This window comes from Schistosoma haematobium, chromosome 2, assembly GCF_000699445.3.
Source record: "Schistosoma haematobium chromosome 2, whole genome shotgun sequence".
NCBI lineage: Eukaryota > Metazoa > Platyhelminthes > Trematoda > Strigeidida > Schistosomatidae > Schistosoma > Schistosoma haematobium.
Window position 1 is genome coordinate 46194709 of NC_067197.1, and position 125732 is coordinate 46320440.

Consider the following 125732-nt stretch of genomic DNA (forward strand, 5'->3'; position numbering starts at 1 on the left):
TCAGTACACGTTTCAAATGCACAGACATTTCACTTATGACGAATTAATAACTGCGTCACCATTAACGTTCAAACAAATATCTAGCGGTAAACAAATCCTCAACATAAATAGCTCTATAAGTCATTACCGAGTAAAAATGTATTTATTGATACTCCGCTAATGAATCTACTTCAAATCCACTCGCTGAGATTTCAGAAATATATTCTTCCTCCCCAACGTTCCACATCAACTCGGCGCCCAAATACTGTGAAACCATTCGTTTCGATTTAGATGAAAGTTCTTATTTAGCTCTGTTAGTCTTTAAAATTTATGCTAACATTAGTTTTACTGGACGCATCTGCTGAAAGCTTCCTATCACGCACACCAGATCACGTATATATACCCCGTGTTACACAGTTCTTGCAACTGCTAGCCTACCTACATCGAACGCTTTTCAACATATCGATGGTTTACCAAAAATATCTTCGAGCCTCTTCATTTCTGACTTCTGGTTTGACTGCGTGGTATACTTTGATTATAAAAGTTCTACTAGCCAAGGAGTTGTCAAATTCCGAATACTTATGGCACCTTCTAATACTACCTACTCCGTTCCATTTTCTGCTTTACCGGCTGCAGTCTTTGTTTGATTGCAACACTTCTGTTGAACGTTTTTAGGTCGCTCTCCACCTTTTAGGGATACTGCCCTGGAATAATTTTCAATATGAGACTACATTTGTGTTTCTCTCCACGCCATCTTTGCTCGCTGTGTTCGAGGACATTTATTAATCCAGTGAATTCTGTTTGTAATGGCCAGTCAAAAAGAAGTTTTAAGTAACATTGGTTATTCATATTTTGTTACGGTTTTACCATTCCAAAGCGAATTTCAGTTAAGGGTGTCTTACTGTTTCCCTTATGTAGATAATGCCATTTCAGTTGTTTTCTTATGATTCGTTTTACATGATCGGGTTTCAAAATTCATTAATGCACTTCATGGCTAATCATAAGAGAACTTTTTGACTCATATATATGTATATATATCAGGGAAGCCAAGTAGCTGATTCTCTAAGTTTTGATTGTACTTATAAGCACTATTAATAGCCTGCAATGCGACGAGGTGAAAATGTAGGATTATCCATCTTGGACCATTCCGTTTAAGCAATATCTTCGCACTTTGTCTTACTGACTCTTCCCCTGACTTAATATTATTATCATTATTATTCACAAACACCTTATGGGTACATAAAGTTTGTGAATAAACCATTTCGGGTTTCTTCAAAAATGTAATAACACGCAAGTTTCAATAATGTTAGCATTGTATTTGTCATATTTGAAAAGGAGAGTAGTAACAATAGAATAATAATAAGTCAGGTTCTGTGTAACTGAGAAGAATATTGAATTGAGTTTAAAGAACGGAAGGGAGAAGATTGGGGAAGAGAAATAAAGGAGACATGAAATACGCAAATAGTTTAATAGGGGTGTTTATGGACACGGAACAAGAATAGATGACTATGTATGTATCGTCAAATTAGTAACAAAAATGAAATGGAAAATAAAGAAAATATGATTTGTTATTGTGGTGAGATGTCGTTCATCTATCATACAGGGCCGAAAAATACAAGGAAATCTTTCTACGCTACTTCTAAATGACTTCAAGTTAGTTGGTCAACTATGATCATGATCACCGGCCGAATCAAGAAAGGCTATCGATTTTAATGCATCGTGACTTTTATTCTTCACGGTTTCTGCAGAAAAAAGATGTGTGGAGCAGCATACCAGCAGACATTCTCCTCCAAGTTTTATACTGTGTCATTTAACTTACTTGCTATCCAGATATCAAGGTTAATAAATGATATACTGACATATTTTTGCATTAGAAGATTTGATGCTACAAAGTGTTGAAAGAGAAAAAGTTAAATATCCCAATTATGTCACTGATTCACATATATTTCATGGCAAATATGCGGCATTTACGATCCTCAAACCTGCGTAATGATACAAGGTATGTTAACATAAATCTGGTTTCTATTTTCATATGTACCTAATCGGTAGCTCTATTCAGTTAATACTGTGCATAACCTGTCTTTGTTTAAGCTTCATGATTCTCAACGTCAACAACTTTGCTACAAATGATTAGTTTTAATTATTCTGCAAATTTAATTTTTTCGAATACGATGCACTAGTATTTTAAGATTATTTATTTATATTGACAAACTTTGGTACTGACACACCTAAACTGTCTTTCTATATGGTTTCGATATTCTGAACAACATTTTTGCGTCAGCAGCATCACTGTGGAAAAGGCACCAGTTGTATGAGACGTTTTTTCGTCTCTAGGAACGTTGGCAAATGATATTCTTGAGATTCCTCTGACGCACTTACATCAATCTCACAAACCATTCTGGGTTTTGTATGTACTAATGTAGTGACATTGAAACCTAACCGCACAATCCTCGAAGCTCAACACGGGACAGTTGTGGAAAGAGATAGTTAACAGTTAACGCGTAGTAAAACCCAACGATGAATAAGGCAGGGACAATGAGTTGAATTAATTCGAATTGGTCGAACGGCATGTCTCGAACTTGCAGGCGTGGTCCCTGTTGAATGCATTTTTTGTGTCTTTTACTCATATTAAATATACTGTTCTATCTCCAGTCTGAATGTGTTCCCCATCATATATCGATAATTGTTACGATACGATGAGTCAGTGTAGACAATGATGTGACTTCCACGTAAAATCTTATAGATTAGGCAGTTATATTATAACAAATCTACAATTTTATGATTAGGTCTATTATTAGATCAGTACTAATATCATAGTAGACCAGAATTCAACTTACCACTGCCGTAAGGGTATATTAATATTATATTTTACAATCTTATCGCAAATTGATAAGTGACGTTTTATTAGAAATTCATATACTTGGAAGCTGTTTTGGTGTTATTATTGTCATTTTCCCTTCATCACGGATTAAAAATGAGAAAAGTCAAAAATTTTCAAAACCAATGAATGTTGTTCTACTTAGAGAGATTTATTTCTGTATTTACTAACAAGTGAAGATTGTTGTACAGTGATCTTGGATCTCAGTATAGTGGCCGAAATATTATCATAGGTCATTTTCCCAGACGTTGTGGTTATTAACCGTTCCAACAAACTAGAAACATTTATGATTATGTCCCCTAAATTCAGCAATTCTACCAAAATAGCAAATCTTTTCAAATACAGTAGTGACAATTTAGAATTTCAGTGGGTCAACGTTATTTCTATATTATGTATATTACTCTGAATTTACTGACCACTAATTAACTGTTCAAAATAAGGTGTCGTTCCTTAACAAAAATTAAATATGTTCAGCGAGTATAGCTTCTGTATAAACAAGTTATTTTTAATAATCTTTTCAAAACCCGTGTGGTATTTTTTGTGCATCTAGCTACAGGTGTATATAAAACACCTGCATTCTTGAAGAATCAGCTTTTTCCTTTAAGCTATAATATTGTCATAACACATTTCAAGGGGTTTCAATCTGTCGATAGTCAGTCCTTATAATGGTTGGTATTTTAACACACTGCAGTGGGTGTGCAGAGGTTAATAAAACTCGCTCGAGAATTACAACGGTCAATTGTTGCCATAGTCATTTAGCTACTAGTATTGATTGATATGTACAATAATATCTGCTACCACCAAGATGTGGATGTAAGCGCCAATGAACAAATTTTATGACTTTATGATTCAACACGAGTAAATCTCGATCCAAAAGCTACAGTACATCAGAACCAGTTAAGAGATGAGTGGTACTTAGCCCATTTTTTCAATGCTGGCTCAAAGATTTTAATCGATATTAATAAACCTATTTGCGACACAAAATTGGTGGGCCTGATATAATATAGTTTGTATAATTCTGGTCTACTATGATATTAGTACTGATCTAATAATAGACCTAATCATAAAATTGTAGATTTGTTATAATATAACTGCCTAATCTATAAGATTTTACGTGGAAGTCACATCATTGTCTACACTGACTCATCGTATCGTAACAACTATCGATATATGATGGGGAACACATTCAGACTGGAGATAGAACAGTATATTTAATATGAGTAAAAGACACAAAAAATGCATTCAACAGGGACCACGCCTGCAAGTTCGAGACATGCCGTTCGACCAATTCGAATTAATTCAACTCATTGTCCCTGCCTTATTCATCGTTGGGTTTTACTACGCGTTAACTGTTAACTATCTCTTTCCACAACTGTCCCGTGTTGAGCTTCGAGGATTGTGCGGTTAGGTTTCAATGCCACTACAAGTTTACTGGTCACGATGTCACTATTTGGTCAATGGAAGCTTATAATATAATTTTATCTTGGTCTATCGTCACTCACTCAACGCGAAAATCAGGAGCATTGTTTTGCAAAAGGCTCTAAATATCAAATGTGAACTCTCTCACAAAATGATATTTTTTTATAAGAATTGAAATTTTGAGGAAAGACGACGATGTCGCAGCCTAACCTTGCAGTTTTTATAATGTTTCCTCCTTACACATCATTGGCTTCGACAAATTATCTTCCCGAATTCGACGTCAATTGTGAATCTTAGAAAATAAAGGAAATCCAGTATATTATCTTCTGTAGTTAGAAATCTATTAGGGGGGTTATGTCCACAGAACTCATTTGGGAAAAGACCTAATTTTGTAATTTTATTTAGAAAATTTGAATTTCTTTGTTTTCGCGCCAAGGGCGCTCTTTTCACCTTCATGTTGTATTTCCCACTTGGGAGGATCTTAAATGCTATTGTTTTTTTGTGTCTTTTAGTATGCTATTTTGTAACTCTCCCCAAGGACGGTTTTGTGCTGTATTTATATGTTTTGATTTGTGTTTGTTGTTATCGCTCGTTTCTGGCTGTTTGCAGAATGTACATCTCCATTCCAAGCTTGGACTTCTTCTTCTAGGTAGCGGGGCTGGGACGCATCAAATAGCTAGCTTATTGATTTTCGGTCACTAAGTCTTTGTTCCGTTCTCAGTCTAAGTGAACTCGTAACCGTAGCAAACCTAGCAGAATCTTTGTCGTATCAACGTCGCAAGAGACCCACAATACATCATGTTTTTATCTCAAGTTACTTAGCGGCGCATAAATATTATACCGCAGGTTCTTTTTTGCAGATCTGCATGACCATTCGTAGCAGTTCTGCCGCTTATAAATTACAAATAGTGATAAACCTTCCCGTTCGATCGTAAGACTATTATTCTCAGCAATGTTTTTCATACATGTTCTGTTCATTTTAAATTTAGAGGATTTCTCCTTTAAGACTCTGGATTTTTTAATATGTTATTTTATTTGTATGGCTTTTACTGATTAAGTAAGTTTTGTAATACATAATGTAAGATCCAAACTAAAGTTTGGACTGAAGGACAGCTGACTAGGCTGGTTAGATACGCGCCCTTGCCCGTTCGAAACCAAAACAAAGTAATTGTGTAAAATGACAGTTCTATAATTCATCATAAATTTAAATGCACATTGTTACCTAAACAAATATGACCACTCAGCTATTCAACCAATAATTGTTCAATTGATCAAATCCAAACTCCAATAAATAAAGAAGTTGATAAAGGATGCAAGAAAATTACCAACCACAACAAATAAATGTTATTCTATCCTGTCTGGATAGATCACGCATAGATTCGTTCAAAAGATAATATTTGGTCGCTGTATAACATCGAGTGTTTCCCATTCTGGAAGAGTGCCTCAATTCACAACCAAAAATGCACAATTCCAGTCAACACAGGTAACGCAATCAAAAGGAGGAACGAACCGATATGGCTGCCGCCAAGACTAATTATAAAGTAAAACAACATAAGTGCAGTTCGGGAAGAAACAAAGAAAACTTAGTGAAGGCGTAATAAAAATAAAAACTATAATAAAATACAAGTATAAACAATTCAAATGTAATCAAAAACTAACAAGGTACAACTAAGGGGGTCAATAGGAACAAAGTGCAAGTATATACATGGAGGGAATTTCACACACACAAAACATTTCAAATGGATCTTACACATAAGACCTAAAGTTGACGACTGTTACACTGATTCTTATTTCTGTCCAAGTTTATCTATTTCTTTTGGTCAGTATAACGTTCCTTTCTTGACGCGTATACGTTAATGCCTTCTCGGAGATTTTGAGACTGACATTCTGCAGTTTGGCTGTACTCCATATCTTGAGGAACGAAATAATGCTTTATACATTTCAGAAAGTCTTTAGTGTTTTTCCATTAAGGTAAATAGCTCATGAGCTTGTCATTTTCGACATCAGGAACATAACGAGGTAAGGTTTCTATAAGATCCATTTTGAATCTTTTGTGTGTGAAAATCCCTTCATGTATACATATGCACTTTGTTCCTATTGATCCCCTTAGTTGTACATTGTTAGTCTTTTGATTACATTTGAATTGTTATATTTGTATTTTTTATTATAGTTTTATTTTTTCTCACGCCTTCACTAAGTTTTCTTTGTTTCTTCCCGAGCTGCATCTTTGCTGTTTTACTTGATACTTGGTCTTGGCAGCAGCCATATTGATTTGCTCCTTCTTTTGTGCGTGTTCTATCCAGTCAGGATAGAATAGCGCTCATCTGTTGTGACTGGTAATTTTTCCCGCATCTTTTATCAACTTCTTTATTTATTGTAATTTAGATTTGATTGATTGAACAATTATTTGGTTGAATGGCCGGGTAGTAATATTTGTTTAGGTAACGATGTACATTTAAATTTATGATGAATTATAGAACTGTCATTTACCCGATTACTTGTTTTGATTTTGACGGGAAAAGGCGCGTGTCTAACTTACCTGGACGGCTAGTCTTCAGTCCAAACCGTAGTTTGGATTCCACAGTTTCCATTCACTAGTCTTTTGAATTTTCATTGACATCGTCAACAGGATGAGGTTAGTGAATTTGGTGTACACTGACGGCGTTCGGACGTGGAGGTCCATGAATAGCGAGAAGGATTTATTGGAATTTTAAAAGGATATAACAATAATAGTAAAATAGGTAGTGGACAACGGACCAATATTTAACTTATCAAAATAGGATGTCTCCTGTTTCCTAGGTGAAAAGTAGCTTTTATTTTTCTTCTCTGAGCAATATCTGAAACTTGTGATCACATTTAGCATAGACATCATTTCAAACTATTTTTCAAGATAAAGCCGAAGCAAATATAGCCCTTAAATTCATACAAGGATAGCTTTATGCATTCACCCTACAGTTATTTATGATATCATTTGAATCATACTGAAGACTCCTGTTAGTACTGCGCAACATCGTTTTTTACCCCTTTTTTCAAATGTAACAAATCTCATAGGTCAGGTATAGAGATGGGAAACTAAGTGGATGGCAGAAAAAAGAGACACATCTTGTTAGCATGGACTCTGACACTCCGAATGTCTCTTGCTGAACGATAGGAGAATGAGAGGTGTCTTGATAATGGTTTATGGCATGTTAAGCTCGCCAAGTCATTGCAATAGATACGTTCTACCAGAATATTATAACCACGCTCCTCGAGTCAACCTCCAAAAAAAACTTGACATACAATAAAATCCCGACTGTTCTCCCACTTTTGCTCACTTAGAGTTGCCTCCATTTGAGATTATCTGACAAATAAATTGGTTTCACCCCTACAAGCAGATAGTCTTGTAGCGTGGAGTCGAGTCGCGGTTGACTATGAACACCACTACAAGAAGAGCGCGTGCCAGAAAATCAGAAGGCAGATGAAGGTTGTAACAAGGTTTATTCGTTGACGATCTCGTGGTGTCGAAAGCATACCGAGATCGTGCCAAAGGAAATACAAGCGGAATCAATGGGCAGACGTGCGAGCGTAATAGGCCACAGTCAAAGGAAGAATAATGGAGGAGTAAGTGAAGTCTTTAGTACAGTTAAACAAACGAGCACAGTAAAACAATCGCTGGTACAATTGGTTACAATAATAATTGTTTCCATTAAACTTATCGCGTTCTCTTGGTAAAAGTAGGTCACTACAGTCTCAAGAGAAAATTTGACAAACAGGTAACTTCTCAGGGATTACCACATCGCTCTTGGATTAGCTGTGAGTGATGCACGTCTGATAAATTTTATACCATTACCCTCGATACATATTATGAGTTCTTCCTGTCCTTATCATTTCCATTTTCTTTTCTATTCTCACATTTTGGCGTACCATTGATGTCTTCATAAACGTTTTAGTAACAGTCGTTTCCTTTAAAATTCAGATCCACCCTTTGTTATTTTTTCAGTGCAACTAAAAAATTTTATCTCTTGTAATGTTGTATCTACTGGCTCCAGTCACCCTACTTCACTGAGACTAATGCAATTAATCAAATTATGAAATACATAAATTTACAAACAACTGTCAAGCCAACTAGAACTAGTTCAACCAAGTGACAAGATCGGCATCAATTAGATAATAAGATCCGTACTGAAACAAGAGGAATTAAGTGTGTCTGACTCATACAATACAATTTCAAAGATATTGGATTTTCACTCACTGAAAGTAGGTGGAAGTTTCTAATGCTTGCTACTTCAAGGTTACCTACTCCAGTTGCGTAGCTTATCTCTGACTATTTGCCGTGAGTATTGTAAGCATCTCCGTGTAACAAACTTCAAACCCTGAATTGTCAACTTCGTTGAAAGTAAAGTATATGGGCAACCTCTGGCCGTCAAAGAGACAATGTTTGTTGCGTCGCGAATACTGAAATTATTCACATTAAAAACATAACTATATTGTCCTTGCTTAACAAATTCAACATGGAATATAAACATTTGTGCATAAGATACCACGATTTCCATTACATTACGATATTAACTGTAGTCGATGGATTGATTGAGTTGAAATCCGATCGGTTCGCCCATATACTTTACTTCTGAAACTAGTTGAAGCCTTCTTACGTGGAACTCATATGATCGTGCATTCACATAGAGTATGTTTATTCGACTTCGGTTATTTATTATCTTTTGAACCATTTGCAAAGTGTATGAGGAAAGGGGTCATTAAACGTATAACGGTATGGCTTTAATTTGTTGCCAATTTTTTAAATTTGATAGTACCATATGACCATCACATTCGATTCCATACACTTAAAGCTCAGGGTAAATGTGCCTGTAAACATGGTAATGAAATGACCTTTAGATAAATCCGAAGTAATACTAGTGTGTTGAAACATTTCTAGCTTTTCGATTCTCTCAATTGCAATTTATATGTATATGTAACCAAGCAAGACTCAGACTGGGACTAATCAACTCAGCATTTCAACTCTGTCTTGATTTGATTACTAATTATGCCACTCTTACCATTTCTACTTTTGTCAGTTTAATATTTTAATCTATGCTTTTACTAGCCATTCGCAAAAAAAACTTATTCACTTCATTCTTGAACTTTGTAGACACATCATTTACACGATAACTCATATAGTGGACTGACATCAGGGTAGTGTTTCTTAAAACATACTAATGACCAAAAAAACTATACACGTTTTCATTATTTATCTTTGATCAGCCTTAGTAAACTCTGGAAGAGTGGGACACAATATTTTTCTGTACTATGTTTTGTTGGAGGTAGGCGAGTTAATGTCATATGTATCTGGGATAACGTTTTAAAATGATGAGTTATTCAAAGGGTTTACTCTTCGGAGATTAATTGAGTTTTACACGCACATAACACAACATACTCTGGTATTATTAGTCGAATTTTTTTGAAAAAATTTGTACAGAGACCTATGTTTTTAAAAGGATATATCCCTTTTCGAGGTGGAATAGCTATTTATTAGAATATCAAGTTTGGAAGTATTGGTTTCCTTTGATTGTTCTCAAATACCTGGAAATAACCTTTAAATACTTCCACCTAATTAGTTTTCGTTTATACTTTTGTACTTCTTTTCTCATATTTAACTTTCAGATTGAATAATATCTCCTCAGTATAAATAATGTCATCCGATTATTCAGACATGCCGTTACCTCCTAACTGGGAGTCTCGACTCGACTCAGAATCCGGCCACTGGTTTGTTGTATATTGTGTAATATTTTTGTCAATAACCATTTTATGTAGGTATTATATCAATCATGAGGATAAGACTACTAGTTGGGATGATCCACGACCTGCATATTATTCTGCTCAACAATTAGACCTTTTAGTATGATTTCATTATTATAAGTATGCTTTAGAATACTTATCGAATGGGTTTTGGTGATCGACAAGATTTGATTGGTGAATTTTTCGACATACCTGAAATTTCTTCTAAGTAAAGTTGATTCATATAATTATTCCTTTATATTCTAAAATGTTTTTATAAGTTGTATCGACTACTTATTTTTGATTGACTATAATTCATCGTAGCACTTTCAGATAAAAGATGGTCAATTGTTATGGATGTTTATCTAGTCAATATTGTTAGAATTTGTCCTTTTTATCGTTTAGCAATCCTTCATTTTGGTTACCAGACCATTTGCTTTTCAACTAATAGTTCGTGGATCCTAATTTCACCTCAGTAGCTGGGAACTAATCGTTAGCAATTCCAAGTTGTCTAAATTAACCTGTTGTTACGATTTCTTTTATTACGACCAAGCCACTCATATTGCCTAGCATTCTTGGACACTGCTTCACTCGAAAAGTCCCTAAATCAGAACACGGTTGAACAGGAACATAATTACATTCCAAATAAAAAGGTTGGATGGAAGTAGGAATCACGACAGGACAATGTTAGTATACTCAGCTTTTACACGAGATTGTAGAGTCTTCAGGTATCCACTAGCGCTGATTGGTTAAGAAATAGCTAATTAGCGTGCCCTAACACATTACTGCATGGAGCATGCTTTAATTCGATTTATGTTCTGCTGACACCTGTTATTCGTAAACGAGTTATATGTGTACATATATATATATATATATATATTTCTATAGAAGTTCAGTTCACTTGATTTTTTAAAAATATTATTTTACTCATAGGTCACAAAAAAATCCAAAATCTATTAACCCTAAACCATGCGGTAAGTGCCATTTTTAAGCTATTTGTTATTGCTTACATTTTCACTATAGTTTGTACCAGTAATATCTTTTTTTCAAAGTTGAGAAGAGGATAATATTTATTTATTTATTTAAACACATGAACATTGACACAAGGAAGCACCAAATAGATATGCCCACACAAATCATTCGATTGATGCGAGGGCTGTGATACTGCCGGGGTACACAAATTGATGAACGTGGTTTTCTTAGGGGGCCACGCCTGGAGCCTTTGACCTAAAGGTCTGATCCACAAGACAGTGGAGCGACGTCAGGAGATGCAGTCCCATGGTAGCAGGTGACCAACGATTGGTTCATACGCCATTTGTTCCCTCAGGATCCTTGAGCACTATTGGTTTGGAATCAGGGCTTTCCAACTCTCTCAGGTGGACTTTCCGTGTTTAGCAACCCGGTTAAAGCGCCGAACATTTGCTTTTCGTCCTCTCAATTTCGTAAAGAACAGTAATGCTACGAGAAGGCAGTGAGTAGGACTTCCCTGTCAGTGGTTGTATGTACGTGGCCATGTGAGAGCATTTGGAGAGGGAGAGCTGACTTTCTCCACTCCCGGCCGTATCAGGGCATTTGAAGGGGGAAATGATAAAATACTTGTTTATGTATAATTAACCACTCATATCCCAGTCCTAGTGAACTATTGGATGTATGCAAATTTATCGGTATGCAAAATAATTTAGGAGTTTATCTAAACATATCATTGTAATCGAAAATTAACTGAAATTACTACTAAATTAAGGTTCTTCCTCTACTGTTTTGGTGAATTGGTTGTATGATCTGATACTTGAAACTGCTTAACTGCATTTATGCTATCGTTTTTTATGATAAGACTTTGTTGGTAATGGTATTTCATGGTTAGTCTCACATACGTGCTTTATGAAAATTTCATTAATTCTAAGGTTGATTCTATGATAAACTGATAAGTATCATTTACAAAACCGCTGTAAACAAATATACATTGTATAATTGTTTGATTAAGATTTTTTAGATAGCCTAGGTACACTTAAACTTGATCATTATATTTATTTATTTGAACACATAAATATTGGTGCAAAGGGGCACCGAATACATGTGCGCCACACAAGTCACTTGATTTGTGTGTGGGCTGTGATACTGCCAGAGTACCCAAACCAAAGTAGGCGATTTTCTTTGGGATCTACACCCGAGCGCGAGATGACATCTATTTGATTCTTTCCTCACTCCTCTTTCTATCTCTTCACGACCTCATTTTCTTTTGTGATGCATATTATTTTTGCGGCCATTTATAACAATAACATTTTGTTTAAACGTTAATAACGGAATTTTAGGTGATACTTCTGTTACTACATGTTTACTTTTTAAACAAACTATTGTTTCTGTCTTTCAGCATGCATTTCATCATATGTATGTACTTTCAATTTAGTAATTGTGCAGCATTTTTCTTGTTTATCTTTTCAAGATTAAAACAACATACGCCGATGTCCCACTAACTAATGTAATTAACTTCATGTATTCAACTTTAAACCACATTATTTGTGCAAAGGTTGGTGATACTACTATCCAGTTGACCAAATCAAAACCAGTGAAGTTTGAACAAACAATCCGATGATCAGTGTTACTAAAAACACAATCTGTATAGGAATTGTTTCGTGAAAATGCCAGGACCTTTAAATCTGGCAATAGGTATAGGTCCTTTAAATTACAAGCATTAAGTCTGTGTGTTACCGTAGGTGCATATAGTTGATGAGTACCGAGCCTGAAAGAAGCGGATATCTAACGCTTCGTGATTTTCACCTTTTTTTCTCTCCATGGCAAGAACCACTTTTTCAAACTTAGTATCACTATTTTAACAGTTTAATTTAAAAATTTGAATTAGTATTCATCCTACCATATTTTATTATTTTGATTTTAGATGATCGTAGTAAAGATGGTCCCGCTACAAAAACACATCGTAGTCGAATTGAACCAAATGGAGAAAATTCATCACGAAAAGATACTTATTCCAAAGGAAGAACTACTTCACATCGTAATCGTGAATCAAAATCAAGTGTTTGTTCGCAAAATGATAATGAATCATATCATTCATCAATTTATTTTTCACCGAAAACTAATAAAAAATCTAAATATGATTCATTATTACCAAAAACATCAACAGATAATGATGATCACAATGTTGATGATAATGTTTTTGCTACGGAATCAACTAAAAAAGGGGACACATCAGAATCCACACAAAATGATAAAGAATCACTTCAAATCAAGTAAGTAACTGACACCACTTCCCTATGAGAATTCTTCAATAACTTATTTATAATTTTAGTCAAACTAATTTGCATTAATCAATCACTGAGTAGTAAAAATACCACCAAATGCCCTGGTACGACCGAGAGTGGGAAGAGTCCGCCCTCCCTTTCGAAATGCTCTCAAGTGGCCACGTGCATACAACCACTGCCGGGGAAGTTCCACTCACTGCCTTCTCGTGGCACTACTGTTCTTTACGAAATTGAGAGGACGAAAAGCAAATGTCCGGCGCTTTAACCGGGTTAGTGGTTATAGAGGATCCATCTGGGGTGGGTTGAAAAATCCTGATTCCAAAACAAAATGGTGCACATGGGCTCCAGTATCCTGAGAAAAAAATAGCGTATGAACCAATTGTTGGTCACCTGCTACCATGTGACTGCATCTCCTGACGTCACTCCACTGCCTTGTGGGTCAGACCCCCAGGTCGAAGGCTCGGAGTGTGGCCCCTTAAGAAAACCACGTTCTTCGGTTTGAGCACCCTAGCAGTATCCCAGCCCTCACATAAATCGATCATTTATGTGGCGCATATCTCGTTGGTGCATCCTTGTCCCATTTTTATGTGTTTAAATAAATAAGGTATTTTCACGATGGAATGGAATCAGTCTAAATTATTAAAACACGAGAAAACGAACACTGGACAGATAGTTTCCTATCTAAAGTCACTCATCCACAATGAAAAATACACATTCAAGAATCTCTACGAAAACTAGGTAATTCATTAAAAAAGTTAATGAAATTGAAATAACCAGTAAGAAAGACCAGATTTAAATAGTGTCTCAAAAGTTTTTCATCATGGCACCGTTTCGCTGAGCATAAGCTATTAACTAACTTAACAGGTATAAATTCATGTATTTCACTTCAGGCCATACTCTATTTCTGAGGACCAGAGTAATGCTACTCGATTTCCTGGACTGAAGTAGCTGGGGCGGGTTCTAATCCGCGAATTAGTGGCCTAAAGGTGAATTAAACTATTTAGCTACCGCTTAACGGCAGACTTTAACATCAACACAGTAAATCATTTTAACTAAAGATTCTAAACGAATCCTACCTATACGCTACATCACATTGTTTTTTTGTTGTTATTATGAAAATTTTTAATAAAAATGGCATACCTTTTAGTAAGATAATAGATGCCAGCCATTATAAATCTTTGCTTATAATGCTTGTGAATTAAGGCAATATCGAGGCAGTCCGCACAGGATGCACATATGCCTATAAGAGAGAGTGATCAATTGCAGCTCTAAACAACAATGAGAAGATACAAGCAAACAATGCCAAGTGAATTTAAACTTCGTCCAATTACACAAGCAAGTGGCTATCAGGGCTCAGTAGCTAAGTGGATAGTGCGATGGCGTTTGAAGCGAACGGTACCGGGTTTGAGTCCCGGAGTGAACATCAACTCTGAGGTGCAGCTACATCCAGCTGACGGGTCCCGAATATATGGAGATGTGCGTCTTGAATTCCAATGCTAGCCACTATTCATCTTTTCTTAAAAAAAGCTTGTAAATTAAGGCAATACCGATGCAATCCACACAGGATCCACATATGCCAATAAGAGACTGATCAATTGCAGTTCTAAACAACAATGGAAAAATACAAGCAAACGACACCAAGTGAAGTTAACGAATAATGTCTATGATTTGCATTCATTTCAGTCTAGTAGATTGATTGTTTCTTTTATTGGTAGCCAGTTTCATGTTTGTCTATACCTTCAGAGTACTGATTGAATTCCATCAATCACGTTGTGATATGCCCACCAGTTCTAATTAACTCAACATCATGTTTTAGAAAAGTCGGCAAAAAACCGTTTGTTTTTCCTGAAAATCTTTTTATTCTCTTTTTGATCTTTTATTTGGTTTCATGTGTTGTTTTCGCATTCTTTCTATTCAACATTTGGTAATTCCAGCAGGTTGTCGCTAGAAAAACACCTTGATACTGCTGTTACTACTACAACTCTTACTTCCAATACCGTTATTCTCATTGAAAATAATCCATTGCAAAAGGTTAATACTACAGAAATATCGGTTGAAAAGCAGTCATTGGTGAGTGCTATGTAATGTTTATCACATCACTACCTTATTTATTATTTATTTGAACACACAAATGTTGGTACAAGGGGGGACCGAATACATATGCGCCACACAAGCCACTTGATTTGTGTGTGGATTGTGATACTACTCGGGTGCTCAAACCGAGCTGGTGGTTTTCTTAGGGGACCACACACGGAGCCTACGAACTAAAAGTGACCAATAGCAGGTTCATACATCATTTGTTCCCTCAGGATGCTGGAGCTCATGTGCACTATTAGTTTGGAATCAGGGTTTTTCAACTCCCTAGGTGGACCCTCCTTATCCACCAACCCAGTTAAAGCTCCAGAAATTCGCTTTTCGTCCTCTAAATCTTGTGAACAACCGTAATGCCGTGGGAAAGCAATCAATGAATCTTCTCTGTCGGTGGATATATACGTGTGACCACGTCAGAACATTTGGAGGGTGAGAGTGGACACTTCCCTTCCTCGGTCATATCAATGGATAAATTTATACATTCCGATGCAGGAAAATATACATTAAGGACGATCGTCGTGTTGATAGTGCACCGTTGGACTCCGATTTGAATGTTTGAGCGTTCGTCCTAAAACCTGAAAGTCCTGAGTTATATCCCTAGCAAGATCGTAGGTGCGTACTTCTGGGGAGGCTCATACTAAACCAAAATATGTGTATGGTCCTTTCTGGTTTTCGATGGTACACCATCTGAGATGACTGCGATAAATTCAGGGAAGTATCATACTATTAGTTTGGACTACACTAGTTTTTTTGCGTAGCCTTTGGACTTAGTGTGTTATTGAAAGATTCAATTTTCTACTACCTAGTCGTGAATATGACCATTGCCTTTCCTACTTTGGTTTAAAAGCAACGTTGTGATATAACTCACAAACCATGAAGTCATTGACTGATGATTTGAGCCTTGTTAGTTGTTACAGACTACCTGCGATCAGTGGTTTCTCACGTTGGATGACATGGCCCAGAATCGGTCACAATAGCGGAAATGTATTCCAATTTCTCTTCATATACACCTTTTCGTTTCGTCTTCTTGAACCACATTCTCAGTATTTTATCATTTTTTTTACTGTGTTTCTTACGACAACCATATCCCCACGTATTTGCCATTTATCTTGTCTTGCTAATTTGCTACAATAACTTGTGTTAACACTCATTTTTGTCATAATCTACGTTGATTATCACTGACTTAATTCATGTTTCATAATGTGGCTCAAATTTAAGTTTAGGACCCCATAATTAGTCATAGGATTGTTAATTATTATCAGATATTATTAGTTTACTTACTTACTTACGCCTGTTACTCCCAATGGAACATAGGCTGCCGACCAGCATCCTCCAACCCACTCTGTCCTGGACCTTCCTTTCTTGTTCTATCCAATTTTGTTCATTCTTCTCATGCCTGTGTCCATTTCTGGGCGTAATGTGTTCTTTGGTCTTCCTCTTCTCTTTTGGCTTTGAGGATTCCAAATGAGGGTTTCCTTGTGGCGCAGTTGGGTGCTTTCCTCACTGTGTGTCTTATCCACTTGCAGTGCTTCTTCCTGATTTCTTCCTCCGCTGGGATCTGGTTTGTTCTCTCCCACAGTAGGTTATTGCTGATAGTGTCTAGCCAACGGATCCGAAGTATTTTGCGTAGATAGCTGTTAATAAACACTTATATTATTAGTTTAATCGTCTAAAAGTCGTTCACCACTAATCACTAATCCTAACCACATAACAAGTTTACATAAGAATTTCTAGAGGAAACCTTTTTGGATAGACAAGATGGCTATATTATGAAACTGTAATAATAACTGCACTTGTTCAATTCATCCAAAGCAAATTTTTCTGACCGATTATAATAAAGAACAGGATACAGATATGATATATATTGCATCAATACAATTTATATACTGTGGTCTAAGTGAAATTTGTTCATGCATTTTCTTTGTTTGTATAATTCCTAAATATGTCAATCTATTGCATAAAATAACAGTGAATTGAAAAAAACTTCTTAGTCCTTAGAGCTCTTTCATTCTTGAAACTTGAGTAGAAAACGAAAGTATGCCAAAACCTTTATTTTCAAGATTAGTTCATGTATAGAAAACTTTACTGAATAAGCTGTCGAGTGTTTTTAATGTACAAAATCTGCAGTTATGTAGTTTGCATGAGTTCTGCTCGCCATACCACTTTCTTCTTTTCTACAGTCTGTACCATGCTCTCCGTCGAAATTTCGAGTCTGAGGCGCGTTGACATAGCTCCATAGCTCCGTCGACCTGCCGGGCCATCAAAATCCTACATAAACCCAGCGCCTGGGACGTTCAGCAGATGCACTTCAGCGACCTGCTGAGTCATCTACATCCGATATCCACCCAGCAGTCGTATGTCCCGCCACTCCTTTCCGTCGGCAACACCCACTACAGCCAATGCCTCCCCGTCAGAACACTCCACTCGACGTTAACTCTCCTCACGTTAACCTCCCTTCCAGACCGTAGCTACTACCTTGACGTAGTGGTCGGGCTTGCCTATCGTGATGACCCAACCAAGCTCTGTTGGCTAGAACATATGTTCCTGTAGTTTCTACCATGCCAGGCAGGTCGATTGGAGAACTGTAAGACTAAAAGTAGCAACTCTAGGTCCGAGGGCGAAGTCGTACTGTTGACAGCAGTAAGATGCTTCCTTCGGACAACCAGCATCTGCAGCGATGCTGCCTCCTCACAAGGAAGGAAGTGAATAAAAAAAGTCGACCCTGAAAACTTCACGCCTCACCTTACCTCACGAATTTCCGTCTCCGGCGGTAAGGCCCTTTGAAGAACGGAGCTAGCACGCTAAAAACCTCCCACAAAAAAGTCGTGCGCGACCGCCCTCAAGCAGTTGTCCCTTGGGCTCTGCGGTCACGCTCCCAGGTCGTTAAGACCAACACTAATCCAACTTCCTTTTCAGGTCCCTCAAGAAATACCCTTCCACGGTGTGGGCAGCCGGGAAGTGATATCAACCCTCATACTCGTAACAGCACACGAGACCAAGTTGGTTACATTCAAATCCTTCCTACTCACCAGACTATTTCAACCAGCACCTTAGGTCAAGGTCCACAACGGCATACACAGAACAGAACCCTTCCTCCCATCCCGGTTGGTAGCGAAAACAAATGTAGTGAATGAGAATACAAGTGGGGACATTCGAATTTATTTGAACACAAATATACAGAACGTCGTAGTAAAATCTGAGAAGCATAGAGTAAACAATTCATTTACAAAATGTCAATTGTCTCAGGCTTTACAGTTCCTTTATTTTCACAACAATCATTCTCTGTTCTTGTTTTCTTCTCTTCGATCTTCTTAATCTTCTGCCTCCAGGCATTCTACTTTCAATTGGTGGTACATGCTACTTATATCTGCCGACATCAGTAGCACACACTACAGAAACAGTTTTCGAGTGTTTCCTTATTTTTAATGATTGTCTAACTAAGATTAGTCCTTCACATGAACTATAAGATTCATATTTACTAAGTTTTATTGTCATTTTTTTATTTTAATTAATTATATTCTTTTTTTAGAATAATGGATCATCTATATATCCAGACCAAACCATGGGTTTAATTCTTTGCTCAACTGAAAAATCACGTCGTTATCAACCTGTTGGTCCAAATCCTAAATTACTCGGTTCACGTATAATTCCACATGGTCCGAATCCTTTATTTGTTCATGGACCAAATCCATCATTAGTACATGGTTCAATTTATCAATAAGAATACATCTCTTCTCCTTATTAAATATAACAATGTAGTGTCGATTACTAGATTAACTCCACATAGATTATTCTAGCTTCGGGACAGGGCAATTTATTCATTGTTCTGAATTCACGTCTTGACCTTGTTTATTATTCGCTTATGTAGGTGTATGTGTGCATTTCCTATCTTACTCATCAGATGTCTGTAACTTATTTGTATCTGGCTAAATAAATATTGATTAACGCTTGATTAAATAAGAGTTGGCTCATATGTCTTCTCCACTGTGCATCATTTCATTTCGCTTCATTCGCTGCAATTCTCTGATTGTTTGTTCCAATCAACAAGTGTACAAAATATACACATTCAAAGATCCATTCTCGTATTTGACTTATTTGATTGCGTTATTCGAGAATAGCCAATATGTATATCATCTCAACAGTAATCAGAAATGATGATCTAACTGGAATCAGATCTCAGGCTATTAAAACAATACAGATTTTATTCATTAATAACGAAAGCATTTATTTATTACTCAAACACATACATTCAATAATGAATACCAGAATCACCATTGTGATATACAACAAATGCTATTTTCTTACAGAGAAACCTTTCATTGGATAACTTTTCTATGTTGAATTGTTATATCCCGATAAGAATAATGAATGGTAACTTTTGGAATCCATTTATAGAGCAATACTAAACGTATACTTCTATCGTATAATTGTTAAGTAATTAAACTACGCTTATTCATGGTGCTCTTATTATAAGCTTTCATTTGACCTATGAACTGTTATTTATACGATTTATCATTCTTGAGTTATGCTCTGTCAATCAATTACTATCTCCCTTATTCACAGCTACATTTGGCTAAATCTTGTACAAATGTTGTTTCCAATTTTATTGGTACGATGTGGTCTGTCTGGTTGGTATATAAACCTCATAAATGATTCATGTCACAGAGGCTAAGATTGATGTTCTGGATCGAACTGGCTGGGCTAGGCACGAAACAGGATCAAGAAGTACTCTAGACTGCTCGCATGGGTTTTAAGCGTCATTGGTCCCATCGATAATTCACTACTCTCTAATTGGCGGTATCATTACGTTATACATTAACAGGACACACAGGCCACAAGTTATAACATGAATAGATCTAACATTCTTTAAACTAAGATCAAACAAAATGAATGAGAAGCTTATCTCAATTCAAATAATAACTAAATCTATTTAATTGTGTTTTACTAACAAAACAGTACAGTAGAGATAAATGAAAAACCTTTGACTTTCATTCGAATCAGGCATATTCTTTATAAAATTGAAAAAGAAAACGCTTAACCAGAAGATAAGGTTTCCTCGGTTGAATTTCTTGTTGAAACTTTTTTTTGTTTTTCTTTCTTTTTTCATTATTACTTATCGTTGTCCAGTTTTGTGTTTATATTCCTTTACCTTCTGTTGTTTGTTTGTTTTTCTCTTTAAAATGTTATCGTTTTATTTGTGTGATACTTATTGTTTTCGTTGCCCAATAATTGTGTCAGAATGTATATCTGTAATTAAATAAATAAATGAGGACAATTCACTTGGCATTATTTGCTTGTATCTTCCCATTGTTGTTTAGGACTGCAATGGATCAGTCCCTTATTGATATATATATATATATATATATATATATATATATATATATTCATCCTGTGCGCATCGCCTTAATTCACAAGCATTCTAAGCCCAGCTACTAGAGAGAAAAGGCGAGGATTGAGAAAGGAAGTTCGTTGGCTAACCAAATCAAGAAGCAAACTATACGCTTGATTGATATAACGGGATATAGGCAAAATTACATTTTTCACTCATTCAATATTGTATATATATATCCCTAAGAAAGATAGGCTATTCAATAGCCTATACCTTACTTACTTACGCCTGTTACTCCTCGTGAAGGAGCATAGGCCACTCACCAGCATTCTCCATCCAACCCTGTCCTGGGCAATCCTTTCCAGCTCCTTCCAGTTGGTATTCATCTTTCTCATATCTGCTTCTATTTCTCGACGTAATGTGTTCTTTGGCCTTCCTTTTTTCCGCTTCCCTTCAGGATTCCAAGTTAGGACTTGACTCGTGATGCAGTTTGACGATTTGCGCAATGTATGTCCTATCCATTTCCATCGTCTTTTCCTAATTTCCTCTTCATCTGGAAGCTGGATTGTTCTCTCCCACAGAAGGCTGTTGCTGATGGTATCCGGCCAATGGATGTTGAGTATCTTGCGTAGGCAGCTATTTATAAATACTTGTACTTTCTTGATTGTGGTTGTTGTAGTTCTCCAAGTTTCAGCTCCATACAGTAGAACTGCCTTGACGTTCGTATTGAAGATTCTCACTTTGATATTGGTTGAAAGTTGTTTTGAGTTCCATATGTTCTTCAATTGTAGGAATGTGACCCTTGCTTTGCCGATCCTCGCCTTTACGTCTGCATCTAAACCTCCTTGTTCATCGATGATGCTTCCTAGGTATGTGAAGGACTCTACATCTTCCAGAGTTTCGCCATCAAGAGTGATTGGATTGCTGTTTTCCGCTTTGAATTTGAGGACCTTGGTTTTCCCTTTGTTTATGCTGAGGCCTACTGATGCAGAGACTGCTGCTACACTGGCTGTCCTTGTCTGCAACTGTTCGTGTGTACGTGATAGGAGGGCTAGGTCATCTGCGAAGTCCAAATCGTCTAATTGGTTCCGAGCTGTTCATTGTATTCCGTGTTTTCCTTCAGATGTCGAGGTCTTCATAATCCAGTCGACCACCAGAAGAAAGAGGAAGGGAGAGAGTAAACAGCCTTGTCTGACTCCGGTCCTTACTTGGAATGCATCTGTCAGCTGTCCTCCATGCACTACTTTGCACTGTAGTCCGTCGTATGAGTTCCGGATAATGTTGACAATCTTCTCAGGAACTCCGTAGTGTCGAAGAAGTTTCCATAATGTCCTCCTATCTACACTGTCGAATGCCTTTTCATAATCAATGAAGTTGATGTATAGTGATGAGTTCCACTCAACTGATTGTCCGACGATGATCCGTAGTGTTGCAATTTGGTCTGTGCACGACCGATCCTTACGGAATCCAGCTTGTTGATCTCGAAGTTGGGCGTCTACTGCATCCTTCATCCGGTTCAGCAACACTCTGTTGAAGACTTTCCCTGGTATTGACAGTAGTGTAATGCCTCTGTAGTTTTCACATTTGCTCAGATCTCCTTTCTTTGGAATCTTGACGAGGTGTCCTTCTTTCCAGTCCATCGGCACTTGTTCTTCCTCCCAAATCTTTTTGAATAGAAGGTAAAGCATGCTTGTGGTTGCTTCGATGTCTGATTTCAGTGCTTCAGCTGGTATGTTGTCGGGTCCTGCTGCTTTCCCGTTCTTGATTTGTCTGACGGCCACTCTAATTTCTTCCGTCGTTGGTGGGTTGACATCTATAGGAAGATCTATGTGTGCTGCTTCGATGTCCGGTGGATTCATTGGAGCCGGCCTATTCAGGAGTTCCTCGAAGTATTCCACCCATCTGTTCCGTTGTTGTTGAATTTCGGTAATTGGCTTGCCTTCTTTGTCTTTGACCGGCCTCCCTGGTTTACTGTATTTCCCTGCTAGTTTCTTCGTTGTATCGTAAAGCTGTTTCATATTTCCTTCTCTAGCAGCTTTTTCTGCCGTCGTTGCTAGTTCTTCCACATATTTCTTCTTGTCGGCTCTAATGCTCCTCTTCACTTGTTTGTTTGCTTCTATGTATTCAGCTTGTGCTTGGACTTTCTCTGCTCGTGTTCGGCTGTTGTTTATTGCTGCCTTCTTGTTCTTCCTTTCTTTGATCTTGTCCAGTGTTTCTGTAGAGATCCATTCCTTATGATGGTGCTTCTTGTGGCCCAGAACCTCTTGACACGTTGAAGTTAATGCTTCCTTGATGCCTTTCCAGTTGTCCTCCATACTAGTTTCTTCTTCTTTCAGTAGATCTTGTAAGGCTTGGAACCTGTTGTTGAGAGCTATCTTGAATTCATTGAGTTTGTCAGTATCTCGAAGGAAGGCTGTATTGAACCTTTGTAGTGCTGTTTGTCCACTTGTCCAGTTCTTTTTTAGCTTCAGTTTTAAATTGGCTACAACTTGGTGGTGATCTGAAGCTACGTCAGCACCTCTCCTGGTTCTCACATCTTCCATTGTCCTTCGGAATTTTTTGTTGATGCAAATATGATCTATGTGGTTCTCTGTAGTGTGGTCCGGTGAGATCCATGTAGCCTTGTGTATACGCTTGTGTGGAAATATTGTGCCTCCTATGACCAATTTGTTGAATGCACATAGATTTGCAAATCTTTCTCCATTTTCGTTTCTTTCTCCCAGTCCATGTCGTCCCATAATATCTTCATATCCAGTGTTGTCTATTCCGACTTTGGCATTTAGATCTCCCATCAGAATGGTGAGGTCCTTTCTTGAGCATTTCTCAATGATTGACTGCAGCCGCTCATAGAACTGATCTTTAATGTCGTCGTTGCTATCATTGGTGGGTGCATAACATTGGATAATATTCATTGTGATCCCCTCCTTCTTTGTTTTGAATGATGCTTTGATGATTCTGGATCCGTGAGATTCCCATCCTACAAGTGCATTTCGTGCTACTTTGGACAGCATAAGAGCGAATCCCTGAGTGTGTGGAGCATTGTCCTCTTCGTGACCGGAGTATAGCAGCATCTCTCCCGTATTTAGCCTTTTCTGTCCAGCTTGGGTCCAGTGTGTTTCGCTGATTCCCAATACTGCTAAGTTGTATCTCCTCATTTCCATTGCTATTTGACTGGTCTTCCCGGTCTCCCACATTGTTCTAACGTTCCATATACCTATAAAAATTTTTGCTCTGGTTGTTAGAAGGGGCATCGGCCTCGTGGCCTCCGAAGGAACTTGGCTTTCACCATGAAGCGTCATAATTCTTCTAACTGAAGACCTTCTAACTCCCAGGGCAGAGTTTAAATGGTTTGGATTATTTTTTCTGGTGTTTTTTTAGCGAGTTAGTTTTCTACGGGATGGGGACGCTAACCCCATGCCCAACCCTCCTCCTTTACCCGGGCTTGGGACCGGCAGTAACCCTATTAGAAGCTTATACCTTATCCATTGTAAAATAAAGCCATTCTTTCACTAATCACGCGCATTTATCATTAGCAATTTCTGATTGGCCAGTCGTTGTATTTAGTGGTTTTAAACTAGTACCTTAACTTCTTCAAATTTCACCAAGGATTCTTATTATATGAAGTCCTGAAGTTGTGCATTTACGAACGAATGTAACATATTTATTTATTCTCATCGAAATGGATCATCCATACATAGACGAATCAGATTATTCGAATGTTTTTAATGAACACAAACTGAACTTTAACCAAACAAGGTAAATGAGAATGTAAACTGAGATCTTCTGGATTGAAGACAGTTACAAATTGTTGTGACGGCTTCCTAGAATTACGAGACTCTAGAAGTCCTAAAGTAGCCGAAGAGTTTCCATTCAATCCTAACGTGACAGAACTTTCTAGAATATCGGCGTGGCATACTACTACTACTACTGGACAGTGGCATAACATGCCGCTTTGAAGATTGGCTGAATTATAATGTTGATATAACAAACGCTAATATCTATAAACACCCATGATTTTCTGTACATTTTGATTCTTACCCAACAAACACTTCTCCAGCTTTCTTCTGACTTGTGACTGGGATTCTATACGTTCGAGTGTTGTAGTTGTATGCCGTATTCTACGTTATTCAAGTAGTGAACATAATACAAACAAGACTGAAGGAACGGAAAACATGCTATATAGATGTATGAAATTGAACTGAATATGATTCTGTGTAAAAAATTCTGCACTTATAAATGTAACCGGTTTATTCTAGTAGTGCTTTTGACACAGACGATAGAGAAGTACAAGGAGTTTGTGAGACTGTGTGGCTTACATTATGAAGTGACCTTAGTTAACCGGTGAAAATAAAGAAGTACTTAATATTTCATTCTGGTAAGGAATATCCCAGCAGTGTGCGTCCTCAATCCCACTAAGGATTGGATCCAGCACCCTTAGGTTTTGCTGTGTGTTTAACCTATAGATAGCTCAGTCGCCACCCAATGGTAGGGTTTTGGATGTATACAACTGAGACATGTCATATCAAGATGAAAGAGCTGCTCATTGCTTCGGTTTGTCTAATACCAGTTCGTGATGTAAATTCAGAATGATTAAACATAACACGACAATGTGGAAGTTGGAATTTTACTAAATTAATATATTAGTAGGAATAAGTAAACTAGTTAATGCCAAAAGTTATTACATTTGTGTAGAATAAAAAAGCTGAATAGATTATAATTGAATTCATATAATACTTCCATAGATAAACTAACATTTTCTCTACTTAAACAGGCAACACATGATAATCCAAGGTTCCAGAGTTGGTTTTTCGAATCCAAAATATATACAACCCGATTTCTATAGGTATTTGACTTATCATATGAGTACCAATCAATTAATTAGTCCATCATTCGTACTACTTAAGGAATGTGATATACCATGATTTATCCAGTATATAAATGAAATGAGCTGTTGAGTTTTCTATTGAAACTTAATCTATTCACTTGGTGTTGTTTACTTGTATCTTACCATTGTTATTTAAGACTACAATTCATCAGTCTCTTCTCAGCATGTGTGCATCTTGCATCTATATTGCTTGAAGTCACAAACTTTATAAGCAAAGATGGATAGTAATTAGCAGAGGAATCCAATGTGACGCGCGTTTCGTCCTATTTGGGACTCGTCAACCGGATGTACTTACATCTCAGGTTTGATGTTCACTCTGGGACTCGGACCCAGTATCGTTCGCTACAAACGCCATCGCGTTATCCATTTAGCTATTGAATCCTGATAGCCAAATGATTAAAATAACTCTTTTCAAGTGGACAAATATTTAGCGATAAAGTTAGATGCAAGAGAAAGATTATCATATGTCCGTCTCTTGCAATTTCCTATAGCTGATTCACTATCTGAAAGATTGCTGTTTATGATAGTCATGCAGACCCCAACCAAGTAGTCTGTATCTACCAACATGGCTCCGACCAGACGTTAGTGACTTCAAGGACTGATGCCATGTTTTGGTTTGGCCGCTCTCATAACTTTCTTCTAACACGTAGCCCAATCATCTCAGTCGATGGAGATGTACAACGTCAACTGATTTACCATCATCCCCCAATACACTTCGTCTAACCTCACTATTACTTAGCCGGTGATCCCAACAGATGCTGGAAATATTTCTAAGACATCTGTGATCAAAATCTGAGAATATCCATATACGTTTTGAGTAACTGAATCTGAGATAATACAAGTGAATTATCTACCAAAGAATGTGGAGTACCACATGAAGAAATGATACGATTAATGTATACTGAGTATTTCAAAGCCTGTATAACCACAGTGTATCAATTGAACACACCAGTATTTAAGTATGTACGTTATAACAGCGGCTTACATTACTTATAACAATCAACCTTCATTCATTCTGTTATAAATCCGAATCCCACTTCATCTTATTTAACTTGAGCGGTCAGGTATTATACTGATAGCCATCATAATTAAAAGGAATGAAAGCCGAGCAAGCGAACTACTGACTAGTTACTTAGTCACGGTTGAAGTTTAGATTTATCAAAAATGAAACAGTTGTCACTGATAACTATGAATGATAGTCGCGTCACATAGCAAGTTGATTAAAGCTGGAATTATACCACTGGATGCCGATCCAGTGGTTAGGCGTTCACTGCGTGCAATTAAAGTCCTGGTACGGTCAAAGGTGGGAAGAGTTAGCTCCCCTTCTCGAAATGCTCTCACATGAACACATGTATACATCCACTGACAGGGAAGTTTTACTCACCACCTCGCAGCATTACTATTGTTCACGAAATTGAAAGGACGAAAAGCGAATGTTCGGCGCTTTAACCGGGTTGATGGACACTGAGAGTCCATCTAGGGGAGTTCGAAAACCCTCATTTCAAACAAATGGTATACATGCGCTACAGGATCCTGAGGGAAAAAAGGTGTATGAACCTATTCTTTATCACCGGCTACCATGAGATTGCATCTCCTAACATTGCTTCATTGCCTTGTACACTAGACCTTTAGGTGAAAGGTCTGAGGAGTGGCCTTCTAAGAAAACCACCTGCTTCAGTTTGGGCACCTGGCCAGTATCTCAGCCCCTATACAAATCGGATGATGAAGTGTGGCGCATATATATATTTAGTGCCTCCTTGTACCAATGTTTCTGTGTTTAAATAATAATGATCCTTAGTGGTACTATAGATTGGCATTGTTGAATACCATATTAGAGCAAAACAACTCTCCAGTGTTCATATGACCAATACCATCTACGAATATGTAATTAATGAATGAATCAATTTAAATCCAATACTAAAATAGTACATACATAAATACAATGGCTACCTTTTCATATTTATACTCGAAGACTATTGACCATGAGTTACTAATTGCAATTAAAATAGAGTAATATTAATAATATTATCAATAATAATGATGATACAGGCTTAAGATGACAAACAACACAAAAAAAAGAGGAGTGAGATCCAAATAACCAACCATTAGAGAAGTAGGACAGAAATGTGTATAGAATGATGAATAATCACATTTACAAAAACAAAAAAACAAGTCCTTTTTTTTTAAATTTCAATGATATCCCCTCGTAACAGAAACAATTGACAAGTAGACATCTGAAAGACACCACACACACACACCCACACACATACACATTGTCTTCAAAGAACTACATGAAACAATCAGTCCTTAATTCAACATACAACAGAATATATAGTTCGATAGATACCAATCATAATATTATACTATTAAGATAAGACAAGAAAAAGGGGGACTAATGATGCTCTTAGCAACAATTGGAAGAAGAAAAAACATAGCAATACGCGAATTGTGAACACAGTAGGAACAGATGAATTATCAATGTACTTTTTTTTCTTATTTGTTCATGAATCAATATTATACTGTTTACAGCAGTTAAACCATCACAACCAGTGTTGTTGATTTCTATAATAAAAGTTACTTCTTTTCTTAAATAAAGAATAGAAATATAAAAAGAAATGAAAGCTTTCTATACAGAACTAATTGAGTGGGGAAAAAGAAAGAAGAAGACGATGATTCAACACATACAAGATCATAAAAAAAAGAACAAGATGACTACTAATCAGAAGTCAAGGAATAAATCAGCATTGTTTAACATCAATCCAATCATAAGAAACAAAATGGGAACACACATAAAACATACTACTCATTAGAAGTAATAATGAACAAGATTTATTAACATTGTATCGAAGAGAAGAAACAGTGAATCCTCATCATCATCAACAACAACGACCAGAAAAAGACAATTCATCACATACAAGATCTAGAGGAAAGAAGAACAATGTGACTACTAATCAGAAGTCAAGGAATAAATGAATATTGTCTAATATCAATCCAATTAAATGTAATGAGAAGAATTCAATACGAACACATTAAACATCCTATTCATTAGAAGTAACAATGAACAAGATCCATGAATACTGTATTGAAAAGAAGAAACAGTAAATTATCAACAACAATAACAACAACAAACTTACTTACTTACACCTGTCACTCCTCGTGGAGGAATATAGATCACCACCCAACAGCACTATTCATTTAACAACAACAAATAAGGTTCATTTATATTCCAACAAGTTTATGAATGAACAAAGAGAATACATAATTCAGTTAAAGATGAGTTTTTACTTATCATTTTTGACAGATAAAACTGAAATAAAGAAGAAGAAGAAGAAGAAGAAGGAAGAAGGAAGAAAAGAGAAAAACAAATTGGGAAAATACATATTCAATAAACTTTTCTTTAATAAAAATGATAATAGATATGTGTATATAATAAAGAAAAGAAAGTTTTTTCCCGAATGAATGAATGAATGAAGGTTGTCAATCATATATTCATGTGTGTGTGTGTGTGTGTGTGTGTGTAGGTTTGTATGTATCAAATATGCAGATATACTTTTTTTTTAAATTCTAAAATAAATTAGCTACATCCATTGGAAGTTCACTAATTTTTGTACTATAGAATTTTTCTAAATCTTTTAATAAACGTTCATCAGCTAATGTAACAAAATTGATAGCAACACCTTTACGACCAAAACGACCTCCACGACCAATACTAAAAATAAAAAAAAAATTAAATAAATAGAGAGGGGGAGGGAAAGGAAGAATTAAAAGTTACTTTATGAAAGAGATTAATATAATTATCAATATAGGATTGTGGAGATTATTAATTTATTGATTAAGATCATGAATCAATTGATGTTAGATCATCGACGTCTACTGTTTCTAGGTTTTCAATGATGATGTAACATCAATCGGTTCATGATATCAATCATCTGTTCACTAGTGACTGACTTCAAGAGATACTCCTGGAGTTCTAGTGAGAAGCAGTGACTAGTGGAATTCAACGAGGTCTGTTGTGAGATATCAGCTTACTGAAGACAATGGTATACAATGGCGCAACTTCGTGGATTGGTTGAAGTTAGACATTAACACTATTGGATGCCGGCCAGCTCAGTGGTCTAATGGTTAAGCGCTTGATCCGAGACTGATATGTCCTGGGTTCGAATCTCGCGGGGTGCGGGATCGTGGATGAGCACTTTTGAGGAGTCCCATACTAGGACGAAACGGCCTTCCAGTACTTCCAGGTTTCACATGGTGATCTAGCTTCAATTGACTCATGATTTCAATCTGTGAAATTAATACAATTATCAAAAAAATTGTACATTTTCCTTCAAGTCGAATGATGGCTTGAAATCATGTTAAGAAATTAGCTTTCGGACTCAACAGTTAAATGTACACTGTATCCCAGTGTTGATATTTATAGGATGTAAATATAGTGATAGATATTGATCAATTGTAAGGCTTAATATAAACATCGGGAAAAATTCAAATCTCTACGTATTAAATTATGAGCCATTCCAAATTGATGATATGCAGAGACTTTGTATTTATTTATTGATTTTGTCTGAAAGGTGCTTATGTGAAGGAGTAATACCATACAGCGGAACATAATGTCCAGTAATATGCTTTTTTTAGGGCAAAATGGAAATAGCTCAACTGATGTTAGCACCTGACTAATGACGATCCACAACCCGATGCTACAGAGAACTATATAGACAGGGTCCCAAGAACTGCCAACGGACAAGGTTGGGTGTCCAGTGCTTTCTCGAGACTATAAACCGAACCACAATCCCTACACGGAATTACGTGTGGTCGAAAAGCGAGGTCAAGTCATGTATGAAGTAGAGGTGAAAGAGACAGGTGGACTCGACACCGGCGTCAGCTACCAAAATGATTAACCTTATATCTCCCATAGACAAACAGAAATCTCCTGCTTAAAGTTCTGATGGATACATTCAACGTACCCCCGGTCGCGATGAATTTCATAAATGAACTGACTTGCGTTTCAGAAGGTTGATGAGACAACGGCGACAAACAGTCAAGATGCAGTTGAATACCAGGAATATACGCTAATGAAAATGGGAGTTGTTAGGGATGCTAGATCTTCAGAATGCACTCGGTAAACTTCTTTTTTTGTGACTTAATTGTGAAGACTTTAATTTTACATTTTCGCCACAAAAGCGCCTATTATTACTTTCAGTTTGTTTCCCACCTGAAAGGAGCTTAAACGTCATTGGTTTGTTTCATCTTTTAGTATGTAATTTTGTGACACTTTTCAATGACATTTTTGTTTTGTATATATTACGCATGAGTTGAGTGCTTGTTATTCGTTCTTCCGGGTTGCTTTTAAAATTATACATCTATTCTCTGTTGATTCTGGTATTCTTTCTCTAGTTAGCAGGGTTGATGTGCAGACGAATGTCTCATCTTCGTCCTGTTAGTGTTGTTGGATTACATTCCGTTTGCCAGTTTAAGGTGATATCTTAGTCCCTCGAACATAGTAGTACTAGACTCGTATTATGTATATGGTTAAAGTTGAGTTTCTATACCTTGGAAAGTATGTAATGCATTAATCTAACATGAAAACTGGTTAACTTTGCCTAGAAACTATCGAAACAACGATGAGATGTAGGTTGACATGATAAACTGATCAGAAATAACTTTTTCTGCCGTTCCAAATTGAATACTGGATTATAAGAGCTCCAGTAATCATCGCAATAAAGTGCATAAATATTCTGAAAAGACAAATAAGTTTTTTTACCGAATGATTTTCGTATTCAAGGCATAAAAAGCAATAACTAACATAAAAAGTTAATTCTTTAAGCATACACTTTATTTTTGTTCCATATTCTAACTTCCCAAAATGTGGTCATCAAAATAGGGAACATTCGTAAGTCGCTAGTATTTGGTTATGAATACCTGAGAAGTATCGCTCTCGTATTATGGGACCATTGTGTAAACAATACTGAGGTTAGACAAAGAGTATTAGATAAATATAGATAATAGGCGGGTAATATTGTTAATATTCGACAACTAACGTGATTAGTACATAAATTACATATACCCAACGATGGCCTATAACAATCTGCTATGATAATTAGTATAGGAATAGGTTTAAAAGAAACTAAAGTTATAAAAATCAAGGAGTCATATCAGTCTACAAAATTACTGATTATCGGAATAAGCTGAGTAGGAATATGTAAACTCCCCAGTTGGAGACTTTAAGTGACATAACACAGAATTAGTCACAATGGTGCAGATGCATTCACTCTTTGTCATGGATACTATTGATGTTTCTACTAATTTGATATTTGTTTTAATAAGTTGTACGTTTCGTTGTGTTTATACAGTGTAGCATCTAGAACCGATATATACACGTGTCAGTTTCTACAATGCTTATAACCTATTGACTAATTCTATATTACAAATAAATTTCTTATACGATTCGCAGTGTTTTTGTTTTTGATTTGATTTGATTTGAACATACAAATATTGGTACAAAGGAGCACCAAATACATATACACCACACAAGTCACTTGATATGTGCATAAGCTGTGATACTGTTAGGGTGCTCAGATCGAAATAGGTGGTTTTCTAAAGGGACCATACCCGGAGCCTTCGATCTAAAGGTCTGATCCACAAGGCAGATGCAATCATATGGTAACCGGTGACAAATATTTGGTTCATACATCATTTATCCCTTCAGGATACTGGAGCCCATGCACATATCATTGGTTTGGAATTAGGGTTTTCCAACTCCCCTACATGGATCGTTCATATCCACCAACCCGGTTGATGCATCGGATATTCGCTTTTCGTCCTCTCAATTTTGCAGTATTAATAATAATAATAATAACAATAATAATAATAGTATAATATTCACTTACCGATGTATATAACTTTCTAAATTTGTTGGTAAATCAAAATTAATTACCAATGAAATTTGTTGTACATCAATACCACGTGATAATAGATCAGTAGATATTAAAATACGACTTGAACCACTTCGAAATGCTGTCATAATATTATCACGTTCTATTTGTTCCATTTCACCATGCTAATGAATTATTGAATATAAAAGAATCATACATAAGATAAATAAAACATTGAAAGTTTAGTTAAATAAACTGTAATATTGATTTCAGTTGATGATATTTTATTCTAACTCCGACTGTAGATCTTCTAGGGTTAATGCTAATCATAAGCCCATACAAAGGAGGAGGGTTGGGGATAAGGTCAGCAACCTCATCTTATTAAATATAACCTTGCTAAAAAAACGCTAACAAGAATAAAAAATATTTTAGTATTGAATGTGATACAGTCAAGTTTAAGTTTCTTTAAAGCTATAAAGCCCCCAAATGCCCTGGTACGGCCGAGGATGAGGAGAAACCGTTAGCTCTCTCTAAATGCTCTCACATGGCCATGTTTATACAGCCACTGTCAGAAAATTTCTACTTACTGTCTTCTAGCAGAATTACTGTTTTTTTACGAAATTGAAAGGACGAAAAGCGAATGTCCGGTGCTTTAAGTGGGTTGGTGGATATAAAGGATCCACCTAGAGGGGTTGGGAAACCCTGATTTCAAATCAATGGTGTACATGGGCTCCAGTATCCTGAGGAAACAAATGGCGTATGAACCAATCGTTGGTCACCGACTATTATGGGACTCCACTTCATAACATTGCTTCACTGACTTGTGGATCAAACATTTAGATCAAAGGCTTGGGGTATGGCCACCTAACAACAGCAAACGCTTCGATTTGGGCACCCAGGTAGTATCTCAGCCCTCGCACAAATCGAACGATTTATGTGGCGGATATCTATTTGATGCTTTCTTGTACCAATGTTTGTGTTGGAATAAATAAATAAGGCAATTACAACCGATTTCCAGCTGATGTCGAACACAATCTGCAATCATTGATCAATATTATCATCTGAACATAAATCAGTCAGTTTCTAATCAACCAATACGTCAAAAACCAACGTTTAATGACTTTACAAAATGATTTTGAGTCACAATTTCTATGAACCCTTGCTTTAATCTACTCATTGTTTTAAATCAATCAATATTGCGCGTCAATGCAGATGATGATCTAACAGATGTAATACACGTCGCTGTTATCTCAGACAAAGAAGATTTACTGTCTTGTCAATTGATCCACCCCCCATTTGTATCTAATACTCTATAGATAAAACTTTTGATGAAATTTTAAAGTTTTATTTTGTTTACAATAGTGATAAGTCTTTTAATTGAACTCTCAGTTTCATAATCTCTTTTGAGTAACTTCCAGACTAAATCTACATGGCGAATTGAACACGACAGAAAAGGTGCGAAATATGGAAAAAATGTTTTACTCCAATGTTCGTTTATGTTCTGAAAATCTAGGGTATTTATAGTATTTTAGATGGTCTCGAGCTTCCGGAAAATTCTGGAACGCTACTAAACGCAGTAGCGATATAGGTAATCATCCAATCAGAAAGTTAACATTTGACTTGTCACGTTCCAGATGCTTCTGGCAAAAATTCTACTGAATGCTGATTGGATAAGATGTTTCTCAGCATTTTCAGATGAGATTTCTGAATTTCCCCAACATTGAGAACCAATGTAAGACTACCATTTTACAAGGTATATTTCTATTTGTAAATCAGATGGCTTAGTGGTTAAGTCATCAGTAAGTCTCAGTTTCCCGATACCCAACCGTTGTTGCTACCTCGACGTGGTGATTGGGCTTGCCTATCGTGATGAAGCAATCGAGCTATACTGGCTGGAACAACCGTTCCGAAGGCGAAGTCGTACTGCTCACTGTACAGAGGTGTGACAGCAGTAAGCTGTTTCCTTCAGACAACCAGCATGACAGCGATGTTGCAGTTCCACAAGGAGGGGTGGAGTTAGAAAAGGTCGACAATAAAAATGCCCACCTCGCCTTATCCCACGCATATCCGTTTCCGGCGGTAAGGTCTCAACAAGTACGGAGCTAACACGAAAATTACTCACAAAAAGGTCGTTTGTGACCGACCTCAAGCAGTTGTCCCTTGGGCACTGAGGTCATGCTCTCAGGTCACTAAGACCACCTCTAATCCAATTTCCTTTTCAGGTACCTCCAGAAGAACCCTTCCACGGTGTGGGCAACCGGGAAGTGATAACCGCCCTCATACCTCTAACAGCACTCAAAACCACTGAGTTTCCAGATAGATAATATTTACATGTAGTATATTACAATAGTCTAAATTACCATAAAATGAAATGTGAATTATACTTACCATTGCTGATACAATAAAATCACGCTCAATTAATTCGTTTGTTAACCATTCAACTTTTCTACGTGAATTACAAAATATTACTGCTTGTGTTATTGTAATTGATTGATATAAATCACATAATGTTTCTAATTTCCATTCTTCTTGTTCAACATTAACATAAAATTGACGTATACCATCTAATGTTAATTCTTCTTGTTTTAATAAAATACGTACTGGATTACGCATAAATTGTTTTGATATTTCTAATACTTCATCAGGAATTGTTGCTGATAATAAAATAATCTGAGAAAAAGAGAAAAAAATATATCAGTAAGAGTTTTGTGAAGGTTGTAGTAATTTCAATGGTTGAGATTATGGAAGTACTGGACAGCCGTTTCGTCCAACTGTGGGACTCCTCAGTAGTGCGCATCCACGACCCCACCTCGCGGGATTCAATCCCAGGACCTATCAGTTGCGCGCGCGAGCGCTTAACCGCTAAACTACTGACCTGGCCAATATCCAACGGTGTCGATATCTGACTTCAACTAATCCACGAAATTGAGCGACATATCCACTATTGTCATCAGTGAGTTACTATCTCACGACAAGCCCGGTTGAAATCTACTGGTCGCTGCTTTTCACTAGAACAAAATATTAAGAAGTACACGTAAGAAAACAAAATGGTAAAAATATGGATACAGAAATGAACCATTCAAAAGTAGGCTCTTAAATGCCTTTGTGCGGCCGAAGGTAAGGAGAGCCAGCTCTTCCACTCTCTCTCTCTCCTGAAATGCTGTCATATGGCCACGCGTATACAGCTACTTAAAAAGAAGTCCTTGCTACCTTCTCGCGGTATGAATGTTGTTCAAGAAACTGAGAGGACAAAAACTGAATGTTCGATGCTTTAACCGGGTTGGTAGAGACGGAGGACCTATCTAGGGGATTGGTGAACACTAATTCCAAACCAATGGTGTACATGAGCTCCAGAATGCTGAAGGAAGAAATCGCATATGAACCAATTATCGGTCACTGGTGTTGGGGATGTTAGATCCCCAGAACTCACTTGGTAAATACCTTATTTTTGTTATTCTATTTTGAAAATTTGAGTTTCTTGTTTTCACGCCAAAATCGCTTTTTCAATTTCATGTCGTATTTCCCACTTGGGAGAATCTTAAATGTTATTGGTTCGTTGTATCTTTTAGTATGCTATTTTGTAACACTTCCCAATGACAATTTTATGCTGTATATATACGTTTGATTTGTGCTTGTCGTGGTTCTTCAAGCTTCTGGCTGCTTGCGAAATATATTTCCCCGTTTCGAACTTGAACTTTTCTCTCTAGTTAGTGGGGTTGGGACGCATCATAATAACTAGCTTATTGGTCTTTGGTCAGAGTTTTTGTTCCGTTCGCAGAGTAGGTGAACTCGTAATCGCTTCAAACATAACAACTGGCTACCATAGGACTGCATCTCCTGACGTCGCTCCACTGCCTTGTGGACCAGACCTTTGGATCGAAGGCTTCGGGTATGACCCCCTAAGAAAACCACTTACTTTGGGTCTGGGCATCCGGGAAGTATCATAGTCCTCACTCAAATCGAATGATTTGTGCGATGTATATCTGTTTTGTACCTCCTTGTACCAATGTTTATGCGTTTAAATGAATAAATAAGAATAATTATCATGGAAACTACAAGGGAGAGTTGAATCTCCTCACTCTCAACCATAACAAGGCATTTGGGGGTTAAATGAAGAGCAACTTGTTTTATAGAAATTATGTGTAAATTGAAAGATTTGTTTATTTAGCAATTGAATTTTTCACTAAAAAGAACTTTTTTTAGCAAATATCAAAATATAAGATATAATAGAAGTATATATTAAAAGAATGACTATATAAAAACTTGAACAACATCATCTGTAAATGGATTTTGTGTTGATGATGTTGTTCAGAAGAATGATGAAAGGTCCACGACCAAACAATCCAGCTCAAACAAAGAAACTTCATTAAAATCATCCACCTGAACTCTTCTCCACCATCTCACAATTATCAATGTTTAACTGTTTTACTAATTGAAACTTTCACATTATTAACACTACATCCTGTTTATTTTGATGTCATCTAGTAACAATTTAGTTGTAAGGATCAATAAAATGATCCTAGGTAACATGTATAATGTTGTAGTGGCCCTATCCTAACTTCTGAAGAGAATAATTGTTTCGATTTTCGCAGCAATTTTACACGCCTATCCTTTTGATCAGTGTTAGGAAGATATAGGACAAATAGTTGATGGTCGAATGTAAAATCATCATAAGACTGGTTACGTATCACTTGCTCCTGTGAGTAATCATGAGCTTCTACTTGCGCACATATATACGTATCAGTCAGCAACAACCTAGAACTTCGTACGTACGTACGTACATCAGTTCAAGTTGCCATACCACATTAGCACACAGATACATTTGTCGGTTCAAATCCCTTAGTAGCAGAGGTAGTAAATATATGATCAGTAATTGGAAATATTATAGTTTGAAGATGTTATTCAAGGAGTATAAACCAGTGAAATAAATTTGGAAAGAGAAAAAACAAACGAACATGAAGAATTCAGAAGATTAGAACTTGGGAAAACACAAAGAGTGGATGCACCTGCGCCATTGCTAACAATTTTGAGTCATGCGTCATTCAAGGTCTCTAACTATCAAGTCCTATCGTTTTGAGAATCCCAAGCAGTTAGTCTACACCTACCAACATGGCTCAGTCCACTTGTCAGTGACTTCATGGATTTGTACCATGTTCTGGTCTAGTCGCCACTAGCTTTCTTCCAATCTACTCTCACACCATAAAACATCGCACATCGAGGCAGTCGGTGGTTGGGCATACGTAACACGTGTCCCAGTCATCTTAACTGATGAAGTTCCATTATTTATCAATTGGTTTGCAATCCTTACCTGGTGCCCCTCTCCTAACAACTCCATTACTTACTCGATGGTCCCAGAATATACGAGCGATGCTTCGAAGACACCTATGATCGAATACTATTAACCTACTGTTATGACCTTGAATGTCTGACTTTTCTATCACGCGACTTATCTACCAATCCGAATACGACTTATACGAATCTTCACACTAGGCCAACCAATGACGTTCAACCGGTGTGGGCAGTCTAGCGTCCTTATTGATCCTATGTCCTCCGAGCCCTTCCACTTGAGTCCAGAACACAATACCAGCTTCCGTAATATGAATCGAATCAGGGCAGATCGTTTATTTCAGACATACCCGGTTTATATATCAATCAGACAGACCACAACGTACCATAAAATAGAAAATAACATGTGTACACAAATAAGCCAAAAAGTGGCTGTGAACGAGGGGGACAGTGAATAATAGACTGAGCATAGCTTAAGAATCGTAAATCGTGCAATAATAAAATATAGGTCAAAATAAAGCTTATAATAAGAGGAATATAAATATACATAATCTAATTATTCAATAGTTTTACAATAAGAATATTTATAGAATATTAGTCCATTAGTAGTCCTCGGGAGTTACCTGTAATTTAATCTTCACTGGGTTATAACACCTACAAATATCCTCTACTCTTACCGGCCATGTTTCACAGCCATTAAAGTAGGACGGAACGAACTGCTGTACAGAAAACTCGTCCTTTAGTTGACTTATATACGTATATGAATGCTTGAACATAGATAAGTCTGCTAATTGAATATAAGATCCAATTTTCTAGTCACTTCTAATAGCCTCTGACTAAATCTACACAGTAACGTGATTACAAGAGAAAAGGAGCGAAGTGCAAGAATCAAAGACTGATGATAAGGATTTATTTGACTGCTGATACAAGTCAAAATGATTTAGGAATGCACAGCATCTGATATTATTTAGTCCCACTTAGATTAACAGTCAGAATTCTTCTTAAGATGTTAATCCATGTCACAGATGATTGAAAGCAAAATCAATTATGTATGTCATTCGCACTCCAAATGATTCAGTTGTTACTGGTCATGTAATAAATGTTTATGTAATGGTCTTGTACTAAATCTAAATACTAGACTATGGTTAAAGACAGTTTTTATAGTTATACACAATAACCTACATATACTTGACATTTACGCATTCATACCAGTCATTTGTGCTTGAGGACAAGCTTGTTTGAAATATACCCCTATCTAATAATTGTTTATTCTTACACAGGAGGTAAGCCCAACAGTCAAAGTGTTGAAGTCGATTCATCGTTAAAAAAAGAATCTAGATAAGTATTCGTAATAAGGTTAGAGAGAAACCGATAACAAGCAAGCTACCAACACCTGTAATCTGCATACAATAAATGATAATTTAACAGTAATTTAATAACAGAATTTCAAACTACTTGTGGATTATTCAGTAGCATGAAAATATGTTCATAAAGTAGCGCGTGAAAAACAGTACAATGAGACAACAAGTGGGCGTAAATTTTCCACGCAAATAGTAACCATGACAGTGCAGAAAAACAATGATCGCCAGGATATACACAAATGAATAGTTATATAAAACTGGCTTCCGTTTGATCGATTGAAACAGTAAAAAAATCCATTGCAAAAGTTCACTTTATCGATGAAGTCATACAAATCATATTGAAAGGGAAAGGTTGAAATTTGATCTAGAAAGTCTTACTCAGTATCAGATTTGAACTATAACACTTACAGACTACCTGGTATATAATGATAGACTGGAAAGTAGATTTTTCGTGTAACTTATTCATTATCGTGCTAATAATAGAATCTGTTCATCATAAGAGAATTCCTTAAAGAACTTGATGTGGCATGGTCGCCGGTAACAACCGGTATTCCCAGCCTGTCACCCATGCAAGTACTGATCGGGCCCAACGTTGCTTAACTGCGGTGGTCGGACGAGAACCGGTGCGCCACCACAATGGCATCGATGTATACACTATTTATCTTCCTTTAAAGAGTGAGATTAAAATTACTTGATACGTTTACTTCTAATTCTTTCTTCCTGTATTATAGCTTTATGCACAATCTTTCTTTTATATATTACTACCATTGAAGTAACTACTCCTATGAATTTGGTGTTCATCTTGTTGTACTAATGAGGTATGGAAACTCGGACCGATGCATATATGTGCCTGGTCCTACGTTGTAACTAACTGACTAAATAACTTAACATCCAGTTGTCGGACGGTAGGTTCAAACCTTCCTCCAATTATTTAAACTGATAAATAATGAAGTTATCAATAATATTTAGATTTTTAACTTAAACCATTAATTGCGTTTTGAGAAAGCGTAATTGGATGTAAGGTTTTACTCTTTAAACTTATCAAATCAGTTTTGATTTACACCAATCATTAATACAAGAATACTGAACTAGTGTTGGTTGTGAGACAAGTAAATGAGAATACCAGTCAAATTTTTCGTACAAAGATGATAACATTCTGTCATTTCATCGCCAGATATAATTAACATGCAACAACTGAAAAAATAACTGTATAGCTTTTTTAAGATGACAATCCAAAATGTAAAGTCATATTTATCGTTCTATATGCCTCATTATCATTTCTACTTAGTACATCACTTTTTATGTAATAAGCCTTACTATATGGGTTAAATATCGATTACGATAGCAATTCATGCTACTTCGAATCTCCATGGTAGAAATATTCGCATTATACCTTATTTTGTTCATTTTTTCAGTGCCAAATATACCACTAATCAATTGAAGTTGACAGTGTCAACCAATAGGTTCTGACTTAGCAGTTTAACGTTATTAATAATAACTACGTGCCAAAAATTTCCTGCGGCAAATTACTTGTCGAATACAGAGTGATATACCCTATTTTGAACCACTATACCTTTAAGGCTTAATAATAATAATAATAATAATAATAATAATAATAATAATAAAAAACTTACTTGAACAGCTGGATCAAGTGACCGAAATATATCTTGAATTTGATCTTTAAATCCTAAACTAAGCATTTCATCCGCTTCATCCAATACAAAACATTTAATTGTCTTTGTACGTAAATAACCACGACTAATCATGTCGAAAACACGTCCAGGTGTACCAACTACAATTTGTTGACCTAACTTTAACTGTTCGATATCAGTTGATACTTGTGTACCACCGATGCAAACATGACAACTAATATTCATATAATCACCAAGTGCTAGAACAACCTATTTACAATAAAGGAAAACAAAGTAATAACTTTCAGTTATCGGGAGTTTTGGGGGGATTGTTGAATACTATCGAGATCATCAATTAACCTCAGTTAAACAAACCACTGAAAACAAGAGAGCAGTGCACAGCTTTTTTTTCCTAATGTGGAATACCCCTAGCACTGGTTGCCTAACTCTATAAGACTGATTCATCATCTCAACGACAATAATTTGCCAAGGGGGAAAATAAGGAAGAATTAGAAAATCTATTAATATCTGGGTTGAATAATATTGAGATCGATTACGTTGTCACTATAAGTAGATGTCAGTTGAATGAATGATAAAACTCATGGTTTATTTCATTAACTGGTTTGTAGAAACAATGTAAATACAGTTGCTTTTAACGTAAAATACAGATTGAACATCAAATACATATGAGTTACAATTTGATATTGAATTTGTATGAGGGTTGGGATATTGCCCTAGGTGCCAAAAATGAAGTAGGTGGTTTTCTTATGAGGAGAACACTTCAGAGCCTTTGAATCAGTGGACACGGAGAGTGCACCTAGGAAAGATGGGAAACCCTGGTTCCAAACTAATGGTGCACATGGGCTCCAGGATCCTGAGGGAACCAGTGGCGTATGAACCAATCGTTGGTCGTCGGCTAGCATCAAACTACATCTCCTGACGTTGCTCCACTGCCTTGTGGGTTAGACCTTAAGGTCAAAGGTTCTGGGTGTGGCCCCCTAAGAAAACCACCTGCTTCACTCTGGGCACCCTGGAAGTATCACAGCCCACACACAAATCAGGGGACTTATGAGGCGCATATGTATTCGGTGCCACGTTGAATCAATGTTTATGTATTCAAATAAATAAATCGCTATGAGGTATTTATCACACTTTCCAAGTCATTATCTAACTCAACATCTCAATGGTAGTTGGCATAAAAATATGCGTTAGAGAAATGCCAGTAGTAGCAAAACGAAAGCATAACATCAGTTTATAAACTCATTGACTGGTGAACTGTAATATGTTAGATGTAAACCACCTTGTTAAGGACTCTGATGATTGTGATGAATGGATGGAAATTTTAGGTGCCACGGATCATAATCAGTTACAAAGGTGGTGTATTCACATTATAGCTTTAGAATTTTCGAATCCAGGTTGCTGCACTACATTATTACAGAGAGATGAAATTGTTAAGAAAAATGTCGGAGTAGTTGTAAAGATATGATTTGAGGGGAAATAATTAGGTTGTTGCAAAAAGAGGATAATTTAAAAACTCAAGATATAAGGTTAAGTAAAGAGTGAATGCATTTACTCTATTGCGACCGATTTTAAACGAGGTCACGAAGGATTAACAGCTATCGGTTACGAAGATCAACTGGGACCTCTAGCAGGTAGCATGCATTCCATTTACACGGCTTAGTCCAACAATCAATAACTTAGTAGACTAACGTCTATTTTTTATTAGCCCGCTCCTAACTTTCTTCCAGCTTATTACTACCTTAGCCAGCATCGCGAACAGAGATAGGCGGTCGTTTGTGATACTTAATATTTTATCTCATCTACATTAGTCAACGAAGATCTGCAACTTTTAAATTGAATTTCTAACCTTACTTAACACCTTGCGCCTAACCACAGCATTTATTACCCTATTTATTTAAACACATAGATATTGGTACAAGGAGGCAACAAATATATATGCGCCACACAAGTCTCATTCGATATGTGTGAGGGCTGTGATACTGCCCGGGTGCCCAAACCGAAGCAGATGATTTTCTTAGGGAGCCACTCCCCGAGCCTTCGACCTGAAGGTCTGGTCCACAAGGCGGTGGAGCATCGTAAGGAGATGCAGTCCCATGGAAGCCGGTGACCAACAATTGGTTCGTATACCATTTATACCTTCAGGATACTGGAGCCCATGTGTATCATTGGTTTGGAATCAGGATTTCCCACCTCCCCTAGGTTGATGCTCCATGTCCACCAACCCGGTTAAAGCGCCGGACATTCACGTTTCGTCCTCTCAATTTCGTAAACAACACCCCCGCCACGAGAAGGCAGTGAGTAGAACTTCCCTGTCAGAGGCTATATACACGTGGCCATGTGAGAGCATTTCGAGAGGGAGAGCGGACTCTCCCCACTCTCGGCCGTACCAGGGCATTTGGAGGATTTTTTAATGGATGATGGCTAGCCATGGAGTCCAGGACTCATATTTCGTCCTATTTGGGACTTGCCAGTTGGATGTACCTGCATTCTAGAGTTGATGTTCACTCCAGGACACGAACCCAGTACCGTTCACTTCAAAAGCCATCGCGTTATCTATTAACCTATGGTTCCATTATATGTGAATAATGCTTCGAAAGCATCTATGATCAAATACTAGTAGTGCCACGTTGTACAACAGTAAGACAGAACAGTGTACTGGTGAGTAGTAAACTCATCGTTTAGTTGGAAGACGAAGATAACAGTAATAATAATGAATAATTCGCAAATTACCATTTGAATTTGTTTCGCTAATTCCCTAGTTGGAACCAGTACTAAAGCTTGACAACGTGGATCATTCGTGCAGATTTGTTGTAAAATGGCAATACTAAATGTAGCCGTTTTCCCGGTACCCGACTGAGCTTGAGCTATAACATTACGTCCTTCAATTGACGGAATTATGGCTCTTTGTTGTATTGCAGAAGGTTTTTCAAAACCATATGCAAAAATTCCACGTAAAAGATTTTCTTTTAAATTCATACTATCAAATGAATCACATACATTGTTATAGTGGCTGTTTATATCGTTGTCCGACTCCATCTACATATGAACAGTAAAGAATAGGAGTATAAAATGTAGGCAATACAAACAAATAACAGTTTATAACATGACGAGAATAGTATATAAACTAAAAGAATTATATAAAAATGATCAAAATATTGATTCAAAAAGGCGTGGGATAAAAAATACACCAAGAAATGTTCAATATTAAATGAAAGGTTATTATTATTAAAGATGGTACAAAACAGAAATTGATAGTGTGAATTTTTATTGACCGACGTGGTTTGGACATGCATCACCTATCCCTACCACCTCTTATCGTCACGCACGATAATGGCTGATGTAGGAGTAATTTGGAAGTTAGAGATAGCCAAACCAAAACGTGGTATCAGTCCGTGAAGTCATCGACTAATAGGCTGAGCTGTCCCGACCGAAGCTGCTACCTTGACGCAGTGGTCGGGCTTGCCTATTGTGATGACCCAACCGAGCTATATTGGCTGGAACATATGTTCCTGTAGGTTCTACCGTGCCAGGCAGGTCGATTGGAGAACGGTAAGACTAAAAGCAGCAACTCAAGGTCTGAGGGCGAAGTCGTACTGCTGACTGTAGAGGGGTGTGACAGCAGTAAGGTGTTTCCCTCGGACAACCAGCATGACAGCGATGCTGTCTTCCCACAAGGAAGGGTGGGGTTAGAAAAGGTCGGCCCTAAAAATGTCACACCTCACCTTACCTCACGGATTTCCGTCTCCGGCGGTAAGGCCCTTTGAAGAACGGAGCTAACACGTTAAAAACCGTCCACGAAAAGGCCGTGCGCGACCGGCCTCAAGCAGTTGTCCCTTGGGCTCTGCGGTCACGCTCCCAGGTCGTCAAGACCAACACTAATCCAATTTCCTTTTCAGGTTCCTCAAGAAATACCCTTCCACGGTGTGGGCAGCCGGGAAGTGATATCAGCCCTCATACCCGTAACAGCACACGAGAACAAGTTGGTCACATTCAAATCCTTCCTACACTTCCTAATACCTCTCTTATCTCCATGACTAACCCTTCTCACGTCTCCTTATCATCTCGCACCGCTAGGGCAAACGATTCGAGTACGTGGAACGCTATTCCTGGTCTCCTGAAACCACACTCTAAACTACACGTAGGAGCTTTTAACGTCCGAACATTGTGCCACATAGGACAACAGGCTTCCTTAGCTAGGACTTTAGAATCCTGCGCCATCGATGTGTGCTGCGTCTCCGAAACGCGCATACAGGATCCGAGTAGCGTCATCTATTTGACCTTACCATGCCAAAATAAAGAACCGACTCGATTCACACGTCGTGTATCTGGAAGCCCAGATTCTGCTTCCCGCGGCCTCGCCGGCGTAGGTATAGCATTGAGTCCTAGGGCAGAACTAGCTCTCTTAGAGTTGATCCCAGTAGACAGTCGTTTGTGCGCTGTCCGACTGAACGGAACAGTAAGGATCCAAAAAGATAGGGACACTCGTCGTTGCCTCTTCGTCGTCTCTGCCTATTCTCCCACTGATTGCAGCGCAGATGATGTAAAAGATGAGTTTTACAGAAAGCTCTCCGACCTTCTCCGAAAAGCTAAGCGCTCGGATGTAGTAATAATGGCCGGTGACTTTAATGCTCAAGTAGGTAAACTAAGCGATAGGGAAAGACACCTAGGTGGATCTTATAGCATCGTGGCTCAAAGAACAGATAATGGCGACCGTCTGTTGCAGCTATGCTCAGATAACCGCCTCTTTCTTGCAAATACTAACTTTAAGCATAAGGAAAAACATCTTTTAACATGGAGACCCCCTAATTCGTCCCAACGTTGGACCCAAATAGATCACATCGCTATCAGCCACCGATGGAGGGGCTCGATAGAAGACTGTCGCTTATTCTGGAGCACATGCCTAGATTCAGATCATGCTCTAGTGCGAGCGCGTATCTGTCTGCCCCTTACTGGACGTAGGAAAAACGCTGCAAGGAAACCTCTTAGGGGCCTACTTAATGATAGTCAAGCTAAGAGTATATTTCAGGAACAACTAGGAAAACAGTTAGGCAGCCATGTACGTGATGCCCACCCCGAGGCAGCATGGAATGATATCCGTAAAGCTGTGGAAACAGCAGTGATATCTGCCAATAAGGTAACCCGTAAGGTTAGGGAGAAACACTGGATCTCAGCAGCATCTATCTCACTGATAGATGCTCGGAAACTCATTCCACCTGGCTCTGAACATAATGAAGAGCGGAGTCAGCTTAAGCGCAAGCTGACAAAAAGTCTACGCAATGATCGCGAACAGTGGTGGGTAGCGAAAGCAAGAGAGATGGAAAAGGCAACGGCAATAGGTAATAGCAGACAATTGTTCAGACTCGTTAAGGAAACCGGAATTAGGAACCCGACCGTTAGCGAAACAATCTCAGAAAAAGATGGACATATTATTCATTCTCAATCCAGGAGATTGGATCGATGGGCAGAACACTTTAGGGATCAGTTCAACTGGCCTTCAGCCACACTTCGGTTTCCCACGATCTCTAGTCAACCTGAATGGCAAGTTAATGTAGGTCCTCCGTCCCTTTACGAAGTTGAAAAAGCCATAGGAAATCTGAAGCGAAGGAGAGCAGCAGGCCCTGACAGGTTTACTCCTGAGATTTTTAAGGATGGTGGTCCAGTATTAGCAATGAGATTAACCGAGGTCTTAGGTAGAATTTGAGAACTGGACGTAATCCCATCTGACTGGTCTCAATCACTGATTGTGCCAGTCTATAAGAAAGGACAAAAGTCCTCTTGTGACAATCACAGAGGAATCAGTTTGACTAATATAGTGTCTAAAATATTAGCTTCAATAATACTTCGACGCCGAATCAAAGCTCGTGAAGAGCAGATTAGAGAAAACCAGGCCGGTTTTCGACCTGGACGTGGTTGTATAGATCAGATATTCACACTACGTCAGGTTCTAGAACACAGACACACATTCAGACGCCCCACAATGGTAGTATTTCTCGACCTTAAGGCAGCATTCGACTCTGTTGATCGTGAGGTTCTATGGCAGTGTTTGTCACTGAAAGGAGTACCAAAGAAGTATATTAACCTTATACAGGCTCTCTACTCGAACACAACTGGTCGAGTGGAAGCTTATGGCGAACTGTCATCAGAATTGATTACCTCAAGTGGTGTTCGTCAGGGCTGTCCACTCTCCCCATTCTTGTTCAACTTTGTGGTCGACGTACTTTTAGAGATAACACTCTCCTCATCTAAATTTCCAGGGGTTGAACTTCTACCGGGAGGTTCACTTGTTGACTTAAAATATGCTGATGACATAGTTTTATTTGGCGAAGACGTTGACAAAATGCAGAGTCTTCTGACCACTCTAAGCAACAATGCAAGCATGTTCGGGATGCGATTCTCTCCCTCGAAATGCAAAATGTTGCTTCAGGATTGGGTTACATCGACACCCGAACTAGTGATAGGGAGTGAAGTAGTTGGGTGTGTCGACCGCTTCACTTATCTTGGAAGTCTCATCAACCCTTGTGGTTTAGTGTGTGACGAAATCTCAGCACGGATACAGAAGGCTCGACTAGCTTTTGCCAACTTGCGTCATTTATGGCGTAGGCGTGATATCCGTCTACCAACCAAAGGATGGGTTTACTGCTCAGCAGTTCGTTCCGTCCTATTTCGTGGCTGTGAAACATGACCGGTAAGAGTAGAGGATATATGTAGGTCACTATTATTCGATCATAAGTGGCTTCGAAACATTGCTCGTATATTCTGGGACCATCGAGTAAGTAATGCAGTTGTTAGGAAACGGGTACTAGGTAAGGATGGCAAATCAATTGATGAAGTAGTGAAACTTCATCAGTTGAGATGGCTGGGACACGTGTTACGTATGCCCAACGACCGACTGCCTCGACGTGCTATGTTCAGTGGTATAGGAGTAGGTTGGAAGAAAGCTAAGGGAGGCCAAACCAAAACATGGCACAAGTCCATGAAGTCACTGACAAGTGAACTGAGTCATGTCGGTAGGTGTAGACTACCTGGTTGGGGACCGCGAGATGATAGCAACCGATGGTTAGAGACCGTGAATGACATGGCTCAAAATCGTTTGCAATGGCGCAGGTGCATCCACTCTCTGTGTTCTCCCAAATTCTAATCGTCTGAATCCTTCATGTCCCTTTTTTCCTCTTTCCAAATTTATTTCACTGGATTATACTCTTTAAATAACATCTCCAAACCCTAATGTTTCCGATTACTGCTTATACTCTTATTACCTCTACTACTACGGGATTTGAATCGACAACTGCATCTCTGTGTTAATGTGGTGTGGCAACTCGAACTGATGTACGTACGTACGAAGTTCTACGTTGTTACTGACTGACTGACTGACTGAGGTTGAGCTGTGCAGACTACACGGTTGTAGTACTCGTAATTTTAGTAACCAATGGTTAGACTTTGGACGAAAATCATTTGCAATGGGGTAGATGTATGCGCTCTGTCTTGTCAGAGATCTTAAGTAACCTAGTAACCTTATATATTTATTATTCCACGAATGCATATTTTCTTTCTCGAATTATATCTTCTACACATAATATTTTCTAGTATCATTAATACTGTTACTGTTTGCACTACTCCAGGATCACGCTGTTTTAATATAATCAAAACTTGAAACAATCAGTATGGGTCAGATTCTACATTGTGCATGAGTGGTTGAATATAAGTCATATCCTAAGTACGCTGGGACTGGTTGGAAAGGGTGGAGAGGTGGTCAGTGTATGATATGGTGTCGTGGTATGAAAGAAAGTTGCAAAGGGCTGGCTTCTGTTGATCCTTCACGACTCCCTGGCTGAGGTCCGACAGATGGTACAACGCAGTAGCTAGAGACGTTATCAGATATGGCTCAGAATAGAAGCCAGTGGCAATCCTGCTGTAACCTTCTTTTACTTTCTTCATAAAAAGTGGTTGTATCTTCCTTAACTGAAAGGATTCTTTCTTGTTGTACCTTTCTGTTTCCCCCATTACTATTATTATTACACTACCATACACTAATCTGTGGCCGTTGTTGTGCTCTTTTTATGCTTTCTTCTCTCTCATACGCACCTTAAATTCTTTTTCTCTTCCTATTCTCATTGTTATTGCGTGGCGCATATATATCTGGTGCCCCTTTGTACCAATATTTATGTGTTCAAATAATAATGATAATAATAATAACAGATTCATGAGGTAGGTACTCATGGAAAACAATCGACTAACAGCTTTTTAGTGATGAGCAGAAAAGTTATAAGAGATACAGAAGGAATTTTCAGTCATTAGCTGGCTTGAGAAAAATAGTAAATGGTCAGTTAGAGTATTGTCGAGATAATTGACAATGTGATAAGGTTTTGAAGACAGTTGGTTAGACGAAAAACTAGTGGTTTACTTAACTGGCTAGTCGATAATCTAGAACCAGGATGAATTTATTAAAATTTCTACTATGTTACACAAACTATCGACTTTATGTTTAGAGAATATATAAATCATACTCTTTTATGTATAGCAACTTTTACAACCAAACAATATAATATTAATGTAACTCAACAACAACGTATATGTTTGTGAACTACGCCACCACCAACACTTACACGACTACCTTCTCGGCTACTTCCAACTGTTAAATACAAAGAGTGAGTGTCCCAGAGGCTCCTGTCCATCTTTTACAGTTGGCAGGGAGTGGAGACATGAGCAATACATCTACAACCAGAACGAAAACCAACTTGCTCCTCCCGAGTTGATCTTTAACGAATTTTGAACGAACTTCGAAGTATGCATGAGACCAATAAATTGGATGCAATAAGAAGTAGACTTGTCCCCTTTTTAAAAACAGGAACGACTATTATCCTATTTTAGGATGTTTAGGCATAATCTAATTCCTAAACTTATACAAACAACTCGTTAAGTTCCTTAACCAGAACATGGCCACTTTCCTTAAAAAAGCCGTAGGTACGTCATCTAAGCCTGGTGACCTATAGAGCTTCAGAAATTAGAGTTACGTGTAGTTTCTCCTCGCTGGGTGGATCAGCCATCACCAGCTATGGACGACAAAATAGTCCGATCGATGTCACTGAGGCGGCAGACCACCTAAATTGTTCTTTGAAGAACTGTGCCCATCGTCCAAGATGTCAGCAAATGCCATTGATCGACATTTCGTCAGCTTTACAAATTTCCTCTCTTACTCTTCTCTGTCCCTAGACCCATAACCTGAGTAATTAGATCTCCAGATATCACTGAAATATCTGTCAAACTTGTTTCTTTGATATAATCTTTATTATTTATTTTAACACAGATATTGATACAAGGAGGCACCAAATACATATGTGCCACACAGACCTTACTTGATATTTGTGAGGGCTATGATACTGCCCGGGTGCCCGAATCTGGCCACAGCCTAGTGCGGTCTAGATGACTTGATTAAGATGCTGCAGTGGGTTGTGCTCGAGTTGTGGCTTAATGACATAATCTTAATTAGTGGCAGAACTCATATTTAATTGCACTCCGACTGTAATATGTCGGGGCGTAGACTGAGATTACGAGATGTCGTTTTCTATGCCAGTATCACCTTGGTGGAGCTTTCGAACGTAGCAACATATGAACAACTACCGATGGGAATTTAATTGATTCGTGCTGCCTCTGTTCTTGTGCTTTGTTCGACACCAATACCAACCAAACAGTCAGTCAGTCAGCTACAACGTAGGACCAGGCACATATATGCATCGGTCCAAGTCACCACAACTCATTAACACAACAAGATGGACACCGAATTCATATAAGTAGTTAATTCAGAGGTGGTAATATATGAAAGAAAGATTGCAATAAAGATATAGTACAGGAAGAAAGAATTAGTTCATAGAAAGAAAGATATGAAGCGATTTTAATCTTATAGTTTAAGGGAAGACAAAGAGTGTATACACCTACGCCATTGCGATCGATTTTGAGCCGTCACCCAGAGTCTCCAACTATTGGTTACGAACCACGCGGACCCCAACCATGTAGCCTGCATCTACCAACATGGCTCAGACTAGAAGTTAGTGACTTCAAGCACTGATGCCACGTTTTGGTTTGGCCGCCCTTAACTTTCTTCCAACCATCCCAACCAAACAGGACAAAGGTAAAACAAGGTCCCCAAATAAGAGCACATGAAACAAGTTTTTGGGAACCGAAAGATGAAGAGAGAGTTTTATGAAAGTCTTGAATGGTGATCTCAGAGATATGGCAGACAACGATACCAAGACTTTCTAGACCGGTCATTCATTCAGACGCAACGTAGGACCTGGGACATATGGACATAGATTCAAGTTGCCAACCCATTTGCACAGCGAGATATATATATATACTATATACTATATATGTAATATAGTAGAGGTAGTAACAGTACTGATAGTAGCAGAAAAAAACTAGGCATAGAAGATACGGTACCGGAAGAAAATATGGATCGGTGGAATAAAAATAAGTTGATTTAGGAATTCCTAATACAGAATAGATGCATCTGCGACACTGTGGACCATTCTGAGTTCGGTCACCTCAAGTCTCTAACTATTGGTTATGATAACCACGAGGATCGCAACCGGGTAGATTGTACCTACTCAAATGGCTCAGTCTAAAGACATAAAAACCTATCTGTTATGCGATTTGCACTAGTGTGCAAACGTTTAATGAGACCAGCTTCAGTGGCAAAGGTGGCTTCAGAAAGTCTAACTCGGATTCCGTATTTGATGGCACCATTAGGAATTTCGGCCGGTCACGGACTTCAGACAGCACAGAACATTCACCACGAATGACCTGCTAGGTGACTTGGAAAACAGAATTAAAAGAATGTAAACAAAAACCAATCAGGAAGGTGATCTAATGTAAGATAGCTTTAAGCGCCGGACAGTTTAGTGGTTAAATCACTCAAACTTCAACCATTTGGTGTTCCAGAACCCTGTCAATTTTCTTGATTTCAGCAACCGTATGTGAAAATGCGCTTGATTCTCGACTTGTGCTAACCATAGATAAAATGAGGGGGAGCTCTGGCGACGTGTCTGCACTAAGTTTATTGAAGATAGGGTGAGACAATAGTTTATGGATGACCTTTGAGCGACGCCAGACTGACCTTGAGAGTGTCCACCTAAGAACCAGGACCAAATGAGGATTACAAACCTGCGTGAGGGATCGAAATTATCACTTACAGCTGATGATTAATGTTAGAAATTATATTTAGGGTTTTCGTCACGAACTGACATAAGCTATTTATCCGAATGAATGAATTTCGAGTCAAGATCCGAGACCTATTATCTTATACGTGATTGGTTTGCCCATAAATTATAATCACGTCGGAGGAAGAGTGCTTTACTATAAATAGATCTCCGGGAAAAGCTTCCTGACACTTGGAATAACCTTTAATTATTCTAGAATCAGCCTCATTGCTCAAAATAAGCATGTTTTTTGCAAACGCCTTTGTTTTTAGTGTTAACGACAGAATCAACAGTGCGATTTACCGCTTGTCGAACGACGTGGATTGAAACCTCCATCATGTTCCTCAAAAACCAACACAAGTTTAGTGACTACTAAACCAATCACGGGTCAAACGAACTAACATGAGCACGGAAAACTGAATAAATAGAAGAACATAGTTGTATTTTGTCGTTTCTTTAGTTAATAAGCGAGTATTCGTAAGATTTCTCTGAAGTATATGCAACACAGAGCATCTCCCTGAGTACATGCTGGTATTGGAAATAAAGAAGCACGTCAACTACTTTTTGTAACATGACCAACACATACGACGTCGACTATAAGTTAAATGACACATACCAAGTATGCTCGAGCTTTCAGCTAACATTTTATCGGAGCTAAAAAGTCAAGTATGTGCAAAACAGTGGGCAAAACAGGCCAAAATCACACGGACGGATGTTGTTTATTGAACGGACATATTATTAAGCTCAAACGAAATCAAATGACTTAGAAAGTGTACAATGATATAAAGTTCACAAGTACGGCCCACGTTAACCGTTTGCAAGCATCACTTTATAAAAGTGCAACTAAAATTCTTGATACGAAATTATAACATAATCAAGTAGCGCTAGGACCAAAGGTGTTAGATGATAAGTTTACCCAAACTCCCTATTTTTGGGAAACCTCTGTAGAAAGCTTTGAGGAAATTTGGAGAGATGGCGTAAAAACAAAAAAACTTCCCAGGTCTGGGGACTTGAACTCCCAATTTTAGGGAAAATTTGGCGCATTTTGGGGAAGCCGCTAAAGTAAATTTTGGGGAAATGGCACAAAAACCCCGAAATTCTCCTTTAACCTTGGTCATCGTCATTCGACTTTCAGGATTTCCTCGAAACCTCCTCAAAGTTCCCCGAACATTAGTGAAAGTCGTTTGACTTCGGGAGACTCCCCAAAATTGGAAGCTCGGGGGTTCTCCCAAGGCTTTGAGGAAACTGCGTTTTCCCCAATGTTTCAGCAGAACCATCTAACACTGAAGTTTTTCCCAATAATTTCCACAACGTTTGAGGAGAACTACCTTATTTCTTATGACTTTGAGGAAAACCCCAAAAATTTACCCATGATAGTGGAATTGGGTAGTGTATCATCCATCTACTCAGCATTGATAGCATTAACACCGACTTGGCACAAAAAGCGCCAAATTGGCAGCAGTAGGTGAAAGCAATGCTAAGATTACAAACTGCATCAGATACTGACTATGATGGGTGAAAATGAGAACATCAAACTAACCAGAAAATAACATGTAGCAAAAAACTTTGAAATAGGTGCCAAGCCGAAAAACGTCCAATGCACAGTTTCGTTATTTATCTTCAGATAATACCTGTGGTGCATCCTAGTGGAAGATCTTATTCAGTATATAACCATACGCACAGTCATCAATGGCACATCAGAAAGAGGTAACACCACAATCTGAAATGTCTACTTTTGAATAAAGTAAAACGGCGACAAATACCACTCACTACAAAATGATATATAAAATGACAAATGATAACAATTGTTATGAAATGTTACTTGTTACCTCCTACCGAGATAAAATTTACAAGTGAGTTCACATGATCGGCGAAGGTTCTCTGAACGTGATGGGCCCAACAACGTGGTGAGAAAGATTATATCCCATAGTATTATTCAGTAACAATCCGGGCCAGAACTCCAACATAGTGTATAACGTCCTGAACGGATGTTATAACATCATTTCGATCTTCACTCACAGACCGAGACCAATATAGTAGAAGAACAAGCGACAGAGATATCGCTTATTTCATTTTAACAGATGTAGCGCGTGTGTGTTAGTACGGCGGAAAAATTATATTCGTTTTTCCCAGGTGATGTAGAGTAAAAACGGGTACCGAATATAAATTTTCTTACGTGTAAAGTGTCAAAAATGAGGAAAACTGTAATCTTTATCTTGTCATTACAAAAACCTGATGATGTCACAGGTATTCAGTGTTTGACAACGCTTCTACCAGTAACACCTTCTAATATATTTCGTTCCCACCAAGAGAAATCAAAAGACAGAGTCGAGGAGATCGGAAGAGTATATTTGGCGATGACCAATATATCGGAATTCTCTGATCTAATCTGGCTAGCGATTGCGGTTGATGTTGAGCACGGCGTTACCACACGTGATCTGGTGCGGATGCCTGACCGAGCGCCTTCAGCTAGATGAGTCCACTAAAACATATGGTCAGCATCCAATGTCGAAAACTTAATGCTATTTATTTTGGGGATTTATTTACCGCTACAGATCACTCCCCCCCTAGTGGGCAGTGACGACCCTAAGACGTGGCCAGCCAGAAGTTTAAACCCAACGAGTTTGTCGTTGGTAAACACTCTTCTGATAGCTTACTAAATTTAGCAGCGTCTGGTCGTCTTTCCTTACTATATGGGACGGAGGTACAACATAGTAAAAAAAGAAAATGTACAATGAAAATTTCGGATCCTCATAAACGTCATCGTTCTTTTCCAGCCGTCCTGGAAAAGAAAAAAGAAAATGTAAGTGCATGTCGAAAATACACTCGTATGTGCGTAAAATAACAATGTCGGCGGAAAAAAAAAAGGAAAATAAACTCATGAACACGTAATAGCGTTAAAAAAAATTGTTTTTTTTGTTTTGTTTTTTTTAAATAGAAATAAAAATATATAAGCATATTAAAATTGTTTTTTTTTTTTAAAAAAAATATAAAATTTCGAGAAGTGCCTTACGTGCAATAGTCGTTTAAATGTTCTGGAAATCTCACCCTTCTTCCAGAACGCGTCTTTTCAAGTTTATTTTCGGATACTGTCGAAGTATCATCGTGTGTGTTGGTTGTCGGATGAGGTATTATAAGTGTCGGAGTCGTGTCGTTCGATTGTACCGAAGGAAAATCGACGTGGATAGGATTTCCTTCTAAATACGCTGCTTTTAAGCGATCGATGCTGATGCTATCGTTTGTTCCGTTCTTATCGACTATATAGTACTTAGATTCACGTTGAAGAACTTTGAAGGGTCCTTCGTATGCTGATTCGAATGGTCGTCGATGCGAGTCTCGACGAATGAAAACGTGTGTACTATATCGTAAGCCAGGTTGAACGAAAACATCAGTTGATTGAGGTCGAGTGAAAGCAGGTTTAACTGAACGCATTGCGTTTGTAAGCCTGTTCGTGTAGGAGGTTAGATCCATGTTCATTGAAGAGGATGAAGGATCCACGAATTCTCCTGGAAGTCGAAGTGTCGTTCCATAAACGAGTTGAGACGCAGTGTATCCAATGTCAGCTTTCACTGCATTGCGGATACCTAGTAAGACGAGTGGAAGAGCGTCGGTCCACTGTGAAACGTTTGCTGCTGATAGCGAAGCTTTCAGTTGTCGGTGAAAACGTTCTACCAACCCGTTTGCTTGTGGATGGTAGGCGGTCGTTCGGAAGCGAGTGATTCCTAAAAGTGTGGTCAGACGACGGAAAAGATCAGATTCAAACTGACGTCCGCGGTCTGTAGTGATGGTTGAAGGGCAACCGAAGTTTGCTACCCATCGTTCGACGAAGGTGCGGGCCACTGTTTCAGCAGTGATGTCCTTAATAGGTACTGCTTCTGGCCATCGAGTGAAACGGTCAACGCAGGTTAAGAGATAAGAGTATCCATTTGAATCTGGTAAAGGTCCTACCAAATCCAGATGAACATGGTCGAAACGGGCATCGGGAGTTTTAAACGAGCCTAAGGGACATTTATTGTGTCTGATAACCTTAGATTTTTGGCAGCTTACACAGGAGCGTGCCCACTCCCTCACGTCTTTATTCATTCCAGGCCAGCAAAACCGTTCTGCTATAAGCTTGATGGTTGCACGAACACCTGGATGAGAAAGTTTGTGCAATGTGTTGAAGACATTGCGTCGATAATGTTTCGGCACGATTGGGCGATCCCTACCTGTAGATGTGTCACAAAGTAAGGTTTCCTTACCTGTTCCCATCTGTTTGATGCGTAGTTTAAGTGTTGTGGACGATAACTCGTGCTGAAGATCACCGTCTTCTTTTTGAAGCTCGGCGAGTTTAAGAAGGTCGATTCCTTGGAAACTGTTCAAGGAAGTTATTCGAGATAAGGCGTCTGCAACTACATTGTTTGCTCCAGAAATATGTTGAATATCTGAAGTAAACTGCGAAATGTAGTCCAGTTGTCGAGACTCACGGGGAGAGTACTTGTCAGAAGGAGAGCTTAACGAGAAAGTGAGCGGTTTATGGTCCGTGAAAAGAGTGAATTCACGACCTTCGATGTAGTGTTGGAAATGCCGTACAGCACAATACATAGCTAGGAGTTCCCTACCGAATGTGCTGTACCTCGATTCGGTGTCTAGCAACCTTCTGGAGAAAAATGCCAAGGGTTGCCAGGAGTTGTTAACTCATTGTTGTAAGACTCCTCCGATTGCTGAGTCGGATGCGTCTACTGCGATGCTAATGGGTGCTCGGGTGTCCTGATGTGCGAGCATTGTTGCTTTAGCAATCAGTTCCTTAACTGTGGAGAATGCTTTTCGTGCGGTGTCGTCCAAATTAATGGATTTCGCATTTCCACGAAGTTGGTCGGTCAGAGGTTTCATAAGTAATGCGCATTTGGGTATGAAACGTCTATAGAAACTTACCAGGCCGTTGAACGTGCGTAATTGCTTGACGGTGGTCGGTTCTGGGTAATCCAGAATGGCCGCCACTTTGGTCCTAAGAGGTCGAATGCCTTGAGCATCGATAGTGTGTCCCAGAAAGTCTAACGAGTCGGTTCCGAATTGGCATTTCTGAACGTTTACAGTAATGCCATGTTTTTGAAGTCGTTCGAAAACAAGATCCAGATGCTTGAGATGTGTTTCTCTGTCCGGACTTGCGATTAGACAGTCGTCAACATACGCGTGTACGAAGTTGAGACCTCGAAAAACGTCGTCTATGAATCTTTGGAATGTTTGAGCAGCATTCCTTAGACCGAAAGGCATTCGCAAAAATTCATGGAGTCCGAAAGGAGTTATGATAGCTGTTTTCGGTATGTCGTCAGTAGCCATAGGGATTTGGTTATACGCTTTAACCAAGTCGATTTTCGAAAAGACAGTTGTACCTTTCAAGGTAGCTGTCAAATCGTGAATGTGAGGCAACGGGTAACGATCGGGAATGGTTTTCGCGTTCAATCGCCGATAGTCACCAGTTGGACGCCAATCGTTGCTGTCCTTTTTAGGGACCATGTGCAACGGAGATGCATATGGGCTACTTGACGGTCGTATGATTCCTAAGTCCATCATGTGATCGAATTCGTTTTTCGCTAACCTTAGCTTTTCAGGAGCTAGTCGTCGTGCTTTAGAGAATACAGGTGGTCCTGTAGTCGTGATGTGATGTGTAACGTTGCTGGTTACACACGGTAGTTTCGGTTGAGTTTGTTGTATCCCAGGGTACTTATCGAGTAGTGGTTGATAGAGTGGGTCTATCATATGTTTAACTGTGACTGGGGATACTCTACAACCAGTAAAAGAAGTTACGCAAACGGACAAATTAGTGTTCCCGTCTACTAGCCTCCGTTTGCGCGTATCGATGATCAGATTGTGGTGTTGTAGAAGGTCCATACCAATGATTGGTATAGAAACATCTGCAACAACGAAAATCCAGTGTATGGGTTTGCGTAAACCCACGTTAAGGTAAACGTACCTTTTGCCATATGTAGCGATCGGTTTTCCGTTTGCCGCCTGTGAGTTTAGGGTCGATTCGTGTAGTCGGTCGTTAGGATTTGCTGGGAGAACGCTAACTTCTGCGCCAGTGTCGACGAGGTAGCGAATTCTCGTTGTCACATCTGTGACGAATAACAGACGGCTTTGTTCGCCGGCTACGGTTGCCGTTAACGCGTGCCGGCTTGGAAGTTTCCCGAATTGTTTTTCGAATCAGTCGGTTTCGTGTTGGGAAAATTGCAGGGTTTTCTGCAATTTCTGGAAAGCTTTCCATACTGGTTATGATACCAGCACCAGTCGGGGTTATCTGTCTCTCGTGGTCTAGAGACAGATCGCTTACGAGAAATGCTTCTACGTGGTGTGCGCGATCTCTTACGGTCGGTACGAAGACTAAGATAACGCGTGAGTGTGTGACATAAGTCGGTTATATCATTCTGAGTCGTGTGAGGCTTTTCTTTGACTGAAAATACCTCGGTAGTAGAAGACTTCGTAATTTCTAGAATGCGGTCGGCAGATGCAGCTAGCTCGTCTAAGCCGTTGTTCTGGAACGAGACCAGAACTGCTTGCACCTGTTGGGGAAGTTTTGACAAGAAGAGTTGTTTGAATAGACCTTCGTCGAAAGTTCTTAGGCCTATAACCTCTCTCATCCGTTGCAACATGTCCGTCGCAGAACCGTGTTGCAGGTCGATGTTATTGAAGAGTTGATCTAACCTTTGTCGATCGGTTAGATCTCCTCGTTTAAGAATCGAGCGTTTTAAGATTTCGTAAGGATCGGAAACATCACTAGTAAACATACTAGGTGTTACGTACCTGTTGAATTCGCGCGGTAGTGCCTTGACTACTGCGAGGAATTGTACACGTGTGTCGATCACGCCGTGCTCGTGGAAGTCGGCTTCTGCGTAGCAAAACCAGGCTTCGATGTTGTCGGGCCAGAAAGGCATCAGTTGAAACGAAGGTGGGGACAAAGTCTTAAGCTTGAGTACTTTAGGTGTCTGTTCAGTCATGATGAAGTATGAAGTACGATAATGAACGAGGGGAAAAAATATATATCCAAGAAAAAACACGAAAAAAAAATCACAATGTTCAAAAAAAAATAAAAAATAAGGCAATGATATATAAAAAATCCCAAAAAGGAACAGACTCACAGTTACAATTAGGTGTACCAGATCACGTCGGTCTCACCAATGATGATGTCACAGGTATTCAGTGTTTGACAACGCTTCTACCAGTAACACCTTCTAATATATTTCGTTCCCACCAAGAGAAATCAAAAGACAGAGTCGAGGAGATCGGAAGAGTATATTTGGCGATGACCAATATATCGGAATTCTCTGATCTAATCTGGCTAGCGATTGCGGTTGATGTTGAGCACGGCGTTACCACACGTGATCTGGTGCGGATGCCTGACCGAGCGCCTTCAGCTAGATGAGTCCACTAAAACATATGGTCAGCATCCAATGTCGAAAACTTAATGCTATTTATTTTGGGGATTTATTTACCGCTGGTTTTACACGTCACTGTAGACCAATTAACACCAAAATCATCTGTCGACCATTACTAGATATCCTCCTAAGCTACTGTAAGACAACCGAGATAGACTTACGAGTCATAATTTCTGTTTATGAAATAGACCAGAGACGTCCTTTGCCATTTTAAATTCACGCAGTTAAACCCTTTAAAATATATACTTTCCATAGCCGAAACAATAATGGGCTGCTATTAAACACAACTCTATTTCGTAAATGTGGCTTTCAGCTTAGCAACCAACCAGAATGAGGCGGGATTTATTATATCCGCCATCTTTGCAAGCAATGGCGGTCGGCTTTCTTCGTTCTGTGCTTTCTTCAGCCATTTCTTTTGTGTAGCTATGTAATTTAATGTTTCGGTGGGCTAAAATGCCGCAGTTAGTGTAATGTTCTGCATGCTGGTGTGAAATTTATTTCGAATCAGCATTGTTTTTCGGGTTTTTTGCTGCTTCTACTCAAGTCAATGCATTTCTTCAGCCAAGATGGCTAGTCTTATGTTTTAAAATGGTAATCGGTTTTGTTTTGACTTGTTTTCTAGATATCCAAAGACGAAGTTCGTTTTTTTTTAGCTAAAATAATTGTTGATGCCGCCTGTGACTAACTGTCCGCATGTTCGTTCCTAACTGTCCTTTATAATGTTATCGGCAAAATTAAAGGAAACAATCTCCGTTTTTTAATTTTCTTCAATATTATGGACAACACTAACCCACCAACAAGTCAAACTAATACTGAGTGCCCAGCAGTAGGGGATATCAGTATTGTTTTCGAAAGGGCCCGGACTTCCGACAGCCATAGACGAAGTCACAGATACTACCATTCTATTGCAGAAGGTTTGTTATATGAACTAGGTGCTGCGAGGCTCGTGTATCGCAAGTTTCTTGCAACGATTAAGCAGATAAAACAAAGTAGCATTAGATTTAAAAATTTATTCAGGAACTTTCATTAAAAGTCGAATATCAAACAAAGGTTTAAACGAAGTTCCCGTTTAAAAGTTGCATTGGTAATGTTAAGCTGCAGTCTTTGTTGTTTTTTTCCAAACGAAAATGTAAAAGAAGTAACTCAAAAAGTACTGGAAGTGGTTGTGAGACTAAAATGGATATCCAGCATCCTTTTTATAGTCTGATGTTAGTTGGGTCTCCCGTAAAGTTTCATAGGGCCATAGTTCTATGGGCGAAACAGTTCTTAGGATCTGTGAAGGCTCACTCCTGTTGCATTCTAAATGATGAAATAGTAATGAATTCAGTCAGGAATGTGGAATAGATAAATAACCAAATTACATGTTTTTTTAGCAAATAATTTATGCAGTTGTGATTTACCTTGAGTTCATTATTATTAGATCAGGTCAGTTACTATTACTTGTCCAAAGCATAACATGGGCTTAGTGCCGTATTGCAGTGCTTTCATTATTTTGCTCCCATTTAAGTATTCCCATGCGTCTGTGTCTAGTTTAACAGGAAGACATACAAGTAGAGTTAGTGTCTGATAAACTAAAAGTCCTAGTTGTCAAAAAGATTCCTAACATTTACCCACAGCCAGCTACATTTACTTGAGACACAGAACACTCATCTTCTAAGACTGTATACTGCTGTTTTGCGGGCAACTAAAAGTTCAAACACTTAGCTATCCTGCTACCGACGTTACTGCTGGGGAAATTGTTTAATGACAGTGGTCATGAAATATGGTCAGTGATAGATGTAAAGTTTAGAAATAAACACCAAACATACTTATCGCTATCTTATAATGTATGACAGCAACAGCATCAAAGGCACGTTTTTTCCTATTTTTAATCAGACTGATCTGAATCCGCGTACAAATTGGAAACGGGCAACTCTATCAACTAAACTGATCTGTTTCGTAACAGGCTTCAAGCACTATACTTAAGTATATCATAATTCTTTCAACTAAACTGAATTATACGACAACCAAGAACACTAAACTAAGCAAGTGTCATAGTTATTGTTTCATTTGCACAGACATGCTGCTCAAAGTAGTTACATGGACATTATTAAGCTGATAAAACCAAAACACGAAATATAGGCCAGTTGAACTTACCTAACAGAAGATAAAGGATATATATATTGCTTTCAGACTGAAGACAACGGTCAGTTGTTCATAAAAATATGGTTTACAGTACAACAAACCTTCCTTCAGTAACATTATACACTGACGGTCTATCTGGAAACAATCAACTATGTGATTATACTCACTATGACTTGGGATATCATCCCAGCGTTCAATGAACGTAAAGTGTAACGCAGTCTGACGTGGCGAATAAATATTACAAACAGAGCAAAATTAACAACATAGTCTAGTTACTTAATTAAAAATACATTATGAAATGACAAAACCTGTGGTTACTTGAACGCACATATGACCTTTGTTATACTGGGCGATACAATAAGTTTACATGGTTGCGTTGCGGATAAATTCACCCCAATAATACGCTGCTTGAAATTCATATTCTAAATGCACGCTGACATGCGTCAGTTATAGTTTGAGTGATTCCCAATCAAATTACGGAACGTTCCACAAACAACCCACAATGATTGAATCCCTCAGTAAAAGTCACTTAACAATTATCAGTGGTTCTGGGGTGAATACTAAGTGTGCTTTCAATATCGTTATTCTCAAAAATTTTATTCCACTTATTGCATAGTCGCGTACATTGCTACAATGATCTATGTGAACTAATGCACTCTTAATAGATTTCTTCCCTGACGACAAATGATTTATTCACTCGAGCAGAGCATTTAAATCTTCCTTTAATCGCTCCCAATCTTCTTCGTTTTGTGTGGGTCTGCAGACAATAATATCATCAGTAAATATTAAGGTCGATGGCTTAGTTATTGTGAACACATCGTCTACATGAAAACGAAAGGCCTGAAAATATCTCACGAGGAATTCTCTTTTCTATAGTTTCTTAAGATGAAGTATCCACTTGACCTTATAGCGGTACTAAAGTGTCCTTAAGAAAACGTCAAACATTTATTAGGGTCAAAATGGGCTTGCAAACTATTTTAGAGGAATAGACTTAAGAGTTGTAATTAGAAATTAGAGTTAGGAAGTTTACAGGTTCAATAACACCCATTTTCTGAAGCCGTTCAAATTCTTGTTCAACTATTGGAAGAGCAGTATAAGGTACAGGTCTTTTAGGTCGAAAGATGGGAGTGGCTCTAGGTTTGAGGGTTAACAATGCTTTGGCCCTCGTACATTCTCCCAATCCTTCTTCAAACACGTTGTAGTGTCTTTGTAGCACGGTATGATTCTGGTTCCATTTTAAGAAGTTATCAGTTCTGATTGGTCTGCAGATGTTGTTAATAGAATGGTCTGGTAGTTTATGTGTATCTACAAGACCTAACCCCAATAAGTCGAGTGCTGCGATCGATTCGTGCTCGGTTATGCGATACCAATATTTTGTTAGTTAATGCACCGGATCTGTGTTTGTTGAAGTAGGGTTTCGAAGAATGTCGTTTATGGGTCATTTTTCTTCAGCTGGTTACTTTATGGCCCTTACGATGACATTTACTGCAACAATATTCTTTATATGGGCAAAACCTCTTATAATGCCAAACTCCACATGGAGATGAGGGCTGGTTGTCTGTTCGAAATTATTTTCTTTAGCAGGAATCTTTCTTTTGGCTCACAACATGAACCTGTGGATATCGGCTATTATTTTCAACCATGGAAGTGTCGTGTTTCAAGTTTACCAATCTCTGGAACTCCGTGGTTACTTCCTATACTGTTACATTCGGGCGCTGTTCAATTTTATTTAGGATCCTGGTTCTTATATCAGCATCTTTGGGAGATTGGAGGCTGTACGCAAACAAAAGACACTTAAACTGATCTTCTATCACTGCTGATGGTTTGAAACGCTCACACTCACAGTTTATTGAACTCGCATGCTTCACCCAGTCATCATCACTTGCTTCTGTTATCTTGACATACTGATAACGAGTATTAAACAAGGATGGCTGTTCAGCAAAGATTTGAGAAAAAATATCAATTGTTGCATAAAAAGAAAAATCTCTTGGATTCTTGGGAAGGATGAAATTACTGTATCATTCACGTTCAACCATGTCAAGTTTTCTTAAGAGTATTCTGACCATGGTAGTGTCGTCAAGTTTTTCTTGAAAAAATCTCCATATTTCTTAAACCAGGTTTCAAAAGTAATGCCATTCAAACCATTGAAATTAAATTCATGGATAGAATTGATGACGGAATCGGTATGATGATTACATGAATCATCAGTAAATTCCTTGTGACTAATACTCATCTGTTGATTTAGCTTCTCCAGTATCCGCACTTAGAACTGTTCATACCATTTATCTTGACTTCCAAGCATGGATTTTATTAGTTCAAGAGTAGTCGGCATTGTTAGTGGTACACACCATCTCTACTGTTAAGTTCGCTACTTAATTAACGCAGAATACGGTTTACGACTATGGTACTCGAAAGTTGGAACTTCACCGTCGCAAATCAGAAGACAGAGCAAAAGCTGGAGGAGTGTTTGTTTGGTAAGAATCTAAATGCAAAGAAAATCACGGTTATTTATAGATATTAGCATTTGTTAAATCAACACTATAATTCGGCAAATCCGCAAAGAGATGTATTATGCTACTATCCAATTGCAGAATGTCACGTTGATATTCCATCATGTTCTGATTGGATGGAAACTCTTCAGCTCCTTAAGGCCTCTGGAGTCTCCGTTGTATTTCTCGGAAGCCAACTCAACTCAAACATTCAGAAATGTCAGATCAGACACGACTCCGTATACCTCGTTCATTCTATTGACGCACACAGCATTCACCCTTCACAAAGCAGATTAACGGCATTTTGAGTTACTCAGAATCGACCACGGTCAATCATTTGTGTACTTCCCACGGCTTGGTAGGCTTTTATCGACGGCTCACACCAAATTGAGCCTCTCATTAGATTCTTAACGGACGGAATTCGTGGAAATAAGAAATCCCTCAATTCGGACGACAATGCCTTAGAAGCATTTTCTCCGGTTAATGAACTTATCTGAAAAGCCCTTGTGTTCTCAGCCGTCATATCTCAGTGGACTCGTTAGACTCTGAAATCGGAGGAGTCTTACGTCCATTGGCAAACAGCACATAACAACAATTGTCGTTCTTCTTGAGACAGTTGAAAGACATTAAATCAACGTTTAGCGCTTTCGGTTGGGAACTCTCAGCCATATGCTGTTATACATGACTTTCAGCACTTTGTGGAAGGCAAAGGATTCACTCTGTTTACCGACCATAAACCTTGTAACAACTTAGATTGATTAGTTAAGAGTTGGCCTCGAACATCTTAGTATATATCAAAACACTAGAGTTAAAGTATTCATTCACTTCCTCAATTTGTATATGGATTATGTTTCCTATTATCTTATATCGGATGTTTGAAAGCTATGTATGTTTAAGCGGGCAAACCGGCACTCCATTTATCATGCACCACGATCCAAACAAAGACCAGTTAACTATTGGTCTGGTTTATTCTATCAATAGGACAAGCAGTACATATTGTAGTGGTATTGGACCATAACCACACAATCCTCAAAGCTGAATACGAGATTACTCGGAAAATAGATATTCAATATTTAACGCGAAGAAATACCTAACGATGAAGAAGGCGCGAACAAGGAACTGAATGAATTAGAGTTGATCGAATGGCATGGCTCGGCTATGTGGGCGTGGTCCCTGCTGAATATTACCTTATATCTTTTATTCATATTAAATATATTGTTCTTTCTCTAGCCTAAGCTTGTTCTTCATCATGTATTGGTAGTTGTTACAATACAGTGAGTTGGTGTAGACAATGATGTGACTTCCACGTAGGATCTTATGGATTACACAGTTATATCATGACAAATCTACAATTTTAGGATTAGGTCTACTATTAGAGCAGTACTAATATCATAGTAGACCATAATTCCACACATATAAGCACGAGAATCACTCGCCTTTTATCTTCAAAGGAGTACTATTTTTGAGAGTCACTTCAGATGAACCACACTTTTCATCTTCTTCCAAACACACAACATATTTCTGGGGTGAGCATTGTAGCTGTGGACGTCTTGACGCTCTTTCACAACTTCTTACGATCATTTTGACTATGTTCAACATTGTTTGGTAGGATCCTTATCAGACTCATATGGATATTCATGTCTTTTAATGTTTGTGAACTGTTTCACACGATGATCAAAAGTAATACCTATCAAAGACATTACTGCTAAAATAGTGGCTCTGCGTCGCCAAACGATAGGTGGAAAACTTTGGCTATCCTTCAACAATAACTACGGACCGTGGACCCCAGTCCGAATCTGGAAGTTTTCGTTATCTTACTACACTTTCAGGAATCACACTATTCCGAACGACCGCTTACAAATCACTAGCTAACGGTTTGGTAGAACGGCTTCACCAGTAGTTGAAAGCTTCGCTCACAGCTACAGACGTATTAAAGTGGACTGACGCCCCTTCTATTTGCGTTACTCAGCACCCGCAATACAGTGACGGCTGACATTGTATACGCTGCAGCACAACTCGTTTACGGAACGACACTTCAGGTTCCAGGAGGATTTTGGGATCCTCTATCCTCTCCAGTTAATCTGAATTTAGACTTATACACGAGAAGGCTTACAATCGCCATGCGTTCAGTTAAACCTGTCTTTACTCGACCTCAGCCAACGGATGTTTATGTTCAAGTTGCCTTACGACATAGTACACGTGGTTTCATATATCACTATTGATCACGACGGCCCTTGGAAATTGCATGAGATGAACCCTTCAAAGTACTACACTATCGACAAATACGGAACTGACGGCAACATGAGCATCGATCGTCTCAAAGTCTCTTAGTTAGAGGGAAACCCATATTATTTCGACATTCCCCCCGAAAGAATGAACGATAAAGGCCTCACTACCATGGTATCATCCTTGATAATCAATGACCACGATAAAGCTTCATTAGAATCCGAAACCTGACCCAAGAGGACGCCCTTTGGAAGAACGGTAGGGTTTCCAGAACACGAAGAATTATTACATTCAGAACACTGAACAGGTTTTGGCTTAGTCTAGCTTTCTCCATCCCACAATTATTCACTTGCATTCTCAGTCTTTTTATACTATCGCGTCAAAATTCGATCTTTCGGATGTGCTTATATATATATATATATATTGTTTTCTTTTTTGCAAAAGTAGTCCCTAAAATACTTCTGTAGTAGAAATTTGTCCCTGACTTCTGGTTTGGCTGGGTTTGTGCAACCCGGAATAGCTGTGATATCTCTGAGATAGTCAATCCACTCAAAATGCTTTTGAGGAGTCTAGGAGGCCACTGGATATTTTTGTTCTGTTGGGATGGTTCAGCTAGTACAGATGGACAACAGGCCTGTGTTAAAAAACCTAACAAATGCGAATTTGCGTTTGCTTCCAGGTAGTCTTGACTTGCTGAGAAGGCAGTTGCGGGGAGGGCTCATCAACAAGTTTTTTCACACGAGGCACACAAAAAGCGAAAATGATCAACTTGAAAATCGGAATTGCTAACTGTAAGGTAATGTCTAGATAAAGATAGACTGTATGGGTCAATGGCAATCATACATGAAGTACTAAGGAACTGTAGATACAACTTCTACTCCTTAAGAGTTGTTAAATGCTGGAATTCGCTGCCGGATGGGCTAATCCAAGCGACTTCCCGGGAGTCTCTTAAGAGGAAACTTGACATATTCTTAAGGACTAACGATAGTATCTCAGTATGATTTGCCAATTTTTTTAGTTTTACCGTTAATATACCTATCTTTCTGCCCTAAAGGTATTGATGGTCTATTGCTACTAGACACGGAAGCCTGTTAAGCGAAAGCTTCTTCTATTCCGTCCACAACTATTTGAACCACTTATCGTTGAAGCCTACTATGGTCTCTCTTGATTACTATAGTGTACTTTTAGTAAATTCTCATCATCAAAAAAGCAACGTAAAACTTGTGGACGCTTCATTCTGTTTTTCTTCTGCTAGAAAAAGCTGGAAGTTTGATGGGCTAGTAAACAGAATGCTACTGCGACTTTTCAATTACAAGGTTACGGTCGAATGCGGGTATTTTGAGGTCAGTGTTTACTGATTGCACTGAGATGAGTAGTTTCCCATCACTGGAATATCGGTCACTAAAAAGAAAAGAGCACTGTCCCCCAGATGTTTATTGTCAAAGGAGTGAACAGAAAGAAGATTTGATGTGTGAGGATTTCGTCAAAGACGGTTTTAAATACACTAAACCAGTACGTGATGAATATGAATCATGTAAGGAGGAAAGTCGGTTTTTAAATTCAGACGCTGTTTGGAGCTTTTATTATAATGTTATGCTAAAGAAGTATGAGTGCTCTAACTTTCAAGATTTTAAGAAACGTCAAACCACTAATATCCGTGATACTGTTATTCCGGCTATTGATATGTACAAAGAACAGGTTTGCGACTGGTTTAGAGAGCTGTCCAGCAACGTTCCACTGCAAAACCTTGGACGTCGTGTGCCTTTTTTCAAAGATAAAGAAGAACTTTTACATGAGTTGCTTTCAAACAAAGTTCCTATTACTCGAGCATTATGGTTTATTAATATAAGCGTCATCCAGTCAACAGCAGTTGCTGAAACTGCAAAGAAAAAGCCAAGAGCACCTCAGGATCCTACTGCCGACTGGTCGTCTGCGCTCTGTCGCCTGCTTTCGCGTTCATTGGAGCCAATTTATGCACCCGTTAAGCATAATGAACTCATATCACTCTTTAATGATTGGGATTATCTCTTTTCGCTGCTTTTAGCTATGTATGATTCGGACATGGCAGACCACTGGGAAGTCATACTTTGGCTAATTAAAGCTGCAGAAAGTGTTAATGAACAAATTCGTGGGCAATCGTCACCCTCAACAGTTGCTTTATCACCTTCAGATCGTTCAGCACTTACTAGCAAATGTGCTTCTGATTTCCCCCTGAAGTTTATTTTGCATTACCTCATTAAGTTTGGACGTCGGTTTACTGAGAGTGAATTGCTAATACGGAGACTACTTTACTGGTGTTGCACTACGTTTGCAGATGTTGTATTTGCGTGTACTGGATCTAAATATGCTCCTTCTGTTGGTACATTACAAAGTGTTTTAAATGAGTATAAGAATTTATACACGTGCCCTCTACATCAAAATATTTCCATGTCACTGAGTAGTTTAATTATCTTCATTGTACTAAGCTGTCCGTCAGCTGCGGTGTGGAATCCAATACCTTTTGATACTGATTACGCTTATTTTAAAGGATCACCTCTTGATCATATTCCACACTCATTAGTTGTACTCCCTCTACCACTTGGAGAGGAATCAACATCGATACGCAAGTGTTTGTCCGAAGTTGAGGAGGACATAATAAGACGTAGTCAGCTCGTTGAGTCTGGTTGGCTGATTGAACCATGCTCAGGAAATAACGGCGAAAACGTAAGTTTTATCTTGATAGAATAGATCTAAAATTCGTGTTATTATTTGGTGTTACTACACTGAATTTATTCCGTAATATAAAGTAAACTTTATTCATGAATTATAATCATGTTTACGATTTCGTGTTTTATCGTTATTTCTAGGTTCCTCAATACAATTATAACTCATGAACAACCAGTTCATATGGCATCACGCCTAAGGCATATGTGTGTGACTTATGAGAAACATAACTATCCTCCCCATTTTAACGAGGTTCTGGGTTTTATTAGTGATGGTATAAGATTTAGAGCGCTGTGGCATTCCCATTTAAGAAAGGGACTTAGAGCCAGGCACATGTATACATTAGCTCGTTTCCGCACACTCAATTGCCCTGGTACAGCAGAGGGTGAAGAAAAGTCCGCTCTCTCTGTCGAAATGCTCTCACATAGCCATGCGTATATAGCCTCTGCCAAGGAAGTCCTACTCACTGCCTTCCCTCTAAGGGGGTGTTGTTTACGAAATTGAGAGGACAAAAAGCGAATGTCCGGAGCTTTAACCAGGTCAGTGGATATAGAGGATCCACCTACGGAAGTTGGAAAACCCTGGTTTCAAACCAATGGTGAAAATGGCCTCCAGTATCCTGAGTGAACAAATGGCGTATGGACCAATTGTTGGTCACCGGCTCCCGTGAGACAACATCTCCTTACGATGCTTCACTGCCTTGTGGATTAGACCTTTAGGTCAGAGGCTCAGTGTGTGGCCCCCTTAGAAAATCACCTGCTTCGGTTTGGCACCCTGGCAGTATCATGGCCCACACACAAATGCAGTGACTTGTGTGGCGCATATGTATTTGGTGCCCCTTTGTAGCAATATTTGTGTTCAAATAAAATAAATAAACAAATGCGATAAAATATAAAATGAAAACAAGAGAAATAGGATTCAAATAGATAAATAACTATTTGATATCTAATACATACAACTGGCTAATTTAGATGCATTTACACAATTTTCGTCACTGTCAGAGTAACAGTGATTCGAATCAATATCCGCTTGGATAACTGGAGTTATTTTGGCTCTGTAACTTAGTTTTAGACTGTTTTTTTCTATGTTGAAGTGTTTTCAAAGCTTGTAAACTATGTTAATTGCATCTTTTCATTTAACGAAAACAACATTCCACAATTAGTTTCGTTTTGATCTACGTATTTTAGACTGAAAGTTTATGTTCCTTTATTTTGAACTCTTCCTAATTACACACAACTAAATAAATGTTGAAGCAAGCTGTTATTGTTTTCACCGCAATAAACGCTCATTGTGACGGTTCTTTCACTAAAGCATGCAGTATTATTTGATTTTTAATAATGGATGTGATTCTTAAGGGTTATTTATATTTTGTTAATTCAGAAATGCTCTGTACAAAATGCAGTCACAATACTGGAAAAAAGAGGAAAGCCGAAAATAATATTTATTGGAAGGTACGCTCTAGTTAAGGAAACAGCCGTGAGATGAATTTTCCCGTCAGAAAGGTCCATTTTTAAAAATGAATTCAACGCAAAACTCCAAATGGATCACTTTCCAGTAACGTCTTAGGGTACTGAGCTGTATGATCCTTAGGACCTTAACCAGATAGTTGTAATCGACCAGCAAACATCATTCCTGTGTGATTTGTCCTTTATATCGATGTATTGTCATTAATTGATGTTATATAGGCTGATCACCTGTACATTGTGTCAAAGAGATTCACAAGCTTTATCTGCTAGCCTTAACCCTTATAAGCTTAATTAGTAACCATTTTTCAGCATGTATTTACTTTTTGAATGTGAAGTTAATGCAAACAAATTAAATGTGCCATTATATTGTAAGGGTTAACACAAGAGCAGTAGCTTAGTGTTTAAAGTATAGCTTTCAGTCAGCGCGTCACCAGTTAATGTTCACTGCACATACTTTAGTTTGGACATCCGGATAGTAGCATTAGTCATTATAAAAATAGTTTTTCTGAAAGCCGAACACATAAACTTGTGTTTGGTAAATAATAGACGATAGTTTCCTTACGTGACCAATTTATGGCAAAGTTTGTGAAGCGAGAACCCGTTCTGTCTGGAAATATATTCATATGTGTTTGAAAACAACTCGGCCTGGAGTCCCTCCGGGGCCTACTGCCGGTCCCAAACCCGGATAAAGGAGGAGGGTTGGGCATGGGGTTAGCGACCCCATCCCGTAGAAAACTAACTCGCAAAAAGAACGCTAACCATAAAAAATTATTCGAACCTTTTAAACTCTGCCCTGGGAGTCAGAAAGTCTTCATTTAGAAGAACTATGACGCCTCATGATGAAAGCCGAATTCCTTCGGAAGTTACGAGGCCGATGCCCCTTCTGACAACCAGAGCAACCATTCATTTAGGTACATGGAATGTTCGTACAATGTGGGACACCGGGAGAGCCTTCCAAATTTCTGCAGAAATGAAAAGATACAACCTAGAGGTACTTGGTATCAGTGAAACACATTGGACGCAAGTTGGACAACGACGACTAACATCAGGAGAGCTCCTGTTATACTCCGACCATGAAGAAGAAAATGCCCCACATACACAAGGAGTTGCATTGATGCTGTCTAAACAAGCGCAAAACGCGCTTATAGGATGGGAATCTCATGGACCAAGGATCATCAAAGCCTCGTTCAAAACAAAGAAAGAGGGCATTTCAATGAACATCATCCAATGCTATGCGCCTACCAACGACTACAATGAAGACGCTAAAGATCAATTCTACGATAGGCTGCAGTCAGTCATCGAGAAGTGCCCAACAAAGGATCTGACCATTCTGATGAGAGATTTCAATGCCAAGGTTGGAATGGATAACACTGGATATGAAGACGTCGTGGGACGACACGGACTGGGAGAAAGGAACGAAAATGGTGAGAGATTTGCAAACCTATGTGCCTTCAATAAACTGGTCATAGGCGGCACCATATTCCCACATAAACGCATACACAAAACCACATGGACTTCACCGGATCACACCACGCAAAACCAAATCGACCATATCTGCATCAACAAAAAGTTCAGGAGGACGATGGAGGATGTGAGAACCAAGAGAGGAGCTGGTATAGCATCAGACCATCACTTGCTGGTCGCCAAGATGAAATTGATACTCAAGAAGCACCGGACAATGGGGCGGACAATATCACAAAAGTTCAATACGGCCTTTCTTCAGGATACTGACAAGCTCAACAAATTCAAGATAGTCCTCAGCAATAAGTTCCAGGCCTTTCATGGTCTACTCAATGGAGAAGGAACTACTATGGAGAGCAAGTGCGAAGGGATCAAAGAAACAATCAATTCAACATGTCATGAGGTCCTGGGTCACAAGAAGCACCATCACAAGGAATGGATCACTGTTGATACACTGGATAAGATTCAAGAGAGGAGGAGCAAGAAAGCAGCAATCGATACCAGACGAACAAGATCAGAAAAAGCCAAGGCACAAGCTGAATACACAGAAGTAAATAAGCAAGTGAAGAGGAGCATTAGAACCGACAAACGTAAATATGTGGAAGATTTAGCAACGACGGCGGAAAAGGCTGCAGGAGAAGGAAACATGAGACAACTGTATGACACGACAAAGAAACTCTCTGAAAATCGCCGCAAACCGGAACGACCAGTGAAAAGCAGGGAAGGCGAGGTAATCACCAACATTGAAGAGCAACGAAACAGGTGGGTAGAACACTTCAAGGAACTCTTGAATCGACCAGCCCCACTGAACCCACCCAACATCAAAGCAGCACCCACGGACCTCCTAATCGATGTCGGCCCACCAACAATTGAAGAGATAAGCATGGCCATCAGACAAATCAACAGTGGCAAAGCAGCAGGACCAGACAACATTCCAGCAGAGGCACTAAAAGCAGACGTAGTGGCAACTGCAAGGATACTCCACATTCTCTTCAATAAGATTTGGGATGAGAAACAAGTACCAAAAGACTGGAAAGAGGGACTTCTAATCAAAATACCGAAGAAAGGCGATTTCAGCAACTGTGATAACTACAGGGGCATCACTCTTCTCTCAATACCGGGAAAAGTCTTCAACAGGGTATTGTTAAACAGAATGAAGGACTGAGTAGACGTCCAGCTTCGAGGCCAACAGGCAGGATTCCGTAAGGATAGATCGTGTACAGACCAAATCCCAACTCTACAGATCATTGTGGAACAATCAATTGAATGGAATTCATCACTCTACATCAACTTCATTGACTACGAAAAGGCATTTGATAGCGTGGACAGAACAACACTATGGAAGCTTCTTCGACACTACGGCGTGCCTCAGAAGATAGTCAATATCATACGGAATTCGTATGATGGATTAAACTGCAAAATTGTGCATGGAGGACAATTGACAGACTCGTTTGAGGTAAAGACCGGTGTCAGGCAAGGCAGCTTAATCTCATCCTTTCTCTTTCTCCTGGTGATCGACTGGATTATGAAGACATCAACATCTGAAGGGAAGCACGAGATACAATGGATATCTACGATGCAGTTGGACGATCTAGACTTCGCAGATGATCTGGCCCTTCTATCCCAAATGCAACAACAAATGCAGGAGAAGACGACCAGTGTAGCCGCAGTCTCAGCAGCAGTGGGTCTCAATATACACAAAGGGAAAAGCAAAATTCTCCGATACAACACAGCATACACCAATCCAGTCACAATTGACGGAGAAGATTTGGAAGATGTAAAAACCTTTACAAATCTGGGCAGCATCATTGATGAACATGGTGGGTCTGATGCAGATGTGAAGGCGCGGATCGGCAAAGCAAGAGCAGCATATTTTCAAATGAGGAACATCTGAAACTCAAAGCAACTGTCAACCAGCACCAAGATCACAATTTTCAATACAAATGTCAAGACAGTTCTACTGTATGGGGCAGAAACCTGGAGAACTACGAAAGCCATCATCCAGAAAATACAGGTGTTTATTAACAATTGTCTACGCAAAATACTTCGGATCCATTGGCCGGACACTATTAGCAACAACCTACTGTGGGAGAGAACAAACCAGATCCCAGCGGAGGAAGAAATCAGGAAGAAGCGCTGGAAGTGGATAGGACACACATTGAGGAAAGCACCCAACTGCGTCACAAGACAACCCCTCACATGAAATCCTCAAGGCGAAAGGAGAAGAGGAAGACCAAACAACACATTACGCCGAGAAATGGAGACAGACATGAAAAAAATAAACAAAAATTAGATCGAACAAGAAAGGAAGGCTCAGGAAAGAGTGGGTTGGAGAATGCTGGTCGGCGGCCTATGCTTCATTAGGAGTAACAGGCGTAAGTATGTAAGTAAGTGTTTGAAAAGGGAGAGTGATATTTTTTAGTGTGTCGTAGAATAAAATACTGACCGTATTGCCGCTTTTGTGTCACTATAGAGATTTCTTTCATTATACCAAACCAGTCAGTTGTAATCAACGTAGAACCTTCCATAAATTTGTGTTAGCCTAAGTCCCCGTACCACATCACCACGACCGTGATGGATTGACGCTAGAGATGGTTAAGGTTGGTGGTGAACTTTTAGCTACTGATCTGATTGAGACATTAGTTAGAGTTTAGGGTCGGACTTATTTTCATCTGACTGGTTGCTATCGCTGACCGCTTCAGTTTACAAAAAAGAAATACTTTCAATAACCACAGAGGGATCAGTTTAATTTAATTCTAGACTGTAATCATCCAACACTTACATAAGGGTCGTAAAGAACAAACTAAAAAAAACTAGGTTGGTATGCATTAACCAAATATTTACTCTTCGTCAGGTTTCAGAATATAAATATACCGACGCCAAACTATATTTGCTTTTCTTGAAATTAGGGCAGCATTCGACTCAGTTGACCAAGAGGTTTTGTCGCAAATGTTTTCATTGAGAAGCGTACCAAAGAAGTGCATAAACCTGAAAGCTCTTTACTCAGATACTGTTAGTCGAGTCAGCTTGTGGGGAACTATCGCCGCAACTGTCAGCCTCATTTGGCTTTCATCAAGGTTTCCGTCAATTTACGTTTTATTTTCTTGATCTTTAATCCCGGTATTGCTTCATATCTATCTTCCCACTGTCTTTTTGTATCATTCTCAGTGCTCGCTCTTTCTCTCTGACATTGGTACTACATTTTAGGGGCTCGTTTGTTGTACATCTTGTTAATTCCGTCTCAGCGTGCTAATGTGGTATGACAACCTAAATCAACTGTTTGTCCCAGGCTGTATGTTGATGATGACTGAATGAAATCAAACAAAGAAACTGAGTTGCGAAGGTGTTGAGATAATCGTATTGGCAATGATAAAGATCAAAACTTAATATTGAAGAGTATCATTCGGAAATATTTATCGATGATACGTTTACTTTTTTTATTTCACAAACTTCATCCTTAATCGTGATTAGCATCATATTGGCGTCATATTCTGGTAGTATTTGACATAATTCCCTTACCTGGAATGACTTAAGTATGGTTAAATGATTCTCTTTTTATTCCCTATCCATTCGTATTTATTTTTTCAAATTCTAATTTATATTAATTCCAATTTTTGTGGAATGTACCAGTCAGTCATAAGCAGAGTAGAACCTGGGGCATACATAGATCAAGGCAAGTTACCACACCACGTTAGTATAACAAGATGATTACTGAAGTAAAAGTATTGTTGTCAGTGGTATTAGAAAAACAGGGATAGATAATATGATTTGAGGACAAAAAGAATTCGCGGAATATAAGTGGTTTTGATACTTAAGGTCTAAAGTGTGGGGGGGGGAGACAAAGAATAGACTCTTATACACTATTACGATTGATTCTGAGCCATGTCACCTTACATCCTTAGTCATTGTTTCAGGTAATCGCGTAGACCTCAATTAGATAGTCTACAACAACCCAGGTGGCTCAATTTTAGTCAGTGACTTCATGAATGTTTTTGGAAGAGATAGAGTATGTTGTTTGTGACTGATCAACCAGATTAGAAAGTTATTTTTAATTGAGTTAATTTAATGTTCAGTTTTTTATTTTAAAAATTGTATTGTAGTTTACTTCATGAACTGACCCTAGTTAGAAAACCGTTGAAGTCCGGTTTTAAAAATGTCTCACCTTTTTCAAAATATCCACTTCCATCTAATCACGTTATGTTTAAAATTCTCCACGTTAATCTTATCTTTTCTTATTGTTTCTCTTTTTATCATTTTTTTTCTTTCTAGATTGAACGTCTTGTTCGTCTACTTGACATTTTAGATCGTCATGAATATCATTTAGTTCGTGAACCGAATCCAATGGAATCTCTATATAATCGTATATTCAATGATGATTCAATTCATGTGGATACAGCCATTATTGTGATAACTTTATGTGAATGGGCTGTATCACCATATCGTATTGGAATCTATCGATCAATTATAGTTGCATGTCTTTTGGAACAGTTAAAGAATACATTCTATGGAGATAACAGTATTAACAGTAGTAATATCATTAATAAAGATACAGTATCACTATCAACAGCGCCAGTGAATACAGTCTCAACTACTGGGAGTAATGTTATTAGTGTTATGACAACAATGACAGCAGTTACTACTACTGCTACTACCACCACTACTACCGCTGCTAATACTACTAGCGTGAAAAATACTACTAATATTAACAATATGAATATAATGAGTAGTCAAGCCTATCAGTCTTTACAAGAAACATTAATAAAATTTCTAGATAACTGTACTGCACACTTACCACCATTCAATGGAGAACAATCGTTAATTGAAAATAATTTAATGCGTAATCTAGTCTGTTTATTCTCGGAATTAATTGATCGTGAAGTATTTGATCATGATAATTATGTGAGATATTTTATTGCTCGTGGTGTTTTTGATACAAGTTTACATCCGTTAGCTTTGATAGATAATACTATGCAAAACAAGATGAATACTAATCCATTGTCCATCAATAATAATAATACTATTAACCAATCTGTTAATACACCAACAAATATAACACGTACTACTACCGGCGGTACCAATATGTCAACAGCATCAATTACATGTCATTCGCAAACAACAGCTCAACATTCTGTCAAATCGGAATTCTCTGAAGATATGGATCGTTATAGTATGGATAATCCAGATTCTGTACGTTCAGAATCTGGTATTATGAATTTAATGTCATTACAATCAAATAATAATCAACCAATCAATCATCAGTCATTTTCATCATCGTCATCATTATCAAATAATCAAGGAATTACTAATTCAAATCGTCATTTACATTATTTAGTACAATTTCCTATACCACAAGATGAAAGTTATGCACATGAACAAAATCAACGTTTTCAATTATTATATGGTTCTGTACGATCAAGAGATCGTGCAAGATATCCTATTCGTAAATTAATACGAGATATTTGTAAATTGTTTACTAAAAAAATTTATTTAATTGATGTATTTCATGGTGAACTTGGTAGACGTAAAAGAAGTAAAGATAGAGAACGTGAAAAAGATGTTAATAATAACAATAATACTGCTAATAATAATAATAACATCAACTCTAATAATCTTGGAACAACACTTGGATTAGGATCATTAGTTGGACAATCAACAACTTCTACTGGAACAGGAACATCTAATAATGGTAGTAATGTTATAGGGAATGGATCTAGTCATCGTAGTGTTAGTAATAATAATAGTAATGATGAAACACGATCAATTGATGAAGTTCATGAGGATATAACAAAACGTTTTCTTAATTTATCATTTTATGATATGGAATATGTATTATCTCAATGTACTCCAGTATTTGTTAAAATGTTAAGTGGTTCTAATTTTCATTCAACTGTTAATGCATCAAATGATGATAATAATAATAATAACTCAAATATTACATCAATCAATACAAATTCACCATTATCATCATCATCCTCTTCAACGAATACTCAAAATACTACTACTACTACTACTATTAGTAGTAATAGTAATAGCTTTGTTACTACCGTTAGTAACAACAATAATAATCCATTATCTATGACTACATCTAATACTCAATCTCATATTTATATGCCTGTACCAAGTTCAATATTTTTATTTTTTGAATTAATTGAAACATCATTAAATATTACATCATTAATATTAACTATTATTGATACATTAGAACGTTTAAAGATCTTATTTGAAAATCGTACCCATTTTATGACATTATATATGTCATCATTATGTCTTAGATCTGTTGGTATATTACAACGTTATCAAAATATATTATTTACAATGGGTGATATATCATGTCGTTTATTTCCTACATTAATTGAACAAGTTAGACAAGTAAAAGAACCAACCCAATGTGGACCATTAGAACGTTGTATATTAATTTATTTAAATGATTTATTTACATCAAATATTGTTATTAAAACACGTTTTACACCAATATATGGTAAAGCACATCAAAAAGTTAATGCATTATTACGTCGTATTGATCCAAATGATGGTATAGGACAATTTGATCCAGATTATGCTAATGATTTAATAACAATAACATCAATGGATAATGTTACATCATTTCGTGCATATGCTGATGATTTACGTAATAAACCTGATTCACGTTATAGTTTTGTATGTAAAGCAATTATATGGATATGTCAAGCTAAAACAATTGAACATGTTAATTATTTATGTGGTTTATGCGCTGAATTAACATCACAATGTAGTGAATTAACATCAGAATGGCTTGGAGCATTCTATGCTATATTAGCACCACATTCTTATGTACATGGTTATAGTCCATTAATCAATACTATTGATCCAAGTCAAATATGGATATATGATAATTTAAGTTCTTTAATTGGTACATTATTATCACGTTATTGTTTTACTATATCAGATTTTTTACGTTTAGTTATATGTCCAGCAATGGCTCAAGGTTTAGATAATGTTACACAACCAGTTAGTGTACAATTAAAATCAATTATCTCTTTAGCTTGTCATATTTTACATTGTTTATTTACTGCTGAATCAACAGTTAGTTCATTACAAACAACTTCTAATGTATTAACACCAAATCCTGATATGAATTTATCAAATACTACTACTACTAATACTAATACTACTGATAACTTATCAAATTCACCAACATCTCCACCTTTTCGTATCTCAGAACCATTATTATTAACTGCTGCTTTACAAAAAGTTACTTCAGAATTTCTTGTTGATGTTTTAAAAATGCTTATTGTTCATAGTGATAAAGCATCAGTTGATAATAATAATAATAATAATAATAATAATAATAATAATAATAATAATACTGGATTTTGTTCACAAGAAGATATTATAGACGAAACTGATAATGCTACAGGAAATGATGATAATAATGAAGATAGTGATGCAAATCAAGATGATGATGGTGGTGATGAAGAACATGATGATGAAAATGATGACAATGATGGTGGTGGTGGTGGTGGTGGTGGGACATTAAATACACAAGATAATCTTGATGATTTAACAGATATTGATTCAGAAGGAGACAATTCAATCTTACGAAATACAACACGTAAACGTACTCGAACAATATTACAACCACATCAAAAAGATAATAATAATAAATCAAAACGATTTAAATCTCGACATAATCGTCGTCTTACTAATCGTAAATCTATTTCAAAAATACATTATATTATACAAAGATTTTTAGAACATGATATATTACCAACAACTATAGAATTACGTACATTACCATTAAATGCATTAACACAATTAGTATTACGTGAAATATGTACAATATCATGGGTACGTGAACGTTTTTATCAAATGACATCCAATCAATTAATACGTGAAAATGTATTAATTGATAAAAATTTTACACAAAGTCAAGCAAGACGTTTATTACATATTATATATTGGCCATATGATATAACATGGATTGATATAGCATCAACAAATGAAGGTTTATCTGGTGCTATGTGTCATATATTACATAATTTAAATATATGGACATTAAAATGTACACAAATTGAATTCCAATTATTATATTCACAAATATCATTTTCACAACAAACTGAAGTACTTGGTTATTTAGCACAATCAATTGTACATGGATTTCAATCACAAATTATTAATTGGCTTGATTATAATAATAATAATACGACTGTTTCTATGACAACTAATAATAATAATAATAATGTTACTACGACGACTACAAGTAATAATAATAATACTACTACTGCTACTAATAATAATAGTAATTATATGAATTTTCAAGAAGGTTCAATTGGACATTTAATTGATGATTTACCAATTATTGAATTAGATGATAATGATCCAGTTTGGTTATTTCCTGCATTAATTGCTAAATTACCAAAATCATTAAAAGCTCAAATTGTAAAAGTTACATCTGAGGTTTGTTTAATTATTTCTTTAAAAAAAGTTTTATTATCATTACTCATTGTTAGGGAATAATGGTAAACCAGTTGATGAGGTTGTGAATCATCATCGACTGAGATAGTTGGGCCACTTGTTACGCAAGCCTCGATACCGATTATCACGACGTGCAATGCTAATAAGTGTTGAAGATGGTTGGAAGAAAATTAGGGGGGGGAAATCAAAATGTGGCATCAGTGCTTGAAGACACTAACCTCTAGTCTTAGCCATGTTGGTAGATGCAGATTACTTGGTTGGGGTCCGCGTGACTATCGTAACCAATGGTTGGAGACTCTGTGTGACATGGCTCAAAATCGATCACAATGATGCAGGTGTATACACTCTTTGTCTTACCTTAAACTATAAGATTAAAATCGCTTCATATCTTTCTAAGTACTAATTCTTTCTTCCTATACTATATCCTTATATGCAATCTTCTATATATTACCACTATTGACCTAACCACTTCTATGAATCCGGTGATCATCTTGCTGTGCTAATGCGGTATGACAACCTGGACCGACGCATATATGTGCCTGGTCCTACGTTGTAGTTGACTGATTGACTGACCAATTTTTAGAATCCTTTTTATAATTCATTTCTTGACTATATTTGCTAATGTTAAGTTGATAGTTGGGTTTGGATGGTTGAATAGAACTCTCTTGGTTGGAACACTTGTTCTTTTAGGTCCTATCATGCCAGAAAGATTGGTTTGAAGAACGGTAAGAATAATAGCAATAAACTCATGGTCCAATTATGAATTTGTCACTCATTCATTCGGCTACAACGTAGGATCAGGCATATATATGCATCGGTCCAAGTTAACACAACTCATTAACACAACAAGATGAACACCGGATTCATAGAAGTAGCCAGTTCAGTGGTAATAATATATAAAAGAAAGATTACATATAAGGATATAGTACAGGTAGAAAGAATTAGTTCGTAGAAAGAAAGATATGTAGCGATTTTAATCCTATAGTTTAAGGTAAGACAAAGAGTGTATACACCTACGCCATTGTGATCGATTTTGAGCCATGTCACACAGAGTCTTCAAAAATTGTTTACGATAGTCACGCGGACCCTAACCAAGTAGTCTGCATCTACCGAAATGGCTCAGACTAGAAGCTAGTGAGTTCAAGCACTCATGCCACATTTTGTTTTGGCCGCCTCTAACATTCTTCCAACTGTCTCCAACACTAGTCAGCATTACGCGTCGTGGTAATCGGTGTTGAGGCTTGCGTAACAAGTGGCCCAACCATCTCAGTCGATGAAGATGTACAACCTCATCAACTGATTTACCATCACTACCTAATACCCTGTGTCTAACCTCACTATTACTTACCCGGTGATCCCAGCAGATGTTGGCAATATTTATAAGACATCTGTCATCAAATACTAGTAACTTATGAGTATCTTCTACTCTTAATGGCTACATTCCGCAGGTGTAAAGTAGAAGAGAACGAACTGCTGCACGGTATACTCGTCCCTTAATTGATAGACGGATATCTCGCCTTCGCCATAGGTGACGTAAGTTGAAAAAAACCAGACGAGTTCTGCATACTACTGACTGTACTAGGGTGTGATGGCAGTAAGGCGTTTCCCCAGACATCCAACGCCTCGGTCGAAGCTACCTTCCTTTCACGAAAGCAGAGAGTTGAAAAGTGTTAAGAAAGAATTTACCAATAATATTTAGGTAAATACCAACTACTTAGATTCAGTCTCATTCCATCCACCAATCACGAGATTCTGCCCCTTTTTATCAACATGACAAAACTTCTGTTAACGTATTTTGTTTGTGCTCCTAATTTATTGTTCAGCACATGTGATTAATTATTCTCCTTTTTCTAACTTACTGCACCTATTCATGCTGTTGTAAGGGTTGTAATCAATTTACATTGTTGAAGCAGTTAAAAGTTATTGCCTATATACAGATTACCAGTTCTGATTACAGTCTTGCTAAAACCCTATTCATGTTAGTCTCAGTATTTGCACAGAAAATCTCTCTGTAATTCCTACCAAAACATCGATGCTAAACATGGCACACTTAACCTTGCCCCACAGATTTCCCTCTCCAACCATGAAGCCTTTAAGGTTCGGAGCTAACGCATCAGAAATTCACAAGATCGCTGTGTGTGACCGGCTCCAAGTAGTTTCCTCTCGATCTGTGCAGTCATACTCACAGGTCGACAAGACCATTGCTAGTCCAGTTTTCCTTCCAGATCACTCAAGAAGAAATATTCCTGTATAGTTTGTGGAACCGGGGAGTGACAACTGCTTTCATACCTCCAGCCTCACTCTAGATTAAATCCCTTCTTTATAACTCAACTCATTTATCAAGAACTAGATTTATGTTCTCGGCTTTGGGTTACACCTGTTTGTCTCTGTGGCGCATATATATTTGGTGCCCTCTTGTACCAATATTTGTGTGTTCAAATAAATAAGTATGATGAACTGTGTGTATTTGAGAGCTAGTCACACTATCTGATTACTTAACTTGAATGAAATGGAGTTGTGTTCGAACCTACGACCTGCTAGTTGGAAGTCAAATTCTTTAAACGACCATTGGAAATATCACTTAGTTATGAAAAACACCTAGCTTTGAATCACTAAATTAGTCAGTCATAAGCAACATACAACTTCGCACATATGTTCATCAATTCAACTTACCACATCATATCATCACAGCACGACGAAATTTACAAGACAAATATCACAGTAATAAAAGTAGTGACAGTGTCAGTGGTAGTACGAATGGTTAGCTATAGACGATGTAATCCGAAAAGAAAGGATATGTTCACGGAATAAAAAGCATACGATTATTTCAAAACTCGAGACCTAAAGTTAAACAAAAAGTGAGTGCATCTGCTTCATTTCTATTCATTCCAAAAGCCAACGACTTCATGCGGTGATACTACCACCAGCTCTCTTCTAAACTACTCTTACAGCAGCCAACCTGGTATGTTGGGGCAGGGGGTGGTTGGGGTAATGTAACATACGTCCCATTTGATCCAAGGATAGAATTACCACATCAGTCTAGACAACTGAGTAGTATCTATAACTGTGATATAAGAAGGAAGGCTCAAAGCTGAGTACACGAATCTCCATTTGGCAAAAGTGTCATTAAAACAATGATCTCTCCAGTTTCGAATTGGTTTTCATGCTCATTGACATTAATCTCAGTAATTTAAATCTCAAAATCTTGAGCTTCATTCTCTTATCTTTATTGGTTTTTGGTGAATTGCATTATTTCTTTTTACTCAGTTTTCCACTCTGCTATTGGTTAGTGTAAGTTCAACCTCGACTATGTGACTTTTCATGTTGTTAGTTCAGTGTCTTTTCTTGCTGTACCCTTAATGGTTAAAACATGGATACTGTGATCTGTCCAACTTACTTCCTGGTCTACTGAATTAATAGATGCTTGGAAACTCATCTCGTCAGTCTTGGAGCATGACGAGGAGCAAAGATAACTTCAACAGAAACTGATAAAAAGTCTACACAATGTTTGTGATTTGTAGGCAAGTCAGAGAAATGAAGAGACAGAAAAGTTATCATGAATAGGTTACGATAGACAACTTTAGACTTATGAAAAAAATGTATATTAAAAACGGCCGTCCAGTGATATCGCTTTAGATCTTTAATGACTTTAGGAATTTGTATTATCAAGACATCTGAGACTAGGACAATGCAGCTGCCTAGAGCTTATTGATTCTCCTTCTGAAATTAGTTTATGATGAGTTCTTCCTTCATGTAGTTGGGGACGATTACTGGTACGTATGTGCAGATTTGTAAAGGAAGCCCGTTGGTTTTACTGAAGATGAGTTGGGAACTTGTGTTTGAAATGTTTAGTGATAGATCGTTGAGGTAAAAACTGTCTTTTTCACAGGGAATAATTGATGTATACATATATTAGAAACCTTCAATATTACGATCCGTGAAATCATAGATTAGGTTCAAAGGTTTCACTATCTTAATCGACGTACTCGTTATACGTACTGATTTTTAAAAGCTTTCCTTTTTCCCAGGATATTTGAAAGCAATTTATGTACAAATCATTTACTTTTAGCAATCTATGATGTTAACAAACTGTTGCGAACTCATTAAAAAAGCCCATATAAGCTTTAAAAAGACCTTAATGAAATATCTGAACAAGCGTTTCATCTTATTTAGGGGTTTTCCGGCATGTTTCAAACACATTAGACGGCTCTTTACGAAAAACTAATCTCAGTTAGATGATGTGGGTTCAAATTTCATGTGCCTAGATAACATGAAATATCGATCAAACAGGAGCCTCGTGTATGTAGTCCGTATTGGTCCATAATCTGACCATAAGCATTAGAATAGTTAATAACCTTTAATACTTCATCCACCAGTGCCAAACATTCCTAAATACAAAGGTGTTTGTATTAAAGTTGATTGGAAGAAAACTAGGGTTAACAAGGTCGAGGTATTATTGTCGTTTCATGAATTCATTGACTATTGGTCTGAATCATATTGGAAAATGGCAATGATCGTACTAGTGTAGATCACTTCATTTTTATCTTTCAGTAAGTTTCCATTTCTAATGATAACACTGCACTAAGTTGAAGGTTTTTTTAAGGGTGACTGGTTTTAATTTATAGGTTTTATTTGTCACAAATTAATCTCAGTTAAGATATTATGGGGAATCAGGGAGCTCTTAGCAGGTATTTCATCCTAGTATGAGACTCTGTAGCAGTGCACACTCATGACCCCATCGTAGGTCTAAACCAGTATCTCCAGTTATCTCGATGAATGATTATTCATTAAAACCCATGGATTGGTACCTAATGACAAGATTTCAACTTCAGTCAATCAGTAATATGGCACAGCGATGATCCTATGACATTGTTGACAACTAAGTGTGACGAAATCTCAGCACGGACACAGAAAGCTTGACTAGCTTTGCCAACTTGCATCATTTATGGCGTAGGCGAGATATCTGCCTACCAACCTACGGACGAGTTTACTGTGTATCAGTTTGTTCGGTCCTACTTTATGACAGTGAAACATGGCCGGTAAGAGTAGAGGATATTTGTAGGTTACTAGTATTCGACCATAGGTGTCTTCAAAGCATTGCTCGTATATCCTGGTACCACCGAGTAAGTAATGCAGTTGTTAGGAAACGGGTACTAGGTAAGGATGGCAAATCAATTGATAAAGTAATGAAACTTCATCAGTTGAGATTGCTGGGACATGTGTTACGTATGCCCAACGACCGACTGCCTTGACGTGCGATGTTTTATGGTGTAAGAGTAGGTTGCAAGAAAGTTAGGGGCGACCAGACCAAAATATGGCACAAATTCATGAAGTCAGTGACAAGTGGACTGAACCATGTTGGTAGGTGTAGACTACTTGGTTGGGATCCGCGAGACGATAGCGATCGATGGTTAAAGACCTTAAATGAAATGGTTCACAATCGTTAGCAATGGCGCAGGTGCATCGACTCTTTGTGTTCTCCCGAATTCTAATCTTCTGAGTTCTTCATGTCAGTTTGTTTTTTCTCTTTCCAAATTTATATCACTGGATTATACTCCTTGAATAACATCTTTAAACTCTAATATTTCCAATTACTGATCATATATTTAGTACCTCTACCACTATGGGATTTGAATTGACAACTGTATCTGTGTGGTAATGTGGTGTGGCAATTTGAACTGATGTTTGTACGTACGAGGTTCTGCGTTCTTGACTGACTGTTGACAACTTTTTCAGTCCCAACATACTTGTACTTCTCCAGGAGGATTCTATTCGTGATGAGCTTGTGGGTTTACACAGCTAAAAATTCGTATAATGGGGTGAAATAGTTACTGGCTACTGTCTCGTTTTCGATGATATATCAACTGAGATCAATCTGTCACAACTTAGTTTTTAACTATCTTTCAAACTACTTTAATTATTGATAGTAGTATATTTCTTAATGATCATTTTCATCGTCGTTCTATGTACAAAGCAGCTAACAAATTTAAGCAACTGATTATCATTGTTTATTTGTTTGCTATTTTACTTCACATAAAAGTTATTTATTTACATTTGACATTATTCAATTTAAGTATATCCTTAATTAGACGCATTGGTTTTTGTTGTCACACATATAAATCTATCAATTTGTAATCCAATGGACAGCGCATATTTATATTTTGTGTTGGATATTTTTTCCTTTCTTTACGCGGCTAGATGACACATTTTTTTGTTTCCTTTGATGTGTTATTTCAGGTTTTCTAATTGTTTTTGTGTGATATGTTGCTTTATTTTAGTGACTATGTGATCTAGTTATTAGATAGATGATAGAGATGGTTCTTATTTCCTGGTTACTAATTGTTATTAATTCAGGATTTTATTATTATTATTTTGAATAATAAATTTATTAGCTTTTTTAATTATTTTCTGGTTAGTGACAGTTTTTATTCTGGTATTTATTTGTATGTGTTTGCGTTTTCGACGGGGGGGGTATATGAGATTAGTCATCATAGTTTTTAATTAAATCTGTATAATGTACGTGTGAAAGAAGGAAATACAATAATCCATAGAGTTTTATGAGGTTCTGTTGGTTTTTAAAAAAACTGGCAAATATCTCGATATATATGCTGGAAAATCAGTCATGGATCTATATAAATAAAGATCAGTTCAAGGTTGGGATCATAGGTGTATTTGAGACGTTGCTGACATATCGTAGAACAACTTAGTGAGCAATAATATGACAAACTAAGTAAATATAGAAAATCGGTTGATGGAGTTGTGATTCTTCATTGAATAGGGTGGTTGGAATATGTTCTACGTATCTCCAACCACTTCCTACTTCGGCGGCCGATTTTAGCTTGTATAGAAGGGGCGCTAAAGTAACACGTAGCATTAGTCTACGTGGTCATTGACTGTTGGTTTAAGTCGCATAAGCAGACACAGCCTTATCATTTGGGGTCCATATGGTAACCGCAATCAGTGGTTGGAGACATGTTATATGGCTCTAAGAGTTAACAATAGCCCATGTGCATTAACTCTTTATTTTCTATATTTTGTGCTCAAGTATTCTTTCATATATGTCTTTTCAAACTATGTTCTCAATTTCTGGTCTTTTGAACTATTATTGATATCACCATTATTTCGACCTTTCTACCATTGATTTTCTAAAATTTACCTTGTTTTGCTAATATGGTATGATATGGTGAATACATATTTGTGCTAGGTTCCATTCTGATTATGACTGGCTGACTGATATCTTAGGATGCTTTACGTTCTCTACCTTTACTTTTTGGCACTTGTAAAATCTCATAAAGACTAGATGGTATTTGTCAACCTCTCTTTGTCGTCTATTTATTGTAATTCTCTTATTGAATAATAATGCCATGCTTAACGGTTACATTTTCTCTTTCAGAAAATGTATGAGTGATTAACGCGGATTCTCTTTGTGAAAATTGTTTTGGTTTTTTTGTCTTAAGGCTTATTGAAATTATATTGATCTATTTAAGATACCAAGGGATGAAGATGCATTCACTATATCACTATTCGATCTGTTCAAAGTCATCTTGATAGCTTCTAAAGTTCAATCTAAAAATGTGTCTAGGGGGATTTATGGAGATTGTAAAATTTTCATAGTTTACTTCACGAGTTGATCTCGGCTAGACCTTTATTAAAAACCAGAAGGCAGTAGACGGTCGTCTTATCCTGGTATGAGACTGATCAATAGCGCACATCCATAACCCCCAATGGATCGAACACAGGGTTATCAGCGACTACTTAACTTATGGTCCAGTGAGCCAGATTTCAACGGTGTTACTGTCTAACTGCAATCAATTGACGATATCTCACATGTTCTACATGTCCTCGTTAATCTGAGCGTGAATTTATTCCCTCTAAAGGTTGTTTTCTGAATTATTCTGGTATCTACATATAGTTTTAGTGAAAATTAGTTACCTATGTTAACATTCCTACTTCAACATCTCACATATTTTTAACTAAATAACTAATAAATTGCTTTGTTTGAATTCATCATGCTAAAGGTAAATTGAAACGAAAAACAATTGAATTGTGTGATATACATCGAGAAAAATGTCTCATATATTTAACATTATCCTTTTGAATTGAGATCATGAATCGATCAATGTTAGACCATCATTGAAGATCTGGAAGCACTGGACGTCCGTTTCACCCTAGTATAGGACTCTTCAGCAGTGCGCATCCACGATTCCCTATGCGGGATTCGAACCTAGGAACTTCGGCTTCGCTCGTGAATATTTAAATTCTAGACCTCTGAGTCGGCATCGACCAGTGTTAATGCCGAACTAGGACGAAACAGCCGTCCAGTGCTTCCAGGTTTTCAATGGTTATCTAACATTGGCAGGTTCATGGTCTCAATTACAATGCGCAACCCTATACTGATAACTATCCTTTTTTTTGGATTGTGTAAAAGAATAATTTCCCCAATAATTTCAAACATGATTGCTTCCATTGTGAATTTTGTACAAAAAAACGTGAAACCCGTTTATTCTTTCCAGTTTCTAGTTGATTTATCAACCAAATATCCTGGTATTTAAAGCAATTAGTCCCTTTTGTAAATTTATATAGAGTAATGAAAAGATAGAGTTGATCTGAAAAAAATGTGATGTAATTACGCCATACATTTCGAACAATCCGGTCACATGTATACTTGTCAGGGCATTTTTTATGAATCATTCGGTCAGCTACAACGTTGGACTAGGCATCGGTCCAAGTTGCCATACCTCATAAGCACAACAAGATGAACACTGGATTCATAGAAGTAGTTAGTTCAATGGTGGTAATTTATAAATGAAAGGTTTCATATAAGCACATAGTACAGGAAGAAAGAATTAGTTCGTAGAAAGAAAGATATGAAGCGAATTCAATCTCATTGTCTTTTTTACAGCGTATAGAAAGAATAAAAAATTGTCGTGTTACCTTAAACTGTAGAATGATTTAAGGATTACCAGGGTAAATTCAAGCTTACAACAAATTGTTTTTTGTACACATAAAGGAGGGAGTTTAAATTTACGAATAACCAAGGCTTCAATAAACCTGAGAATTTGTCCTTGACAATTTCTATACAACTTTTTAAAAGCTGTAATATTGTCATTTTTATGCCCCGTTTCAATTATATGTTTCGCCCTCCGAATGCTCTGTTACGGCCGAGGGTGGGAAGAGTCAACTCTTTCGAAATGCTCTCACATGGCCACGTGTATACAGACACTGTCAGTGAAGTCCCACTCACTTCCTTCTGGTGGCGGAGGTGTTGTTCAGGAAATTGACAGGACGAAAAGCGAATGTGATCTGTCCGACTTACTTCCTGGTCTATTGAATTAATAGATAAACGGAATACACTCATTAAGACACTAAATAAGAAAGATCAGTTCAGCGAAGAGTTCTCTTTTCGGCGAATTCATTTTGAAAACTGTACAATCGCAAAATATATATATATATATATATATATACAGGATGATAATAATACTGATAATAAACTTCTGTTATACATGGTGACAGTGAGGTTAAATAAACATAGGTATTTTTTAAAAAACAAGGAAAGTTTGATAATTGTTTGATTGTTAATGGCTTAGGTATTCATCAAAAGATAGATAGAGAAATTATCATTGGGAAAGGATGGCTCAGCATGATAAGATAAAATGTTGAAATAGAGATGAAATGTAATCGGAATGATCGTGGAAATAAAAACAAACCAATTGGGGATAGAAGATTTAAGGGGAAGCAGATGGTTGTAAAGGAACAAGAGTGTGAAAAAGAGAAAAATTTTAATACAATAAGATCATGGTAGAAGAAGACGTTGTACTAGTCTATTTTGCACATACAATTCTGGTTTTTCCAGATGTATGGCTATTCGGCAGTGCAAAGAAGATGCAGTCTGATTGTCATCGGAAGACTTATACTTACCTTGTAGATGACTTTGAACGCAGGGTCTGTCTTGATTGAGTGACCTGTGTTCACAAGGTGTTCGATTATAGAATTTCTTAATGAGCCGTTGTCTCCTCTTTTTAGCCACGCCGGATAATGTTCTTGAATTCTTTTGGATAAAGTACACACCGAACGACCTATATACCTAGCTCCACAAGAGCAGGTAAATTGGTAAATCCACATTGAGTTGGTCAGATGACCTTTGTTTATTTAACTTCACTATCACCATGTATAACAGAAGTTGATTATCAGTATTATTATCATCCTGTAAAAATAAGTATATATATATTTGCGATTGTACAGCTTTGAAAATGAATTCGCCGAAAAGAGAACTCTTCGTTGAATTAATAGGAGTTTGAAAACTCATCCCGTCAGTCATCGAACATGACGAGGAGCAAAGATAACTTCAACATAAACTGACAAAAAGTCTACACAATGTTTGTGATTTGTAGGAAAGGCAATGAAAAGTTATAATGAATAGGTAACGATAGACAACTTTACAGACTTATGAAAGAAACATGTATTAAAAAGTCACGTGTCAGTGATACTATCCCGAAGAATATAGGATTTAATCTACTCTCAGTTCAAATGATTGGAACTATGCGTGGAACATTTCAGAGTACAGTTCAACTGGCCTTGAGTTACCTTCCAGTTGTACTTTTACTATTTTGTTATTGATTGATGTTGATTTCGTCTCTCTATGCTGAAGGATTGTGGTAACTTGGACCGTTACAAGTATATGATAGATCCTACGTTATTTATGACTGACTGACTGACTTTCTATTCCGTTTATTATCAGTTTGGGTGTAAGAAGGATTGAATAAGCATTGAAAATGTTTGTTAAATTTTTTTACTCATGGTTATGACAATTTCACTTATCGATGAAAATTTCACATCTCCATCATTTCTCCTGTCAATATTAATCTGGTGTCAGCTTTTTCAGAGATATGATCATAGATGAAGTTATTACAAATGTAAATCTTATTGTATTAACTTGAAAATAGATTAAGGTAGTTGTAGTAGGAACGAGTGATTGATAGAGTTCAATGGTCTTGGGAGTGAAATACTCACTACTGGTGATATTAAATGGCAGTCACATTATATTAAGGAATTGTCTAAACATTGGATTGAATAGGTCAAGTACGAATTGAAAACGTTTGTTATTCTTTTTACTCATGATTATAACAACTTCACTGCGGGGTGTTGTTTAGAAAATGTAAAGGATTGCGCTTTAACCGAGTAGGTCGATACGGAGGGTTTTGCCACCCGGGCAATATCATAGAGCCCATACAAATCAATGATCAGTCAGTCAGTACTGGCCTGATTGTTATTTATGGCGCATATGTATTTGGTGTCCACTCCTCTAGGATCAATATTTATATGTTAAAATCAATAAATTAATTCTCTATCGATAAGTATGGTTTGCACACCTCGTACATTGATCGGATTATTTGACATAAATTAGTTTTCAATAAATTATTATTATTGGTAGTAGTAGTATTAGTAGTAGTAGTATGTTGTATTCTGTTTTGTTTTCTTTGGGTGTAAGGATGGTCGAATAAGCATTGAAAACGTTTGTTGATTTTTTTACTCATGATTGTGAAAGCTTCACTGGGGGGTGTTGCTTACGAAATTGAGAGGACGGTGCTTTAACCAGAGGGTTTGGGAACCCGGGCAGTATCATAGCCCTCACACAAATCAAGTTATTTGTGTATTATTTTTATTTGGACACGGATATTGGTACAAGGAGGCACCAAATAAATATGCGCCACACAAATTTCATTTGATATGTGTGAGGGCTGTGATACTGCCCGGGTGCCCAAACCGAAGCAGGTGGTTTTCTTTGGGGGCCACGCCTAGAGCCTTCGACCTGAAGGTTTGATCCACGAGGCAGTGGAGCATCGTAAGGAGATGCAGTCCCATGGTAGCGGGTGACCAACGGTTGGTTCATACGCCATTTGTTCCCTCAGAGTACTGGATCCCATATGCACGATTGGTTTGGAATAAGGGTTTTCCAACTCTACTAGGTGGACTCTCCATATCCACCAACTTAGTTAAAGCACCGGACATTCGCTTTTCGTCCTCTCGATTTCGTAAACAATACCCCTGCCTCGAGAAGGCAGTGTTGCGCCTGCCCATTTGGTACCCCCTTGCATCAATAGTTATGTGATGCGATCAATCAATAAATTAATAAATTCGCCATCAATAAACATGATTTTCTTATTTCCTACATTGATTGAATCATTTGACATGAATTAGTTTTCAATAAACAAATCATTTATTGATTATCATTATTTAAGTGTAAGCAAGGTCGAATAATCACTGAAAACATTTGTTAAATTTGTTTACTCATGATTCTGACAACTTTCATTGGGTGGTTGGGGGAGGGGTTGAATACTTGAGGAGGAAGCCGAAAGAGGAAGTTTGGCGTTGAAAGTCGATGTAGGAGGAATAATAGGAATTGACGAGGGAGGTCGATTATGAATACAGTGGTCTTGATTGCTGTTAGAGGTATGAGAACGGTTATCACTTCTCGGTTGCCCATACCGTGGAAGGGTTCTTCTGGAGGTACATGAGAAGAAAACTGGATTAGAGGTGGTTTTAGTGACCTGGGAGCGTGACCGCAGTACCCAAGGGACAACTGCTTGAGGCCTCTCACACACGACCTTTTTGTGAGTAATTTTTGTGTTAGCTCCGTACTTATTGAAACCTTACCGCCGGAAACGGATATGCGTGGGATAAGGCGAGGTGTGCATTTTTATTGTCGACGTTTTCTAACTCCACCCCTCCTTGTGGGACGGCAGCATCGCTGTTATGCTGGTTGTCTGAAGGAAACAGCTTACTGCTGTCACACCTCTGTACTGTGAGCAGTACGACTTCGCCTTCGGACCTTGGGTTTATTGCTTTTAGTCTTACCGCTCTTCAACCGACCTGTCTGACATAGTAGAACCTTGAGGGACGGTTGTTCCAGCCAGTATAGCTCGGTTGGTTCATCACGATAGGCTAGCCTGACCACTACATCAAGGTAGCAACAACGGTCGGGGGCTGATTTGGGGGATGTTGTTAACGAACTTGAGAGAATGACACTTTAACGCGGTAGGTGGACACGGAAAGTTCAGGCACCCTGGCAGTATCCTAGCCCCCTCCCCTATACACACATCTATCATCTCATTGATTATTATGATCAGTAGTATATTCTGTTTTGTTTTTTCATCTTTTCACAATTTTAGATTTTAAAAGGTATTAAAAATTTTTGGAAACATAAAAATGATGAAGATAAAGAAAGTATTTTATTACATCATTCTATTTTATTAACTCATCCAACATTTTTTTCATTATTACAAATATGTTTACCAGATTGTGATTTTATCATTGATTCATTATATGAACAAATTGAATATTTCTTATTGAATTCACGTCATTTAATTGATCATGTACCGGAAAATTTACATACCCGCCAAATTATACAAAATTGTTTAAAATATCGTTTAATATTAATTGGACAAAAATTTCATATTATACAATTAGATATTGATATGACTATACGTTGGATTACTCTATTGACTCAATTAATTAGTTATGGAATAATAGAACCTGAATCTAATTCTATCTTATTTTATATAGTTTATGATATGTTACAACTATTAATTCATACATTGACATCACGTACTGGTATTGAAGGGAAACATTATCAAATGATTGCAAAAAAATTACGTCGTGAATTATTAGAACATCCATCTAATACTGGTATTGAATATATACGTCCATTATTATTATTAACAAAAAATTTATATACAATATTTGTTACTGGGCGTCAAGTACGTCATCATGGATCACGTGGTGGATTATCAAATATGAATAGTGGAACACTTGGTACTAGTAGCAATAATAGTGGTGGTGGTACTGGATCCAGTGGAGGTGGTAATGGTATTGGTTCAAGTGGTATTAATAATAATAATAATAGTAATAAATTAAGTAATTCAAAAGGTTCAGGTAAAGCTGGAAATTGTTTATTAACTGGTGCATCAAGATTTCTTACTTCTTCATCATCATCATCATCTAATTCTATACTACAATCGGGTAGTGTTGGTCAATTTAAAAGGCATGGATATCAATTATTAGGTAAAGAACGTTTTAATCCATGGGAAATTTATGATCCAAGTAAACAACCATTATTATTATCTATTCATGGTGCTATAAATACAGAATCTATATTGTCACGTATTGAAGAACAAGCAAATCGTTTAATACGTCATGATCATTTTCATAGAATGTATCGTTCACCAGAATTTTATATGATACCAATTTATCCACAGACATTTGATGAAGATATATCAATGAATCATGTTAAACTATCTGATGTTGGTGAACATGATAATTCTGATATGATTAAAATGATAAAAACAGAGAATTCCAATAATAATAATGATACTACTAATAATATTACTAACAACACTTCTATAAGTAGTATATACAACAAAAATCATAACAGTAATTCTATGGATGTAATGAGAGAGTCTCAAATATTATCGTTAAATGATAGGACACAATTATCTGAGACAAATTTATCTGAATGTTCAAATCAATTTCTATCGATCAATGGTAGTAATAATAACAATATTAATATTAGAAGTGGGGAGTCGAACAGTAATTATCATCAATCTACTAGTGGTGTATTATATGATCAAAAACATAATATCTCTTCTATATCATGTCATTCTACAAATAATTTAATGTTTAATGAATCGAATTCATCAATAAAATCTGTTAATCAAATTGATTGTGGTAATACTAATATGATGATGTCAATGATTATGATGACAACATCTTCTGGGTCAACAACCGTTGATACTACAACGAATAATAGTAATAGTATGCAAATTGGACGTGGGAAATTGTTGAATACCAGGAATGATGTTGAAATAAATGATAAATTATCATTAAATAATCGTATTAATGCTTTTCAACCATCCTCATCGGGATCCTTAGGAGGAGGGACTGTTGGTAGTGGTATTGGTGTTGTATCGTCTTCGTCATCTTCATTACAAATTCACTCACATCCACAACAAATTCATGGGCATCATCATCATCATCAACAACAACAACAGATACATTTAAATTCAGATCAGGCATATACTAATTCAACGCGTAAATTACCATCTCAACAAACTGTTTTGAATGATTATTCGAATCCGAATGAATTAGATCAACGATCTATGAATAATGTGAATCATTGTGTAACATTAGCAGGACATATGAATACAATCACATATCCTCTCAGTCATCATCATAATCATCAAATGGATGTTAATTTGCATAAAACTAATAAACTATTAGGTATGGAGTATAATGACAGATTGATTGCATCTCAGTCATCAACATCATCTCAACAACAAATTCAACTTAATCCAACAGGAACATCTTCAATACCACCGCCTTCAAATAATGCTACTATGCTATCAACACCGATGAATAACAGTGTCGTCGCTGGCCATGTGTTGACATCAGCAGCGAAAACAGCAACAACAACGACAAAACGTAAACGAGGATCAGGACGTCGTGGTGGTGGTGGTAATATAACATCAGATCGAAATTCTATACGTCCCAGTGGTGCAACTACTCGTGGTGGTATGCATACCACTGGTTCAGTGAATGTCGTAGGCTATGAAAGGATGAATAATAATAGTACTAATAGTAGTTCTGTAAATTTATACTCTTATAATATTATAAATCCGGAACAACAAGTCAATGAATCCAATCACCAATGGACAAACAAACAAAATGTTTATAATATGAATTTACTTGAAATGCAACAACAACAACAACCGCCATCATCCACTCGTGGACATCATCAGCAACAACATTTGGCTAATTTAAGCGGTTTCTTGCGTAATCGTGCCCAGCAGCACCAACAACAACAACAACTTCATCCTGAGCAGTCGTATGGATCAAGTTTCAATGCAAATAACCCTGTTGTTTTGTCACATCAAGGTCATGTGTTTGACCAATCACAACTGAGTAGCCAATTTAGCCAATCTAATACTCATCTGGTTGATAGTCCATCTGGCTCATTAAGACGGCATTTAACAACAAGTGGAGGTGGGGCTGGCAATGTTGCTCGATCTATGCAACAGTCATCTCAACAACAATCTCATCAAATTCTCAGTCATCCTACTGGAACACCCCAACAACTTCCACCTGGTATGCCAAATCCACCACCTTATCCAATATCTAATCATCAATCTCAACAATATTCATTTCGTGCTCCTCCATCTGATGAAGCTAATTATATGATGAATACAAATGAATCAAGTATCGATGAGCAATTTAAACGACAGTCGATAAATCCTGTCATGAATTCTATTCATCAATCTGGTACAACAATAATGTCACGTTCATCAACTTATGAATCTCCAGCTAGTCATCTACAAACTGATGTTCCATCACAACAACAACAACATATGTCTTATATACCGTCACAAGTTGATACACCATTAAATCAATCTAGAATTCATTCTCGTATTATTAACCAATCTCAATCTAATCAAATGATTCGATCTGATATAACACCAACAACAGTAATAAATACTGGTAATAATAATCAACCATCTCATATGTCAAATCTACCTCACTCATCATATTCACGTTATACTGGTTACTAATACTGTTATTTTGTTTCTCTCCTTATATGTGTATGCATGTATGTATGTGTGTATGTATGATTGTATTGTCTATTCTGTGATTATTCTATGTTATCCCTTCTTGTTTGTACAGTTATATAACTAGATATTTATTTGCATATGTCGAAGGGATAATGTCGATTGGTGACTATTATTATTCTAATTATGAACGGGGGGGGGTGTTGTTGTTTTGCCTTGTAAAAAAAACACAGTTACTTTTTCATCTTATTTATAATTGTCATTGTATTTTCTTTCCATCGACGGGATGTAAATGGAATGCAAATGTTACTGATGTATGTTAATACTATTATTACTATTATCTTAATAATATTTAAATATTAAAGAATATAAAAGAAATGAGCTTAATGATCTTCAACATGTTCATTTTTTTCTTCTTAAAAAGATTAATAGTTTGGTTTACAGAAAATGTTTTCTCGTAGTCTTTATTGTTGATTACTTACTTACGCCTGTTACCCCTCATGGAGGAGTATAGGCCTCTCACCAGCACTCTCCATTTAATATTGTTCTGAGCAATCCTCTGTCAGTCAGCTACAACATAGGACCAGGCACATATATGCATCGGTTCAAATTGCCATACCTCATTAACACAACAAGATGAACACCGGATTCATGAAAGTAGTTAATTCAGAGGTGGTAATATATAAAAGAAAGATTGCAATAAGGATATTGTACAGGAAGAAAGAATTAGTTCATAGAAAGAAAGATATGAAGCGATTTTAATCTCTTAGTTTAAGGTAAGACAAAGAGTGTATACACCTACGCCATTGTGATCGATTTTGAGCCATGTCACCCAGAGTCTCCAACCATTGGTTACGATAGTCATGTAGACGCCAACCAAGTAGTCTGCATCTACCGAAATGGCTCAGACTAGAAGTTAGTGAGTTCAAGGACTGATGCCACATTTTGGTTTGGCCGCCCCTGACCTGAGCAATCCTTTCCAGTTGTTATTCATCTTTTACATGTCTGCTTCTGATTCCCAACTCAGTGTAATTTTTGGCCTTCGTCTTTTCTGTTTTCTTTCAGGATTCCAAGTAAGTGCTAGTCTCGTGATGTAGTTTGATGATTTCTTCTTCCTATACACTTCCAACATCTTTTCCTAATTTCTGCTTCAATTGGAAGCTGGTTTGCTCTGTCCCACAGTAGCCTGTTGCTGATGGTATCTTGTCAACGGATATTGAGTATCTTACGCAGACAATGGTTTATAATTTTTTGTACCTTTTCGATGATGGTTGTGGTAGTTCTCGACGTTTCAGCTCCATACAGTGGAACTGTCTTGACGTTCATATGGGAGACTTTGACTTTGATATTGACTTGAAAACAGTTGTTTTAAGTTCTATATGTACTTCCACTGTAGGAATACTGTCCTTGTTTGCCAATCCTCACCTTTACGTAACCGGATCCTCCTTGTTCATCGATGATGCTGTCCAGGTACGTGGAAAATTACACACCATCCACAGTTTCTCCATCAACTGATATAGAGTTGGTGTTCTCTGAGTTGTATATAAGGATGTTACTTCTTCCTTTGTGTATGTTGAGGCCTACTGCTTTAGAAGCTGCTGCTACACTGTTTGTCTTCATCTGCATTTGTTCGTGCGTATTAGATAGAAGGGTCAGGTCATTTGCGAAGTCCAAATCTTCTAGTTGATTTAGAGCTGTTCACTGTATCCCATATTTCCTCTCAGATATCGAGTTTTTCATATTACAATCGACCACGAGACGAAACTGGAAGAGGGAGAGTAGATAGCCTTGTCTGACTCCGGTCCTCACTCGGAATGCGTCTGCCAGCTGTCCTCCATGCACTACTTCGCAGTGTTGTCCGTCTTATGATAGTTTATGATAATTTTAAATAATGAAAAACTGAGAGATTTTCGTAAAACAAAATAGGATTAATACATTCTAGATAAGGTCGAACGACTAATATATGATATTACCCTACATTAAATAATTGAAGTCAGTCTACAGAAAAACCTTTTACATTTAGCTGCCGTTTCAATTAACACTTGTCAATCTCAGGTGAATATATAGAGCCTTCATACTGATTCTTCTTTCTATGTAATGTTGCAATTAAAAACTTTATCAGAAGGGGTTTTGTGGAGATTTTAGTAATTTCAGTAGTTGAGATCATGAGTTAATTGAAGCTAGACCACCATGGAAAACCTCGAATCACTGGACGGCAGTTTTTAATATACATTTTTTTCATAAGTCTAAAGTTGTCTATCGTAACCTATTCATGATAACTTTTCTGTCTCTTCATTTCTCTGACTTGCCTACAAATCACAAACATTGTGTAGACTTTTTATCAGTTTCTGTTGAAGTTATCTTTGCTCCTCGTCATGCTCCAAGACTGACGAGATGAGTTTCCAAGCATCTATTAATTCAGTAGACCAGGAAGCAAGTCGGACAGATCACAATATCCATGTTTTAACCATTAAGGGTACAGCAAGAAAAGACACTGAACTAACAACATGAAAAGTCACATAGTCGAGGTTGAACTTACACTAACCAATAGCAGAGTGGAAAACTGAGTAAAAAGAAATAATGCAATTCACCAAAAACCAATAAAGATAAGAGAATGAAGCTCAAGATTTTGAGATTTAAATTACTGAGATTAATGTCAATAAGCATGAAAACCAATTCGAAACTGGAGAGATCATTGTTTTAATGACACTTTTGCCAAGTAGAGATTCGTGTACTCAGCTTTGAGCCTTCCTTCTTATATCACAGTTATAGATACTACTCAGTTGTCTAGACTGATGTGGTAATTCTATCCTTGGATCAAATGGGATGTATGTTACATTACCCCAACCACCCCCTGCCCCAACATACCAGGTTGGCTGCTGTAAGAGTAGTTTAGAAGAGAGCTGGTGGTAGTATCACCGCATGAAGTCGTTGGCTTTTGGAATGAATAGAAATGAAGCAGATGCACTCACTTTTTGTTTAACTTTAGGTCTCGAGTTTTGAAATAATCGTATGCTTTTTATTCCGTGAACATATCCTTTCTTTTCGGATTACATCGTCTATAGCTAACCATTCGTACTACCACTGACACTGTCACTACTTTTATTACTGTGATATTTGTCTTGTAAATTTCGTCGTGCTGTGATGATATGATGTGGTAAGTTGAATTGATGAACATATGTGCGAAGTTGTATGTTGCTTATGACTGACTAATTTAGTGATTCAAAGCTAGGTGTTTTTCATAACTAAGTGATATTTCCAATGGTCGTTTAAAGAATTTGACTTCCAACTAGCAGGTCGTAGGTTCGAACACAACTCCATTTCATTCAAGTTAAGTAATCAGATAGTGTGACTAGCTCTCAAATACACACAGTTCATCATACTTATTTATTTGAACACACAAATATTGGTACAAGAGGGCACCAAATATATATGCGCCACAGAGACAAACAGGTGTAACCCAAAGCCGAGAACATAAATCTAGTTCTTGATAAATGAGTTGAGTTATAAAGAAGGGATTTATTCTAGAGTGAGGCTGGAGGTATGAAAGCAGTTGTCACTCCCCGGTTCCACAAACTATACAGGAATATTTCTTCTTGAGTGATCTGGAAGGAAAACTGGACTAGCAATGGTCTTGTCGACCTGTGAGTATGACTGCACAGATCGAGAGGAAACTACTTGGAGCCGGTCACACACAGCGATCTTGTGAATTTCTGATGCGTTAGCTCCGAACCTTAAAGGCTTCATGGTTGGAGAGGGAAATCTGTGGGGCAAGGTTAAGTGTGCCATGTTTAGCATCGATGTTTTGGTAGGAATTACAGAGAGATTTTCTGTGCAAATACTGAGACTAACATGAATAGGGTTTTAGCAAGACTGTAATCAGAACTGGTAATCTGTATATAGGCAATAACTTTTAACTGCTTCAACAATGTAAATTGATTACAACCCTTACAACAGCATGAATAGGTGCAGTAAGTTAGAAAAAGGAGAATAATTAATCACATGTGCTGAACAATAAATTAGGAGCACAAACAAAATACGTTAACAGAAGTTTTGTCATGTTGATAAAAAGGGGCAGAATCTCGTGATTGGTGGATGGAATGAGACGGAATCTAAGTAGTTGATATTTACGATGGACTAATCTATGATTACGATATCCTTGGATCGGGGGTTGTGACCAATCGAGACTCTAGGCCGTCCGTACGTGTTTTCAGTGTCACTGAAGCAATCGATAAAACGGTTCACTCCAATCTTTCAGTCAAGGACACAACAATTGGCACGGGGTAAAAAGCGATCCAAGTTTGAAGTCACAGGAGATTCTAAGTTAAGGCTTGCCTGGTGATGCAATTTCATGATTTGCGTAATGTATATCTTATCCATTACCATCGTCTTTTCCCAATTTCCTCTTCAGCTGGAAGCTGGTTTATTCTCTTCCATTTTAAAAATTCATTCTTGTAGTTGGTATATTTTATTTCATTATTCTCTAATGTGAATTAAGTAGATAATTATGTACAAGAGTTAGTGAAATGTATATTTCAACAATAATCAGCATACAATTTAAGTGAACCCAGATATAAGTCCACTAAAAGCTTTTAATTTTTTTCAATCTTAAAAATGTGTAAATACAGCCTTTTAATTTCTTTGAATCTCTTGAGTTAGGATGGTGGATACGCACTACTGAGGAGTCTCGTACTAGGAAGAAACGGCCATCCACTGCTTCGAGGTTTTCCATGATGGTTTATTTTCAACTGACTTATGATATCAACTATTAAATTACTATAATATCCACAACACGACTCTCTTATTATAGTCATCATATGCTCATTAGTGACGGTCTGCAAGATGGATTTCCTGAAGTTCTAGTAAGAAGTCGTGACCAGTAGAGTTCAACTAGGTCTGTTTTGAGATATTAACTCACTGAAGACAATAGTGGAAGGTGGCGCAATATTGTGGATTGGTCGAAATTAAACATTAACATTGTTGGTTGCCGGCTCAGTAGTCTAGATGTTAAGCGTTCTCACACGAAACCGACAAGTTCTATTCAAACTACTATAATAGTTTGTAAGTAGTATGATTTTATAGTCATATGTAAGCTCTACTTAAATGATTAGAAAACAACAGTAAATCTCCTTTATTATTTAAATATGATTAATTTCTAATTAGGAAAGATGAACAACAAAAAGGTAATCAAAACATGTAACAAACACTTTCACACACACACACACAAACACACCCACACACACACAGAGATGTACCCTGACAAACAAACAAATAGGAATGTAAACAGATTGATAAATAAATAAATAAGTCATATTTGTCTAATATTGAATACTTTCTTAAATGAAAAATGAATCAGCAACAAGTGTGGATTTGGATTTAATTTTCTTTGTTTTTTTTATTTATTCACCAGTTCATGTTGTTCATTGGATTATGGTTATTGTAAAATGTTGATTTTGTATGTTTTCTTTATGTATATAAAAAAAAATAATAATAATAATAGACTGAAGGTGAATAGACAGTGAATATAGCATAGATTATTAGGCAGACATAATCAAGGTAAATAATTAAATGTCAATGAGATTACTGATGATGATTCGTATGATGATGATGATGATGATGATGATGATGATGATGATGATGATGATGATGATGATGATGATGATGATGATGATGATGATGATGATGATGATGATGATGATGATGATGATGATGATGATGATGATGATGATGATGATGATGATGATGATGATGATGATGATGATGATGATGATGATGATGATGATGATGATGATGATGATGATGATGATGATGATGATGATGATGATGATGATGATGATGATGATGATGATGATGATGATGATGATGATGATGATGATGATGATGATGATGATGATGATGATGATGATGATGATGATGATGATGATGATGATGATGATGATGATGATGATGATGATGATGATGATGATGATGATGATGATGATGATGATGATGATGATGATGATGATGATGATGATGATGATGATGATGATGATGATGATGATGATGATGATGATGATGATGATGATGATGATGATGATGATGATGATGATGATGATGATGATGATGATGATGATGATGATGATGATGATGATGATGATGATGATGATGATGATGATGATGATGATGATGATGATGATGATGATGATGATGATGATGATGATGATGATGATGATGATGATGATGATGATGATGATGATGATGATGATGATGATGATGATGATGATGATGATGATGATGATGATGATGATGATGATGATGATGATGATGATGATGATGATGATGATGATGATGATGATGATGATGATGATGATGATGATGATGATGATGATGATGATGATGATGATGATGATGATGATGATGATGATGATGATGATGATGATGATGATGATGATGATGATGATGATGATGATGATGATGATGATGATGATGATGATGATGATGATGATGATGATGATGATGATGATGATGATGATGATGATGATGATGATGATGATGATGATGATGATGATGATGATGATGATGATGATGATGATGATGATGATGATGATGATGATGATGATGATGATGATGATGATGATGATGATGATGATGATGATGATGATGATGATGATGATGATGATGATGATGATGATGATGATGATGATGATGATGATGATGATGATGATGATGATGATGATGATGATGATGATGATGATGATGATGATGATGATGATGATGATGATGATGATGATGATGATGATGATGATGATGATGATGATGATGATGATGATGATGATGATGATGATGATGATGATGATGATGATGATGATGATGATGATGATGATGATGATGATGATGATGATGATGATGATGATGATGATGATGATGATGATGATGATGATGATGATGATGATGATGATGATGATGATGATGATGATGATGATGATGATGATGATGATGATGATGATGATTCGTATGATGACTCGTAGGATGATGGTGATGGTGATGATGGTATGAAACTATCCCGTCACTTCCATACTCTTTAAGTTTAAATATGAAATCTCTTGTTCTATTGGAATCGTTTGTGACTTTTATTCCATATATTTTGTGTCAAGAAATTGGATCTTGTCCCATCCTAAGACAAAAATTCCGTCCAATGCTTCCAGGTTTTCCACGGTTGATCTAGCTTCAATTGATTCATAATCTCAACTACTAAAAATTCTTTATAATATCCACAAAAATACCTCCCTCTTCTCATAAGAAACTTAAAGATTTAACTAATTATATCAATGATATGAAAAAAATTATTGGTTTTCTTTTTTTGTTTTACGAACTCTCTCCTTCTCTCTCTCTCTCTTGTTCTCTCTCTTTCTTCCCAAGGGGATTCTAACGTATTTGGTTAACCAAATTGATATCGTTAGTGAAATCATTGAAAATACGGTGTATTTTTTGTTCTAATTGATTTATTGATAAGACTATCATTTATGTGTGACCTATGAGTAATATTGAAGTGATTTGGAAACTGTATCACCAACTAACTGAAGCTAAATGAGGGTTATAAACATGTGGGAAAATTAAAGTTTATGATTTACAATTGATGATTAAAGAAAGAATTTAGATTTAAAGTTTTCATGACAAATGAACATCAATTAAAATGTCAAAATATTATTTAGCCAAATAAATGAATAAATTTCGCGCAAACATTCATGACCTTTTATCTTCAATCTAATTGGTTCATTCATCACTTCTAGTCTCATTCAATGCACTAAATCATGAAACATTGTTTTTATTTAATGAGAACGTTACAAGAAAGAAAAAAAGAAGAAAAAGAAGTAATAGAAGAATTCATGAAATGATTGAAATGATTTTACATGTGCGTGTATGTGTGTGTGTGTGTCTTTTCTTATTCAATGTTCAATATTCAATATTATTTGTTTAAATAAACAAGAATCAGAAGAAATCAGTTAGTGATCTCACGATGTAAAAGTTGTGTTTACTTTTCAATTGTGATTTGTATTTTTGTTGTTGTTGCTGTTGATCATCCAACATTCAACAGTAGTTTAAATAAACAAAATGATTGTGTATGTGTATGTGTGTGTGTGTGGGTTTAGGTGTGTATTTGTACACAAATGAGAATAGTTAGATTTAATTCTCATGAAAAGGAAAACTTATTCATTATGTTTATATTTTTGATTTTCTGGGAAATGAAAATTCTGTTATGGTAATTTATGAAGCATTTTAAATATAATTATAAACTTTACTTGTTCTGTGATCTTCATATGGTGTATACTGCTGATATCGACATATTTAAGCAGTAGTATATATCATCAATAGAAAGTGAAGTGCTTGGTGATAGAAGGTTAAGAAGATCAAAGATAAGAAGACAAGAACTGCGAGCTATTGGTGTTAAATTGAAGGAACTGACATTAAAACACTTCTAAGGCTTAGTCGATTGTCACTTAAATAGAAATTCACTTACAGTCATCTTAACTTGTAATTACTATTCATAATATTCATAATAGGTGACACAAATAGTCTCATGTTGAAACAGAGACTTAAATTAGCTATCAACCGAACATTTTATGCAGCCCGACTTGTCATTATCGAAAAGACAAGGTCTATGTTTCACCAAAAGCCCAAACAGCATGAAAACGATTGTGTCACATCCCATTGTGTCTATAAATTTACATGTATGTGTGGAGACACGTACGTAGGGAGGAGCAATCGTGATTTGCAATTAAGGGTGGGTGAACATATACCAAAATGGTTGCAGAATCAGATGAATTCCAATGGTGAAGTAAGACCACAGGATAGACAGACATCATCATCCATTGCGAAACATTTGATTGAGACGGGTCATAAGGTTGATATCAAATCAGCATTTGTTGTGCTGTACAAAAGCCTTCAAGAACGTATACTAAGGTTTATTGAAGCCTTGGCTATACGAAAATTGAAACCCCCTTTATGTGTTCAAAAACAACTTGTACTTACACTTAACCTACCCTGGTAGTACTGATTTACTATCCAGAGTGGTAATCACATTTGTTTTTGTGTACTTTAATATTTTTTCCTTTGTTATGACTTACCCTTAACCTGTCTAGTTGACCTTTTAATTTTTCATATATAAATGTTCTTAACAAGTAGATGATGTGTGATGAGATTGTTCGAAATGTATTGCGCAATTATATCACATAATTCTGATAAACTACGTCTTCTTATTGCATTATCGAAATTTATCAAAGGGACTAATTCACTTGATATTGTTTTACTTGAATCTTCCCATTGATGTTTTAGGACTTAAATTGATCAGTCTCTTATTGGCATATGTGCATACTGTGCGTATGCCTCGATATTACCTTAATTTACAAGCATTATAAGCAAAGATGGATAGTGGCTAGCAGTGGAATCCAGGACGCGCGTTTCGTCCTGTTTGGGACTCGTCAGCTGGATGTACCTGCATCTCAGAGTTGATGTTCACTCTGGGACTCGAACTCAGTGGGAAGATTCAAGTAAAACAATATCAAGTGAATCAAACTTCAACCCATTGCACAAGCAAGTGGCTATCAGGACTCAGTAGCTAAGTGGATAACGCGATGGCGTTTGAAGCGAACGGTACTGAGTTCGAGTCCCAGAGTGAACATCAACTCTGAGATGCAGGTACATCCAGCTGACGAGTTCCAAACAGGACGAAACGCGCGTCCTGGATTCCACTGCTAGCCACAATCCAAAGGGACTAATTGTTTTAAAATTCATAATACAGTTTTGTGTGCTCCTGATATCGACAAATATAAGTAGTATGTATCATCAATCGAAAGTGAAATTTCTAGTGGTAGAAGATTAAGAAGATCGAAGGAAAGAGAACGAGAATAATGAAGTCTTAAACGATTGTTTGACATTTTGTAAACGAAGTAAATACTGTATGATTGTCAGATTTTACTAAGATGTATTGTAATTTGTGTGCTCAAATACATTCGATTTTTCCCACTTGTGTTCTCATTCACTATAACAGTAATAAACAGATTATACAGATTCCGATTGTGAAAGAAATCAGAAAGAAGCGATGGAGGTGAGTAGGACACAAATTGAAGAAAGCATCAAACTGCATCACAAGGCAAACCCTAACTTGCAATCCTCAATACCGAAGGAGACGTGGAGGATGAAAGGACACATTACTCTGAGAAAGGAAAGCCCAAGACGGATTGGGTTGGAGAATGCTCGTTGTTGGCTTATGGTTCATTAGGAGTAACAAGCGTAACAACAACAATTCAGTTTTCTTTAGTGTTTAGTTTCATTACTGAATTCTTATTTTATGTATGTTTAAACCACCACACTTCCCTCATACATTTCCACCCACTTAATTCGCTTGAATTATGTGAACTCATCAAATCTTATCTCATTACTACGTACCTCATCTTGTAAGTCTTTTTTTAATTCCAGGAATCTTATATAAACCATTCACTTCCAAGGTTCATTATCGGCATTTCAATCTTAATATTTCGTAAATGTTCTTTCTTAACTTCATCAATCTGTGTGCCAATTTTTATCCAAGTTCAGTGTATCCTTCTGAATGTTTTTTTAGAAGAGGTAAATAGTTCTATATAATATTCATCATCACCTACAAATTTTTTTTTGATAAATTCACTAACAAGCTTAAGGAGTTAAGAAATTATGAAAGAACTAGTCTGGTAGGGCGGCGTTAGCTGTAGTATGTGCCGTCGACGGAGAGGAGCAGTATGACGTGCGGATGCTAGGTGGACATTGGATGTAGATAGCTCAGCAGGTCGCTGGAGCGTAGGTGTTGAATGTATCAAACACTGGGTGTACGTCGGATTTTGATGACCTGGCAGGTCGACGGAGCTATGAAAGTCTACGCGCCGATGACTTTACATTTTGACGGACAACATGGCACAGATTTCAGAAAAGAAGGAAGTGACACGGTAAGTAGAATCACCATAAGAATAACTGTTTTAAAGGGTGGACGAGTGTGGTGTGAGCTACTGATGTTGACAGATATAAAATTAATACATAAAAGTTTGAGCACTTGATACATTGAAAATTGTCATTTTTTGGTCACAAATAGAACTTTTCCAACGTATAATACTACGGCACTTTAACGGACTATAAATTAGTTGCTAGTGTCGTTTAATCATACTAGGAAATGATGAAATTTTCTCAGCGGTTCACTTTGTTTCATTCTTGATCTATCTACTCACTAATACGTAGAAGATAACTTGTCTCAATCTAGATTAAAGCTCTGACACCAGAGGTCTTGGGGCTAGAATACGAGAGTTCGAATTGAAAGTAACTGCCTTGAGTAGAGAGACGAAAACTATTCCATCACCTGATCGGTTGACAAGCGAGGAAAAAGAAAACAAATCAACTGAAACACTACTCGACTTATTCCTGATTCCTAATTTTCAACTCCGATTCAGATTAGTGTAAAAAGATACATGAATAAAACAGATGACTTACACGACTACAACGGGTAAGCAATTAGGAGAATATAATCATTTTAATGGTTGAATTTACGAATTAATATAAGCTAAACCACAATCGACAACTTGGATGGTGGTTTTGTCCTGGCATAGGACTCATCAGCACGTGGGGTTCGTACCCAGGGATTTTGGTCTTGCTAGCAAACCCTTTACCTCTAGACCACAGAGCTGGTATCCAACAGCGTCAATGTCTAACTTCAATCGATCCACAATTGTGTAAGAAACTGGGCAGTAAGGTCGAAAAATAGACTATTAAAGGTAACATTTAAATTACACTAATTTTGTAATAGAAAAGAGTATGGCAATGAATCACTAGACTATCGGTGCCGCAACTGACGTCCTGTTAGACAGAGATGTAGTAACGTCTTTGGATATGAAGCTGTGTAACATGGGATCGAATCCATCAAAAAGCATCAGTTCCCTCAAAATTACAGATACACCTTGATGACGAGTATCAAATAGGACGAAACCTAGATCTAGGGTTTCTTATTGAATACCACCAACCACTATCTTATATAAACTGATTACTTACTAGATTGCTAAATTTTTCCCATTCATTTAGTTACCTTTTAAAGAATTTTCGGCCTATTGATTATCTTGGACTTCTAGTTGGTTTCTATCTACTAAAATTTAGATTCTAATACAAGAAACCTTTAATGTGCGTGTGTGTGTGTGCAGGGGGGGGATATTTTATCAAATTAGTTTTGTTAACTGTTCATATCTACTTTAGGTTAAATAATTTTGTATTATTGAAACGTATTTATTTTTCATTACTTTTACCTTGTCTGTTATCTTGTTCATCTTTATTCCCATAAAATCGGTGTGCTTGCTTTTCCCTATATGAACACTTAGTCATTGAATTTTCCTAGTTCATGGAAAACTTCTATATTTGGTACCAGACAAAAAACATGCAACAAAAGTCGGGATGTATGGAATAGTGTTATACATTAAAAGTTCGAGTCCCAGAGCGACGATCAACTCTGTGAAGCAGGTACATTCAGCTGACGAGTCCTAAGTATGACGAAGCGCGCATCAAATTGGATTCCACTGCTAGCCACTATTCATCCAAGCTTATAATGCTTTTGACTTAAGGTAATATCGAGGCAATCTGCACAGGGTGCACATATGTCAGTAAGAGACTGATCAATTTCAGTCGTAAAGATAATGGGAAGATACAAGTAAACGATACCAACTGAATATAAATTTCATTCTATTGGACAAACAAGTGACTATCGAGACTCAGTAGCTTAGTAGATAATACGATGGGGTTTGAAGCGAATGGTACTAAGTTCGAGTGCCAAAATGAACATCGACTCTGAGATTCAGGTACATCGAGCTGAAAAGTCCCAAATAGGACAAAACGCGCTTCCTACACTCCACAGCTAGCCACCATCTATCTTTACTTTGAAAGTAAGTTTACATACAGAAAATAAATAAAGTTATAGATTTGTTCATAACATGATATTTCCAGAAGCTTCTGTAGGTATTCAAGAACTAACAACAGAGTTGAAAATTATGCAATCAAGATATGATATAATCTGCCGTTTTATTAGGATTCGCTGAAAAGCCTCCCCCCTTCCATCCTAAGAACACTAATTGATCGAAGAATTTTCAAAACTCTTCTGGCTCTCGAAAACATTTTCGAGAGGTTATCAAGGTCTGCTAATAGAAGTAGGTGGTTCACAAGAAGTAAATTTGTTAAATGAAACCAGCTAACATCTTTGGATTCTTCAAATGGACATATCATATAGATTATATATATAAATAACACACAAGTTAAAACCATATTAAGATTAACTTTAGTTCGATCCCCGTTGGATAGAAATTTGGATGACTTACTTAATCAGACCAATCAATTTTCATTTCTCAATAAACAATTATTTGAAATCTAGTAATCATTCTTTAGTATCTACTGATCAATTTGATTTACAGAGCTACGATCCTATCTCGTGTCATCATTAGGTATTCACGCTTATAACTGAAGTAACACCTTCATTAGTAGGGATTTACCTAGTAGCTGAATCAAGGATCGGCTTTTTGTCCTATATGAAAAAATGGAACTAAAAGTTGTACGCGTTATATGAGTGGCTATCTGAGCTCAGTAGCTAAGTAGATAACGCGTTGATGTTTAGAGTCAACGGTATTGGGTTTGAGTTCCGGAGTAAACATCAACTCTGTGATCCAGGTATATCCAGCTGATTAGTCCAAAATAGAAAGAAAAGAGAGCCTTAAATTCTATTTTCATCCACAGTCAATCTATTCTATTCTAACTTATATTACAATGAATGTATCAAGGCAATTCACATGTGATAAACATATGCCAATCAAGACAGATCAAACTTCAGTCAAAAAAGTATCAACTGTAGGATAATACAACCCATTTCTTATATTCATTGATGCATACGTTTGATAAGAACAACAGTTTATCCATCTCTGAACTGAGTTCACTACTATACACGACTCGTAACATTTTTTCCCCTTCAGTGTTTAATAATGAGCAGTTAAACTGTGTTCAATTATAGTTCGATTTAATGAAATGTTCTACTTACTTACTTAAGCCTGTTACTCCCAATGAACCATAAGGAGACGACCAGCATTCATCCAAACCAACCTGTCCTAGGCCTTCCTATCTGGTTCTATCCAATTTTTGTTCGTTTTTCTCATGTCTGTTTAAATTTCTCAGCGTAATATGTTCCTTGGTTTTCCTCCCCTTCTTTGGCCTTGAGGATTCCAAGTGAGGGTTTGCCTTGTGACATAGTTGGGTACTTTCCTCAAAGAGTGTCCTATTCACTCTCAGCTCTTCTTTCTGATTTCTTCCACCGCTGAAATCTGGTTTGTTCTCCCTCACAATAGGTTGTTACTGATGATAACGTTTGTAGTTTTCCAAGTTTCTACCTCATATATTAGAACTGTCTTGGCATTTGAATTGAAAATACTGAGCTACTCTAGAGTTACTGCCGGTCCCTAGTCCGGATAAAAGAGGAGGGTTGGGCATAGAGTTAACGACCTTTTCCCGTAGAAAACTAACTCGCTAACTCGATGAAAACGTTAACTATAAAAAAATAATTGAATGAAATGTCACTCAAACCTTAATTGATATATAATCTGTTGACTGATTCTTTATAGAGATAAATATAATGCAAACTGTTAATTCATTGTTTATATTTGTTATTATTAAATAACTATGATTGATAAGAATAAGAATATGTTGATTCAATAATGATAATAGCCCGTTTAATTATTCAACTATCAATGTGAATTACAATCATACTTTATGAGAAATAAACTATTCAAATTATACCGCCAAATTTAGATTGAATATTTGGACAAGATTAGTTTGAATTAAAAAATGGTATTCAACATTAATTTTTATATGCATAAATGTAATTGTGAAATGAAAATAGCTAAGTAGATAACGTGATGGTGTTTGAAGTGAATAGTACTGGGTTCGAGTCGCAGAGTGTACATCAACTTTGAGATGTGGATATATCCAGCTGACGAGTCCCAAATATGAAAAAAAAAGCGCATCCTGGATTCCGCTGATAGCCACTGTTCATCTCTGCAAATAATATTTTTACTCAACAATGAATATGATTTTGTGAAGTTTTGATATTGTGACATGTGCTACTAACATAAGTAGTATGTATCAGAAGGGGTTTTGTGAAGATTGTAGTAATTTCAATAGTTGAGGTCATGAGTCAATTGAAGCTAGACCACCATGGAAAACCAGAAAGCATTGGACGGCCGTTTCATTATAGTATGGAATTCCTTAGCAGTGTGCATCCATGATCCCGCCTCGCGAGATTTGAACCCAGGACGTATCACACTCGCGCTAGAACGCTTGACCTTCAAACTACTGAAACGACTGTTATCCAACGGTGTTTAACTTCAACCAACGAATACAACCTGTTAAAAAGTATTGATCTTCTATATCATTTCGTTATGAAATTAATAAATCAACTTGATATTATTATTATTATTATTATTATGCGCTGATTGATAATTCTTGCACATTGTTCAGTCTTTTGCATAAAACTGATGAAGGTTTATTTACTCAAATGACAGCTTTCTTAGTCACATATTCACAAATCCAAATTTATCATTAGTTTATTATGCGATACAAAGTACCTTTGTGTAATGGATTCAATTCACTTCACTTACTCCTGTTACTCCCATTGGAGCATAGGCTGACGACAAGCATTCATCCAAACCAATATGTATTGGGCGTTCCTATCTGGTTCCAATTTTCGCTTATTCTTTTCATGTCTGTCTCCATTTCTCGGCGTATTGTGTTGTTTGGTCTTCCTCTCCTCCTTTCGTCTTGAGGATTCCATGTGAGCGCTTGTCTTGTGACGCAGTTGGGTGCTTTCCTCAATGTGTGTCCTATCCACTTCCAGCACTTCTTCCTGATTTCTTCCTCCGCTGGGATCTGGTTTGTTCCCTCCCACAGTAGGTTGTTGCTGATGGTGTCTGGTCAACGGATCCGAACTATTTTGCGTACACAACTGTTAATAAACACTTGTATCTTCTGGATGATTTTGTGTATGTGGAAACATCGATAACACCACATGGAATACATTTAACGGGCTACATCGCAAAGTGATGCATGGAGAACAGTTGACAGACACATTCCAAGTGTGGAACATTGTCCGACAGGGCCGCTTAAACTTCCCTTTCCTCTTCAGGTGGTTGACTGGATTGTGAAGACCTCAACATATCAGAAGAAGCATGGAATACAATGAAAAGCTTGCATGCAATTCCAAATGACATAGCTGTTCCATCCCATAAACACTAATGAATGCAAATCAACCAGTGAAGCAACAGCATCTGAAGTAATAGGCTTCAAAATACACAAAGAAAAAGCAAGAACTTGGACTGCAGCGCAACGAGCATCGACTCAATCACACTTGATGTAAAAGTTCTGTAACAGGTGGAAAATTTCACGTTCCTGGAAAGCATTACAGATAAAAAAAGGGAGGATCTGATGCAGACGTAAAAGCACAGATTGGAGAAGCAACGGGGCATTCCTACAATTGAAGAACATATGAGATTCAAAACAGCTTTCAACCAATATCAAAATCAGGATCGTCAGTATGAACCTCAACACAGTTCTACTGTAAGAAGCTGAAAATTGGAGGACTACCACAACAATCATCAAAATAGTACGAGTATTTCTAAACAATTGTCTACGTAAGACAATGGATGTACGTTGATACCATCAGAAACAGCCTACTGTAGAAGAGAACAAACCATGACGTTGGAAGTGTATAGGAAACACATCGAGGAAATCACTAAGCTGCATCACGAAGCAAGTGTTAACCTGAAATTCTGAACGGAATCGCGGAAGTGGAAATCCAAAGAACACACTGCGTCTGGAATTGAAAGCAGACATGAAAAGGATGAATAGCAACTAGAAAGAACTGAAAAGAACTGTCTAAGACAGATTTAGATGGATGGACGGTTTATGCTTCTTTATGAGGGATAACAGGCATATATAAGTAAACAATTCTATATGTCATTTTAATTGAGCTTAACAAGAAACCTATAGGTTAAATAGTCGGTCGACACGGTGGAGAGTTTCCTATTCAACATTTCGACTAGTGTTTCCTGGTAGTCTGGAATTAGATCATATTATTCTGTTTTTGAAACGACCATCACTTGTCATTCAATCAGTTATACACTATAATTTTACATATTACATCACAGAACCATTTTAGTGAGATCCATCGTAAAGTAGGAAGCACTGAACAGATATTACATCCTAGTATGGCCACACTGAGTAGTGTGCATTCATGACCTTCACAGTGATTGTAATTATGACCTGGAACTTAGGAAGCATTCAAAAGATGTTTTGTCCTAGTATGAGAATCCTCAGCATCCATCCAATGCTTCCAGGTTTTCGATCGTCGTCTAACGTTGATCCATTCATGATATCAAAAAGGTCAAGTTCATTGATCAAATGCATCATTCAAACAATAACAATAGGACCTTAAATCTATTTGTAAACATGTATAAAGTTAATGTCATTCAAATGGTAGTTGTCAACTAACGTATTGTTTATTCACATTGAAGATTACATGGTGTTTGTTTCAAAACTATAGTTAGTTTCACTTTGTAAAGGAACGTTTGTTCAATTTTCTATTAAATGTTTATTTGTTACGATTGGATTCGGTTTCTATGTTGACAAGTAATGAATGACTATCGAAAAGACAATTTCAGTACAGTTAAATGAAGAAACTGTAATTCTGATATATATATATATATATATATATATATATATATATATATTATTTCCTATGTATGTTATGCTGATAAGTGAATAACTCTGATTACCGACTCGAACATGAATTAACTATGTGTGTTTGCGTTTGTCTTCCATGAATGAAGACCAGTTTAAATGCCTAGTATTTATCTGTAACCTGCATTCATCCGAGGATGCTGACATCCGAACAAGAATCCTAAGCAAGCTCGAACATTGTCCTAACATGACCCTGCAGGAAGTAACTACCGAATTCCAAAGGTTAGTGAATTTGACGCATGACACCTCGATGGTAGAGAACGATAACCGCTTCCTTCACGTCAATGCAGTCTTACAAGGTTCCAGCATGCAGAATTATCGTAATGACAGCGTTAAACCATCATTCTCATGCTGGTTATGTGTCGGTTGGCATTTCAAAAGGTTTTGTCCGTTTAAAAATTATCGTTGTACTATATGTTCCAGAAAAGGGCACAAAAAATATCATTGCAAAACCCTAAAACGCCATCAAGCCATGACACAGCTACAGTAATGGTAGCTCTTAAGAAAATCCGCTCCCATAACCATAGAAAGTATGTTTCTCTCAAGACTAATGGGTATGATGCCCACATACGGTTAGGCATAGCTTCCGAGATAACAATGTTAAGCAGAAGAACGTGAGAGAAAATTGGGAGCCCACAAATATGCTCAACTCATCAATCAGCACATAGTGCATCCGGGGGAATTCTAAATATTACTGGTGAAATTCATTGTGAAATGACAGTCAAAAAGTTTACGGAGAAGGGTGTAATATTTCTGACAGACAGTCCATCACTTGACTTATTGGGGCTTGATTTGATAGATAGGTTGAAGTTAACAGATAGCTCCATAAACCCGATCTGTAACAACGTCAGTACGTTTAAAGTTGAGGAGAAAAGCTCACTAGAAGTATTATTAAAACGACAAAAAATAGTATTTAATGAGGGTCTTGGAGAATGCAATAAATTCAAAGTGTAACCAGAATAAGCAGTTCCTTCCGTTTGTCAGACTGTACAAACATTCTTTAGTAATGAGGATAGGGTTTTGTGGATAGTGTAGTGATTTTTAATAACTGAATTCAAAAGTCAATTAAAGCTAGATTATCATGAAGAATCTGGAAGTACTGGACAACCTTTTTGTCCTAGTATGTGATTCTTCATCAGTGCTTATTCACAATCTCGCATATAAAACTCGAATCTGGGACTTTCGGGCTCATTGTCGATCACTGAACCTCTAAACCAATAAACCAACATTCAACGGTGTTAATATCTAACCTCAACCACCCCACGACATTGCTCCGCCGTCCACCGTTGTCCGCAGTGACTAACTTCATTTACAACAGATACGTTTGAACTTCACAGTCGTCCAGTACTTCCGGTTTTTCCATGATACTCTAGCTTTAATCAACTCATCAATTCAATCATTAAAATATTCTTTAATAAATTGATCATCAATACAAATATTACTTATGAGTAGTCAAATATATGATTATATTTAATCAACAAACAAAAAAATAAACAAAACTGGATCGAACACAGGACCTATCAGTCTCGCGCCAAGTGCTTAACCGACTAGGCCTCTGGGCTGGCCATTATCCAACAATGTTAATGTCTAACTTCAACCAATCGTGGATGCACACTGCTGGGGAGTCCCATACTAAGACGAGACGGTCATTTAGAGCTTCCAGGATTTCCATGGTGGTCTAGCTTCAACTGACTCATTATTTCAATCAGTGAAAAAACTAGATCGATTAAAACACTCTTATATCCATAGATGAAACATAATATGATTACATTCATCTATCCGATTATAGAAAATGTTCAAGTGAGACTATAATTTATGGATGAACCAATCAGGTTTACGATCACAGATCTTGAATTTCGAGTAAATAGTGTTTGGGCATTTTAGCTGATGTCACTTCGCGATGAAAAACCCTAAATCTAATTCTTAACCTTAATCTCATAGTTATTTATAAGCCTTTAGTCCTAGTTATTAGTTGGACACTGAAGATCAGTTTATCGTCACTCAACAGTCATTCATAATTCAAAGTTTCATTGATATTCATTTAGATGCATAGAAACTGTACACCTTTTCTTCTGTTTGTTTGTAATAATAAATATTGTCTTATAAAATAACTAAATACCTAAGAGAATTGTAATCACTACTAATAAAATTATAAGTAGTATAGTAGTGGACGACCGTTTTGTCTTAGTATAAGACTTCTAAACAGTACGCACCTACGATCTCGTACGCGGAACTCAAACCTAGGAACCTTGTTCTCGTGGGTGAACGCTCAACCTCGATCTAACTTAGCCAGTCACCCAAAAAAATGGTGTTTATGTCTAACTTCAACCAATTTACGCTACTGCACCACTGTCCGTCATTGTCTTCAGTGAATAACTTCATTTACAACAGATGCTGTTGAACTTCATGGTCGTCCAATGTTTCTAGTTTTTCCAATTCAACCATTAGAATATTTCAATGGTTGAGATCATGAGTCAGTGGAAGCTAGACCATCATGAAAAACCTAATATGGGACTCCTCAGCAGTGCTCATCTACGATCCCGCCCCCCACGCGATTCGAACCTAGGACATATCAGTCATGCGCTCGACCGATTAACCACTAGACCACTAAGCCAGCTGTTATCCGATGGTTTTCATGCATAACCTCAACCAATCCACGAAATCGAATTTCAATTAACTCATGATCTCAACCATTGAAATCACTATACTATCCATAAAACCCTTCTGATATTAAAAAAATTCTTTCATAAATCGATTAACAATACAAATACTACTTATGAGTAGTCAAATATATGATTATATTTAATCAATAAACAAAAGAAAAAAAACAAAAAAAAAACTAGATCGATTAAAATACTCTTATATCCATAGATGAAACATAATATGATTACAATCATTTATCCCATGATAGAAAATGTTTGATTTAAATGTTGCATAGAAACTGTACACCCCTTTGTCTTTTATTTAATCACTCAAATAAACTTAGTAACCATACTCCTCTAATTCATCTTATCTTAGTTTCATGTTGTAATAATAAATATTGTTTTATAAAATAACTAAATATTAATAATAAACCAAATATAATAATAATCATGATTAATAAGATGATAAGTAGTATAGTTAACATATTTAGTAACCATGTGATTTTTTGTTCACATTTATCATTTATATATTGTTTTATATAATCTTCTAATAAAATACAATCTTTCACGGTAGATAATAATGTCTGATGGTTCATTATGGTGGAAATATTTGAATGATCGATCATCTTAGATTGGTTACTATGCCAAGTTTCAGTTGAAGATTTTGTCAACGATGAGATTGTTGTCGCTGTTGTTGTTGTTGTTGGTGGTGGTGGTGGTGATGTTGTTGTTCTTTCATAAGAACCAGGAATCATTGATAATTTAGATGGATCATATTTTTTTAATGATCGTTTTGCTCGTAACTTCTTAATCATTAATTGTTTCGTAGATAATTTCATTGTAGATGATTCCATAGGATTTACCATTGTTTTACAATAATGTTTATGGGTTTTTCTATCAGCTATAATAATAAATTGTGAATAATTCGGACATGTATATATCCAATAGATTAAACAATTTGTATAATAATCATTATATAATTCTATACGTGAATCTGGTAATGTTGTTACTAAGGGATTGATAATAATCTCATCATTTCTTATACAATCTTGTAATATAAAATAATCCAATGATAAATTAGCTATAAGCATTACATCTATATAACGTAATTGTTTACCATCAATGGATATATATCTTAACCATGTAGAGAATAGATTGAAATCATCTCTATCTAAACGATAAATTGGTATAGTTAATGTTAAATATAAATCAGTAGTTGGTTGAATATAATTTTGTATAGAATGATATATACTACTACTGAATTGATTAGAAGTAATAATAAACCATTCCATATTGAAATGATTTGATAATGTACCAATAATGATATGTAATAAACGTTTAGTAAAATGTGTAACACATTGACTCATAATTGATTGATTCCATGGATTATTTATGATCGATGAAGTCGATGTCGAATTCATTGTTGCTGTTGTCGTCGTCGTCGTCGTCGTCACCGTCGTTGTCACAGAAGAATTCAAACAATCTAATATAGCAATTTTTTGATGAGATACATGGAATATTGTTTTAGAAATTTTTCTAATTTCTTGATTATTTTTATTTGATCTTAAAATACATTGAAAATAACATGGTATATTTTGATATTCAGTATTGAAATCTGTCGTTGAATTTAATGAAATTGAACGTGGATAACGTATCAATTCCATAGTATTTTCTTTATTAGAAACATGATCATTCATAGATGTATATTCTTGAATAGATAGATTATTTACAGTTTCTAATACTTTTATTATATCATTGATACCATTATTCATTACATCATGATCATGATCGGGATCATCATCATGATCAGGATCAGGATCATTATTATCATGATTATTTATTACATCATCAAGATTGCTTAATTCTTTTACATTTATTTCTATACTACTTATTAATGTACATAACATTACGAATTGAATATAAGTAATAAAATGAATTTTCATGAAATTCATATGGAATCAAACATCTTGTAAGTAATAATGATAGTTTCCATAGTAATTTATAAATGATGTTAAACATTTTTATTTCTATGGTAAATAAATGATATGCCTATTTGAACTTAATAAAATCAAATTCAATGACCTTGATAATTTCTAGAATTTTCACTGGATAAAATGTTACCATCCAATAGATGAATGTTTCTTTCTTTTTTTTTCTTTTTCTTTTTGATGATGATGCTGATGTTGATGATGATGATGATTCTTATTGATAGGGTGATAGAAAAGCCTAGACATAGGTTAGTTGTTACTATGTACATATATATATATATAGTTTGTCGGATTGTTCATGTACAAATTTTTGGGGAGGGGTGAGGGTATGGAGGGCTTATACATTATGTTTTATATATATATATGCATGTGTCGAATACATAATTACATACACATACATGCCTATCTACTGATGTACATACATAAATAGTATACATAGTTTTATCATTGTATGGTGTAAAAATTCACTTAAGGAATTTATTTGATTTGCTTTAGACAGAAATTCTAGGTAAAGTTAACTGTAATTCATCTATTTAATTTATTCAATATTTTTCAATACTACTACTACTACTAATACTAGTAGTAGTAGTAGTAGTAGTAGTAGTAGTAGTAGTAGTAGTAGTAGTAGTAGTAGTAGTAGTAGTAGAAGTAGAAGTAGACATTTAAAGATAGACATAAAGGAAAATGCAAGACCTTCAAATACAACATGGAGAATACCAACACATTCACATTCTAGAAGATATGGAAACATTCATGTACCTGGGAAGCATCATCAATGAACAAGGAATCCCTACATTTGAAGGATATACCGAACTGAAAACAACTATCTTCAATCCAATAGCAAATTCAAAACCTTCAATACAAACATAAAGACAATTCTGTTGTACAGAGCTTTAACATGGAGAACTACTACAATCATCATCAAAAAGATACAAGTATTTATAAACAATCATCTATGCATGATACACCAATATCCGCCGACAAGATACAATCAGCAATAGCCTACTATAGAAGAAGACAAGCCAACTTCCATCTGAGTAGGAAATTTGGAAAATATATTGGAAGTGTATAGGACATAGATTGATGAAAATCATCAAATTGAATCATGAAACAAGCGTTAACTTAGAATCCAGAATGGAAACGGAAATAAGGAAGGTTAAAGAGCATACTACATGGGGAATTGAAAACATAAATGAATAGAATGAATAACAACTGAAAACAACTAAAAGGAAATGGTCAGTATAGAGTTGGATGGAGAATACTAAATTTGATTATTTCATTCATGTCGAGAACAAACACTAATGTCTTTAAAATGAGTGTTTAAATGTAGAAACTAAAGCATTGAAACGACTGATCGTGTAGCTATTGACAACCTGATGAACAGATGCAATAATGAATATTGATTTGTAGCAGACTATTACTGTAGTATATACTACTGAAGTTGATAGATATAAGTAATGTGTATCATCAATCGAAAGTGAAATATCTGACAGCAGAAGGTTATGAAGATTGAAGAAAAGACAAATGAGAACAAAGAAGAAGGATTAGTGTGGAAACGAAGGATTAATAAAGTCTGAGACGATTGATTGATATTTTACAAATGAAGGATTCACTGTATAGTTCTCTGATTTTACTATGATGTTCTGTAATTTTGCATTCGAATACATTTGGTTATTGACATTTGTGTTCTCGTTCACTACAACATAAATCTAATTACTAGAAAACTCAAGAACTGTCATTTCAGTAGTTAATTCAATTTCTTCCTCTGTCATTCAAAGGAACAAATAGTCATCACTAAAGAATTCATACAATAAAGATATATACGATGATATAAAGAGATATCATGGTAATGAAACTGATTAACTCTTTTCTTAATATATCAGACCAGTGTCTTGCAGTTTAGTGGTTCGTTTCGTGCCATGGTAAGAAAAATGGTTAATATCAGTCTTATGGATGATTTACAGATGAATATAAGTGACCGTTAATATATATATGTTGAGCGATCCAAAGTTAAATGTTTGCAAAATGTAAACATCTTGCTTTGAGAATATTTTACTGTAACCAAATATACGGTATTGAATAAAGCACGTATTATGGTTAACAATACTATCTTTATCAGACAGTGGTTAGAGGTGGCCGGTAGGAAGCTTTGGATTTAGGTTGCGTGCTATTTAGCACTCGTCAGCAAGGTGTACCTGTAATCTTGAGGGAACTGATGCTATCTGACGAATCGATCTAAGTTACACAACCAAATACAACCTAAAATTACTGAACAGCCACTCTTCAGAGTATGGGATTCCTCAGCAATTAGAATCCACGACTACTTATCAGAGAATCGAACCTATGACCTTCATCTTCGCGCGTGAATACCTAACTTTCAAACTATTGGGCTGAGATTCAGTGGTGTACAAGTATTACTTTAATCAGTCAGTGATAGTTTCCAACTACCTTCCATTACGTATAGTATATAACTTCCTCATAAACGACACGTTCGAATTTCATTGATTACGGCTTCTCATTAGAACTCCAGAAATTTCCTCTCGAATCTAATCGCTAATGAACATCTAGTGTTTATCATTATGGGGGTTGTCAACATCTTAGTAACGATACTCGTAAGATTCTAACTAAATAAACATCTTCATAAAACCAGTTGATTTCATATCCTTTTACTATGTTAATGAGAATCCGTGACCAATGGGGTTGGGTTATGTTGTGTTTGAGACAATTACTGACAGAAGGCAATGGATGAAGATTGAAAAATATGGTAAGTTGCTTGGGATTAGACATTTACACCATTGTGTACTGTCTAAAGGGGATTAAAGATTAGTCGTTTGTGCGAGAGGAAGAGGGTCCTAGTTTCGATTCACGTGAGAGGCTCAGTGAATCTTTACTGCTCGGGAGTCCTTTACTAGGAATTAACAACCATCAAGTGTTTCTATATTTTCCTTAGAGGTTTAACTAAGATGAGTTCCTGATTTAATCTATGAAAATCCTACAATCTCCATAAATCCCCTTGAATTAATAAGTATTTTCGTTATAGAGTTGTGGAGATTGCTGAGCTTTATTTGAAACTCTGAACCGATCAGTCTTAGACCATCATTTAGAATCTAGAAGCACTGGACGACCGTTTCGCTTAAGAATGGTAGTCTTCAGAGGTGCTCATCTACAAGCTCACACATGAAATTCGAACTCAGGGTCCTCAGTCTCTCCCGAACACTTCACTTCGGGATCACTGAGCCGGTATTGACTAGTGTTGATATCTGACTCTAGTCAGTCCACGACATTACTCAACCAATTTCATTGTCTTCAGTGGATAACTGTCTCACACTTGTCACTGTTGAACTACCTTGGTCATAGCTTTTCAGTAGAACTTCGAGAATTACATTTAAAGCTAGTCGCTATTGAGCACATGATAATTATCAGTACAAAGTTGTGGATATTGTTAAGGTTTTATTGAGATAATGTACCGATCAATGAAAAACTATCATTAAGACTTTTACGTGTAACTAAATTTTCTGGGTTTGAATCTCGTGTGTATTTTATTGACGTGCATTTCTAAGGAATCCCACATTAGAACGAAATGGCTATTTAATGTTTCCAGGTTCTTAATGATGGTCTAAAATTCATCGGTATCAGTTTTGTTTAGAAAGTAAACATATTTGTTTATTTAAACACATGATCATCGGTACAGAGAGGCACCAAACAGGTATGCGCTACATAAATCATTCGATTTGTGTGAGGGATAGGATACTGCCTCAGTGTCCTAACCGAAGCAGGTGGTTTTCTTAGGGGGCCACACACTAAGCCTTTTAATTAAATGTCTAATCCACAAGACAGTGGAGCAACATCAAGAGATGCACTCACATGGTAGCCGGTGACCAACAACAGGTTCATAAGCCCTTTGTTTTCTTCACGATCCTGGAGCCCATGTGCCCTATTGATTTGTAATCGGGGTTTTCCAACCCTCTTAGGTAAACTTTCCGTGTCCACTAACCCGGTTAAGGCGTTGGACATTCCCTTTTCGTTCTTTCAGCTTCATAAGCAACACCCCCTTGGCGAGAAGGCAATGAGTAAGACTTCCCTGTCAGTGGTTGTATGCATGTAACCGTGTAAGAGCATTTCCAGATTTTGAATGATGATCTAACATTGATCAGTATCAATTTTGTTTAGAAACTAAACATATACAAATTATATTATTGACACAAATCATATATTAAGATTAATTATGTTTATTATAGTAATATAGGTTAATAGGTTATATGACATTGACAAAATATAATTGACAATGACATGTATATACATTGTATCTAATTGAAATTTATACTAATTTTTAGATGTATTTTTCATTGAATGTCATCTTGTTATGACATCATAGTTGGACAATGAATCTATATGATTTCACTAAACAGTGTAAGGATAATAAGTAGTATCCATAGTTTCATTATTCTGATTCATACTTAATAGAATTGTGTTTATTAGTAAGGGTTTTATGAAGATTTTAGTAAGTTCAATAGTTGAAATCATGAATCCATTGAAGGTGGAACACCAGGAAAAACCTGGAAACACTGGATGGCCATTTCATGATTTCATGGTTTCAACTATTGAAATTACTAAAATCTCCACATAAACCCTCTTCTGATAATAACAATCATCATATACTCACTAGTGAATGACTTCAAGAGGCATTTCCTAGAGTTCTAGTGAGAAGCAGTGATCAGTGGAGTTCAACCAAGTTTGTTGTGAGATATCAGCTCACTGAAGACAATGGTGTACGGTGGCACAATTTCGTGGATTGATTGAAGTTAGACATTAACACCGTTGGATGCCGGCAAGTTCAGTGGTCCAATGGTTAAGCGCTCGCGCGCGCGATACTAGCGGGTCCTAGGTCCGAATCTCTCGGGGGCAGGGTCGTGGATGCGCACTGCTGAGGAGTTCCGTACTGTGACGGAACGACCGTCCAGTGCTTCCAGGGTTCCATGGTGGTCTAGCTTCAATTGACTCATGATTTAAACTGTTGGATTTTGTTTAATCAAATGTCTATAATCTGGTTAATTATTTACAATTAGATTGACAAATTATGTATACATAATATTGGACAGAATATAATAATTCCTAATAGATTAGTTTTAAATGGTTTAATCTAGTTAGTGTTTTCTTTTAGGAAGGTTGTATTCTATGAGATGCGGTTATCGATTCTATACTCAACCATCCTTCTTTATCAAGGGGTTTAGAACTGGCAGTGAACCGTGACAATTATACTGTACAGAGCTGAAACTTGGAGAACTACTAAAACAATCATCAAAAAAGGTGCAAATGTTTATAAACAATTGTCTACTCAAGGTACTGAATGTGTATTGACCGGGTACCATCAGCAACAACCTACTGTGGAAGAGTACAAACCAGCTTCCAGATGAAGATAAAATTAGGAAAAGATGTCGAAAGTGAGTACGATACACATTGAAGTAATCATCAAACTGCATCACAAGGCAAACCCTAACTTAGAATCCTGAAGGGAAACGGAACAGTGGAAGGCCGAAGAACACACTCTTTCAAAATCGGGAGCAGATATCAAACTGATGGATAGCGACAAGAAACAAGTGTAACGTATTGTCTAGAACAGAATTAGATGGAGAATGCTTGTGGGTGTCCTGTGCTTTAGGAGGAGGGGTGACAGGTGTAAGTAAGTAAGTAAGTAAGTAAGTAAGTAAGTAAGTAAGTAAGTAAGTAAGTAAGTAAGTAAGTGAGCAAATTATGTTGCATATGCCTCTTGTCCTGATGGTGTTAATTCACTCCATCTATTTATCTATTTATCTATTTATCTATCTATCTATCTATCTATCTATCTATCTATCTATCTATCTATCTATCTATCTATCTATCTATCTATCTATCTATCTATCTATCTATCTATCTATCTATCTATCTATCTATCTATCTATCTATCTATCTATCTATCTATCTATCTATCTATCTATCTATCTATCTATCTATCTATCTATCTATCTATCTATCTATCTATCTATCTATCTATCTATCTATCTATCTATCTATGTGTATGGACTAGGAAAATCCATTTATATAAAAAATCCATTGAATTTGAAAAACTATTGGAATTTTTCAAAAGTATCTATGCTATTTATTCCCTTTCATTGTCATTCTTTATTTCTTTCGAATTGGTTAATGAATGTTAAAACAGTTTTTTGTGACATTACCTTTTTACATGGTATTTATTACATAAACTGAAGATTATTGGGTGTTTATCCGATGTATCTACTAAATATCCTTATTCATTAACACTCTGTTCTTTCTTATTTATATTATATAGATTTTTCAACAAGAAAAACAAAAAAAAACAACTTTTTTTTCTCATTCCCAATTGATGTCATAGAAACATTTTCATTTATCGATTAAT

At 36.9% G+C, this 125732-nt stretch overlaps 4 protein-coding genes across 8 annotated transcripts; 2 read left to right on the plus strand and 2 right to left on the minus strand.

Annotated features, from left to right (window-relative positions):
* Window positions 1-8533: 8533 nt before the first annotated feature.
* On the plus strand, window positions 8534-20651 carry MS3_00007111 (uncharacterized protein). 2 transcript variants are annotated; one of them, XM_051215368.1, is made up of 8 exons: window positions 8534-8597; window positions 9914-10015; window positions 10064-10148; window positions 10180-10256; window positions 10961-11001; window positions 12921-13269; window positions 15216-15351; window positions 18902-20651. In XM_051215368.1, the coding sequence occupies exons 2-8, from the start codon at window positions 9942-9944 to the stop codon at window positions 19091-19093; spliced, it is 954 nt and encodes a 317-aa protein (XP_051068582.1). In that variant the 5' UTR covers window positions 8534-8597; window positions 9914-9941; the 3' UTR covers window positions 19094-20651. The 2 variants fall into 2 exon arrangements, with proteins under 2 accessions (XP_051068582.1, XP_051068581.1); XM_051215367.1 differs by having other exon boundaries at window positions 8534-8588; window positions 10064-10256.
* EIF-4A_2 (Eukaryotic initiation factor 4A-I) lies at window positions 20202-53673 on the minus strand (the record flags this gene model as incomplete). 3 transcript variants are annotated; one of them, XM_051215369.1, is made up of 7 exons in its annotated part: window positions 20202-20619; window positions 28721-29295; window positions 32471-32640; window positions 34844-35125; window positions 40737-41003; window positions 43485-43790; window positions 53487-53673. In XM_051215369.1, 6 exons carry the CDS (start codon window positions 53586-53588, stop codon window positions 29151-29153), a joined length of 1272 nt encoding a protein of 423 aa, XP_051068583.1. In that variant the 3' UTR covers window positions 20202-20619; window positions 28721-29150. The 3 variants fall into 3 exon arrangements, with proteins under 3 accessions (XP_051068583.1, XP_051068584.1, XP_051068585.1); XM_051215370.1 differs by lacking the exon at window positions 20202-20619 and having other exon boundaries at window positions 25030-32640; window positions 34844-41003; window positions 43752-43790; window positions 53487-53589; window positions 53628-53673; XM_051215371.1 differs by lacking the exons at window positions 20202-20619; window positions 53487-53673 and having other exon boundaries at window positions 27575-29295; window positions 43752-43790.
* A 13855-nt stretch (window positions 53674-67528) lies between these two features.
* Window positions 67529-104610, plus strand: MED12_1 (Mediator of RNA polymerase II transcription subunit 12). Of its 2 annotated transcripts, none has more exons than XM_051215373.1 (3): window positions 67529-68900; window positions 76097-80263; window positions 104278-104610. In XM_051215373.1, exons 1-3 carry the CDS (start codon window positions 68259-68261, stop codon window positions 104353-104355), a joined length of 4887 nt encoding a protein of 1628 aa, XP_051068587.1. In that variant the 5' UTR covers window positions 67529-68258; the 3' UTR covers window positions 104356-104610. The 2 variants fall into 2 exon arrangements, with proteins under 2 accessions (XP_051068587.1, XP_051068586.1); XM_051215372.1 differs by lacking the exon at window positions 104278-104610 and adding an exon at window positions 93451-97274.
* A 13084-nt stretch (window positions 104611-117694) lies between these two features.
* MS3_00007115 (uncharacterized protein) lies at window positions 117695-119363 on the minus strand (the record flags this gene model as incomplete). The annotated part of the gene is made up of 1 exon (XM_012942832.3): window positions 117695-119363. Exon 1 carries the CDS (start codon window positions 119282-119284, stop codon window positions 117695-117697), a length of 1590 nt encoding a protein of 529 aa, XP_012798286.3. The 5' UTR covers window positions 119285-119363.
* Window positions 119364-125732: the final 6369 nt, after the last annotated feature.

Bases quoted from the DNA above. Each gene is read 5' to 3' on its own strand.
- MS3_00007111 (XM_051215368.1), top strand. From the start codon at position 9,942: ATGTCATCCGATTATTCAGACATGCCGTTACCTCCTAACTGGGAGTCT. The intron at 10,016-10,063 runs GTTTGTTGTATA...CATTTTATGTAG, and splicing joins GACTCAGAATCCGGCCACTG to GTATTATATCAATCATGAGG. The intron at 10,149-10,179 runs GTATGATTTCAT...AGTATGCTTTAG, and splicing joins CTCAACAATTAGACCTTTTA to AATACTTATCGAATGGGTTT.
- MED12_1 (XM_051215372.1), top strand. From the start codon at position 68,259: ATGGCAGACCACTGGGAAGTCATACTTTGGCTAATTAAAGCTGCAGAA. The intron at 68,901-76,096 runs GTAAGTTTTATC...TTTTCTTTCTAG, and splicing joins CAGGAAATAACGGCGAAAAC to ATTGAACGTCTTGTTCGTCT. The intron at 80,264-93,450 runs GTTTGTTTAATT...TCACAATTTTAG, and splicing joins TTGTAAAAGTTACATCTGAG to ATTTTAAAAGGTATTAAAAA.